The 144,179-nt window shown below is 44.9% G+C and overlaps 6 protein-coding genes, 3 long non-coding RNA genes and 2 pseudogenes across 10 annotated transcripts; 8 read left to right on the top strand and 3 right to left on the bottom strand.

Moving 5' to 3' along the window:
* Window positions 1–40,721: 40,721 nt before the first annotated feature.
* On the top strand, window positions 40,722–44,237 carry LOC125509719 (annotated as a pseudogene).
* Window positions 44,238–47,772: 3,535 nt separating this feature from the next.
* LOC125556220 lies at window positions 47,773–48,726 on the top strand. The gene is made up of 2 exons (XR_007305035.1): window positions 47,773–48,271; window positions 48,356–48,726. It is a non-coding gene; the product is annotated as an uncharacterized LOC125556220 (long non-coding RNA).
* Window positions 48,727–48,918: 192 nt separating this feature from the next.
* On the bottom strand, window positions 48,919–68,636 carry LOC125509717. 2 transcript variants are annotated; one of them, XM_048674740.1, is made up of 12 exons: window positions 68,417–68,630; window positions 68,231–68,292; window positions 67,711–67,779; window positions 67,500–67,581; window positions 66,998–67,068; window positions 66,372–66,473; window positions 66,191–66,280; window positions 60,049–60,123; window positions 59,927–59,959; window positions 59,763–59,843; window positions 59,617–59,676; window positions 59,107–59,525 (listed from the first exon to the last, which is right to left on the bottom strand). In XM_048674740.1, the coding sequence occupies exons 1-12, from the start codon at window positions 68,475–68,477 to the stop codon at window positions 59,349–59,351; spliced, it is 963 nt and encodes a 320-aa protein (XP_048530697.1). In that variant the 5' UTR covers window positions 68,478–68,630; the 3' UTR covers window positions 59,107–59,348. The 2 variants fall into 2 exon arrangements, with proteins under 2 accessions (XP_048530698.1, XP_048530697.1); XM_048674741.1 differs by lacking the exons at window positions 59,107–59,525; window positions 59,617–59,676 and adding an exon at window positions 48,919–49,017 and having other exon boundaries at window positions 68,417–68,636.
* LOC125509715 (putative disease resistance protein At1g50180) lies at window positions 52,152–57,014 on the top strand. Its single transcript, XM_048674739.1, has 3 exons — window positions 52,152–53,322; window positions 53,436–56,195; window positions 56,660–57,014. The coding sequence occupies exons 2-3, from the start codon at window positions 53,566–53,568 to the stop codon at window positions 56,673–56,675; spliced, it is 2,646 nt and encodes an 881-aa protein (XP_048530696.1). The 5' UTR covers window positions 52,152–53,322; window positions 53,436–53,565; the 3' UTR covers window positions 56,676–57,014.
* Window positions 61,394–61,945, top strand: LOC125509718. Its single transcript, XM_048674742.1, has one exon. The coding sequence runs from the start codon at window positions 61,394–61,396 to the stop codon at window positions 61,943–61,945; it is 552 nt and encodes a 183-aa protein (XP_048530699.1).
* Window positions 68,637–70,624: 1,988 nt separating the features above from the next.
* On the top strand, window positions 70,625–71,672 carry LOC125556219 (probable glutathione S-transferase GSTF1). The gene is made up of 3 exons (XM_048718997.1): window positions 70,625–70,796; window positions 70,901–70,949; window positions 71,029–71,672. The coding sequence occupies exons 1-3, from the start codon at window positions 70,638–70,640 to the stop codon at window positions 71,487–71,489; spliced, it is 669 nt and encodes a 222-aa protein (XP_048574954.1). The 5' UTR covers window positions 70,625–70,637; the 3' UTR covers window positions 71,490–71,672.
* Window positions 71,673–84,774: 13,102 nt separating this feature from the next.
* Window positions 84,775–86,623, bottom strand: LOC125509714 (berberine bridge enzyme-like Cyn d 4). Its single transcript, XM_048674738.1, has one exon. The coding sequence runs from the start codon at window positions 86,572–86,574 to the stop codon at window positions 84,997–84,999; it is 1,578 nt and encodes a 525-aa protein (XP_048530695.1). The 5' UTR covers window positions 86,575–86,623; the 3' UTR covers window positions 84,775–84,996.
* A 19,474-nt stretch (window positions 86,624–106,097) lies between these two features.
* Window positions 106,098–110,009, top strand: LOC125509713 (putative BPI/LBP family protein At1g04970). Its single transcript, XM_048674737.1, has 6 exons — window positions 106,098–106,641; window positions 107,630–107,769; window positions 107,951–108,305; window positions 108,492–108,740; window positions 109,034–109,159; window positions 109,545–110,009. Exons 1-6 carry the CDS (start codon window positions 106,246–106,248, stop codon window positions 109,785–109,787), a joined length of 1,509 nt encoding a protein of 502 aa, XP_048530694.1. The 5' UTR covers window positions 106,098–106,245; the 3' UTR covers window positions 109,788–110,009.
* A 90-nt stretch (window positions 110,010–110,099) lies between these two features.
* Window positions 110,100–114,506, bottom strand: LOC125509712 (annotated as a pseudogene).
* Window positions 114,507–133,192: 18,686 nt separating this feature from the next.
* LOC125556218 lies at window positions 133,193–135,169 on the top strand. Its single transcript, XR_007305034.1, has 4 exons — window positions 133,193–133,212; window positions 133,328–133,511; window positions 134,390–134,457; window positions 134,829–135,169. It is a non-coding gene; the product is annotated as an uncharacterized LOC125556218 (long non-coding RNA).
* Window positions 135,170–135,251: 82 nt separating this feature from the next.
* Window positions 135,252–136,934, top strand: LOC125556217. The gene is made up of 3 exons (XR_007305033.1): window positions 135,252–135,785; window positions 136,033–136,303; window positions 136,647–136,934. It is a non-coding gene; the product is annotated as an uncharacterized LOC125556217 (long non-coding RNA).
* Window positions 136,935–144,179: the final 7,245 nt, after the last annotated feature.

Below are 144,179 nucleotides of genomic sequence, written 5' to 3'. Positions count from 1 at the left end.
TTCCACGAAATGGCTTGAGGCCATGAAATCTGAGATGGGATCCATGTATGATAACAAAGTATGGACTTTGATTGACTTGCCCGATGATCGGCGAGCCATAGAGAATAAATGGATCTTCAAGAGGAAGACGGACATTGATATTAGTGCTACTATCTACAAAGCTCGAATTGTCGCAAAAGGTTTTTGAAAAGTTCAAGGTGTTGACTATGATGAGAGTTTCTCACTCGTATCTGTGCTTAAAGTCTGTCCGAATCGTGTTAGCAGTTGCCGGATTTTATGTAATTTGGCAAATGGATGTCAAAACTGCATTCCTTAATGGATTTCTTAAAGAAGAGTTACATATGATGCAACCATAAGGTTTTGTTTATCCGAAAGGTGCTAACAAAGTGTGTAAGCTCCAGTGATCCCTTTATGGACTGGTGCAAGCATCTCGGAGTTGGAATGTACGCTTTGATAGTGTGATCAAAGCATATGGTTTTATACAGACTTTTGGAGAAGCCTGTATTTACAAGAAAGTGAGTGGGAGCTCTGTAGTATTTGTAATATTATATGTGGATGACATATTGTTGATTGTAAATAATATATAATTTTCTGGAAACCATAAAGGAGTGTTTGAAAGGAGTTTTTCAAAGAAAGACCTCGGTGAAGCTGCTTACATATTGAGAATCAAGATCTATAGAGATAGATCAAGACGCTTGATGAGTTTTTTCAATAAGTGCATACCTTGACAAGATTTTGAAGTAGTTCAAAACGGAACAGTGAAAGAAGGAGTTCTTGCCTGTGTTGCAAGGTGTGAAGTTGAGTAAAGACTCAAAACCCGACGACGGCAGAAAATAGAAAGAGAATGAAAAGTCATTCCCTATGCCTCAGTCATAGGTTCTATAAAGTATGCTATGCTGTGTACAAGACCTATTGTGTACCTCACCATGAGTTTGGCAAGAGGGTAGAATAGTGATCCAGGAGTGGATCACTGGACAGCGGTCAAAATTATCCTTAGTGAAATAAGGACATGTTTCTCCGTTATGGAGGTGATAAAGAGTTCATCGTAAAGAGTTATGTTGATCCAAGCTTTAGCATCGATCTAGATGACTCCAAGTCTTAATCTAGATAAATATTGAAAGTGGAAGCAATTAGCTGGAGTAGCTCCATGCAGAGTATTGTAGACATAGAAATTTGCAAAATACATACGGATATGAATGTGGCAGACCCGTTGACTAAACTTCTATCACAAGCAAAACATGATCACACCTTAGTGCTCTTTGGGTGTTAATCACATAGCGATGTGAACTAGATTATTTACTCCAGTAAACCCTTTGGGTGTTGGTCACATGGCGATGTGAACTATGGATGTTAATCACATAAAGATGTGAACTATTGGTGTTAAATCACATGGCGATGTGAACTAGATTATTGACTCTAGTGCAAGTGGGAGACTAAAGGAAATATGCCCTAGAGGCAATAATAAAGTTGTTATTTTATATTTCCTTATTCATGATAAATGTTTATTATTCATGCTAGAATTGTATTGACCGGAAACCTTAATGCCTGTGTTAATACATAGACAAAACATTGAGTCCCTAGTGAGCCTCCACTTGACTGGCTCATTGATCAAAGATGGTTAAGGTTTCCTAACCATGGACATGAGTTGTCATTTGATAACGGGATCACATCATTAGGAGAATGATGTGATGGACAAGACCCATCCATTATCTTAGCATGTTGACCGTTCAGTTATATTGCTATTCCTTTCATGTATGCCAAATACATATTTCTTTGACTATGAGATCATGCAACTCCCGGATACCGGAGGAATGCCTTGTGTGCTATAAAACGTCACAACGTAATTGGGTGATTATAAATATGCTCTACAGGTATCTCCGAAGGTGTCTTGTTGGGTTGGCGTGAATCGAGATTAGGATTTGTCACTCCGAGTATTGGAGAGGTATCTTTGGGCCCTCTCGGTAATGCACATCATAAGAAGCCTTGCAAGCAAAGTGACTAATGAGTTAGTTGTGGGATGATGTATTACGGAACGAGTAAAGGGACTTACCAGTAACGAGATTGAACTTGGTGTGGAGATACCGGCGATCGAATCTCGGGCAAGTAACATACCAATGACAAAGGGAGTTACGTGTGTTGTCATAAGGTTCGACGAATAAAGATCTTCGTAGAATATGTAGGAGCCAATATGGGCATCCAGGTTCCGCTATTAGTTATTGACCAGAGAGGTCTCTCGGTCATGTCTACATAGTTCTCGAACCCGTAGGGTCCGCACGCTTAACGTTCATTGACGATATAGTACTATATGAGTTATGTATGTTGGTGAACGAATGTTGTTCGGAGTCCCGGATGAGATCATGGACATGACGAGGAGCTCCGGAATGGTCCGGGGGTAAAGATTGATATATAGGATGATACGATTTGGCGAAGGGGTGAAGCCCACGAGGCTTTAGGTCGGTGCAAAAGGAGTTTTGCGGAGGCCAGGGGGCAGATGCCAAGGACCATGGCGTCTGGGCCAGACGCCAAGGACCATTGCGTCTAGTCCTGGAAGTCCGAGAAGGACTCTTCCTTTCGGGCAAAACCGACTTTGAGGAGGCTTTTACTCCAAGTTTCGACCCCAGGGCTCAACATATAAATAGAGGGGTGGGTCTAGCACCTGGAAGACATCAAGAAAACACCAAGCCATGTGCCGGAAACCGCGTCCCTTTAGTTTATCCTCCATCATAGTTTCCGTTGTGCTTGGCGAAGCCCTACGGAGATTGTTCTTCACCAACACCGTCACCACATCGTCATGCTGCCGAAACTCATCTACTACTTCGTCCCTCTTGCTGGATCAAGAAGGCAAGAATGTCATCGAGCTGAACATGTGCTGAACGCAGAGGTGCTATACTTTTGGTACTTGATCAGGACGGATCGTGAAGGTGTACTACTACATCAACCGCGTTGATAAACGCTTCTGCTTTGCGATCTTCAAGGGTATGAAGATGGTCTCCCCGGATACGTCTCCAACGTATCTATAATTTTTTATTGTTCCATGCTATTACATTATCCATCTTGGATGTTTTATATGCATTTATATGCTATTTTATATGATTTTTGGGACTAACCTATTAACCTAGAGCCTAGTGCCAGTTTTTGTTTTTCCTTGTTTTTGAGTTTTACAGAAAAGGAATACCAAACGGAGTCCAATTGACGTGCCAATTTTTGATGATTTTTTATGGACCAAAAGAAGCCCCCGGAGTAAAAGAGTTGTGCCAGAAGAGTCCCGAGCCATCCACGAGGGTGGGGGCGCGCCCTACCCCCTAGGCGCGTCCCCCTATCTCGTGGACGACTCGGAGACCCCCCTGACGTGAGACCGACGCCAAAAATTCCTATAAATACAAAAACCTCCAGAAAATAACCTAGATCAGGAGTTCTGTCGCCGCAAGCCTCTGTAGCCACCAAATACCAATTGGGACCCTGTTTCGGCACCCTGCTGGAGGGAGGAATCATCACCGGTGGCCATCTTCGTCATCCCGACGCTCTCCGTGATGAGGAGGGAGTAGTTCACCCTCGGGGCTGAGGGTATGTACCAGTAGCTATGTGTTTGATCTCTCTCTCTCGTGTTCTTGATTTGGTACGATCTTGATGTACCGCGAGCTTTTCTACTATAGTTGGATCTTATGATGCTTCTCCCCCTCTACCTTCTTGTAATGGATTGAGTTTTCCCTTTGAAGTTATCTGATCGGATTGAGTCTTTAAGGATTTGAGAACACTTGATGTATGTCTTGCATGTGCTTATCTGTGGTGACAATGGGATATTCACGTGATCCACTTGATGTATGTTTTGCTGATAAACTTGCGAGTTCTGTGACCTTGTGAACTTATGCATAGGGGTTGGCACACGTTTTCGTCTTGACTCTCCGATAAAAACTTTGAGGCACTGAAGTTCTTTGTGTTGGTTGAATAGATGAATCTGAGATTGTGTGATGCATATCGTATAATCATACCCACGGATACTTGAGGTGACATTGGAGTATCTAGGTGACTTTAGGGTTTTGGTTGATTTGTGTCTTAAGGTGTTATTTTACTACGAACTCTAGGGCTATTTGTGACACTTATAGGAATAGCCCAATGGATTGATCGGAAAGAATAACTTTGAGGTAGTTTCGTACCCTACGATAATCTATTCGTTTGTTCTCCGCTATTAGTGACTTTGGAGTGACTCTTTGTTGCATGTTAAGGGATTGCTATATGATCTAATTATGTTATCCTTGTTGAGAGAACTTGCACTAGTGAAAGTATGAACCCTAGGCCTTGTTTCAATGCATTTCAATACCGTTTTCGCTTACTTTTATCATTAGTTATCTTGCCATTTTTATATTTTCATATTACAAAAACCTATATCTACCATCCATATTGCACTTGTATCACCATCTCTTCGCCGAACTAGTGCACCTATACAATTTACCATTGTATTGGGTGTGTTGGGGACACAGGAGACTCTTTTGTTCTTTGGTTGCAGGGTTCTTTGAGAGAGACCATCTTCATCCTGCGCCTCCCACGGATTGATAAACCTTAGGTCATCCACTTGAGGGAAATTTGCTACTGTCCTACAAACCTCTGCACTTGGAGGCCCAACAACGTCTACAAGAAGAAGGTTGTGTAGTAGACATCAAGCTCTTTTCTGGCCCCGTTGCCGGGGAGGTGAGTGCTTGGGATTCTTCACATAGTTACATAATTATTCAACTACTCATTGATCTTCACTTATATCTTCCGGAGTAGTTTGTCATTTGCTCTAGTGCTTCACTTATACCTTTTTAGAGCATGATGGTAGTTTTATTTTTGAAGAAATTGATGAACTCTCAGTGCTTAACTTATCTTATTTTGAGATTCTTTTATTATGACACGCTTCATCATTGTCATATTGCTTTGCATGATCATGTAGTTGACATCGTATTTGTGGCAAAGCCACCTTTCATAATTCTTTCATACATGTCACTCTTGAGTCATTGCACATCCCGGTACACCGCCAGAGGCATTCATATAGAGTCATATTTTGTTCTAAGTATCGAGTTGTAATTCTTGAGTTGTAAGTAAATAAAAGTGTGATGATCTTCATTATTAGAGCATTGTACCAGTGAGGAAAGGATGATGGAGACTGTGATTCCCCCACAAGTCGGGATGAGACTCCGGACGAAAAATAAAAAGAAAAAAAGAGGCCATAAAAAAGAGAAAACGCCCAAATAAAAAAATAAAAATAAAAAATGAGAGAAAAAGAGAGAAGGGACAATGTTACTATCCTTTTTCCACACTTGTGCTTCGAAGTAGCACCATGATCTTTATGATAGAGAGTCTCCTCTTTTGTCACTTTCATATACTAGTGGGAATTTTCATTATAGAAGTTGGCTTTTATATTCCAATGATGGGCTTCCTCAAAATGCCCTAGGTATTTGTGAGCAAGCAAGTTGGATGCACACCCACTTAGTTTCTTTTGTTGAGCTTTCATACATTTATAGCTCTAGTGCGTCCGTTGCATGGCAATCCCTACTCACTCACGTTGGTAACTATTGATGGGCATCTACATAGCCCATTAATATGCCTAGTTGATGTGAGACCATCTTCCTCCTTTTTGTCTTCTCCACAACCATCATTCTATTCCACATATAGTGCTATGTCCATGGCTCACGCTCATGTATTGCGTGAAGATTGAAAAAGTTTGAGAACATCAAAAGTATGAAACAATTGCTTGGCTTGTCATCGGGGTTGTGCGTGATTTGAATATTTTGTGTGATGAAGATGGAGCATAGCCATACTATATGATTTTGTAGGGATAAGCTTTCTTTGACCATGTTATTTTGAGAAGACATGATTGCTTTATTAGTATGCTTGAAGTATTATTGTTCTTATGTCAATATTAAACTTTTGTTTTGAATCTTATGGATCTGAATATTCTTGCCACAATAAAGAGAATTACATGGATAAATATGTTAGGTAGCATTCCACATCAAAAAAATCTGTTTTCATCATTTACCTCCTCGAGGACGAGCAGGAATTAAGCTTGGGGATGCTTGATACGTCTCCAACGTATCTATAATTTTTGATTGTTCCATGCTATTATATTATCCATCTTGGATGTTTTATATGCATTTATATGCTATTTCATATGATTTTTGGGACTCGCCTATTAACCTAGAGCCCAGTGCCAGTTTCTATTGTTTCCTTGTTTCTGAGTTTTACAGAAAAGGAATACCAAACGAAGTCCAATTGACGTGCCAATTTTTTATGATTTTTTATGGACCAAAAGAATCCCCCGGAGTAAAAGAGTTGGGCCACAAGAGTCCCGAGGCATCCACGAGGGTGGGGGCGCGCCCAGGGGGAGACCCCCCCTGACGTGAGACCGACGCCAAAAATTCCTATAAATACAGAAACCTCCAGAAAATAACCTAGATCGAGAGTTCTGCTGCCCCAAGCTCTGTAGCCACCAAAAACCAATCGGGGCCCTGTTCTGGCACCCTGCCGGAGGGGGGAATCATCACCGGTGGCCATCTTCAACATCACGATGCTCTCCATGACGAGGAGGGAGTAGTTCACCCTCGGGGCTGAGGGTATGTACCAGTAGCTATGTGTTTGATCTCTCTCTCTCTCTCGTGTTCTTGATTTGGCACGATCTTGATGTACCACGAGCTTTGCTACTATAGTTGGATCTTTTGATGTTTCTCCCCCTCTACCTTCTTGTAATGGATTGAGTTTTCCCTTTGAAGTTATTTTATCGGATTGAGTTTTTAAGGATTTGAGAACACTTGATGTATGTCTTGCATGTGCTTATCTGTGGTGACAATGGGATATTCACGTGATCCACTTGATGTATGTTTTGGTGATCAACTTGCGAGTTCTGTGACCTTGTGAACTTATGCATAGGGGTTGGCACACGTTTTCGTCTTGACCCTCCGGTAGAAACTTTGGGGCACTCTTTGAAGTTCTTTGTGTTGGTTGAATAGATGAATCTGAGATTGTGTGATGCATATCGTATAATCATACCCACGGATACTTGAGGTGACATTGGAGTATCTAGGTGACATTAGGGTTTTGGTTGATTTGTGTCTTAAGTTGTTATTTTACTACGAACTCTAGGACTGTTTGTGACACTTATAGAAATAGCCCAATGGATTGATCGGATAGAATAACTTTGAGGTGGTTTCATAACCTACAATAATCTCTTCGTTTGTTCTTCACTATTAGTGACTTTGGAGTGACTCTTTGTTGCATGTTGAGGGATTGTTATATGATCTAATTATGTTATCCTTGTTGAGATAACTTGCACTAGTGAAAGTATGAACCCTAGGCCTTGTTTCAACGCATTACAATACCATTTTCGCTCACTTTTATCATTAGTTACCTTGCTATTTTTATATTTTCAGATTAGAAAAAACTATATCTACCATCCATATTGCACTTGTATCACCATCTCTTCGTCGAACTAGTGCACCTATACAATTTACCATTGTATTGGGTGTGTTGGGGACACAAGAGACTCTTTGTTATTTGGTTGCAGGGTTGTTTGAGAGAGACCATCTTCATCCTACACCTCTCACAGATTGATAAACCTTAGGTCATCCACTTGAGGGAAATTTGCTACTGTCCTACAAACCTCTGCACTTGGAGGCCCAACAACGTCTACAAGAAGAAGGTTGTGTAGTAGACATCATCCCCCTCTCGTTGATATGCATCTCCTAGATAGATCTTGCGTGATCGTATTTTTTTTGAAATATTGCGTTCCCCAACATGAAGTTGGGACAACATCCGATCCCAATCCGAGCAAGAAGAAAACCAAGACGCCGAAGGACAGAGGTCTGACATTCTCAATATTTGAGGACATCTTGTTGGTCAAAACTTGGTTGGCCACAACGATGGATCCAATATGCGGCACCTAGCAAAAGGGTAACACTTATTGGATAAAGATTTGGAAGGAGTATCATCAGCAAAAGGGGTATGTGAAGCCGCATCCTATCATGACCACTTGCAATATGCATCTCTCCAACATCGTTGGGAGATCATTCAAGGGGAAGTGAACAAGTATGTCGGCTTCTACTCATAAGTGACCAAACGCCCTCAAATTAGGATGGGAGCCACAACTCACGTAATCTCGTGCCTCATCTTGTCGTCCATTGCATATGCTTCTTGTATTTGCATTCTCATGCTCATACATATGTTGTTTGCTAGAAGGTGGTGGCGTCCACTTTATATCACGAGGTGGAGAAGAAGTCATTTGCTTTTAGCCATTGTTGGGTCATATTGAATGGCAAGCCAAAGTGGAACCAAGTTGTGGCTGACCTCAAGTCCGGAAAGAATAGGAATGATGGCTCAATCTTCAACCAATCAATTGGGTTGGACGATGAAGAGGAAAATGCTGCCGTGACGAATGGAAAATCCATCGTGCCAAAGGACAACTGTGAAGTCATGGGAAACAAGTGGGAGAAGGCACGTGCCGCCCGTGATGCCACGGATACCAAAATGTTGTCCACATGGACGAGCATTTTTTCAGTGAGGGGGAACAAGAAGGAGGAGAGGTACAAGCTCATGTTAGATGCGCAAAAGGAAATGATGGAGTGGGACTGGAAGAGGATGGAGAAGAAGCTGGGAATTGAGAGGGAGAAGATCGAGTTGGAGAAGCAACAAGCGGCGATCAAATGGGAGCTCGAGAAGGCCAATACATTTGGCGACATAGAGCCTGAGAAGGAGAGGTTGCAACTCTCACGCGACGCGGAAGATGCGAGGATCATGCTGGCGGACGAAACCCCTCTTGGATGAGCATGCGAAGAAGTGCCTTGCGAACAAGAAGAAGGAGATCAACGACTGTAGGGACTATGAGGCGGCGAGGGCGGCTGCGGCCCGGATGCAGGCGGAGGAGGCAGCCCGGATGCAGGCTAAAGAGGCTGCCCGGATGTAGGTAGAGGAGGACGCCTTTCGCTTGGAGCAGACGCCCAGCCAGTGATCCGAGGCCATTCGTCACCCTCGGATGTTGATTTCATTTTGCCATGTCCGGTTTGTTGAACTATGATTTGCTTTGCTTTGTATTGAACTTTGGCATTCAGACAGTCTGTACTATATGATCGACATGCATGGATTGCATGAATTTGAGAATCGGAATTTGCGGTATATGAATGTGCGGCATAACATTTGAGGGGTGCCCGATCAGTGCCCGCGGACGTGTCTGGACGCGTTCGCAGGCGTTTAAGGGACCGGATTTGCTAAGTCTACCCGCGGACGTGTCTGAACGCGTCTGCAGGCGTTTGAGGGAACGGATTTGCTAAGTCTGACTGTAGATGCTCTTACACACTAGCTTGACATAGAACTATGCGAGTTGGCTCGAATAGTTTTTAGTACCATACCGCTAAGCATGGAAGGAGACCAACATATAAAAAGAATGCAGTGTTTTTTAAGTATTACTAGAACTACATGCAACCACGTGCATCGATTAATTTAAGAATTTGTTTAGAGATATTTAGATGTGCTCTAATTATTTCACATCTAAATGACTTAATTAAACATAAATAGAAAAAAGAGAAAAAGTAAATACACACACGAATCTCCGCGTAAGATCAATGACATGACTTAGATGTATCAAGGGATAAGAGAAGGATGTTCCTACAAGCCTCCTCGGAGATCAGCGATTCTGGGCCGTTGGATCAGTTCTCTTGATGAGTTTTGGGCCGTTGGATCGAGAGGTGGGAGGATCTGAGCCGTCGGATCTGGAAGAAACACTGCTGAAATGAATAGTAATGGCAACAGAATGTAAATACCATGCCCCCACCAGGGCATTTCGGTCATTTCGCGTGGTGGGGGTATAAAAGGGTCGGCCGCTCCTGTAACGGAGACCTAGCCGCCTCCTCCCTCGCTCACTCCTACAGCTGCCTCCCTCCTCCCTCGCTCACTCCTCATCCGGCGACGGCGGCGGCGGCTCCCGCGCACGTCGTCTCCTCCCTCCCGCACTCGCCGCCGCCTCCTCTCCTCCCCCGCGCCCCGCTCATCCTGCCTCACCGCCGCCTCCTCTCCTCCCCTGCGCCCCGCTCCTCCCGCCTCGCCGCCGCCTCCTCTCCCCTCCGTGCCCCGCCGCCACGCCTCCCTGCCCTGCCGCCGCGCCTCTCTCCAATCCCCGCCCCGAGCTCCACCGCATCCATACCTGCTCGTCGGCAGCAGGTGGGGCTCCACCTCGTCTAGCCCAACACGGGGAGGGCCAGGACGGGAGCGAGGCGACGGCGAGGTCTCTCTCTCTCTCACCCGTTCTTCTCCTTGCGCATCCTCTCCTCGTCGTCGGACAGCGCAGCCGTTGGCTCTCTCCTTGGGACCGGGCAGGGGCATCCCGGGGAGGGATTGGGCTGACAATGGATTTGGTGTGGCATGAGGCTGGTTGAGGTCCTCGTTTGGTGCATGATTTTTTCTCAGTTTTGATTCTTCGGCTATTCATCTTAGGTGCTCATGTGGTACATGATGCAGGTCTACTGCTGCTGTTGTTTCTTGCTCCCGATGAAGATTCCGATGATTTGTGCTCCGGCTCTACTTCGAGCGAGCGTGTTGATTCCTGCTAGGTGAGCTTCTCGTCCTCCTATGTTCCTGATCCTCCCCCGGTCAGCGCACCCACGCCAGCTGCCGCGACCCGTGCACCCATGTTTGTTGTGCAGTAGATTAGAATCAAGATTTTGGTTGAGAGAGAGAGAGAGATAGAGAGAGAGAGGATCATGATCTTCCTTGGCTCATGTAATCAGATTTAAGGACACTCTATTTATAGTAGATAGGTAGATGGTCCATTGCTGGCTTGCTAAACCTGTGTGGCAAATGTCTGTGCGTATTTATGCAAGATATAGCTTTCTGTATAAGCAATACACCTTTATCTGTACATATAGCAACCTCTTTGAATTTTTCTTCTTCTAGGAGATGATGCTGGAAACGATCACATTTATGAAGTTATGCTCTGCTTTGGCTCATGTTTATATCTTAATCCAAGTAACTGGTTCTCTCTTTTTTTGAACGAGGTCCGTCCTGGTGGAGCTCTAGACAACATTACGATAACCACGTCGATGTTCCAAGCCTCACATGAGTTATAGTAGTAACTATAAATGTTTAGATATGTTGGAGTGCTTGCCTGGATAATGATGAGAGGTGAAGAGACGCACAAAAGGTAAATATTTGCACATGTATACGGGTACTTAATTTAACATGATCTGCATAATCTGAATCTGTAGTTTTGCACTATTCTTTGATGGACTATCCATTTATGTTCACTATTAGTCTGTTGTGGTGAAGTAATCAATTTAAGAATCAAAACTGCACATACCTGGCATCAAGTGTTGTCATCCACATGGGCAGTTAATCCTGGTCTCTTTACTGCTTTGTAGATGTTGAGATGTGACCTCGAATGCTTCGGTTTGGGTGGTTATGTGGGCCGAAACAATGACCACTGATCATAATTGTAGATGTTTTGGATCTCAGCCATTGTTTTATTGCTATGAGGGATTACATTTTTTGCTTCTATATATGAGCTAATTCTCTATTGTGAGGAATGAGTGTGTGACCCATGTTACCTGCTACTGTAGCTTGGCATTCCTTCTACATGATGAAGACGAGAGCATGCTTGTTTTTCAAGTAACTCTCGCTTGCTTTCAATTGATTTTCAGATGCATTGTCACTTTGTCAGGAACCTGTGGTCTGAAAGAGCTAATTTGCAGAAATTTCATCCACCCGTCAAACTGCAAATCAGTGTTTGGTTGTACCAATGCTTCCTGGTATGTGACCTCTGTCTGAGATATAAATCATTTTGTTCGTCCTGTTATTTTCATGCTGATGCTTGGCTTATGAGGTTATAGATCGACTTGAGATATGTTAAGATTTTTTTTCTGTTCATCTTAGTTGAATTTAATATAAGATTTAGCTAATACATAGTGATCTTTATGTGATACATTAGTTAATAATCGATAACTAATCACTCCACTTTTATTTTAATACAGAAATACATGCAAGCAGATCTACTTAGAAGGGGAAAAGCAGGAGTTGAATCATCAATAGGAATCTGCCATGTAATTGATCTTATTGGCTTAGAAAGAAAATTGGCTATTGGTCACAGTTGTTTACCAAGTATACTATTTTTTTGCCTACAAAAACTTCTATGATAAGCGACATGTGCAGTTGCAGGTGAAACTACTAACTTGATGTTAACACTACTATGAATGCCAAGATCTATGTTTCCGTTCACTTTTGAAAGTAAACCTGTTGTTGCTACAATTTTAGGCTGGAATAGCTGAAACCTGTAGTAGATAAAACAATACTCCCTCCAATTCAAAATGAGTGTCAGGATTTTAGTGCAAATTCGAACTAAAACTACGACACTTATTTTGGATCGGAGGAAGTATTATTTATCCAGTGAAAGATTTTAGATTCTTGCAGGGTTGCTGCCTGCTGAAACATGTATTTCTGAATAGCTTATGAACAATGTATTTGTGAAATAATAAATAATGAAAAGCAACTGGTTAATTTACCTGAACCCGTAGAGGTACTGGTATTGTAGTATACATGTTACCTGCTCTATTTTCTCTATTTTTGTTGGGTTGGAGTAGAGTGCGTAGGTTACCGATCCTATATACTATAGGATCGAAAGTATGTCTAGAGGGGGGGGGGTGATTAGACTACTTGACCAAATAAAACTTAACCTTTTCCCAATTTTAGTTCTTGGCAGATTTTAGCTAATTTAGGACAAGTCAAGCAATCATCACATAATTCAAGCAAGCATGCAAAGAGTATATAGGCAGCGGAAAGTAAAGCATGCAACTTGCAAGAATGTAAAGGGAAGGGTTTGGAGAATTCAAACGCAATTGGAGACACGGATGTTTTTCCCGTGGTTCGGATAGGTGGTGCTATCCTACATCCACGTTGATGGAGACTTCAACCCACAAAGGGTAACGATTGCGCCAGTCCACACAGGGCTCCACCCAAGGGTAACGGTTGCGCGAGTCCACACAGGGCTCCACCCACGAAGGGTCCACGAAGAAGCAACCACCCACAAAGGGTCCACGAAGAAGCAACCTTGTCTAATCCACCATGGCCATCGCCCACACAGGACTTGCCTCACTAGCGGTAGATCTTCACGAAGTAGGCGATCTCCTTGCCCTTACAAAATCCTTGGTTCAACTCCACAATCTTGTCGGAGGCTCCCAAGTGACACCTAGCAATCTAGGAGACACCACTCTCCCAAGAAGTAACAAATGGTGTGTATAGGTTAATGAACTCCTTGCTCTTGTGCTTCAAATGATAGTCTCCCCAAACACTCAACTCTCTCTCATAGGATTTGGATTTGGTGGAAAGAAGATTTGAGTGGAAAGGCAACTTGGGAAGGCTAGAGATCAGATCATATGGTTAGGAATGGAATATCTTTGGTCTCAACCACATGAGTAGGTGGTTCTCTCTCAGAACATATGAGTTGGAATGGTGTGTGTGTTCTGATATGGCTCTCTCACCGAATGAAGAGGGGGTGGAGGGGTATATATAGCCTCCACACAAAATCCAACCGTTACACACAGTTTTTCCCATCTCGGTGGGACCGAATCAACAAACTCGGTCGGACCGAAAATGTAAACCTAGTGACCGTTAGAGATTTTCGGTGGGACTGACATGCAACTCGGTAGGACCGATATGGTTAGGGTTTGGGAATAACGTAATCTTGGTGAGACCGATTACACAAACTCGGTGAGACCGAATTTGGTAATTAGCTAACCAGAGAGTTGGTCAGGCAAACTCGGTGGGACCGATTTGCTCTTTCGGTGAGACCGAAAAGTTACAAAGGGGAAACACTGAATTTACATTGCAATCTCGGTGGGACCGATTCGCTCTTTCGGTGAGACCGAAAAGTTACGAAAGGGAAACAGAGAGTTTGCAACCCCATCTCGGTGAGACCGAGATCCCTATCGGTAGGACCGAATTGCTAGGGTTTGGCAGTGGCTTATGACAAGTGAAACTCGGTGGCGCCGGATAGGAAGAATCGGTAGGACCGAGTTTGGCTTAGGGTTTAGGTCATATGTGGAAGTGGGAAAGTAGCTGAGGGTTTTGGAGCATATCACTAAGCACATGAAGCAAGAGGCTCATTAAGCAACACCTCATCCCTCCTTGATAGTATTGGCTTTTCCTAAAGACTCAATGTGATCTTGGATCACTAAAATATAAAATGAAGAGTCTTGAGCTTTTGAGCTTGAGCCAATCCTTTGTCCTTAGCATTTTGAGGGTTCCACTTTCACATCCATGCCATGCCAATCATTGAGCTTTCCTGAAATAATTATCTTGGAATAGCATTAGCTCAATGAGCTATATGTTGTTATGAATTACCAAAACCACCTAGGGATAGTTGCACTTTCAATCTCCCCCTTTTTGGTAATTGATGACAACATATAGATCAAAGCTTCGACAAATGATAATAAGCATGAAATATATCATCCCCTTGAGAAGTATGTGATAAGTAAGAGCTCCCCCTAAATTTGTGCATATTTAAAATTTGCTTTGGACTGCAAATGCACAAGGAGTTAGAGTCATGGGTTACTCTTCCATGTCACATACATCTTGGTGGAGCACTTAAAATGATAAGAATGACATACATGCACTCATCACCAAGAATAGTGAATGATCACATAAGATAGATAAAATAATAGCATTAAGCAAGCATTAAGTGTAGCTTATGATCAAACACATGATCATCAATGTCTCACAAATAATGACGTAGTATCTCAAGCACTCAAAAGCAAACAAGTTTAGAAAATGCATAGTGCTAGATCGACGCTCAGGCTTGATCTTCTGGTGGTGGTGGAGTCCGGATCACTCCAAGGACGAAGGCTTCTGTAGACGCTGATGTAGACGCTGGAGTTGGAGCTGAAGTAGATGCTGGAGCTGGTGGAACTGAGGCTATAGCTGGTGCTGAAGTGGTGGCTCTGGTGTCAGCAACTGGCACGGCAGATGACCTCGGGCCTCGTGGCACTCTGGCAAAGGCATGAGTGGTAGTCCTGCCTCTCCTCTCCTGCATGTCCTCCTGGAGCTGCTCCACTGCAGACTGAACTTCCGTTACTTTGACATCCAAGTCATAGAACTTCTGTTCCATGATTCTCTCTAGGCTCTGCTGATTCTGAGTGAGGGTGGCCAGACTTTGCTCAATCCTCAGCGTGGATGCAATCAAGTAACCAGGCTGCTCTTGTTTAGTCTTCAAGAAATACTCAGATGCCTCCTCTTGAGTTGGCATCTTGGCAGCTTTCTCCTTTCTTGCCTTCTCCTTTGCTTGTGCTTGAACTGATGATGGCTCATTCTCAGTCATGACCACTTGGTTATCCTCAAAATCTGGACGGATGGGCAGGTGTTCCTTGTCCAATAAATATATGCCCATGCCCATCTTAGAGTTGATGAGCTCCTGAATCTGAGGGGCATATCCGCAACTCCTCTTCTGATCTGCTGCAGTCCTTTTGATAGTTTCCACTATGAGGCTCATCACCTTGAACTTCTGAGGCACATCAAATACATGTAGCAAGTTGATCGCATGGCCTCTGATCATCTTGTGATCACCTAACTTGGGCAATAAGGTGTGCCTCAAGATCCAATTGATGGTTGGCAGTCCTGACAGAAGATAGTGCACTGAGCCAAATTTGAAAGTGTCAAGTGCCTCATTTGGAATTTCCTTGTACATGTTGGACATAGAGTTATGATCCATCTTCTTCTTGGCATATATGTCCAAGTCATCATCATGCTCCTCTGGGGCATTAATGAGTAGTGCCCACTCAGCCACTGTAGATTGGTAACTTGTACCCTCAGACATCCATTTGATCTTTCCATCTGGGTAAAAGTGTGCCGTGGAGTAGAATTGCATGATAAGCTCCTCGTTCCACTTTGTGAGCTTCTGCCCAACAAAGTCAGCAACTCCACAAGCATTAAAGCTGTCATATACTCCAGGGTAGTGTTCCTCCTTCTCCCTCATGTAGGTCCAGTCGACCCATCTCATGTCACAAACAATGGGCTTCTTATCTAGCAGCACTGTCTCATAGAAGTCCTGCTGTTCCTTGGTGTGAAATCTGTAATCCACAACAGTCCTTCTCGTTGAAGCATACGGGTCTGCTTCTCTCCACTTCCTCAGCCCTGAATCTCTCCTGAGCTTCATGTCCTCAGCCACAGGATGAGCATCGTTGTGGTCTGGGATCTTGGGCTTGAGCTTTCTCAGAACATTCTCTTCCTCTTCTTCAGCAACAGTCTCAGGCACTGGGGCCTTGTTCTTCTCAGCTGCAGGTATGCTCCTTGTATTCCTCTTGGGTGCAGACTTGGGCTTGGAGGCAGCTTTGGGCTTAGATGCAGTAGCCCCTGATCTTATGGCATCACCCATCAGCTTGGGTGCCTTGGGTGCTGGTGCAGCTACCTCTTCTTCCTCTTCCTCTTCCATGATGGAAGCCTTTCCTAGCACTCTGGCTACGGTCTTCTTGACCCTTTCCTTCCTCTTCTTGCCTTCTGCAGCAACTGGCTCTTGGGGAGTGGGTTTCTCAGTTGAGGCTCTTGCCTTTGACATGGCCTGCCTGCCTGCTGGCCTTTTGATCTTCAGGCCTGGCTTTGTGCCTTGAGCTGGCTCAACTCTCTTGGAAGTGGCCTCTTCCTCTGCCACATAGTCTTCATCTTCGGAGTCTGAAGTTCTCTTCTTCCTCTGTCTTGTGGCATCCTTTGGCAAGTTGCTAGGGGTGCTCCTGCTACCCTCATCTGAAGAACTTGAGGGACTAGTGCCCTCACTCATGTGCACCTGCTGCTCTGACATGTTCTGGCTATCACTTTGATCAGACATGCTGCAAACTCTGACTGCTGACCCTGTGAATAGGTTATAGATGAGATAGAGTGGATGAGCATCACAAAATGCAGAGATTTTTGCAAAAGAATGATCCAAAAAAACTTAGTTTTAGTTTCCCACTGAAATCATCTCGGAGCAGTTTTGGCACCTGAACTGGTGAACTCGTTTGGATCGAGTCACAGTTCGGTGGCACCGAGACTGCTAGGGTTTCACAGAGTTCCAAAATCGGTCACACCGATAAGTAATTCTCGGTCAGACCGAGTCTCACTTGTGCAATGGCATAAGCCAAATCAGTGGGACCGAGTTTTTCAACTCGGTGGGTCCGAGATGGTTTCGGCGGAAACCTAAACCTAGAATTTTCGAATCAAACCTAATCTACGAGTTCATTGACTGGATAGAAGTTTATCAAACGTGGCTAGAATCAATATGATCACAATGTGCTAGGAATCAGATTGGGGAATAGCACAAAGATCGAGTCCATACCCTAGTTCGGCGGAGACTCGCTACGGCGGCAACGGCGGGGCAGAATTCCCGTTGACGGCGACGGAGACCAGCGACTGGAGGCGGCTGGCGGCGAGAAGACGATCCGGAGACCACGAAGGCAGAGCAGGCTATGGCACGGGCGAAGGGATTCGGAGAAATTTCCAAAATTTTGCCCGTGACTATATATAGCCCGACCCTGTCGGTGTGACCGAGTGGAACAACTCGGTGGCACCGAGATTCATAACTGCAGGCAGTTACTGAAACTCGGTGTGACCGAAAGGTTCAAATCGGTTGCACCGAGATCGAAAACCTAGATCAACTTAATGATCTCGGTAGGACCGAAGTGGGGTATCGGTCAGACCGAGAATCATAAAGAGGTTTTGGAAGTTTAAGTCTATGATGAATCGGGGACTCCAAGCGCTCCTCACACAGAGTGGTTCGAATCTGACTTGATCAAATTTTGTGATGCAGCATGAATAGAGTTTGAGACGAGAAAAGCATAGATAGCTAGAGGAGGTTCTTAGGCATTCTTATCCATCCACTTGGCAGAAGAAAATAAAACCAAACAATCAAAACAACAAGTGGATGTCCTCGAATGAGTAAAAGATGCAACCAGCATGCTCACACAATAAGATGGCAAATGAAATATGTGACAAGGCATGCACAACCAATTCTAGCATCTATCAAGCAATTTGTGATGACTAGGTCATCTATATGTGAGTATATTGACTTAGGAGTCAAGTGAGAACACTTGATCATAGGTCATACTCATCGTTTAAGCTCAAGTGGGGTTACCCCTTTTACATAAAGCATTGTTGTGTTCACATCTTTAGAGTTGCTTTAGCTCAAGTCTTAGAGTAAAGCTCCCCCTAGATGTGATATCCCCCCTAAGAGGGATGAACTAACCTTGGGTTTTGTCGATGATGACTTCATGTAGATGTTGAAGATGTGGATGCTCAATGTTGATGTAGATCACTTGGAGCTATCCATTTGAGTGAATTGCACTTTCAATACCTACATGGGTTAGTCCCACAAGGAACAAACAAGGATATCCATAGACATAGAATGATGCACACACAAGATGATGTCCATGAAAACTTTTAGGTTACCTTGTCCCTTGTCTTACCAACAAGAGGGTTTGTGACTCCTTGAACTAGTGCAAGATGTGGAAGTTGATTGCACTTGTTTTTGCCAAAATGATAAGAGTGAAGTATGTTGGCGGAGTCACCCTCAAGAACTCTCTAGTTCTTCTTCTTTTCGATCCACATCATCTTGATGGGAATCCTTGGAGTTGTAGTCGTACTTGGTGAAGTGGAACTTGAAGTAGTCTTGGGAATCCACTTGACTAAGGTCTTTGGAGCTTCTTCAAATGCGTCAATTTCCTCTTGAAGCTTGTCCTTGCCTTTTTGCTTGTAGTCTTGTGGTGGAAGATCATCTTGAGCTTGTGTCTCCTTGAAAGAAGTATCATACTTCTCTTGTTGAGGAATAAACTTTGTCTTGGGGTATTGATCTTCTTCCCACTCAACTCCATTGGCATTGAACTTTCGTTCAAAACCAACACCTTGATTCTTCCGGTGCATTCCTTGCTTGCGCACAATTTCCTCGAATTGCTTACTCCCGGCAAGGCTTTTGTACACTCCTTTCTCTATAATTCCCTTCAATAAGCTATTTTCTTGCTCAAGTGTAACTTGGCTAAGAGAATCATTAGTAGAATCAAGAGAACTACTAGAAGCAACAATATTGGATTTAACATGATCATTGTTACTGCTAGAGGAAGAATCTTTCTTGTTCTTGTTACTAGACTTGACTTGAGGCATGTAAGTGGATAAGAGTAAATGCTTGGCAATGTAAGAAGAACTTTTCTTGCGGAGATCATCATTGATTGCTTTTAAGAACTCATGCTCTTGCTCAAGATTGAGCTTTCAAAAAGTAATTTCTCATGAGCTCTTAAAAGTTCTCGATGATCTTCGAAGATAGTTTCATGAGCTAACTTAAGAGTGTTTAGTTCTTTAGTTAGAGCCTCAATCTTCTCCTTATCATTGTCATTCGTTTTATCTTGATTAGCATGATTAATTGACGTTTCATCGTAGTATTCATCACTAGAGTTGTCAACAAGCAAATCATCACCTAACAAGTCATCTTCATCACTATTGAAATCAACATACTCGAGGTGTGTTACCTTAGGACCTTTGGCCATGAAGCATCTTCCAATTCCTTCATTTGGTGAGTCAAATATGTCGTAGGAGTTGGTTGACACAAGTGCTAGACCGGCAACACCTTCATCTTGAGTATCTTCGGAGTCGGAGTGATAACTTCTCTCGGAGTGGCTGTCGGAGTCGGAGCCGGATACCCATTCACCAACATGAGCTTGATGTCTTCGTCTTGTGTAGCTTCTTGATGATTTTTCCTTCCTTTCCGAATCCTTGCTTCTCCGTGAGTATCTTCGTTCATAACGATCATCTCTACTCCTTCTCTCTCTTGGTGGTGATTCTTTGCTTCTTCTTCTTGGAGAATCTTCTCTTCTCTTGTAGGGAGTCGTACACTCATTGGAATAGTGTCCGGGTCTTCCACAATTGTAGCAGTTTCGCTCTCGACTAGAAGATCTTTTGTCATTGTAGGACCTTGACTTGAAGCTTCTATCTTTGCTTCTACTCTTGTAGAACTTGTTGAAGTTCTTCACCATTAAGCTCAATTCTTCATTGAAGTCTTGTTTCTCACTTGATGATGTAGGGGCTTCACATGAGGCTTTATAGGCACCACTTGATTTGTTGTGAAGTTCCTCTTTATCCTTAAGTGACATCTCATGAGCAACAATTCTTCCAATCACCTCCGTTGGCTTGAGATCTTTGTAATTGGGCATCATTTCGATCAATGTGCACACGGTATCATATTTTCCATCCAAGGCTCTTAGAATCTTCTTGATGATGAATCTATCGGTCATCTCTTCACTTCCTAAGCCGGCAATCTCATTTGTGATGAGAGCAAGCCTAGAGTACATCTCAGCGACACCTTCACCATCCTTCATCTTGAACTTGTCAAGTTGGCTTTGAAGCACATCCAACTTGGATTCCTTGACGGAGTCGGTACCTTCGTGCATATCAATCAAAGTGTCCCAAATTTCCTTCGCATTATCAAGACGGCTGATTTTATTGAATTCTTCGGGGCACAATCCGTTGAAGAGAATATCACAAGCTTGAGCATTGTATTGCAACATCTTTAACTCATCCGCGGTAGCTTCACGGTTTGGTTCTCTCCCATCAAAGAAGTCACCTTGCAAGCCAACACACACAATAGCCCAAACGGCGGGGTTATGTCCAAGAATATGCATTTTAATTTTATGCTTCCAACTAGCAAAATTAGTACCATCAAAGTAGGGACCCCTACGGTGATAATTTCCCTCGCTAGACGCCATACTCTCCTAGGTTGTGAAACCAAGGCTATGACCACCAAAGCTATGGAGATCAAAGCAAATGGAGACCAAAGCTCTGATACCACTTGTAGGATCGAAAGTATGTCTAGAGGGGGGGTGATTAGACTACTTGACCAAATAAAACTTAACATTTTCCCAATTTTAGTTCTTGGCAGATTTTAGCTAATTTAGGACAAGTCAAGCAATCATCACATAATTCAAGCAAGCATGCAAAGAGTATATAGGCAGCGGACAGTAAAGCATGCAACTTGCAAGAATGTAAAGGGAAGGGTTTGGAGAATTCAAACGCAATTGGAGACACGGATGTTTTTCCCGTGGTTCGGATAGGTGGTGCTATCCTACATCCACGTTGATGGAGACTTCAACCCACAAAGGGTAACGGTTGCGCGAGTCCACACAGGGCTCCACCCAAGGGTAACGGTTGCGCGAGTCCACACAGGGCTCCACCCACGAAGGGTCCACGAAGAAGCAACCACCCACAAAGGGTCCACGAAGAAGCAACCTTGTCTATCCCACCATGGCCATCGCCCACACAGGACTTGCCTCACTAGCGGTAGATCTTCACGAAGTAGGCGATCTCCTTGCCCTTACAAAATCCTTGGTTCAACTCCACAATCTTGTCGGAGGCTCCCAAGTGACACTTAGCCAATCTAGGAGACACCACTCTCCAAGAAGTAACAAATGGTGTGTAGGTAATGAACTCCTTGCTCTTGTGCTTCAAATGATAGTCTCCCCAACACTCAACTCTCTCTCATAGGATTTGGATTTGGTGGAAAGAAGATTTGAGTGGAAAGCAACTTGGGAAGGCTAGAGATCAAGATTCATATGGTAGGAATGGAATATCTTGGTCTCAATACATGAGTAGGTGGTTCTCTCTCAAAACATATGAGTTGGAATGGTGTGTGTGTTCTGATGGCTCTCTCACTGAATGAAGAGGAGGTGGAGGGGTATATATAGCCTCCACACAAAATCCAACCGTTACACACAGTTTTCCAATCTCGGTGGGACCGAATCAACAAACTCGGTCGGACCGAAAATGTAAACCTAGTGACCATTAGAGATTTTCGGTGGGACTGACATGCAACTCGGTAGGACCGATATGGTTAGGGTTTGGGCATAACGTAATCTCGGTGAGACCGATTACACAAACTCGGTGAGACCAAATTTGGTAATTAGCTAACCAGAGAGTTGGTCAGGCAAACTCGGTGGGACCGATTTGCTCTTTCGGTGAGACCGAAAAGTTACAAAGGGGAAACACTGAATTTACATTGCAATCTCGGTGGGACCGATTCGCTCTTTCGGTGAGACCGAAAAGTTACGAAAGGGAAACAGAGAGTTTGCAACCCCATCTCGGTGAGACCGAGATCCCTATCGGTAGGACCGAATTGCTAGGGTTTGGCAGTGGCTTATGACAAGTGAAAACTCGGTGGCGCCGGATAGGAAGAATCGGTAGGACCGAGTTTGGCTTAGGGTTTAGGTCATATGTGGAAGTGGGAAAGTAGCTGAGGGTTTTGGAGCATATCACTAAGCACATGAAGCAAGAGGCTCATTAAGCAACACCTCATCCCTCCTTGATAGTATTGGCTTTTCCTAAAGACTCAATGTGATCTTGGATCACTAAAATATAAAATGAAGAGTCTTGAGCTTTTGAGCTTGAGCCAATCCTTTGTCCTTAGCATTTTGAGGGTTCCACTTTCACATCCATGCCATGCCAATCATTGAGCTTTCCTGAAATAATTATCTTGGAATAGCATTAGCTCAATGAGCTATATGTTGTTATGAATTACCAAAACCACCTAGGGATAGTTGCACTTTCATATACCAGTGTATAGCAGGCAAAAAAACTTTTGTTGATTTACCTTTTAACCTTAATTTGTTTGGGAAACTTATACTAACCTTTATTCTCTGTTAGTTGCATCAGCCTGCATGTATTAGCCTGCATGTATTTTAGTTGTGGCTCCTTTATTCTCAGTTAGTTGCATCAGCCTGCATTTATTATGTCCTTCCATGCCTACTTACATGAGTGTATCACTTGTATTGTTCATGGTGTCTAGCGGCTGATCATTATACAACCGTTGTGGCCTCTCAATAAATGTTAGGATGATAGAGAGATTGATCAGTCTTTCTCGGATAATATATGGTTTGACTTATTTTTATATATATTTGCTTCAGATATAGGCCTGCTACCATATCTTTTCTCGCTGGACATACCTTCCGATGGCGAGAGTGATGACTTCTATCCCGCTCCTCTCCCAGCAAGGCATCACTACCTCCCTCCTGCAAAGGTACCCGAAGACCTTCTTGGACTCTTCTTCAGTGTTTCTCTTTTTTTACACAACTATGTGGTGCTTAGTGCATATGTCATTCCCTCCTGTCAATTCATTATGAAAGAAAGAGAGGGAGAGAGGATCATGTTCTTGATTGGGTCCAATACTCAGGATTGGGTCCAATACTCAGGGTTGGTAGTGTTGACCAGTTTTGCTCGAGATAAAAAATTCTTGCCTACTATTGGTGTCAAGCTCTTGCATCATAAAATTCGTTGTTATGCCGATTCATAAAATTATTTTCTTTGTTCTGGAACTGCAAGTTAATTCATCCATCCATGGATGTTGCATACTGTGAGTGAACCAAACAGCTGCCTTATTCATTCCTAAAAAAGTCAGCCACCTTGTTGGTTTTGCAGGAGAGAATCAGCAACGCTACTATAGCGGCCCAGCACAACCGCCAAGCCAGGGCTGGCCTACTTAACCTGACAGCTTTGCTGGCCGCTTCGTGTCTCAACCGTGGCAGAGGGGGAAATCCAGGCGGAGCACGCCATCTCCATCGCCGCGACTCGCCCTCCTGTCCGCGTCTCCCCGCCCCTTCTCCTCTAGCAGGAGGAGCACGAGCCAAGGCGTGCCACCTCCGGTTCTGCAATGCTTCTAACGGCTTCCTCCGCGGCATTCCATTCGATCGTCCGTCCAATTGAATCCCTTGCTCTAGCAGCATTCCATTGGTTTATTTTATGTATAATAGTGTGATAAAACAGTGATGTGTATGCAGATCTAACAGTATATGATACTTTTGATTGTAGTATAGGTAATCAGGCCTTTTTGGTGCATATACCTAGATCTGATTGGTTATGTGGTTTCTCTAATTATTCAAAATTAACCGAATTAATGTGACCTTGTTTGAAATTTTAATCGAGAGTAAACATTCACAGAGACCTAATTAGGATTGACTAAACTGCTCTTATGTATATATGTTTGTTACTTCCTTTACATGTTGTTCTTATCTCGCTGAACATGGTGGTGCTATTGTGAGGATCTCATGTCTCTCTCACCCTTATGTGTTTATCTCTATTGGTCCCGTTCCCCTTTTTGCTAATCAGTAATCACTCATGCCTGCTAGATCCACTAAGGTTTTTCTTGGTTTTTTAGTTGTGGATTACTGTTAAGAATGATTGCCCTTATTAATAAAGATTTAAATGTGTTGTTCCAGATCCACATGGGTTGGTTTTGAGTTATTTGTTTGGGTTAGAAAATTGTCAAAGTATGCATATATTAACATTTAGAGAAAACTTTGCATGTGTTTATTCTGGGTTGTAGTTCAGAGAGCGCTTCCATGTCGTCGTGAGTGCTGGGTGCTGCTCTGACATGCTTGGGTTGTAGTTCAGAGAGCAATTCTGCCATATTACATTACCATGGATAACATGTATTAATCTGTTAAGCTTTTCTTGCTGCATAGGGCTGCTTGTAGACTCGGTATGATTTAGTTGATTGTTGGTTCTTGTGCCTAGGACCAGATCAGTCCTTTGCTGTTGTCTATGGCTTTAGTAGCTTAATATCACCTATTCCTTTTATGGTGCATGCCCTATGTGGAAGACTTGTGTAAATGTATACCTTGCAAGGTACTGTTTACTCATGGTTCGGTTTTGGGGGACTCGGAGCACTGGATTGACTGATGACAGGATTTTGGTTGCGCAGATGAGCTGGAGATGTCGGATGTGTCCACGGTGTTGAATGTGCCTCAGGATCTGAATGAACTGCAGGCTAGGCATACCACTCTCTTGTCCAGTGCCGTTCTTTGTGTGTGTGCCTCTGATTCTTAGGTACGTCCATAGCCCCACTGTGCCTTCCACTGGCTATTTCAATTTCAGTATATTTTTTTGTTTTTGATCTTACAAGTTGACACCATCTTTCTGGCCCTTGATTTTGAGAGGGCCAAGGAATTTCCTTGTTACATTGTTAGCATGAGAACCGTCTTTAACAAAACAATTGATGCTTACACTTCTCTGTGAAAAATTTGTTTCAGATCTCGGAAGAACCAAAAGATCCCCTGCACTGCACACTTTGGCCAATGCCTGAAGATGGCAAAAACGGGAAACCTTCAGAAATTATTTTGCTGCAGCAGCTGGTAGGCAATGAGCATTCTACTTTATCTATTTTATACACTTTGATTTGATTAGGTAACTCAGGGCTTCGAAGTTGTCGAGAATAAACAAACCTGACATCATTCATAGTAATTTGGATACTTCAATTCCTACAAATTGTTGCATGATGCATTATTCCAGGTGAACAAACATACAATTGTTACGGTGAATCTACTAATCAGGCTTTTTGTTTGTTGCAGCTAACACTTTCGATGGACAATTATACTAATAGACTGGAACATGAGTGCATGTTCGTCTTGGATAGAATTAATCTCACTTCCTTGCATCCTCTGAGTTCAAAAACAAAACATGGATGTCTCGATAGTGGTCATAGAAACACTCTTAATTTATGTCCAATCTCAAGAGTCATGCATACTCGAGAAGTTTTTCTTAGCAATAACCAAGGAACATTATCATATATTATTGATCTTTTAGTTCTAGTACTGTTTTGCATAGTAGTATGGCTTCACTGCATTTCTATATATTGTTTGTATCCACATATATATATATATATATATATATTACTGATCTTTTGGTTCCAGTACTGTTCAGTTGTGTATTAGTATGGTGTAGATTGCAATTTAGCTTCCTACACTCATTGCTTTGCTTAGTTAAATTTGTAGGACAGCCCAAGTATATTAATGTGCTTATATTTTGTGTACTTTATTTAGACAAATTTTATGGAGGAAGAAATAATATTTTTCTGATAAATTGTTTTATGTGCAGAACAATCACCGCATGTTGTAGCAAGGCCCACATAAAGATGATGTAGTCATGCATAGGTAAATGATTCTGCCAAAATGATACTCTAGATATGGTCCCACTTATTTTGGTTCACAAAATGCAGTAGGTAAGGAATTCATTTATTTTAGTTCCTGAATAGGTTACTATTTGTAGTTTCAGTGCAAGGCAAGAAATTATGTAGTTGTCGCCCAGCCGCATGCGAGAAGAAGGGTGCATCATCTGGGGTCATGTATCTGGCTACAGTTCTTATTCTATGAAAAAAGTATAACTTTAAGCTTAGTTGTAGTTTTACCATAGTATCCTAGGAGATGATATGCCTTCAGTGTCCAGTTACTACATGTCTCTCATTTTATTTTCTTGATACAATGTTAGATCCATGATAGTACTCTTTTTAGGTGGATTTGCTTTGTATTAAACCCTAAGAATAGTTAGTAATAGTTGTGCTTTTGCTCGTGTCATCTATAACGATGCTTATCTGTGTGGATGATGTCCTTCTTCTGGGGTGCATGGATAACGAGGCTTCCTACTGCCAGCGTGTTTATATGTATATTATGATCATGCTATCTCTGCTTGTGTTAAAGGAGCCCTTAATGATACTTAGCTCTAAATTTTATATACTACTTGCTCTTCAATAACTGTATATACTATGAACGGTCTGGTCTTGTTTTGTTCATAGCTTGCTTCACGATAGAGTTGAATTATTTCTGAAAAAAGGTTATTCCATGTAACACCTTGGGTTTCCCATTCTGCATTATTTATCTCTTCTTTCTGATGAGTATTCTGTCTTCTAATCTTTTCTCCAGAGGCTATCTAATATTTGATGATTCCTATTTCTACAGATGGAGTTCAATCTTGTGTCCCTGCTTCATCAGGGAAATACCATTTGGCGTATCCGTGTGTATGTCTCATGACTATGGCAGCACCGGTGGCACACTGCTCTTCCGGCCGCCCCTGAGCCCACGCGGCTCGCCGGATCATGCACAGCCCCAGAGCAGCACGCAGCTCACCGGTCCGATCCGTGCCACCCACGCCAACCTGAGATCCGCCTCTGCAGGTATGAACTCCCCTCCAATGTCCTCTTCTCCTCCATCCATTATTTCTCTATTTTGTTCAACTTGTTAGCCAAAGGGTTCAGATTCTTGCCATGATTGATTGTTAGTCTTTGTACATGAATGGATTAAGATGTGATGTGAGACGAGAGCTAGCAACAAATGTGCTTGTTCTACATATAGGTGCACTTCTTTAGTTGGTGCTTGTTATAATATTGAAACCATGTTACTCTTTACTACACTATGACGTGATGGCCAGATCGTCGCGAGCCCCTACCCCCACCCCAAGGTTGCTGGCAGCGTCAACCCCGACGGCGAGGTCACCGTCACCCCCAACCTTGACGCCCAGGTGAGCAGAAGGTACATTTGATTGCTGGTACATTTGTTGTCTGAAGACCCAAAGTTTTTAAATCTAACTGAAACCAAAGCCTTGTGATTTATCCAACTGAAGATCCAAAGCTTGTAGTTAAAATGATAGTTAGGTGGTACAAGGACCGGCATCATGTGTACCTCATTCATGTGGATACTAAAATGTGCTCCCATCCGCTATTTTGCTAGGACTTCTTTGTTCTCTTTCTTAATGCAGTCATTGATAAGATAATTTTTATAATGTTGTAAGACCGTAGAGAACATATGTTTCATAGTCAGTGGAATTGAGAACATTGTACATTGTACACCCTGTGACGTTAACAAAGATGTTCTCAGTTCTCCTTAATTTGGTCTGCCTAAGCCATAGAAAATGTGTCCACTGCCTAATCAGGTGTTTAGTAATTCATTTTTAGAGTGTGGATTTTGTTTCGTCACATTAGTAAAACCAGTAGCACCATGGATCATTTTGGTACTGCTAAAATTTGGTCTTCCATAAGAGAATGGTTTGTGAACAACATTTTATTTTGATGGATCTATGGAATTGATTTTAACAACATTGTAGACCTGAACTGTTGTATGACAGGGTTAGTATTGGTTGCCTATTCTCACCAGCCAAAAAATTGTACAATGTACTAATAAAGGGAAAACATCCGATCAACAATCAAGAGTGTCTCGTGACAAAGTTTTGGATTTGCATCTGTCACCTACTATGTAGAGTATCTATTTGAAACATTACAAACCCCAACATTGGTCTTTCCATTAACTGTTTCACTAACACCCAGAGTTGGTACTGGTCTTTACATGAAACAAAGAAGTGTTGATCGTATTGTATATTGCAGAAGGTAGATTAAGTGAGGTGACCTACTTTCTCACTACTTATTTGCTATTGACTTTCTTAACCATCATCCTATGCCTTCATGTTTGTTAGGGTTCATATTTTGTTGCATTAACTAAAGCACCGTGTTTTGTTATTTTACTCCTCTGTTCATTTTTATAAGGTGTGGATGGAAGAGTGACAATAACTACAGGTTGGTCAAAGATTGAAAGAAATTCTCCTTTAAATTAGGTTGGTCAAAGACATGTATGTTTCCTTGGTCTACAGAATGTCAGTTTACTAATCGTGCTAAACGTTTCCAGGAATATGTTGCTTGATGTTAGTTTACTAATCTTGCCTTCTTGATAGTTCCTTGGTCACTGTAGATGTCTATTGTTGTAAAAATGTTGAGATATCTTCTCGAGGAATATGGTTTTTTTCTTCACTTTCAGGCCAATGCTACTCAACTTTTCTTTGAGCGACCTTTTCTTTGAGCGACGAGGAATTTCAACCATCCTTGGCGAAGGACTGCTATCTGATTGTCACTAGCCTCCTATCTAAATGCTTCGCTTTCAATATTTGTACTGTCTTGCTGCCTATGTGCTACTCAAGCCTGATCTATTAAACATTACTTGGCCTATTCCTTTGTGCCGAGCTTGATGTGCCTCAATTGTACTCTATGATATGTACTTTGATTGGAAAATTCACGAGGTAAAGATTTGCATTGCTTTTGGTGTTGAACCATGCATTGATTACATACTTCAGGGCGTGCTTCTTACTGATTTAGCATTACCTGCTTGGCAAAAGGTTTCTCCCCAGCTTCTTAATTTGTCGATTCAAGTTTTGGAAATAGGTTTCCATGCGTGAATATGAAATGATCAATCCTGTCTTGTAGTGTCGAGGATGCTCCACACATGGAAAATTTGAGTTTGCATGGCCATCCAGAGAGGTGATGGCATGTACAAGTCATTTCCTTGGACTTACTCATATGCAACACTTCGATTGTGAATCTCTTTTCCTAGATTTTACAAGCGTCCCCATTCCTCCACCACTCGTTGCTCAGTGCCAATTCTGTAACCGTGTTCTTTAATTTCACTTATAATGCATATATCTAACACTGTACTTTGTTATCATGTTTAGTTGGCCGAGAGTGAGTATTATTTTGCTCCTTCTATATTGAATCTTTGAAAAGCATATACAAATCAGTGGGATATTTAACCTTCACTTATATTGCACAAACATGGAACTGGACATTGTTACTATGTTCTGCTAATCTTGAATCATTTGTTCTCCCTGTTAAATCTGCAAAAAGCAAATATGAAGCAGTTCATGCTTACTGCTCAGTGTGCTATACCATGTTGTATAAGTATTCATCTGTACATGTCCAGCCGTGAGTCAACATGCCTATTGGAAGCTTCAATTTTAAAGAACCTTCTAAATTATGACATTTTATGGGTCATAGGAATAACTATACTGGATATTTATTTTTATGACAGTTGAGACAATTCCAAATAGCACGACATTCATTCCATTATGTCCAAGTAAACAGAAAGCGCTATATCAACCAATTAGATAGTGTTTGCATTTCACTATGTACCCTTTTTCTCTCCTTCCGCATTAGAAAGATCTATATCCCCTAAAAGCACAAGTGGTCCCTTGGTGATTTTGATAATTAATGTTAACATATCTTTTGTTGGACTAATATTCTACCTAGTACTATATTTCAGACAAGTTCAAAAGTGGCATGGCAAGGACAAGAGGATGTGGACCCCCTTCAAAATGCTAAGGACATGGATTGACAAAAGCTCAAGACTCTACATTTTTGGTTAAGTGATCCAAGATCACATTGAGTCCATAGGAAAGCCAATACTATTAAAAGAGGATGAGATGTTGCTTAATGATCTACTTGCTCAAGTGCTTAGTGATATTGCTCCAAAACCCTCGGCCACTTTTTCTATCCAAATCCGTCCAAACCCTACATTCCAACTCGGCCCCACCGAAATTTCTCCCGGACCCACCGAGTTCATATGGACACTGCCACAGCCAAACCCTAACAAATTGGATCCACCGGTATGGTTTTCGATCCCACGGGGATGGCTTGCCCAACTCTCTGTAACTTGTTGCAATTATTTCGGTCTCAACGAGTTTTGCAATTGGTCTCACTGAGATGGCCTGCCAAACCTTCTGTAACCAGTTGCAATTATTTCGGTCTCTCCGAGTTTTGCAGTCGGTCCCACCGAGATGGCTTGCCAACCCTTCTGTTGCCTTATTGCTTCACTTTGGTCTTATCGAGATGATGCAATCGGTGCCACCGAAACAAGGCTTGTCTTTGCCATTGCACATTGGTCCCTTTGAGATGTTTTCATCGGTCCCACCGAGATTGCTAAGGTTCATATCTTTTACACAGGTCGGTGCCACCGAGATTTCTAATCGGTGCCACCGAGTTGGGTCAAAAGTGTGTAACGGTTGGATTTTGTGTGGAGGCTATATATACCCCTCCACCCCCTCTTAGTTAGTAAGAGAGCCATCAGAATGTGCCTACACTTTCACTACTCATTTTTTCAGGGAGAACCACCTACTCATGTGTTGAGATCACAAGATTCCATTCCTATGCTTGAACCTTTATCTCTAGCCTTTCCTAAGTTACTTTCCACTCAAATCCTTCTTCCATCATTGCCAAATCTGTGAGAGAGAGTTGAGTGTTAGGGAGACTATCATTTGAAGCAGAAGAGCAATGAGTTCATCATCAACACACCGTCTATTATCTTTTGGAGAGTGGTGTCTCCTAGATTGGTTAGGTGTCACTTGGGAGCCTCCGACATGATGCGGGGTTGAACTAAGAAGTTTGTAAGGCAAGGAGATCGCCTATTTCATGAAGATCTACTCGAGTGAGGCAAGTCCTTCATGGGCGATGACCATGATGGATAGACAAGGTTGCTTCTTCGTGAACCCTTCGTGGGTGGAGCCCCCACGGACTCGCGCATCCGTTACCCTTCGTGGGTTGAAGTCTCCATCAACGTGGATGTACGATAGCACCACCTATCGAAACTATGCCAAAAATCTCTGCATCTCCATTGTGTTTGCACACTCCATTTCCCATCCCCTTTACATTCTTGCAATTGCATGATTTACTCTTTACGCTGCCTATACTCTTGTCATGCTTGTATGAAATGTATTGGGTGCCCTTTAACATGTGTTAAACTCAACCTTAACTTGAAAATTGTAAAAACTGGCACATTTGATTGTTAAGGGTCTAATCACCCCGTCTAGACCCCTCTTCTCGATCTTTCATCCCCTTACCAAGCAATAGAGGCACGCACACGTGTTTTCGTGCGCGGCGTGTCACCACGCCTTTGCCAGCTAGTAATCCGGAAAGGAAGCTTGGAGACACCCATTAATGGCCATACCTACCAATGTCGGCTACGCATGTAGGGTTGAAGTAGAAGACTTCGACCCGTCGGCCGAATCAGGATCCGGCAGCCGCAACAACACAAACAATAGCGATCCAGTTTCCTCCATAACCGCTACCACCTCCGTGCTCCGAGGTGGGGACCTAGACACACAACTTCGTCCATCTACACCTACCTCCGAGCATCTACAACGGTTAAATTTGACATCTATGCACCCGTAGACAGTGACTGGTCACAACTCATTTATTCGCATCCGCAGCTGTCTCCAATATATCAAGCCTCCCAAATCCATGTTGCCAATGCAACGTGATAAACACTATGTAAGTTTTACAACCGGCCACAAAATGTGCAAGTTCACCACCTAGATACAAACGTTAGATAAACTATAGATAGACAGATAGCCTTTTTCTGGAAACTTAGTAGACAGATATAGCCTAATAAATGGAGTGGGCGCACCACATAACCATTTCCTCACCAGTCTTTTTGGGGTCTCCGGAGCGACGGCAGTATTCCTCCGTGTAGGCATCGGCGGCCGGACGACAGTCGTGCCACTGTCGCACAACGAGGAGACGATCCTGACCAGACGACGGGCAGCATGGGCCTGCTCCCTGGCGAGGCACGGGCGTGCAGAAAGGGACCAGGAGCAATGCCATTAAACCAACCATAATTTTCACCACAAAATTTGAGCAAAATGATGGACATAGTTCATTCATCACAATGTACTTAGGCCCTGCTCGGCAACTGATGCGGAGCATCCTACGGGCATCACCATGTCAAGAGTCCATTTGGCAAGTGACACGTGCGACATCTACTTCTCATACCTAAAGGTGAATCTTCCCCTTTACACGTGTTCACTTGACCCCTTTGAGGATGGTATACTACTTGACACCCCTCTCTTGTGCATGCATAGGTATTGTCGGAACTTCACAGATGACGAGGAGGAGTGCAAGCGCCAAAGAACACCTACACCATCCGCGAGGGAAGCCTGGAAGAGAAGACGAAAGAAGAAGGAGCTGCAGAGTCTTCAGCGACCGGACGACCGGAAGCCACCGGATGTCCGACCCTCTACAGCCGCCGGACGACCGACGACACCGGACGTCCGACAAGTCCCAGGCACCGAACGTCCGACGCTTACCGGAAATCCGGTGCCACCTATCCCGAGAAGAATCAGCGGACGTCCGACGCGCGCCGGACGTCCGATCCGTCCTGAGCCACCGGACGTCCGACCCCCACCGGTCGTCCGGTACCTGCCTGTGTGCAGCCGCGGGCCTTTGGCCTTGTACCCCTCTCCCACTTACCCCTTCGTGGCTAAGACTATAAATAGACCACCTCCACCTCCTTTCTAAGATTAGCGTTGGTTTAACTCATTTGAGAGATAGAGCTACGCTCATCCATATCAGATCTCCTCCGTGCGAGAGACTGCGGCCTCTTCGGAGAAGATCCCTTTGGATTCAAGCCCCCTTTCTAAGGGAAGATCCCCCCGTGGATTCAAGACCTCCTCACGGAGAAGACTGGCTACCCTTGTATCGTCCTTAGTTGTCCGTGGATCGTGTATCTTCTCTTATGTATTCGAGGATCTAGCGCATGTGTGATCATTCTTGTTGGTTTGAGTGTTCTCTTGTGTTTCCCTCGTGATTTTCCCCTCGTTTTCCTCCTCATGTTCTTCGTTTTCTTCGCGGGATCTGCTCCTTTCGTGAAAGATCGGGCCACTAGGGTTCTACCCTACATCATCTTGGATCAGAGCCAGCTTGTCTCTTGATACCATCATCTTGGTATCATGAGCCACGTTGATCACGATTTCGGAGCCTCCCCCATCGTTTTCTAGCCTTCTTTTGCTTGATTTCGTCCTAAATTCAAAAATCCCCATCAAAAATAGCCCCAAATTTTTTTGTGATTTGTTGGTTTGATGATGTTTTGTTGATTTTGATCCATGGATTTGCTTGATTTCGAGTGGATCTAGCATCTCCCCAAGTTTCCCCATCTTTCATCCACGATCTCTTCAATTTTGACCCCAAAATCCCCAAATTCCGCCCAAAATCGCGTCCCGAATCTCGGATCTGGAGTTGACCCCGATACACCGGACGACCATCACCTTACCGGACGTCTGGAGCCGCAGGAACCACCGGACGTCCGACCTTACTGGACGACCGGAACCCCCTAACCCGAGCAGAATTAGCGGATTTCCGACCCGACCGGACGTCCGGCCACCGTACATCCGGTTTTTCCGGACGTCCGCTACCTGTAGATATCAACTTCGGCTGATTTTTGTTTCGGCCATAACTAATTCATCCGAACTCCGATTTTGACGTTCTTTAGCTCGTTTTGAAGCTCTTGACATCCCCCTTCCCACAAAAATACCACCAACATCATTTGACTCCATCAAATTTTCTGAAATTTGGCAAGTTTGCCTAGACCCTCCACCATATCATCCGCTACACCATCTCCGACTTCCGCAGCCTAACCAATTTTGTTCCCCATCACATTAGTGGCTGCTTGAGGAGTGATTTGAGTCTCCTAAGGTGTCTAGGCTACTTAGGGACGGTTGCTTCTTCATCAGCCACCACCACCACCATAATTTCCGCATAACCTTGCCCACCATACACTTCCGCCACCTCAACTTAACCCAATTTTGTTTGTGTTGTGAGTTGTGTCTCCTAAGGTGTTTCGGCTACTTAGGGACCGTGCTTTCAACTCCGACACCGTGTATAGTCCACCACCATAACCTCCACCTTCGCATTGCCTAGTGCAACACCACCGCATTCCGCTACCACCATTTGACATTTGAGATTTTGAGTTCGCGGTTTTTCCGTTTCCTAAGGTGTTTCGGCTACTTAGGGACGAGTCTCCATCATCTTGGTATCTCCACCAAGATCACTGCCACTCATCATCACCGCGGATGGTAACCTCCATATCATCTTGGTATCGTGGTATCCCTCCATTGTATATTCCCTTGCCATTGCATTGATAACCCCTAGCCCATTTTGCGTTACTTGCCTATCGAGACTAGCCATTTGAGTATTGCCGGCAACATTACTTGTGCACATTAGTGATCTACACCATACATTGCATACATACCATATCATATTGGTATCATATCATCTCGTGTGCCTCAAGTTTGTTCCCGCATATACACAATTACTATCTTGGTTTGTGCATTTCACAAAGTGGATATAAAAAAAAGAATAAGCTTCTAAGCAAAAGAGAAAGAGCAAAGAAGCTTGTAAGCAATAGCCATAGCATCCACCATATTGCATACGATTGTCATATCCGATCATCTTGGATCAAACACCGGGAACCATACATACATAGCATACTTGGGATAGAAAGTTTATCCATTTTGCATCTTATAGGTTGTGCACAAGTGTCGTATCCGCCTAGTAAGCAATCGTGCTAGCGTCTCTCTTGAGTTGTGCAACACGAGCTTTTTCCGTGGATTCCACATTTTGTGCTCATCCTTGGTTGCACGACCCCATTTATCTATCCGTGTGTGTGTTTCCGTGTGCCACATCTTGCTATTGGTCTACTTGTTACACTTCGAATTTGTGAATCTCTTTCAACATTATTGACTCTTGCTAACATTTTACATCAAACTTTTGTGCCACTATCCTCACCGAGCTCCACCATAAGCCTTACTTGTGTAGGTGTGAGAAACCGACAAGAATTGGTACCAATTGTGCTATTTCCTTGTCCACATTAGAGTGATCATTGATCCACTTTCAACTTCGGTCAAGGTACATTTGGTATTTGTTCTTCTCTTTCTCCACTCATATTGGCTCGAATCTTGCGATGGATAGGCAAGGATTTCATCTCCGGTCTTCCACAACAACGACAACGTGAACAACTACATCACCAAAGCGTCAATTTTCGATCTACAACGACAAATGCAAGGCACACAATCAAGATTGCGAGAGCGCATCGAGAACCTCTCCATCGACATTCGTCACTCCGAAGCGAGGAAAAGGGACTACATCGACAACAACCTTTCTGCACAAAAAGAGGAGCAAGATGCAAGGATGGAGGAGATTCGGGCCTTGATCAAGTCTACTTCCCCTTCGTCATCTTCAAGGCGGCGGCAAGCACATCGATCCTCTTCGGAGCGCCCAAGCGACACAAGCGCAAGATGTCCACGTCCAAATCTCCATGACGACCACCATCACGTTCGTGATCCACCTCGTCATGAAGGGCAATTCACCTCCAAGCAACATGTGCAAGACGACGACGAACGACATCTACTACGAGCTCAAGCACGACAACGACACCATCATCATGATGATGCTCCACAAGCGCCTTCCTACAAGTCCCAACAAGACCTACTTCATGCCAAGTCCAAACTTCATGAGCACAAGAAAAGACCGCGAGACGAGCACCACCAAGACGGAGCTACGGCTACACCAACCACTTCGGCATCTTCGCCAAGTGCTATCAAGGCATCTTCGCCTTTGGACGTACGGCATCTTCGCCTACTTCCCGTGAGTTCGTCTACATCGACATCTCCAACTACAAGGCGACCAACTACGCGCGAGGGAGACACTTCCATCTTCGGAAGCCCCTCAAGGAAGATGGCCGAGCATGGGAATTTCCCTTCGGTCATGGAGATGAGCTACGAGGTGCCACATCATTCGAATCTCTTCAACAACATGAAGACGGCGCCAATATTGGACTCATACTCCGAGTCAAGCTACGAGACTGCTCATGAGATCTTATCTTTGGTCTTCGAGGAGAGTGATGATGTGCCATCTTCGGCCTTCATCCACGGCTACGACCACGACATGATTGAGCATGGAGACATTTGCACCAACATCTCTCCGACAATGACATGTGACCTGATGCCCCAATTGCCATGTGAGGAGAGCCACCACCACATGAGTGACATGAGTGACTCCACCACACGTGACATTGAGAGCATTTCCCATGAGAGGATGAGTGTGACCACCACTAGCCCCACACTTGAGAGCATGTCACACATCCTATGTGAGGTTGAGAGCCATTTGAGTGACTCCACCAACCATATGAGTGAGAGCATCCGAGAGGGAGTGAGTGAGCCACAACACTTAGTGAGCGAGGTAGTTGACACGGCATGTGAGGCCACTTTGCTTTCTAACGACTTAACCTCTACTCCTAGTGTGTTTTCTTCTTTGGTGCTAGGTCTCCTACATGACGACACGCCTATCCTCGACGAGTCCATGCCTCCAATGGAGACAACGATGGCCATGATGGACAATGATGCACCCCCCACATGGTTCCATCAAGATGAAGATGACCACGGCTCGCTCTTCGACACCTCACCTACAACACATGAGCGATGCTCCAAAGGTAACATAGGTGATGGTGCTTCTCTTGTCCCAGTAGTGGACTATTTTACAAATGATTGCTTGCACGATGTTGATCCACCTATTCCCATGCTTCATGCTAGTGCGACTTCTTCATGTCATGACTTACCTATTTATGATGAATATGATGACGAGCATGTCGAGTTCATAGTTGTGATGCTATGCTCCATAGGATATCATGTGAAAATTCTTTTGGTCACATCATGTTTGACAATCCATTAACCTTGTCATATGCTATGAGTGAGATATCCCATATTGCATCATTTCAATCTCAACATAGTGACTATGCATGCCCCATTAAAATCAATCCCATTTGCACTTATGGCATAGATGACGATATGATGGTCATTGGCTTTTGTTTTTCATGTGATGATATTGCCATGCTTCCTTTACATGATTTGCGCAATTTATCTACTATGCCATGCCATGATCACATTGCTCCAAATATTCATTGTTTTAAATGTTGTCAATATTCTCCATGTGATGTTTCCATTAATGCTCATGAGGAGACCCCCATAGTTTCCTCATACATATTAGGAGATTTTGATGCATTCCATACTTTGCATGATTCTCATAATTGCTCGCACCGTATGCATTTCATGAATAACAATGCTCTACATATTTCTTGTGATGCATTACACACTTTGAGTCTCCATTATACTATACATAACAACAAACCTCTCATGATGGATGACATGTTTCTATATCACGCATCTCATTTATTTGAGCATTGGCTATTTTGTGCTAACCAACACAAGCACGTGCGCATCATGATGGATGATGTGTACATCTACCACGCACACACAATTTTCCCTTTGTCTTTGTTTTGTGTAGGTACTCCCGTATACTTGTCAACCTCTCAATCCCAAGAGTTGACGAAACAAGCTCTTGAGAGCCTAGATGACTTGGGATCCCGTGAACTACCCTTCCCACCGCTCGCTTCGCGCAACGTCTACGCTCATCTCTCTCACTTGGATCTCACATGGCTATGGGCTATATACCACTTCTCGCTTCTTGCTCATTTTACCGTGTTCACTTTGCATGCTATGCTTGCTTCTATGCCTTTGCCATGCAATTGTGACCCTTGCTTGCATCTACTCATGATTCACCATTATGCTACTTCTATGTGTATTTGCATGCTTGGTGGAGATCTTTGTTGCTATTGCCATGTTTATCATGTGCCTCATGCTATTGATGCTATTTTGCTCATATCTTGCCTTCATGCTTGTGATGTGTCATGTGCATTGTCTATGTCTATTATTTGCTCACATGACATGATTGCCATAATTTCCTCTAGTATGTTGCATCATCGCACTACTAGCTTGCACGACTTGATTACTATGCTTGACTTGATTGCCTCACACATGATGAACAATTGCTCTTTCTATTGTGTTGAGTGCCACATGATATTCACTACACCCAATGCACATTATGATTGAATTGTCTTGCACTTGACACATGTGTTTAGACACTTCATTTTATTTGGTGTTGTGAATGATTCCTATGCCTACCATAGACCTTTCATTGAGCAATTTGTGAATGCTTGCTATAAACTTGAGGTAGATGCTTCTTCACTTGTCCAACATATTTGCATCAATACCTCACATTTACATGCTTGTTTTCATGATGTCCTTCTTTGTGCTCAATTTATGTGCTTACATGCCATGTCACAATCCTTTGTCACACCATATGCTATGCTTGATGACAACACTTGTTGGGTGAATCACCTCTTGAATGCTTGGTTTTGCACTAACGCTAACTGCATTTGTTTTTCCAAGTGTTTGTTCTCCTTGCTCCTTTTGAAGGAATCACGAGACGGTGCGACATTGGAGAGTGCCCATTTCGAGCTTCAAGATGACGAGAACTTGGTGATCGACAACTTCTACACGGCGACACCATCTCTTTCCCATGGTGATTTGGATTTTGATCCGAGGTCGGATCTTTCCCAAGGGAGGGGAGATGATGCGGAGCATCCTACGGGCATCACCATGTCAAGAGTCCATTTGGCAAGTGACACATGCGACATCTACTTCTCATACCTAAAGGTGAATCTTCCCCTTTACACGTGTTCACTTGACCCCTTTGAGGATGGTATACTACTTGACACCCCTCTCGTGTGCATGCATATGTATTGTCGGAACTTCACGGAGGACGAGGAGGAGTGCAAGCGCCAAGGAACACCTACACCATCCGCGAGGGAAGCCTGGAAGAGAAGACGGAAGAAGAAGGAGCTGCAGAGTCTTCAGCGACCGGACGACCGGAAGCCACCGGACGTCCGACCCTCTACAGCCGCCGGACGACCGACGACACCGGACGTCCGACAAGTCCCAGGCACCGGACGTCCGACGCTTACCGAAAATCCGGTGCCACCTGTCTCGAGAAGAATCAGCAGACGTCCGACGCGCGCCGGACGTCCGGTCCGTCCTGAGCCACCGGACGTCCGACCCCCACCGGTCGTCCGGTACCTGTTTGTGTGCAGTCGCGGGCCTTTGGCCTTGTACCCCTCTCCCACTTACCCCTTCGTGGCTAAGACTATAAATAGACCACCTCCACCTCCTTTCTAAGGTTAGCGTTGGTTTAGCTCATTTGAGAGATAGAGCTACGCTCATCCATATCAGATCTCCTCCGTGCAAGAGACTGCGGCCTCTTCGGAGAAGATCCCTTTGGATTCAAGCTCCCTTTCTAAGGGAAGATCCCCCGTGGATTCAAGACCTCCTCACGGAGAAGACCGGCTACCCTTGTATCGTCCTTAGTTGTCCGTGGATCGTGTATCTTCTCTTATGTATTCGAGAATGTAGCACATGTGTGATCATTCTTGTTGGTTTGAGTGTTCTCTTGTGTTTCCCTCGTGATTTTCCCCTCGTTTTCCTCCTCGTGTTCTTCGCGGGATCCGCTCATTTCATGAAAGATCGAGCCACTAGGGTTCTACCCTACATCAGCAACCCTTCGCTCCTTCAGCACGGAGCGGAGCGCGCGGAGTGGCCTTTCAGCGACTATGTAAATTTGAACTGGATGCTGCTCCAGTCCAGAGCGGAGGTGAAGAGGGGAGAGAGTCCAAACAGGCTCTTAGCTCCGGGACTTTGGGTTCCACCATTTTTTTTTTCTTTTGCGGGAGGGATTCCGCCGTTTTTCAAACACGCGCGCTAGACCCTGCACTCCACCCGCACAGGTCGCTGGACCGCCGTGACCCGGCAGATCGAACTCGTGTCTTGGCCTTGCGTCAAGGGCCCAAGAGCGTGGCAGTAGTGCATCCACGACAAACCTCAAGCCATGGGTAGAAATGCAGTGATCCCTCCCGCGGGTCGGGACATGCATCTGACACCCAAGTGTTTGGAACCAAACGACCGAGCGAGCTTGTTGGGTGGACCAAAAATGGCTCGCTAGTCGGCAGTATTATGGCTAACGCAGAGATCCGATAGCGCATCGGTGGCCGAGCGTCCGTCTTGGAACAAAAACGAGCTACACAAACCGACAAGGCACGGTGAGGACAAGCCACGAGCTCGTCCGGCCGGGTCAACGTCCACGCCCTCCCTCCAACCCAGAGTATTGAAACATCATCTCCCTGTCACTGACGCAGGCTGCAGCATGAGCTGACCCGAGAACAATGTTTGGATGATGATCCAAGAAACCTCCACGCACGACGGAGCACAACAGCCCAGATCCAGCAGAATCCAGTCCAGCGCCGTCGTCGATCCATCAGGTACACGAGCTCCACTCCAATCCCCTCATGCTCTTCGTCCTCTTCTGTTGGCACCACATAAATGTCTAATTGCTCGTACTGTATTTGCTTGCATCTTGGCTTCTGCTTCTTCTGTCTAGAGTGAAGTCAACGCAGCAGCAAATTAGCTAGGTTCGTCTCATCCTTTTACTCCCAGAATCATATCAACCTCAGTGTAGAAATATTGCCTCGATCGTCGTCTCCGATCATCTGTTAGTTTGCGTAATCTTGTGCTTTCAGTTTCAAACGCGGCAGAAATCAGTTTGAGACATGGCCGAGCACGCGGTTGCCGCCGTGCTGCAGAGGGCAGGCGCCACGGTGATCCAAGAAGTCGCTTCTTCTGGGCCAGGTTCCTGCCAAGGTGGAGGCCCTCAAGTCCGAGCTCAAGCGCATGCAGTGCTTCCTCAGGGATGCCGACGCGAGGATGGAGAGGGGCGAGAATGAGATGCTCAGCCAACTGGTGTCGGAGGTCAGGGACGTCGCCTACAGCGTCGAGATCATCATTGACACGGCCAACATCTTGGCCAGGGACAACAGCAGACCGCCGTCCCTCCTCGGCGCCATATCCAAGGGCGCCTGTTACCCCGTCCACTGCAAGCGCCTGTACAACATTGGGAAAAGAATCGATCAGGTCACTGCAAGAGTTGGTGCGATCTTTGGAGAATTCACAAAGTACAGCATTGCCAGCACTAGCCTGAATGAGACAAGATACAGTATGGATGACACCGAGAGTCTGCGCGCAAGAAGACTGACGCTCCCGGGTTTCGGGGATGAGGTCGATGTCATTGGCTTTGACAGTGAAATCAACCAGGTCAAGGATGAACTGCTTGACTCGGAGATCAAGGACCTCACCGTCATCTCCCTTGTTGGTCCAGGAGGGGCAGGGAAATCAACCATTGCCAGGAAGGTCTATAATCTTGTCGCGAAAAAGCATTTCAACTCCTGCGTATGGATATGCATCTCACAGCAATTTACAGTCTATGGTGCACTGAAGGATATAGTTAAAGGGGCCATGGGGAGTCAAGACTTCGAAGAATTAGGAACAATGAGCGAGATGGAAATTATAAAGAAGATCCACGGTTTTCTCAAGGATAAAAGGTACCTGGTAGTCTTAGATGATGTCTGGAGAATCGAAGACTGGGATATGGTCCAAGCCGCCTTTCTTGATGTGAAAAATGGAAGCAGAATTGTTTTGACAACTCGCAACTCGGCAGTTTCCAATCATCCCAACGCAAGAAAAATAATCCAGGAGGTAAAGCTCCTTAGCAATGATGAAAGTATAGAGTTATTCAACAGAAAGGCATTCCCTTCGTATGTCGTCCATGGCAGAGATGATCTGGATAGCTTCAGAGAACTTGGCAAGATACTTGCATTAAAATGCAATGGCTTGCCTCTTGCAATTGTAGTCATGGGAGGTTACCTTTCAAAGAATCTCAGGATCACCGAGTGGAGAAGAATGGTTGCCAGCGTAAACTGGGACGCAATGAAGAATGAAGGTGACATCAGAGCCATACTGGACCTAAGTTACTATGATCTGTCAAGTAATCTGAAGGCGTGCTTTTTGTACATCACATCGTTCCCAGAAGACTACGCAGTCCCGGTTGGCCTTCTTACAAAGTTGTGGATTTCAGAGGGTTTCATACCAAATATGCGTGGATGCTCCCTTGAAGAAACTGCGCTTGGGTATGTGGAAGAACTGGCCCAGCGCTGCTTAATCCTAATTGAAAAGAGGAGCTCCAGGTGCATCAAAACCGTTAAGGTGCATGACGTGTTGCGCGACTGGGGAATCGGGCGAGCTCGAAGAGAAGGCTTCTTGAAAGACTGCAGTTCCAGAAATGAAGTGGAGACATCATATTCCAATGAAATGAGAGCTTACAGGGTGGTTCTCTACGACTCTGTTTGTGTGAAGGTCGGTGTCGCTATGCCAAATCTGCACACCTTGCTGATCTTCAATGCAGCTCGGCTAGAAAGGAACGTCTTCTCTTTCCGAGGCTTGAATTACCTGCGGGTGCTCTACTTTGATGGCATGAGAGGGAGATGGCAGCTACCCACAGAGATCGGCTCAATGGTACATCTGAGGTACCTTGGCTTGAAAGGTGCCACATATGTACTTCCTGCTACCGTCAGTAATCTCACAAACTTGCATACTTTTGATGCAAGAGATGCCATAGTGGAAGCAATCCCTATGGATCTCTTGAGCATTTCGACACTGAAGCATGTACATATCTACAAGGTTGAGTCATGGTCCGTGTGGAAGACCACCATGCAGAGCAACCTGAAGTCTCTCTTCATATTCCTGGCAGCCAACACGCCGAAGCAATGGGAAGGAGCAATTGACAGAATGGATGAAAGCCCCTCCTGGTGCTTTGGGAAGCACTACCGGAGTGTCAAACAGCTGGAAATTGTAGGGGCGTGTGAGGACGAGTTCGGAGTGCCCAACGACCTACATCTTCCTGATCTGCATCTCCTCCCGCACAACCTCAGACGGCTGAAAATTAGCTGTCCTAATCTGCTGAATGATAAAGACCCCATGCCGACACTTGGGAGCTGGCTGACGTTCCTGAATGTGTTGGAAATAGGGGTCAAGTCATATACTGGCGCGATCATGACCTGCCCTTCTGGTGGGTTTCCAGACCTGCACAATTTGGTGCTCCACGATCTGGATATTGAGGAGTGGATACTGGAGGATGGCGCCATGCCGAAGCTCAGGATACTAACTCTCTGCAAGTGCACCAAGCTGAAGGAACTTCCACAAGCATTGCAGCACCTAAAGGAACTTAAGAAGCTGAAAGTGATAGCGATGCCCGAGTTGGATCAAGTATTATGCTACCTGCTACACAAGGCAGGACGCGAGGTCATCATCAGGTCAAGTGAGGAGGACTTTGAGCATGTACAGATCCCGTAAGTACACACTGTGCTACATGTCTCCATTTTCAGCCGGTAGAACAATGCCATGAAATCCATTGTCAGCTGGTACTTAACTGGTTTCACCTGACAGTTTAAGTACTCACAAAGAAAAAGCTAGATATCAAAATAGAGGACGGAAATAACGGTAGGAAGAGAAAATCTCAAAGTAACAAAAGCTATAATTCACTGATGTGATACTGCATAGTTTTAACATTTAGCATGCTATCTAAAGCACCACTGTTTTTATTCTGAAGTGAACACTTATGACTAAGCTCCTCTAGTATGTCCCTCTCCTGCAGCAAGTATGACATTTAAGGAGTGGACAATGGGGAGCGGAAGCAATTTAAATTCACTGACATCATACATGCTGGGTGGAATGGATATCTTTGAAAGGTGCACAGGTTTCTCATGCGAGCTACTGACCTGATACCGACAAACTGTCAATTGTGCGTGTTTATGTCGCTACTATTTGGTATGCACTTGTATATGTGCAAACACAGTATTTTATAACGAGACTAAATGTGTATACTGTGCACCTCCGATGTACATGGCACCGTTTGTAATTTGAAAAAAAAAATCAAGGGCTGAGGGAGAGAAGCGCCTTCAAACATTTGTTCAAGGAGGAGATGAGACATCCCGAATTGCAGCACAGAGTGCTCTGTTCTCACATTTTGTAATTTCAGCTTATGTTGATCATTGACGTTGGGCTATAGGAACAATTGGTGAAAATTGGTGTATTGCCGTCAAGTTCGTCGACCTATGATCAAATGACTTAGAGTGGGTGACCCTATTGATAAAATGCCCTCAGTTGACAAGCATCTTCAAGGTTCGGCCTACAGGATTCTGTTTACAAAATAACATCACGTAGTCCACACTGCAATGGAAATGGAGCTTTGCCCCTGTCATCTCTTTCTATATTCTTTTTCTTCGAATGGATTGATCCAGGACAATTATACCGGGTACGTAGTTTTTCTGCTACTCCTCAACGCACCCAGACTTCAACCCAAATCCATCTCACGGAACTAGGGTTTACTACATTGCGCCGAAAATCAAAACATAGGGTTCACGGGGAGGAAATGAGGTGGCAGAAAATGGAACCGATAGGCTCACCTCGCTGCCGGGAGGGGCCGCCAGCCGCTGGGAGGACTCGACGCCCGCCGGCGAGCCGTCGCCGGGGCGGCCGCACAAACACACAGAGAGAGGGACGTTTCTGCCGTCCTTTCCAGACGCCGCCACCACGCCGTTTCCAAACTTCCACTTCCCCCCAAGTGAGCTAACACGAAATTGTAAACCTAAAATCTGATTTACATCATCATATATTAAATTAAAATAGACAAACCGAGCGAAAATCCCTTTTGGAGGCCGAGCTCCAATGAGGCCAGTTTTTGAAAAATCTAAATTCATCAAAATTCATATTTTTACATTTAAAAAAATTCTGAAAAAAGAATAGATATACATGGAGACATAATGCACTGGTGTGTAAATTTTCAGGATGAAATAGCTGCGCAAAAAAGACAAATCTGTGATTTTTTAACACATACTATTCATCCTCAGTTCCTCACAGACTATGATTTTTTTTTTATATAGATAGCATTTTAAGGTATTTCATCCTGAAATTTTACCCACATACGCATAACATCCTTGTTTACTTGTACAAAAGTTTTCAGATTTTTTTGAAACTGAAAGGTTTGAATTTTGTTTTTTATTTTCAAAAAAAGACCTTCATGGAGGCCGAGAGCCAAAACACCTCACTCCCGCACTTGATTACTTCGGATATGTAAGTTTCTCTTCTGTACTTCTTGATTGAACTGCGAGTTTTAACATGAAATTTGGCACATTCAATTTAAAAAATTCAAGACTCTTCAAGTAACTTCAGTCCGTGCACTTGTTTTTTCATTCAAAAAATAGGGAGGGGAGGCGAGGCGACGATTTCATTATTCAGAACGAAACCAGTGTCTGTCACCATAAGATTCAACATGATTTCCAGCTTCAGAGCGCCACGTCTTCTTCAGCGGAGTGCACCCTTGTTCGTGCACTTCTTCAGCTCATATGTAAGCCATCGCTCTGTTCGAGACCCTGCTGCTACGCGACTCCGCACATTTCATGCATGCACGTGGTGCAGCAAGAGAACGGAGAAAATATGTAAGCGATAAGAAAAAATGTGTTTCAAATATTTATTCCTTCACTTGTTTACAAGCGAACAACTTCAGACCAGAACATGAAATGACTCAAAGAAATACAAAGAAACCAATACAAAATGTCGGAAGACGTATAGTATAAACCTGTCTATCCTGGAAAATCACCACTCAGGATGCAGGTTATTCTTTTTCTATATTTTCTACCAAACAAAGCAACCAATAACGCAATGTACATCACGAACAACACGGTCAGGCGCTGATCACAGCGCGAGGCCTTCCTTGCGAATTAAGGGCATCTCCAGCCGTTGGCCTTCCAGGAGGGGCAAAAAATCGCCTTCTGAGGACGCACCGGCGCTAAACCGCACACTGGGGACGTGATGTCCCCCAGTCGCGGCCCCCCACGGGTTTTTAAAAATGTTCAAATTCGGTGCAAACACAACGCAAACACGGACGAGTTTGTTCAAATTTAAACATATTTTACAAAAAAAAGAAAAAAAAACTACCGCGGGCTACCCCCGCCGTCTCCCTCGCCGCCCGCCTTGCCGCCCGCCCATGCGGTTCTACATGCCGAGGAGGCTGTAGAACCGTGTGTAGTCACCGCCGTCGTCGTCGTCGTCGCCCCCGCCTACGCATCCGCCGTCCCTGCTGCATCCCTCCCCCGGTTGGCGCGGCGGGTTGGACGGTCCGGGGGCGTCGTCGTCCTCGCGCCCGCGTTTGCGGGCGGAGATCTCCTCCAGGGCCCGGCGCTGCCAGACCATCTCCTCGAGCAGGTAGTCGTCGCGCGACCACCGCATGGCGTCCTCGTCAGAGAAGCCGCGCCGGGCTATCTCCTCGTACTCCGGGGGGAGGCTGGACTCCACCTTGGGCTCGACGAGGGCGCCGGAGCGGCAGGTACGCGCGCTGACAGGCGTGTCCTGGGGCTCCGGCTTGACGGGGCGGAGGTGGAGGCAGGAAGAGCCGCCGGACGAGGAGGAGGACACCCCGGTCTCCATGCGCCTCGGCGTCCAGGAGCTTCCCCGACGGCGTGAGAAGGACGGGGGAGCGGGGTACTCGAGGCGCGGCGTGTTGCCGCCCTCGATGTACTTGAGGACGGACTCCAACGTGCGCCCGGGCACGCCCCACCACCGACACCGGCCGGCGGCGTTGAACCTGCCGGAGGGCACGACGCCGTTGGTGGCCTCGAGCTGCTCGTCGTGCCGGCGGCGAAAGTACGGCTCCCAGATTGGGCTGTCGGGGACGTACCGGGGCCCCTCCCTCGCCGCACGTGGCAGGGACGAGCGGATGCGTGCGATCTCCGCACGCCGCGCCGCGCCGGTGGGTACCGGGGGCACCGGCACGCCGCCGGCGCTAATCCTCCACGCCCTGGGCACCCGCATGTCTGGCGGGACCGGGTACTCGACCTCGAAAAGGAGGCGAGCCTCGTCCTCGTGCAGATGACGGCGCCCGAATCCGTTCGCCGCCGCACCGTCGCCTGGGAAACGCTCGGCCATGTTTTCTCAACTGGTGACGGCGAGAGGAGGAAAGGGGGAGAAATGAGCGCGTCGTCGGTGGATGATCGGGGTGAGTCTCTCCGGCGCGCTTCCAGTCGGCTTTTATAGACGGAGACGCCGCGTGGTAGGCTTGGCCGACGCGTTACGCGTCGCGTGATTGCGTGGCGGCCGAGGGACGCGTCGCCCAGCCTTCATTGCGCCGCCCGTGAGGCATCAATGGAGGCTGACCGGCGCGGCAGCGCGCGGCAGCTTTGGCATTGATTCGCCGCGGGAAACGAGGCGATGAGGACGACGAAGGGACGAGAAGAGAGTAGAGTCGCTGACGCGGCTGGCCCGCGGCTCTTCGCGCCAAAAACGATTCGCCCGGCGCCCCCGAGCGACCCCAGCGCGCCGGGTTCAGGTTGGGTCCGCCGGCGCCAATTTCGGCCCTAGCCGGCGAAAACTGGGCTCTTGAGGGCGCGACTGGGCCCATTTTTTGGCGCCGGCGGACAAAAAAACGCCTGGGGCGCCTTCTTGAAGGCGCGGCTGGAGATGCTCTAAGAACCTGTTTGACCTGTGCACCGCGGCGCTCTTCACAGGCACGTCGAACACCTTCATCGGTTTTTTGGTGTCGTTCTGCACGTTTGACTTAGGCTTGGAGTCGAGTGCCTTGACTTCCTTGATGCTCTCAACAACTCCAGACTTGAATGTGTTTGGTTTCAGTCACCAACTAGAATGGCATGGGTCGGACCCGTGACGGGGCCTCATTCCTGCGTTTAGTACATAGCTGGAACGAGAATCAAGTGATTCCCACCGAGCGAATATTCGGGTGATATGCGGAACGCGCCGATACCTCCAAATCGGAGGAATCGCGCGGAACCGGTCCTCTCGTCTCTCAGGGCCGCCGCCTCCGCCTCGTCTCTGCCGTCTCTCCCTCTGCTCTCTCATAGCCACAGCGCTCCCATCTGGGCGGCGGATTGGGTAGCAACCGACAGGGGCCAGTGGTTGCTGGCGTCGGCCACACCCTATATGGTGGCCTAGCCTGCAGGGAGATGGCTCCAAATTTCTGGCGACGACTAGATCTTTCGGGGAGCGACGGCGGCCTGATCTGCTGGTGGGCGCGCGGCGGCGACCTGATCTGCTGGTGGCCGGCGGCGGCCTGACTTGCCGATGAGTAGGTGGCTGATTTGTTGGGGGCGGCGACTGACCTGTTGCCTTGCTGCTGGCAGCTACCTAATCTGCTGGTACCGCCACGCAGGGAGCTGCGAAGATAAGCCTGGTGTGGTATTGTTCGACGAAGACTAGCAAGCGAGCAGCATTGTTCAACGAAGACTAGCAAGCGAGCAACGCAGCCTGAAGCTTTACTCAGTGGACTAGTGGAGGCAGAGGAGCAGTGGCAGATCGCTAATGTGCATCATTATCCTCTTTTCTTTTTTTCGTATATTTTTTATTCTTCCTTGTAAATTGATCCCTTTTACGCTTGTAGAAATGCGTTTTTTAGCCTCAAGGTCATCTTGTAGAAATGCTTCGGTGCAAGAGGAAATAGTTGCATATAGGTTTGATGTCATATTTATAATGCTGTGTGAATGTACCTGGCCAAAGCGAATCAAATTCATTATGTTTCGTCTCTTCAACCAAATACCAAAATGTAACCATTCCGTTCCATGTATTGCCTCTAACTAAACACAGGAACGGAACCGACCCAGTCTAGTGAAATGGAACCATTCCATTTCATTTCACTTCGTTCCGCAACCAAACACACCCTAAAGTATGCACAGCATAAAGTTAGTGATTCTGCATCAAGAAACTGAAACTGCTTGGAAGGAGGGCAAACACCTAAGAGAAACGCACTCGACTTACCTTCACCGGCTTCTTTTCAGTATGATCCAGGTCCAAGAGCTTGAGTTTTTCATCCGCTTCCTGTCGAATGAAGAACAGGTATGAATCATCACGAAGATGGCTCAATCTACATGATAACCTTAGATATGGGTCACGACAAAGATAGTTAAATCTACGCGATAAGAACACCTAATGAACAGGCCTTAAACAGGACAGCACAGACCCGTAACCCTGTACCAATTATCTGCTTGCTTGGAAAAACTTGGCATTTATTCCTTCTTTTATACCTCCTGCCATTCGGCAGAGATACCAGCATTAGCCGCATCCTGCCATTAAAATATAAGAGGTTAGGACAAACAGAATTTCAGCATGCCAAGACTCAGAGACTCGTGAGTATGTTGGGTCACCTGTTTATTGTCAAGCAACTCAATCTTCTCTTCCTGATAACCGTACACAAACAAAGTCAGAAGAATCAAATAGACATCGAGAAAAAGTTCATGTGCAAGGGTTGCAGGATGCTCAAACTCACCAGTCCAGCTACCATCTGTTGAATTGCTTCAACGTCAAAGCCAATTTGAGATAGATCAGTTTTAACACCTGTGACCTGTGCATATTGAACAGAACATGATGAATGCTTGAACTGAGAAGAAAACTGAATTTTCATAGGATAGCATAGCATTATAAGTAGGAAACTGAATGTAAGTAGTGACCTAAACACTCTTATTTTCTTTAAAGAGGGAGTACCTACTAAACAAATTAGCTTAACAGCTTTCGCAACATTGAAAAGTACAGAAAGCAGAGTACGCCTTTGGTGCTCTCACAGAATTCTTTTGAAGAAAAAGGCTGGAAAACTATGTGCTCCATGCATGCAAGTGAAAGACTAGCAATAGCTTATCAAAAAGACATAATAAACAAAATCAGATTCTCCATAGACAATTTAGGAAGATCACTCTGGTTATGTTTGTGCTCATATGTATTATTATTCTACGCAATAATCTATACCCCTATATAGTGTGTGAATGACTTTGAAAGATGGTCATTGGATGAAGCCAATCCGACGGTGCAGAGATGGCAAATCCGAGCACTACTGGCCGTCGGATATCATCTACATTCCACCAGATTTTGCCACATGTACAATCTAGAAGACTCCATGGTAGAACTTAAGCATAATGCACAAACCTCAAAACACAAGCACGTCTCCTTTGTTCTAGAATCTTCCGTATCATAATTGCCCACTTTTTTTTCTGGATGAATTGCCATTATTTGTTTTTACTTTATGTTTTACAACGCACAATTCCATGAATCTTAAAATAGATTTGCTTTTTTTATAAAAACTAATTGATTTTGAATGAGATGAACTATAAGAATTAAACGAACATCTACATCATGCATATATGACTCAAAGCTTACATGCTATAATGTGATATTTATTCATAACTTGGTTGCCAAATCTCATGCGTGCAATGCACGTGTACCTTACTAGTATTTTATGGTATATGGACAAAAGTACTTGAGTACGCTGCAGTTAATGGTTGTAAACACCAGACTAGTGTATTCCCTTAACCAGTCATTTGAAGTGTTGCACAGTTTCTGGATTTGAGCCAATCTTGACATGCTAGCCAGTATACGACCATGGATTATGAACATTAACAACAAAAACAATCACAAGCAGGCCACGACTAGTACTTGTATGTTGTTATGTGATGGAATCAGCCATATTAGTTGCAGCTTTGTTTTAGGGAGTTAGTTCAGTTTGTACTACCCCCTATCGAGTGGGCTTACATGGGTACGCCACTTGTACCCCTAGATGGCGACTGTTCTAAACAAAAATCCTGACCCACCTTCCGGATGAACTACAGTATGAAGGAAGCACCTACTTGTAGTGAACAATTCAATTAATTCAATTATGGTATCTGAAGGTGTTGATTAGGTAATGTAAGAATGAAAACAGAAGAACAATTGTTGCTGTTCTACAAGAACAAACTTCATAAGGTCCCAGGGGTGAATCATAAACTTGCCATCATATCAGTATATCACTGTTCAGGACTAACATCATTGCAAATCAACAAACCTCATTCCGGATTTGTTTGGAGACTTCCACTTGTTCGTCCATTTTGCCATCCAAATTCTCAAGGCGTTTTGTTAGATGTCTTTTCGCTGCCTGAAATTAATTGAATGTCACAGTCATTAGTCAGCACATGCTTGGCAGGCACTATGGATGGTTATTTTTTCTGCGGGGTACACTATGGATGATTTGGAGTGCTCATTGATGCCTTCACTTGTTATGCAGAAAATGAAAATGAGATCATCAAAACCGCTGTCCTATACTTTCCATACATATATGAGTGTGGCAAAGCGGATTTAATTGTAATATTCAGTGACAATATCTTAGGAGGAAGACAAGACGAAATTCCAGGCTGGTGTGAAGAGGCTTGCTCATGTGGCGGCTGCCCTGGCAGACAGATCATATGTGCGTGGCAGGCTGCTCCTGGGAGATGGGGATGGTATTCAGATTGGATAGTTATCTCGGTCCTTTTACTTTAGATTGGCCTATGTCCACTGGGGTCTGATGCCCGCTGGATTTGCTCTTTTGGTGCTGTTGGTCCCTCCTCTTTGGAGTCCTATACTCTAGACAGGTGCTTTTGGTTCGAGTAGTGGTTGTAGTGTCGTCAGGTTTTCGCCCCACAGCTGATAGTCCGTTTTAGGGTTGTCATGTGGTGGGTTTCCTGACGATGCACCAACTCGCTCTCGTCCCTTTCAGTCTCCTCTGCTTGGTAGTTGATTTAGTTGGCTCGGTGCTTATCTTGTGATCCTGAACTATAAAGACTGATGTATTTTCGTTGATTGCAAAATTAATGGAAAGGGGTGTGAGCCCGGTTGGAAAAAAAAATGAGACGGGTCAGCGGTAACGCTCCTACTATCCTATTGTTTGCTCATCATAAAAACATTCAGCGATTTTTTTCCCTCTGGTGATCAATAAATAAAAGCGAGAAAAACAACAAGGCATGAGCTGGAAATCCACCGACCTGGAGCTCCGCCAATACGTCCGACAGGCGGCCATTCCGAAGCAGACGTTGACTGGCTGGGGCTGGACGAGCTCATGGCTAGCTTGTCCTCACCCTTGTCAGTTTGTGTAGCTCGTTTTTTGTTCCAAGACAGACACTCGGCCACTATACGCATGGCTCTTTGAGTGAGTCGTTTTTCGTCCACGCAAGGCCAAGCGCAGTCGTTTGGTTCCCGACCCGCGGGAGGGATCAGCGCTGCATTTCTACCCATAGCTTCAGCTTTGTCTTGGACGCCCTTGGGCCCTTGCCGGAGGAAGGATGAGGCCAAGGCCTTGGTGTCATCGGATCGCACCCTCAACTATTGCAACGGGGATAATGTTGCAGAAACATCTTCAATGGAGGTTATGCTACAGATTTCTTTTGTACTCCCTCTGTAAGCTAATATAAGAGCGTTTAGATCACTAAAGTAGTAATCTAAACGCTTTTATATTAGTTTACGGAGGGAGTAACAAAGATCATGTTACAGATATTTTTTTTTGCAACATAGACCATGTTGCAGAAACATCTGTAGAATTTTTTGCAGCAAAGGTCATGTTACAGAAACTTTTTGTAACAAGAATCATGTTGCAAGATCTGTTGTTGCATCTCAGCTCGGGGAGGCCACACCTATGGGTGTCGGTGCTCCTTCAGGACGTCAGCGACGTGGAACAACGACGAATGATGGCGGACGTGGCGGCATGGCCCGCAGATGCGAGCGGTGCAGTTCGGCAGCTTCCAGCGCACGCGCGGCCGATTCACAGCACCGCGGGAGGCGGCTTCCAGCATCTACGCCTGGTAGCAGGCCGCTGCACCGGCCACCTGGCATGTCACGGACGAGGTGAATGCTTGGATGAAGTGGCACATGTGTATCACGATGCAAGCTAGGCGTAGAAGATGAATGACTAAAGAAAGGAACGAGTGGTTCTCCCTGGTTAGCTATGGAGATTAAGGAAAAAAGGATAAGCGGTGGTAGCCTCAGACCACATGGGACGCGTGGGAGGCGGTGGACGCTGCGCTGTTAGGCTGCAAATGTTTGACGCAGTAGCAGGCGTATTTTTGTAAAATTGAAACAGATTTGCCTTAGATACGCATCAGACGACCGTAAACCAATGATGGCAGATACATTATCATCATCATCAACTCCATTTTTGTAGGAGTAGAGAAGATATCATCTCCCTCACTGACGCAGGCAGCAGCATGAGCTGACTTGAGAATAGTGTTTGGACTTTGGATGAGATGATCCAACAAACCACGCCACGCACAACAACCCAGATCCAGCAGAATCCAGTCCAGTGTCGTCGTCCTCTGCTCGGCCTCGGCAGACAGCCAACAGATCCATCAGGTACACTCCAATCCCCTCCCTCATGCTCTTCATCCTCTTCCGTTCGCACCACATAAATGTCTAATTGCTCGTATTTGCTTGCATCTTGGCTTCTGCTTCTGTTCTGCCTACAGTGAGTAAACGCAGCAGGCAACTTAGCTGGTTCATCTCATCCTTTTACTTCAGTGTAGAAACATTGCCTCCGATCATCTGCAAGTTTGTGCAATCCTGTGCTTTCAGACGCGGCAGAAATCACGTTGAGACATGGCCGAGCACGCGGTCGCTGCCGTGCTGCAGAGGGTAGGCGCCACCGTGATCCAAGAAGTTGCTTTTCTGGGCCAGGTTCCTGCCAAGGTGGAGGCCCTCAAGTCCGAGCTCAAGCGCATGCAGTGCTTCCTCAGGGACACCGACGCGAGGATGGAGAGGGGCGAGAATGAAATGCTCAGCCAACTGGTGTCGGAGGTCAGGGACGTCGCCTACAGCATCGAGATCATCATCGACACGGCCAGCATCTTGGCCAGGGAGAACAGCAGACCGCCGTCCCTCTTGGGTGCCATATCCAAGGGCGCCTGTTACCCCGTCCACTGCAAGCGTCTCTACAGCATCGGGAAAAAGATTGATCAGGTGACAGCGAGAGTTAATAAGATCTTCGAAGAATTTGCAAAGTATAACATTCATAGTACTTGCCTGAATGAGACAAGATACAGTATGGACGAGAACGAGACTCTACGCGCTAGGAGACTGACGCTTCCGGATCTCGGGGATGAGGTCAATGTCATTGGCTTTGACAGCGAAATCAACCAGGTCAAAGATGAACTGCTTGACTCGGAGAACAAGGACCTCACTGTCGTCTCCCTTGTTGGTCCAGGGGGGGCAGGGAAATCAACCATCGCCAGGAAGGTCTACAATCTTGTCGCAAAAAATTATTTCAACTCCTGCGTATGGATATGCATCTCACAAAAATTTACAGTATATGGTGTTCTGAAGGATATTGTCAACGGGGTCATGGAGAATCAAGACTCCCAAGAACTAGGAACAATGAGCGAGATGGAAATTATAAAGAAGATCCACAGTTTTCTCAAGGATAAAAGGTACCTGGTGGTTTTAGATGATGTCTGGAGAATGGAAGACTGGGATATGGTCCAAGCCGCCTTTCCTGATGTGAAAAATGGAAGCAGAATTGTTCTGACAACTCGCAACTCAGCAGTTTCCAATCACCCCAACGCAAGAAAAATAATCCAGCAGGTCAAGCTCCTTAACGAAGAAGAAAGTATAGAGCTATTCAATAGAAAGGCATTCCCTTCGTATGTCGTCCATGGCAGAGGTGATCTGGATAGCTTCAGAGAACTAGGCAAGATACTTGCATTAAAATGCAATGGCTTGCCTCTTGCAATTATAGTCATGGGAGGTTTCCTTTCAAAGAATCTCAGGATCACCGAGTGGAGAAGAATGGTTGCTAGCGTAAACTGGGACGCGATGAAGAATGAGGGTGACATCAAAGCCATACTGGACCTAAGTTACTATGATCTGTCAAGTAATCTGAAGGCGTGCTTTTTGTACATCACATCATTCCCAGAAGACTACGCAGTCCCGGTAGGCCTTCTTACAAAGTTGTGGATTTCAGAGGGTTTCATACCGAACGTGCGTGGAAGCTCCCTTGAAGAAACCGCGCTCAGGTATGTGGAAGAACTGGCGCAGCGCTGCTTGATCCTAATTGAAAAGAGGAGCTCCAGGTGCATCAAGACCGTTAAGGTGCATGACGTGTTGCGTGACTGGGGAATCGGGCGAGCTCGAAGAGAAGGGTTCTTGAAAGACTGCAGTTCCAGAAATGAAGTGGAGACCTCATATTCCAATGAAATGAGAGCTTACAGAGTAGTTCTCTACGACTCCGTTCGCGTGAAGGTTGGTGTTGCTATGCCAAATCTGCACACCTTGCTGATCTTCAATGCAGCTCAGCTAGAAAGGAATGTCTTTTCTTTCCGAGGCTTAAATTACCTGCGGGTACTCTACTTTGATGGCATGAGAGAGAGATGGCAGCTACCTACAGAGATCGGCAGGATGGTACATCTGAGGTACCTCGGCATGAAAGGTGGCACATATGTACTTCCTGCTACCATCAGCAATCTCACAAACCTACATACTTTTGATGCAAGAGATGCCATAGTGGAAGCACTCCCTATTGATCTCTTGAGCATTTCGACACTGAAGCATGTCCATATCTACAAGGTCAAGTCATGGTCCGTGTGGAAGACCACCATGCAGAGCAACCTGGAGTCATTTTTCATAGTCCTGGCAGCCAACACCCCGAAGCAATGGGAAGGAGCAATTGAAAGAATGGAAGAAAAACCCTCCTGGTGCTTTGGGAAGCACTACCAGAGCGTCAAACAGCTGGAAATTGTGGGGGCATGCGAGGACGAGTTCGGAGTGCCCAACGACCTACATCTTCCTGATCTGCAACTCCTCCCGCACAACCTCAGACGGCTGAAAATTAGCTGTCCTAATCTGCTGAATGATGAAGACCCCATGCCGACACTTGGGAGCCGGCTGGCGTACCTGAATGTGTTGGAAATAGGGGTTAAGTCCTACACTGGCGCGACCATGACCTGCCCTTTTAGTGGGTTTCAATACCTGCACAATTTGGTGCTCCACGATCTAGATATCGAGGAGTGGATATTGGAGGATGGCGCCATGCCAAAGCTCAGGATACTAACTCTCTGCAAGTGCACCAAGCTGAAGGCGCTTCCACAAGGATTGCAGCACCTGAAGGAACTTAAGAAGCTGAAAGTGATAGCGATGCCCGAGTTGGATCAAGTATTATGCTACCTGCTACACAAGGCAGGACGCGAGGTCATCATCAGGTCAAGTGAGGAGCACTTTGAGCATGTACAGATCCCGTAAGTACACACTGTGCCACATGCCTCCATTTTCAGCTGGTAGAACAATGCCATGAAATCCATCGTCAGCTGGTACTTAACTGGTTTCACATGACAGTTAAGCACTCATAAATAAAAAATAAATTTCAAAATAAGGACAGAAATAACGGTAGCAAGGAAAAACCTCAAAGTAATTGCAGCTACTCCCTCTGTTCCTAAATATAAGTCCTTCTAGAAATTTCAATATAAACTACATACGGATGTATATAGACATAGTTTAGAGTGTAGATTCACTCATTTTGCTCCATATGTAGTCCATATTGGAATCTCTAAAAAGACATATATTTAGGAACGGAGGGAGTATAATTCACTGATGCTATACTGTTCAGTTTTGACATATACTGACATGCTATCTAAAGCACCACTGTTTTATTCTGAAGTGAACACTTATGACTAAGCTACTCTAGTATGTCCCTCTCCTGCAGCAAGTATGACATGTAAGGAGTAACAGGCTGACATCCATGGACAATGGGGATCTGATGCAATTTAAATTCGCTGCCATCGTACATGCTGGGTGGAATGGATATCTTCGAAAGTGCGAGCTACTGACCTGATACCGACAAACTGTCAATTTTGCTTACGGGTTTATCTTGCTACTATTTGTTATGTACTTACATATGTGTAAACATAGTATTTCGTACCAAGATTTTTAGTAAATGTGTGTACTGTGCAACTCTGTTGTGCATGACACGGTTTGTAATTTGAAATAAAATAAATTGAGGGCTGAGGGAGAGAAGCCCCTTCGCGTATTTGTTGGAGGAGGAGATGAGACATCCAGAACCACGAGTGCTTTGTTCTCACGGTTTGTAATTTGAAGTGAAAATTGGTGAATCGCCCTCGGGTTCATTGGCATATGATCAAATGACTTAAGAGCTGATGATCCTCTTGATAAAATGCCCTATAGTTTAACAAGCATCTTCAAGATTTTGCCTATAGGAGGGACCAATAGAGATGGAACTCTACCCCTGCTTCTCCTCAGCAGAGAGGGACGGGTGCTGGGAGCTCCCCCTGGAGCTCACCCCTTGTCATCTCTTTCTACTATGTTAATTTTTTCTTTAGAAAAATGGTTTGATCCACGCAAAAATAGATCACTCGATAATCCACACATAGGAAAATGGATTTTGACACAAAGAAAATCCAGCATGGCATGACAACATATATGACAATGATATCGGGGTACATAGCGGTTCTGCTCCTCCTGAGACACACCTCGATTTCAACCCGAATCAAGCTCACAGAACTAGGGTTCACATTGCACCAAAATCAAAGCATAGGGTTCGCGATGAGGGCCGGGAGGGGCCGCCAGCCACCGGGGAGGACTCGACGCCCGCCGGGAAGCCGTCACCGGGGCGGGCGCGCGAACAGAGAGGGGGGGGATGTTTCGACCGTCCTTTTCAGACGCCGTCGCTATGCCGATGGGTCGTCAGAACTTCTTTCATGGTCCACCGTGGCCGCGCCGTTTCCAGTATTTACATCCACTTCTCCAAGTGAGCTAACACCACAATTTAAACCTAGATCTGTGCAATGCTATTTATAGTCGCCCGCTCCTGGAATCTGATGAGCGGGGGAAGTGCAGCTCCGTCATTTTGAATTGTAGCTCCACCAACTCCACTCCCGGAGTTGTGGAGCGGAGTAGTATCGAACATGGCCTTATTATCCCAAATGATAACGCCCACACGTGTGCCATATTTGCACATCGTTCACATTCCTTGATCCACGTTGATTCTGTTTTGCACGAATCCTAAAGGAATCTGTTAGAATCTGAGTGCCACGTGGGCATCATCGTTCGTGTGGGCGTTGGAGAGTTCGCTCGCATGCCTCGCAGCACACGGTTTGCTAGCTGTGTTGTGTGGGCGAACTAGTTTCTGCCCACACAGTCACCACCTAATCCACGCACGTGTGGACGAACTGTTTTTCGCTCATATGACACTCGTACGTTGTTGGATGGCAACTGCAATTGCACGTATATGACAACTAGGTAAACACATGCGGCAACTATGATTCGTTGCTAAATAGCAATTGCAGTTGCGCATACGTAGCAACCAGAAAAACACACATGACAATTGTGATTAACCATACATGGCAACTATGGTTGGACCACACGTGGCAACTAGATAAACACACATGACAATTATTGTTTGACCATATATGACAAGTAGTTAATCACACACGGCAACTATGGTTTGATTACACGCGGCAACTATCATAAATTAGATATGCCAACTATAGTTAATCAAAATAGAGAGTTGCTATGCTTTTACAACTACATTTGTCACCCCGGATAACTACATCTGCCATCCGGATGGCAACTAAATCGTCATCCCATGGGTACCTAACGTAGTTGCGCCGGGACGTGTGGGCAAATTTGCTTCATATCACACGCACAGGATGGGGATGAATAGTATTTGTTGGACGTGTGGCACGAAGTAGCCGCGCCCACATGTATGGGCAATTCTAATGTTCACCCATACACAACCCATGTGGGCTGTTCCTGCTCACGCCACAGACAATATGTGGACGAATGTCTAATATGTCACACATGTGAGCGTTATCAGGACCCTTTATTATTAGCATTCATATATATTCTTAAAAATTAAGAACTTCGGTTCATTATTCAAAACGAAACCAATGTCGTATACAATTCAAGGTGATTTCCAGCTTCAGTGCGCCGCGTCTTCTTCTGCGGAGTGCCCCTGGTTCGTGCAACTTTGCGAGTCACTGCTCATCTGATTATTCCATATACTCCATCCATTCCTAAATACAAGCCCTTTTAGAGATTTTAATATGGACTACATACGGAGAGAAAAGGCAAGTCCGCTCATTTCATGCATGCACGTGTCGCAGCAAGAGAACGGGGAATATATGTAAGATGTAAGAATGCGAAACGTGTTTTAATTATTTATTCCTTTATGTCACTTGTTTACAAGCGAACAACTTCAGACCAAACATGAAATGACGCAAAAATACAAAGAAACGAATACAAATTGCCTTCAGACGCATCAACCTGTCTATCCTGGAAAATCACCACATGGGATGCAGGTTATTCTTCTATATTTTTTCTATCAAACAAAGCAACCAAGAACGCAATGTACACCACGAGGCGACCCGCGTCAATCACAGCGCGAGGCCTTCTTTACGAATTAAGAACCTGTTTGACCTGTGCACCGCAGCGCTTTTTATGGGCACGTCGAACGTTTTCGTCGGTTTCTTGACGTCGTTCTGCATGATGGTCTTTGGCTTGGAGTCGAGTGCCTTTACCTCCTTGGTGCTCTCCAGAAACAATTCGAGACCCTGTAGCATGCACACCATCAAGTTTGTGATTTTGCATCGATAAACTAGAATCGCCTGGAAGGAGGGCAACTATATGAGAAAAGGGCATTACCTTCACTGGCTTCTTTTCAGTTTGAGCAAGGTCTAAGAGCTTGAGTTTTTCATCCGCTTCCTGTGGAAAGAAGAACAGGTATGAATCATCACGAAGATAGCTCAATCAATACGAAGATCATGTACGGGTATCAATTATCTGCTTACTTGGAAAAACTTGGCATTTATTCCCTCTTTTATACCTCCTGCCATTCGGCAGAGATACCATATACCAGCATTAGCCGCATCCTGCCATTAAAATATAAGAGGTTAGTAGGACAAACAGAATTTCAGCATGCCAAGACTCAGAGACTCGTGAGTATGTTGGTCACCTGTTTATTGTCAAGCAACTCAATCTTCTCTTCCTGATAATCGTACACAAACGAAGTCAGAACAATCAAATAGACTTCGAGCAAAAGTTCATGTGCAAGGGTTCCAGGATGCTCAGACTCACCAGTCCAGCTACCATCTGTTGAATTGCTTCAACATCAAAGCCAATTTGGGACAGGTCAGTTTTAACATCAGTGACCTGCGCATATTGAACAGAACAACATGAATGCTTGAACTGAGAAGAAAACTGAATTTTCATAGGATAGCATGGCATTACAAGTATATACAGCATGTACATACTAAACACATTAACTTAACAGCTTTTGCAACATTGAAAAGAACAGACAGCAGAGTACATCTTTGGTGCTCTTACAGAAAAAATGAAGAAAAAGGCTGGAAAACTATGTGCTCCATGCACGCAAATCAAAGACTAGCAACGGCTTATCAGAAAGCCATAATAAACACAATCAGAGTCTTCATAGACCATTTAGGAAGATCACTCTGGTTATGCTTGTGTTCATACGTATTATTATTCTACACATCAATATTTTATGGTATATGGAAAAAGTACTCGAGTACGCTGCAGTTAATGGTTGTAAGCAGAGCCAGCATGTGCACCAGACTAGTGTATTCCCTTTAACCAGTTATTTAAGTGTTGCACAGTTTCTGGTTTTGAGCCAATCTTGACATGCCAGCCAGTATATGACCATGGATTATTGAACATTAACAACAAAAACAATCACAAGCAGGCCACGACTAGTACTCGTATGTTGTTATGTGATGGCGTCAGGGATGCAAGCGGCACGCCACTTGTGCTTGCTCCGTAGTCAAAATCAGCCATATTAGTTGCAGCTTTGTTTTAGGGAATTAGTTCAGTTTGTACTGTTAGATATGTATATCCCTTTTCGATTTATCCCTATTGTATAAGGGGTCTCTTGCACTTTACCATATACATGTATATGTACTGGCCTTTGGCCCTCCTGTGAAGTCAGTTGCTCACTTATCCAACATGGTATCAGTTGCCAGGTTCCTCTTCCTTTCCCGCACGCTGCAGCTCCGTGCCTAGCTTCCCCGTCGCCGGCCATCTCCTTCCTCGTCGCCAGCCACCTTCTCCACGCCCGGCAGCCCCTGCCCGCGCCCGCCGAGCTCACCCACGACTAGGCCGCGCCCTCCCCGCCCAGGCCGCGCCCTGGCCTCGCCCCCGCCGCGCCCAGGCCGTGCCCTCCACGTCCGGCTGCGCCCCGGCCGCGCCGCTGCTCCTTCAATGCGCCCAGGCCGCCCTCCTCCGCATCTGGCTGCCGCTGCCGCTGCTCCATCTGCTGCCGCAGGTGCAGCCCAGGGCCGGCCCTCCTCCTGGCCTCCCATTTCCTCCCGATTCCCCACTCGGGGCTAGCGTGAGGCTTTCCGCCCCGATCCAGATCGGGGAGAGTTGACAAAAAAAAAACAGAGGAGAAAAACAGAGTTCCCTCATGTCTTTTTCGGGCTATGTTGCAGTTCCTAGGTGCTCTGTGATCTTCGATGGCACCAACTATGCTGAGTTTGTGGGGTTCATGCGCATCCATATGCGTGGTCTTCTTCTGTGGGGTGTTCTCTCTGGCGAGGTCCCCTGCCCGCCATGCCCTGTTGCGCCCGTGGCCCCAATCCCACCGGTGCCGCCGGTACTTGCTGCTGAGGCTTCTCGGGCTGACCGGGATGCCGCCAAGGCCCTTGATGATGCTGCAGTTGATGCTTATGATCAGCAGGTATCTGCTTATTCCAATGCTCTTTCGGTGTACCGCGATGATCTCTCTGCTTACACTCAGCGGTGCAATGACGATGCTCGTGCTGCTGCTGTTCTTACTGCAAGTGTCCTCCCTCAGTTTGCTTCAGAGTTCATGGGACTTGGCACAGTTGCAGCGATGTGGTCTTATCTTTGTCAGAGCTATCAACCCTCTGGTGATGCTCTCTACCTGTTTGTGGTGCGTCAGGAGCACGCCCTCCAACAAGGTGATTCCTCTGTTGATGAGTTCTATTCACAGTGATCTGCCATCTGGCGTCAGCTTGACTCTCTTCGGACAGTTGTTTGTGGCACCTGTCGTTGCTGTCAGACTACTCGGTCTGATCTGGAGTTTCAGCGGGTCCATGAGTTCTTATCTCGTCTCCGCTCTGAGTTTGAGCCGAGACGTGCTCACTTGCTTGCTCGTGGCTGTGTTCCTATCTCGGAGGTGCTTGCTGAGCTTCGTGCTGAAGAGACCCGCCTTCGCTCTGCTGGTTTGCTGGTGGTCCCGTCTGTGTTCGCTGCTCAGGCTCCTGCGTCATCAGCTCGGCTCACCGCTCCACCGCTCCTCCCCACACCTTCCGGGGGGTGGGTCGCCTGCTTATACTGAGAGGGGCACGTCGCGCCGTGACACCGTCTGTGGTTACTGCTCCCGACCAGGTCACCCAGAGTCTGATTGTCGCCAGAAGAAGCGAGATCAGAGGCGCTCCTCCTCCAGCGGGACTCCTGTGTCTTCCTCGACTCCGTCACTCACTGACCAGGACATTGTTCGCCTCAAGCGTCTTCTTGCTGCCTCAGGCTCCTCGTCGACTGCTGCTACTGTGACTGCATCCCCTTCCTCACCACCACAGGCATCTACACAGTCAGGTACATCTTCGTGGGTTCTGGATTCTGGAGCTTCCTTCCATATGTCTTCTGATTCTTCCGCGTTGTCCTCTCTCCGACCTCTTGTTTCGCATGTTAATGTTCTTACTGCCGATGGCACATCTCTTCCTGTTGCTAGTCATGGTATTCTTTCCACTCCATCTTTTTCTGTTCCGAATGTCTCACATGTTCCTCGCCTTACCATGAATCTCTTTTCCGCTGCCCAACTTACTGATTCTGGTTGTCGTGTCATTCTTGATACCGACTCTTGCTCCATTCAGGATCATCGCACCAAGGCTTTGGTTGGTGCTGGCCCCCGGCGCCGTGAGTCAGAGGGCCTTTGGGAGGTTGACTGGCTTCGTGTTCCTTCCGCTGCCACCACTTCTGCCAGCTCTCATGCTCTTGCTGCCTCTTTGTTTGCGTCCTTCTAGCAGTGGCATCATCGTCTTGGTCACATCTGTGGCTCTCGCTTATCTTCTTTAGTTTGTCAGGGCCTCTTAGGGTCTGTATCTGGAGATGTCTCCTTACATTGTAATGGTTGCAGACTTGGCAAATAGACTCAGTTACCTTATCCTACTAGTGAGTCTGTATCTCAGCGTCCTTTTGACTTAGTTCATTCTGATGTCTGGGGTCCTGCTCCCTTTGATTCGAAAGGTGGTCATCGCTACTATGCTTTGTTTATTGATGATTTCTCTCGCTACACTTGGCTCTACTTCATGAAATCTCGTAGCGAGGTTCTTCCTATATACAAACGTTTTGCTGCCATGGTTCACACCCAGTTTGACACGCCCATTCGTACTTTTCGTGCTGACTCCGCTGGAGAGTATATCTCTCAGCTGTTGCGTGGTTTTCTCGCGAAACAGGGTACTCTTGCCCAGTTCTCTTGTCCTGGTGCTCATGCTCAGAATGGCGTTGCCGAACGAAAGCATCGTCATTTGCTTGAGACGGCTCGTGCACTGATGATTGTTGCTTCCCTTCCACCCCATTTTTGGGCTGAGGTTGTTTCCGCATCCACCTATCTCATCAACATTCAGCCATCGACTACTCTGCAGGGTGGTATTCCTCTGGAGTGTCTCACTGGTCGCTCTCCTGACTACTCAGCTCTTCGTATGTTTGGATGCGTGTGCTATGTTCTTCTTGCCCCCCGAGAACGCACCAAACTGACTGCTCAGTCGGTTGAGTGTGTTTTCCTTGGCTACAGTGATGAGCACAAGGGCTATCGATGTTGGGATCCTGTGGGTCGTAGCTTGCACATCTCGCGCGATGTGACTTTTGACGAGTCTCGTTCTTACTACCCACGTTCTTCTTCCTCGAGTTTCTCTGTGGATGACCTTTCTTTCCTTCTCCTTCCCGATACACCCTGCTATGTGCCTCATGTGTCACCTCTTCCTCTGGCACCTCTCATTCCTTCTCATTCACCACCGACCCCGTCTTCTCCATCCTCCTCCTCCACCTCTCCACCATCATCTCCAGTCCGTCGCCCTCTCTCCCCATTTCCTCTCCACTATACTCGTCGATCTCGTCCTGAGGCTGTCTCCTCTGACAAGCCTTCCACCTCTGGTGCGCCTCCTCTCACACCTCCCCCGGTTCACAACCTCCGTGCTCGGCCTCGCCCCCCGCCTGATCGCTACTCCCCTGATCGGTACGGTCTCTGTTATTGCTGAGCCCACTTCCTATCGAACTGCCATGACTCAGCCTGAATGGCAGCTTGCGATGGTCGAAGAGCTTGCTGCTCTTGAGCGCTCTGGCACATGGGATCTGGTTCCCCTTCCTTCCGGTGTCCGTCCCATCACCTGCAAGTGGGTCTACAAGATTAAGACTCGCTCCGATGGTTCTCTTGAGCGCTACAAAGCTCGTCTTGTGGCCCGTGGTTTTCAGCAGGAGCAGGGGCGCGATTATGATGAGACATTCGCTCCTATGGCCCACATGACCACGGTCCGCACTCTTCTTGCTGTGGCTTTTGTTCGTCAGTGGTCTATCTCTCAACTTGATGTTCAGAACGCTTTTCTCAATGGTGAGTTGCGTGAGGAGGTTTATATGCAGCCACCACCGGGGTACTATGCTCCTGATGGTATGGTCTGTAGACTTCGCCGCTCCCTCTATGGTCTCAAACAGGCCCCTCGCGCCTGGTTTGAGCGCTTCGCCTCTGTGGTGACTGCCGTTGGTTTCTTGCCCAGTGATCATGATCCCGCGTTGTTTGTTCACACGTCTCCTCGTGGTCGGACTCTTCTCCTTCTCTATGTTGATGACATGATCATCACTGGTGACGACTCTAATTACATTGCCTTTGTTAAGGCTCGCCTTCGCGACCAGTTTCTCATGATTGATCTTGGTCCACTTCGCTATTTTCTTGGGATTGAGATCTCCTCCACCTCTGATGGCTTCTACATCTCCCAAGAAAAATATATTCAGGATCTTCTTGCTCGCGCTGCTCTCGGTGATGAGCACACAGTTGTGACTTCCATGGAGCTCAACGTTCAGCTTCGTGCATCTGATGGTGACCCTCTTCCTAATCCCACTCGCTATCGTCACCTTGTTGGCAGTCCTGTCTATCGTGCTGTTACGCGTCCTGACATCTCCTATCCTGTCCACATTCTGAGTCAGTTCGTTTCAGCCCCCACCTCTGTCCACTATAGTCATCTCCTCCGTGTTCTACGATATCTTCGTGGCACGATCTCTCAGCGCCTTTTCTTTCCCCGCTCCAGCTCTCTTGAGCTCCAGGCCTACTCTGATGCTACCTGGGCTAGTGATCCCTCTGATCGACGGTCGCTGTCTGCTTATTGTGTCTTTCTTGGTGGCTCTCTTATTGCCTGGAAGACAAAGAAACAGACTGCAGTTTCTCGCTCGAGTACAGAGGCTGAGTTGCAAGCCATGGCCATGCTGACGGCTGAGGTGATCTGGTTACGGTGGCTGCTTGAGGATTTTGGTGTGTCTGCTACTACCTCGACTCCCTTATTGTCAGACAGTACTGGTGCTATCAGTATTGCGCGTGACCCGATGAAGCATGAGCTCACCAAGCACATTGGTGTGGATGCCCACTTTGTGCGTGCTGCTGTGCAGGATCAGACTCTCACTCTTCACTATGTGCCCTCTGAGCTACAGTTGGCGGACTTCTTCACGAAGGCACAGACTCGAGCGCAACATAGTTTTCTTCTCTCCAAACTCAGTGTTGTCGATCCACCATGAGTTTGAGGGGGGGTGTTAGATGTGTATACCCCTTTTCGGTTTATCCCCATTGTATAAGGGGTCTCTTGCACTTTACCATACACATGTATATGTACTGGCCTTTGGCCCTCCTGTGAAGTCAGTTGCTCACTTATCCAACATCTACTACCCCCCTATTGAGTGGGCTTACATGGATTCGCCACTTGCACCCTTAGATGGTGGCCGTTCTAAACAAAAATCCTGACCCACCTTTCCGGATGAACAACAGTATGACAGAAGCACCTACTTGTAGTGAACAATTCAATTAATTAAATTATGGTATCTAAAGGTATTGATTAGGTGATGCAAGAATGAAAACAGAAGAAGAATTGTTGCTGTTCTGCAAAAACAAATTTCATAAGGCCTCAGGCATGAATCATTCAATTTGTCATCATATCAGTATATTACTGCTCAGGACTAACATCATTGCAAATCAACAAACCTCATTCCGGATTTGTTTGGAGACTTCCACTTGTTCGTCCATTTTGCCATCCAAATTCTCAAGGCGTTTTGTTAAATGTCTTTTGGTTGCCTGAAATTAATTGAATGTCACAGTCATATTATCCAGTAGATATGAAAAGAAAGATAACACCGAATATGAAATAATAATGTGTAAAGCATACTGCTAGTGCTGATGAAACTTGCTCCAATTGCTTCGACATGCTGTCGACAGCACTGGCCATATTGCGTTTTGTGACAAACATGACATCTGACAAGGACCATCCCTGCATAAGGTTATTAATATATAAGAAAGCAAAAACATGACAGAAAAAAGTTTACACACAATTTATATATGTACTCTACATTGCAAGTTCCGTATTAAAAGAACAACTTGTAGATGTTATTAGCATAAGAAGGATCCAAGGATTTTACATAAACCATAGTGAATCCATAGGAAACAATGCAACAGTCAATTTGAAACTCTTATCAGAATGTTTTACAGAATAAGATTAACTTAGCGGTGCTCCATTTATCTGCTTACAGTTGGATCCACACACACACAAAAAGTATGATTTCCAAGAGATTTCTGTTATATGCGAGAAGCAAGGAAGAAAAGCAAATGACAAAAAATGAAGAAAAAAGCGTTCTATTTTCTCTTTCTTCAGTAACTGATTCTATATGAATGTTGTAAGAAGAACATTTCTGGAGAAAGAAGACCAGGACACAATTCATGATCCTTAGTCAAAAAACTGCAGACAGAGAATTTGAGAATAACTCAAACATTTTTTTGTGTGTATGCTTATCTTACCTTACACCACATATAGCAATAACCTAATGCTCCAACTGCAGCTGCTGGCAGTATGTAGGACGATAAACTGCCTGAAGAAAATTCACATGCAGGTAAATAAAATGATACAAGAACTAGCAAGTAAGTGTAATAAAATGAATGAGGTAAGTAGCTTTTCTCAAAGGTTGGTAAATATCATGGCGAAACAAATGAATGTACCAACATTATTGTTCATAAGCCTATCTACTACATGTTCCAAATTAGAAGTTTGGAAGCAATTCAAACTCACGAATCATTCATTGTCAGATTGGAGATGCACATAACAAAAAAATAGGCCTCCTTTCAGCTGCAGATATTGTAGGAGAGTCAGGCTTAAGCGAGTAACTATCTATCTGAACATTTTTGGATAATACAAGCAAATTCATAATGAGGGCTTATTTAGCATGTGGATTAGGTTTTTGGCATAGGTCGCTAAGAGAGAAAAGCTGAAACATAGCAAGGGGGGCATCAGATAGGTACATACCTCCCGAGTCCGATTTGCCACTCAATATGGTAATGGGCTTTGACAAAGTTAAATCTCTGACTTCTTGGGCTAAATGCCGAATCTGGTATCAAACACCAGCACATGGAATGCACAAACAACAACAGAGACGTTATTTTACAGCAAATGAAAGACATTAGTGTAATATCTCATATCTATGCAACTGTTGATGCAAGTATAAACAACTGCGCACCTGAGCTTGGATAAGAGCCATGTCATAGGCGCTCGAGCCTTCTCCTTGATTTACGCCCTTCATGAGCTCCTAAAAACAGAGAAACACAACATGTTCCTCAAAGATTTGAAGGTCGACATAACTTACTACAAGATGAAGAACATACAATCTAAACCACTGACACATGCTTGGCAAACACTCTGGATGATTATTTTTTCCGCGGGGTACACTATGGATGATTTGGGGTGCCCGTTGGTGCCTTCACTTGTTACGCAGAAAATGAAGATGAGATCATCAAAAGCGATGTCCTATACTTTCCATACATACATGAGTGTGGCAAAGCGGATTTAATTGTAAGATTGGGTGACAATCTGTGCTGCTCTTAGGAGCATGTATGCAGATTTAACAGACGGGTCAGCGGTAACGCTCGTATTATCCTATTGTCTTCTCATCATAAAAAAACATGCAGAGATTTTCCCCCACCTCTGATGATCAATAAAAGCGAGAAAATTAACAAGGTATGAGCTGGAAATCCACCGACCTGGAGCTCCGCCAATACATCCGACAAGCGGCCATTCCGAAGCACGATCGATCCCGTCAGGCCTGCGGCGGCCCAAAATCACCATTTCAGGGTCAAAAGAGGCAGCCAGTTCGGATTTCGACATCGAGAATCGAACAGATTTGGGGGGCGGGGGGGGGGAGGGGAGGGGAGGGGATTGATCGCGACCTGCGCCGACGAGGATGAGGACCTTGGAGGCGGCGACCCCCGTGTGCGTCGCCATCGCCATGCCCCTGCGCCGCCCCTGCGGGCTCTCTCGTTCGCTTCTGGAAGGTTCTGGAAGGGGGGTCAGCGGCAAATGGGTGGGGGCAGGAGACGGGGGAGGCCGGTGGGGGAAAGCTTGGAGGAGGGGAAAGCGTGCGGGACGAGCGGGCTGGACAGTCGGGGTTGAACGCTTGGACCGGGCTCGGCCGCTCGGCTCGTGTCGGTTTGGCGACCACAGACGCTCTTGGGTCTAGTCAGCAAGAAGGTTACCACACGCTACTTCTAATCTTCACGACGAGTCATGAGAGTATCACTGTCAAATATACCCGGTGCGTTGCAAATGAAAAAAAAAACATGTTCAAACATTCTCAGATTTCTTATAGACATACATCAATGTTTGAGGTACAACCTCAAAAAAATTCAGCTCCTTATTCGACTTACATTAATAGAAATAAAAAAAACACAAAATCGGATGTGAATAGTGTAAAGGTACTATTCACCCAAAGCCCCTACTAATCACATTCAAATTTACCTTTTTGAATCTCTAAATGTACATCAAGTTTTGAGCTAGTTTTTTTTTTTGAGTTGTAGACATACCTCATATGGATGTTGTCGAATAATTTCAGTTTTTTTTAATGTGTAAATATGGATTTTGGGGGCTGAGCTCTCGATTTCACCTAACTGTGAGATCTCTTACAAGTCTCCCCCGACAACCATCATGTTGTCCAAGTGGATTACTAAGCCTTCTTAAGATCACATCATGTGGAAGAAATAAATCTTGGTTATTCACCAATTGAATCTAGCTTGTTACATACTGAAACCTCACTAGAGGAATATGTCCATATGGCACTTGCATCAGAATGTCTGGTCTTTGTCAAGTCTATGCATGATGAGATGATGGATAAGATCACTCCATTTGTAAAAAAAAATGGCTTTGAAAATCAGAAGTGCCATCAAGACTAAAGTTTTTTGTTTGGTTCTTATGCCGAGGGTGATCCTAACCAAGGATGACTTGACTAAAATGGAGTAGAGTAGTAAAAGTACGTTCCTTTTGTGATCATGACTAGAGACATCTGTTCTTTGACTAACGTTTTACTTTTATATCATACCCCCTTCATTTCATAATGTAATGCGTATGTATTTTTAAAAAAGTAACTTTGACCGAGTTTATAGAGAAAACTATTTATATCTACAACCAAATATATAAAATGTGGAACTACATCTTATGAGAATCTAATGATATATGTTTGACATTCTAGATGTGAATGCTTTTCTCTACAAATTTGGTCAAAGTTCGTGATGTTTGACTTTTTAAAAAATCTATATGCACTACATTATGAAACGGATAATACTACACCTATGTAATACTACTTACGTGTTTTACGTAATATGCAACGTGGACAAATAGAATTAGAGATAGGAGGATGAAGTGGCTCACCCTCCTGAAAATCAGAGGGAGGCAAGTAATTTTTACCTTCGTTTCTAAATATTTGTCTTTCTAGAATTTTCAACAAATGACTACATACGGAGCAAAATGAATGAATCTACACTCTAAAATATGACTATATACATCCGTATGTGGTAATTCATTTATAATCTCTAAAAAAACAAATATTTACGAACAGAGGAAGTAGTTAGGAAAATTATGTTAGCCTTTGTAGGCTCTTCGTAGATGTAGGATTGTCCTTATGGAACGGAGGGAGTATCATACTTTTTGAGGGGGTGTCTTTAAGAGAGGAGAGATTGATGAACCATGTATGCATCATTTTGTTACCGATAACATTTCCTTTTGTAGGTATGTAAAAGGTTCAGGACAAGCCATCGTGGCCCTCGCGGTCCTGCAAGTGTCCCAACAGGAGTGTGCTGACTAGCGACCACTCGTGCTAGCAAGACGTACCAGCCACCCCCATCAACACTGCTCACCGGTGAGTAGTGTACCGCCTACCAAGACGACCCCATCACCTCACCATTACCACAAGGAAAAAGAAACCGACCCTGTCACAGCTAGGCACCACCACGGATTGATCGAAATGCACACACCACCATGCATGCGTCCATGTCGTCCTGCGTGGGCGGTGGTTGCGCATTATTCAGCCATCATTTCCATCTCCTTCGCGCACGGCATATACTCCACTACATCTCCATTTCCATCTATCTATATATATTCTACGATCTGCTGCGACACATGAACAGCATAACCAGCAATGTGTTTGGGCCGGCCAAGTCGATCAACGTGGCGCGGGTGCTGCTCTGCCTGGAGGAGGTCGGCGCCGAGTACGAGCTCGTCCACATGGATCTCTTCCAGGCCAAGGAGCAGAAGAGCCCGGAGCACCTCGCCAGAAACGTACGTGTGTCCAACTCAATGCATGCCTGCTTCCACCGTTCCTCCATGCCATAGCCAGACCTGTCCATCCGGTGATGAGTGCTGACTCTTCTTAATTGCTGCAGCCGTTTGGGCTCGTCCCGGCCTTACAAGACGGGGATCTGGTCCTCTTCGGTGAGCATCAAACTTCCATGGCTCACTCTCGCTCCAGGTCTCAAACTTGCACTCTAATGTCCTCATGCATGGCTTGCAGAGGCCCGTGCGATCGCGAAGTACGTGCTCCGCAAGTACAAGACGGAGCAGGCGGACCTGCTGAGGGAGGGCGACCCGGAGGAGGCCGCCATGGTGGACGTGTGGACGGAGGTGGAGGCGCACCAGTACCACCAGGCCCTGAGGCTCATCATGCTGGAGTGCTTCCTCAACCCCACTCTGCGCGGCCTCCCCACGAACCAGGCGGTTGTCGACGAGGCCGTGGAGAAGACGAAGAAGGTTCTTGAAATCTACGAGGCGCGCCTGTCCGAGCACAGGTACCTCGCCGGAGACTTCTTCAGCTTCGCGGATCTCAACCATTTCGCGAGCACTTTCTACATCGTCGACGCGACGCCGTATGGGTCGCTTCTCGACTCGTACCCTCGCGTGAAGGCCTGGTGGGAGGACCTCATGTCCCGGCCCTCGTTCAAGAAGATCAGCGCCAATATGACCACCAAGGTTTAGTCATGACAGGTTTCGAAAGTCTTCCCCGGTCCGACAGAGCACGTACCTGTAAACGTTTTGCAGTCTTTTCTGTCAAGAAATTCAATAAAAGCAATGTATCCAACACATCCTTATACAAATATACATTCTAAAAAAGTCAACATCACACAAAAAGGGTGCCCGCGTAGCTTCATGGTGTGCAAGAGTACAACTAGAAGACTCCCATGCTAGCAGCACGTACAGTTGTCCATGTCAACTTTAAGAGTTAATTATATTATGGACTGTGATAACTGGCAACCGTGTGTCAGATTGCGAAAACCACCACACCCTCTTGTGTCGCACGAAACCCATCCCTTCTTCTCCTGATTTTCTGGGCCATCCCGTTCCCCCCGCATGAACCTCTCCCTTCGCCCGATTTTCTGGGCCACCTGAATCCCCCCGCTGGGGGCGGGCCTGTCCCAATTCTGCGCACGCACATTTGCAGCTTGAAAAAAGCAAAAAATGCGCTAGGAGGGGGGATCAAACCCACAACCTACCACAACTAATTTAGCAACAACAACCAACTGGGCTACACCATTTTATTGGTTTCTTTCAACTTACACGCTATTTGTACCTTCTTGAAATGAGATTGAATGAAACTGAAAATTCAAACAGACAGACTCACTTGTCTGGGATTTGGAACTTTTTTATGGACGTTTTGCACCGGTTTAGATGGTTCACAAACTCAGGCGTCCCCTTCCCTCCTTTTTCAGATGCAAATCACCACAGTATTTCAACAATTTTTTCCCTCTTGGTCAAATGTTACCGCAGTGTTTGGACTAAATTTATCAGGTATGAGGTTCGTATATTACCATGCTATTTACATAGAGATTACCGTGCTATATTTTTCCGGAACTTTTTTCTCCTTGTTCAAAAATGTTACCGTGCTGTTTGTACTTAAGCTAACGTGCTATATTTTTAGTAACTTTTTCCTCCTTGGTCAATAATGTTACCGCGGTGTTTGTACTTAAGTTATCAGGTATGAAATTCTTATATTACCATGCAATTTACATAAAAATTACCATGCTATACTTTTCAGCAACTTTTTCCTCGTTAGTCAAAAAATGTTACCGCGGTGTTTGTACTTAAGTTATCAGGTATGGAATTCTTATATTACCATGCTATTTACATAGAACTTACTGTGCTATATTTTTCAGCAACTTTTTCCTCCATGGTCAAATATGTCACGGCGGTGTTTGTACTTAAGTTATCAGTATTGAATTCTTATATGACCATGCTATTTACATAAAAATTACCATGGTATATTTTTCAACAACTGTTCCCCCTTCGTCAAATTTACCGTGTTGTTTATACGCAAGTTATCAGGTGAACGGTTCGTATATTAGCATGCTATCTTCACAAAAGTTCTCGCCGAACAGTTTTTTCATCCTTGGTTAATGTTACCGCGGTGTTTTGTTCGTAAATTATCGAGTACGTGGGAGGTATATTAGCATACTATTTACACATAAGCTAGCGACGATGTGTTTTTTGACAAAAAGTTTTCTGGGTCAAAAAGTTACATGTTTGTATCTAAGTTATTGGTTATTGGAGTTTATATCACCATGTTATTTACATAGAAATTACCGGGCATGTTTCGAACAAAAAAGTTTCAGGTCAAAAAATCAACATGATTTTGTTTGTAAGTTATCAGGTCTGGGTTGCTTAAAAACCATGTTTTTTACATCAAAATTACCGGAGTATTGTTTCAGTGGTATTTTTTCCCAGGTCAAAAATTATCGTGATGTTTTGGACGTAAGTTATCAAGTCTGCAATGCGTATATTACCATGCTATTACACAAAAATTATCGTAGGTATATTTTCCAATATTTGTTTACCCTAAGTCAAAAGGTATCATGATGTTTATATGCAAATTATCAAGCCTACGCTGCTTTAAAAATCTTATTTGATCAAAAGTTACATGTCATTTTCGACCACAACTACTATCCACACCATGAAGAACCAGACACGCACTTCATCGAACATTTCGGAAGCCTACTAGGCAATGTAACCTTGCAGTGAAGTCTCTTCCTGCTCCTGCCAAGGTTGTTGTCACACGCCGACGGTGGTGATGCCAGCTAGGTGGTCACGAGGGGTGTGGAGGTGAAGGCATGCTTGTAAGTTGGCTTTCCTAGGTAAAAGATATTGTGGTGTTTATATCTAAGTTATTAGGTTTGCAACGCATATATTATCATGCTATTTACGTAGAAATTACTGGGATATGTTTTTAACATTTCTTTCTCCGATTAAAGTTTACCATGGTGTTTGTACGTAAGTTTCCAACACTGTGGTGTGTATATTACCACACTTTTTACACAAAAATTACAAGAGTATGTTTCACCAACTCTTTTCCTTAGGTCAAAAAGTTACCACTATGTTTGTATGTGAGTTATCAGATCTGCAGATCTTAAGTTTCCATGTTATGGACATAGAAGTTACCGTGGTAAAATTCAACAACCTTTTCCCCAGTCAAAGTTACCATCGTGTGTGTGTTCATATGTTATCAGGTTTGCGGTGCATAAATTAACATGTTATTTACACAGAGATTATCAGGGAAATGTTTCAACAATTTTTTCATTCGGGCGAAAGTTACCATCGTCAACTAAAACAAATATAGAATTACGGAAGTTGAGATGTACGGAAATTGAGATGCCGATATATATAGTAGCAGCAAATTTTGAACATTAGTCAGTTGTTAGAGAGTGCCCAAGCTTTTCTATTTACGCGAGCACGAGATGGATCAAATTTTGGTTTGGATCCATTTGAACTCTGACAATCTGAATACTTAGCTAATCCGCTTGTGCATATGCCAATGAAATTATCCCAGTGGTACCCAGCCTACATGCGAACCTGTTGGTCGAGGGATCGAACCCCACTTAGCGCTAATTTTTTTGCGCACAGAGGAAAAAAAGATCACGCGCGCGGGAGAAGCGAAACTGCTAGGCGGGATCGTGAGAAGATCGTGCGTGGGAGAAGCGAAACGGTGCGGGTCGATCGGGTAGCGGGATCGTGTCCGCGGACATTGATGGGATCATGTGGCAGTTTTGCAATCTATCACACGGTTGCCAAATACATTTTCTGTTGGGGAACGTAGCAGAAATTCAAAATTTTCTAAGCATCACCAAGATCAATCTATGGAGTAATCTAGCAACGAGGGGAAGGAGAGTGCATCTACATACCCTTGTAGATCGCTAAGCGGAAGCGTTCAAGTGAACGGGGTTGATGGAGTCGTACTCGTCGTGATCCAAATCACCGATGATCCTAGTGCCGAACGGACGGCACCTCCGCGTTCAAAACATGTACAGCCCGGTGACGTCTCCTACGCCTTGATCCAGCAAGGGGAGAAGGAGAGGTTGGGGAAGACTCCATCCAGCAGCAGCACGACGGCGTGGTGGTGGTGGAGGAGCGCGGGACTCCAGCAGGGCTTCGCCAAGCACTACGAGAGACGAGGAGGAAGAGGGGTAGGGCTGCGCCAACAGGGAGATTCAATCGCGTGTTGGGCTGCCCCTTTGCCTCCACTATATATAGGGGGAGAGGGAGGGTTGCGCCCCCACCTAGGGTTCCCACCCCAAGGGGTGCGGCAGGCCTAGATCCCATCTAGGGTGGCGGCCACAAGGGGGAGAGGGGGAGGCGCACCTAGGGTGGGCCTTAGGGCCCATCTGCCCTAGGGTTTGCCCCCTTCCCCTCTTGGAGGCGCCTTGGGCCTTGGTGGGAGGCGCCCCAGCCCAGCTAGGGGCTGGTCCCTTCCCACTATTGGCCCATGTAGGCCTCCGGGGCTGGTGGCCCCACCTGGTGGACCTCTGGACCCCTTCGGTGGTCCCGGTACACTACAGGTGATGCCCGGAACAATTCCGGTGGCCAAAACCATACTTCCTATATATCAATCTTTACCTCCGGACCATTCCGGAACTCCTCGTGACGTCCGGGATCTCATCCGGGACTCCAAACAACATTCGATAACCGCGTACATACTTTCCCTATAACCCTAGCGTCATCGAACCTTAAGTGTGTAGACCCTACGGGTTCGTGAGTCATGCAGACATGGCCGAGACAACTCTCCGGTCAATAACCAACAGCGGGATCTGGATACCCATGTTGGCTCCCACATGCTCCACGGTGATCTCATCGGATGAACCACGATGTCAAGGACTTAATCAATCCCGTATACAATTCCCTTTGTCCATCGGTATGATACTTGCCCGAGATTCGATCGTCGGTATCCCGATACCTTGTTCAATCTCGTTACCGGCAAGTCTCTTTACTCGTTCCGTAACACATCATCCCATGATCAACTCCTTGATCACATTGTGCACATTATGATGATGTCCTACCGAGTGGGCCCAGAGATACCTCTCCGTTTACACGGAGTGACAAATCCCAATCTCGATTCGTGCCAACCCAACAGACACTTTCGGAGATACCCGTAGTGTACCTTTATAGCCACCCAGTTACGTTGTGACGTTTGGCACACCCAAAGCACTCCTACGGTATCCGGGAGTTGCACAATCTCATGGTCTAAGGAAATGATACTTGACATTAGAAAAGCTTTAGCATACGAACTACACGATCTTTGTGCTAGGCTTAGGATTGGGTCTTGTCCATCACATCATTCTCCTAATGATGTGATCCCGTTATCAACGACATCCAATGTCCATGGTCAGGAAACCGTAACCATCTATTGATCAACGAGCTAGTCAACTAGAGGCTTACTAGGGACATGGTGTTGTCTATGTATCCACACATGTATCTGAGTTTCCTATCAATACAATTCTAGCATGGATAATAAACGATTATCATGAACAATGAAATATATAATAATAACTAATTTATTATTGCCTCTAGGGCATATTTCCAACATTTTCCGTTATATTATTTACCACTATGTTTCACATTTTTGGCAAATTTCACTCCATTTAAGGAAAACTCTTCCATTTTACTTTATTTAATCAATTGTTTGCTACCTTTTACCTTGTTAAGAAAATGAGTATGGGTAGGAGGTGCTGAAAAATCTAGTGTTCTAATATTCAGCAAAATATTCATAGAGATATATGCCACATTTACACAGGATGACCGGTTTAACTAGCATACCTCCTCCAAGATTAATTTGCTGGCAAATACCATTTGGTTCTCCGCCCCGTGAGTAAATAGCATAAAACTACTAGTTTACAGGTTAGGGTTTCAAAAAACTACCAGATTTTATTTTTTTCTCAAAAAACTAGCAAACGTGTGGTCGGCTGTTTAAAAAAAACCCAAATCACCGAATGCTTTCAAATTGACCGGCAGGGAAGGGGATGGAGGGGAGTGGACGGCGGCCGGTTGCCGGAGAGAAGCCGTGCGGGATTGGCCTAGGATCTGATTGCTTTTTTCTTTTCTTCACAAGGACCCGATCGCTTTTTTTCAGAAAAAGTACAAGGACCCCATCGCTTTTCTTTTGAAAATTACAGGGACTCAATTGCTTTTTATAAATACTTGGGCCCCACCGGTCATAACCTGTGAATGGTCAATCTAACGGTCAACCTAACGGTGTTAATTTTTATGCCACATGGACCTGACGGGTGGGCCACAACTGTCAAAAAACGGTTTACAATTTAAACACTCGGTGATTTGGGTTTTTTGAAACAGCCGACCACGCATTTGGTAGTTTTTTGAGAAAAATTAAAATCTGATAGTTTTTTGGAACCCTAACCTGTAAACTAGTAGTTTTATGCTATTTACTCCCGCCCCGTACAACTTTAGAAGAAAGAGATGCTTGGACAGTTCAAAATTCATGTCTTCTACTGATATGTACAAGCTGGCCTGATCTTTTGATGAGATAGTATCGATTTTGTTAGAGGAGACTTTGACGACTCAACTACACCAAACACTTGACGATGCACCTTACCAATCGCTTCACCAACTCCGGTATAGGTGTTGACGGTGTTTGAAACACAGCCAACCAAATCACTAAGATCAATCCCTATATGCAACCAAAAAAGGATTTAAATGCAGTTGGAATTGCAGATATACGATGAAGTACTTTAATAAAATAATAGGGCCTAAACACCCGCGACACTATACTACTCGAGAGTTTCGCACTTGCTAACACCCAAAGATGACTTCCTCCTTGATCCTCGTTATAACCACCATCGTGGGGCCATCGGTGTTGCGGAAGACTCTGACATTGTGTTCCTTCCAAATCTCCCAAGGGAGAGGGCCCTGCTATTCAGTCTTGACTTCCTCACCAAATCGGCCCACCAAGCTCTCACCGAAGTGGCGTTTGCCCAAGACAAACAGACTGAAATCATGGAGACCAAGCTAAGTGCGAGCATGGTCCAAACACGAGTCGTGTATTGGCATTGGGCGAGGAGGTGCAAGGCTGTAACGCCCCGAGACCGATGTGTCAGGTGTCCTTCAGTTATTCGCTGTTGTTGCCTTGTCATTGCTTGCGTGTCATGCATTGCATATCATGTCATCATATGCATTTCATTTGCATACATGTTCGTCTCATGCATCCGAGCATTTTCCCCGTTGTCCGTTTTGTATTCCGGCGTTCCGTTCTCCTCCGGTGGTCATTTCTACCTTCTTTTCATATGTGGGGATTAAACATTTCCGGATTGGACCGAGACTTGCCAAGCGGCCTTGGTTTACTACCGGTAGACCGCGTGTCAAGTTTCGTACCATTTGGACTTCGTTTGATGCTCCAACAGTTAACCGAGGGACCGAAAAGGCCTCGTGTGTGTTGCAGCCCAACACCCTTCCAAAGTGGCCCAAAACCCACCTAAACCCCTTCCATCCTCTCGGTCGTTCGATCACGATCGCATGGCCGAAAACCGCACCTCTTTTGGACTCTCCTAGCTCCCTCTACCTATAAATAGGTGCTCTCCTCCCGAAATTTGCGGATGAACCCTAGATCTTACCTCTCTTCGCACCGCCGAACATGTCCGCCCGGCGGCCGGACGCGTCCACCCAGCCGGCCACCTCACCCCGTCCAATGAGGGAGCGCCACCTCAGCGCCGTCGCTCCCACGCCCAATTACGCCATGCCACTTGGTGCCCCGCCACCCTCGCCTCCCATCGGCCCGCGAGGCCCGCGCCTGGCCCGTGGGGCCCGTTCCCTCGCGCCGCCGCGCCGTTCGGCCGCCGCCGCCCCGTTTCCCCGTGCGCCGCCGCCCGCGAAGAGCGCTGCCTCGCCGCACCGCCTCGCCTCGCCGTTCGTGCCTCGCCTCGGCTTCCGCGCCTCGCCGGAGGTTCGCCGGAGCTCATCCCGGCCAGATCTGCCTGGTGGATGAGATCCACCGGGAGATGAACCAAATGACCATCCCGAACCGGATCCACCTCGTCCCGCTTCTCCTCATCCCGGGTTGACTTTTGCGAGGTTAAAATTTCTACTAAGTCCCCGAAATTCCCAGATTCATATGCTCATGTTCATCGCATCGTAACTCCTCATCCGTAGCTCCGTTTTGGGCATATAGCATATCAAAATGTTCGTCTCAGAGAGTATCATTTCATTCCATTGCATCATTTTCATTTGAGTTCACCTTGATGCCCGAAATGTTGTTAGAAGAGTACTATTTGAGTTAATTGTCAGATCTGCTGCTCCAATTGGATATTTGTCATTTTTGCCATGATTATTGTGTGCATGTTATGCCCATGAGCTCTACATATGTTTTGTTAAGGGTTTTTTCATCTTTCCAGAGGTGCAACCCATGTATTTTTAGGATGTGTGTGGTGACTAGCACAAGCTTGCAAAGTGAGGCACTTGGTAATGCTGATTTTAGGGACTTAGCATTTCCACTAAGTCATTGACCTGTTTATCTCATATTGCCATATGTTCATGTTGTTTCCTAGTGATCCGTGCCTCTTTTGAGGATGATCAGTAAGGATGTTTTGTTAATCTTGTAGTGCTCTATCCATACATGTCTTTGTTTGCAATTATGGAGCACCCTAGCTTGAGTCAATCGAGCTCTACTTTTGCCATTTCGTGAATCTGGGCAGATTGTCTACTTGTTAGCGATTTTGCCGGGGATGTTGTAGTTGATCCGTGCATGCTATGTTATTGTTCTTGCCATGTCTAGCTTGTATAATGTGTATTCTTGATGGGTGTATGCTTAGATTGTCATGCCTTGCTCTGTAGTGAGTGCATCGAGCTCGTAAACATGCCTACTTGATATCTGTTTCAGCATGCTCCAGTTTCACTAAATCTGAGAACTGATTATGTTTTTGCAATGTTCACATGCGTGCAATTGTATTTTCTGATCCCTTTTTGCTCAAGGTCACTAAGAGACTTTTGTTAAGTTCTTTGAGTAGCTCCGTACCATGCTTTACTTTGCCATGTTCAGGTCCTGTAGCATGTAGTTTTGTTGCTCCAAAGTGTGCTATCTGATCTGAAATTCCAGACAAGTGTTAATTTCACCAAGTCTAAGATCTGTTTGTCAAATGCATTTTTGCCATGCTTGTTTGAACCTGTTAATGGATGAATTGGCCGTAGCTCAGTGCTAGTATTTTGTTAAGCATCATGAGTGGATCCCTGCCATTTTTTTTGTTGCCATGTTTGAGTGCTGTAGCATGTTTTTCTTGTTGCATTTAGATGGCCACTTGCTGTAAATCGCAGACCGGTGCCATATTTGAATTGCTTGCCATTTTCAAACCGTAACTCCGATTCCGGTGATCTTTATATCGTTTTCAAGCGATTTCATCTCATCTTTCCAGTGGCACACTTGGATTTCCAAGTTGAGGCCAGGTTCATTCATTCCTTTGCAAATCATGCATATGCATCGCATACCGCATCCCGCATATCATACCATGTTCATGTGTTGATTGTTTACTATGTTGTGTGCTTCTTTTCCGGTGTTTGCTTCTTCGGGTTGGTTCCGATAACGTCGCGTTGTGAGGACCCATTCGTCTACGTTCCGTTTGTCTTCTTCATGGACCCGTTCTTCTTCCTTGCGGGATTTCAGGCAAGATGACCATACCCTCGAAATCACTTCTATCTTTGCTTGCTAGTTGCTCGCTCTTTTGCTATGCCTATGCTGCGATACCTACCACTTTCTTATCATGCCTCCCATATTGTTGAACCAAGCCCCTAACCCACCTTGTCCTAGCAAACCGTTGATTGGCTATGTTACCGCTTTGCTCAGCCCCTCTTATAGCGTTGTTAGTTGCAGGTGAAGATTGAAATATGTTCCTTGTTGGAACATGGAGTTGTTGTTCCTTGTTGGAACATGTTTACTTGTTCGGATATCACTATATATCTTATTTAATTAATGCATCTATATACTTGGTAAAGGGTGGAAGGCTTGGCCTTATGCCTGGTGTTTTGTTCCACTCTTGCCGCCCTAGTTTCCGTCATATAGGTGTTATGTTCCTGGATTTTGCGTTCCTTACGTGGTTGGGTAATAATGGGAACCCCTTGACAGTTCGCCTTGAGTAAAATTATTCCAACAATGCCCAACATTGGTTTTACCATTCGCCACCCAGCCTTTTCTTTTCCCTTGGGGGTCGCGCGCCCAAGGGTCATCATTATTTTAAACCCCTGGGCCAGTGCTCCTCTGAGTGTTGGTCCAACTTGTCAGCCGCCGGTGGCCACCAAGGGCAACTATGGGCTGGCCTACCGGAAGTTTAGACAATCCGGTGTGCCCTGAGAAAGAGATATGTGCAGCTCCTATCGGGATTTGTCGGCACATTCGGGCGGTGTTGCTGGTTTAGTTTTACCTTGTCAAAATGTCTTGTAACCGGGATTCCGAGTCTGATCGGGTCTTCCCGCTCGAAAGTCTATTCCTTCATTGACCGTGAGAGCTTGTGATGGGCTAAGTTGGGACACCCCTGCAGGGATTTGAACTTTCAAAAGCCGTGCCCGCGGATATGGGCAGATGGGAATTTGTTAATGTCCGGTTGTAGAAAACCTGAAGTTGACCTTAATTAAAATGCATCAACCGCGTGTGTAACCATGATGGTCTCTTTCCGACGGAGTCCGGGAAGTGAACACGGTGTTGGAGTTATGCTTGACATAGGTTGCTTTAGGATCACCTCTTGATCATACTTTTATCGACCGTGCTTTGCCTTCTCTTCTCGCTCTCATTTGCGTATGTTAGCCACCATATATGCTAGTCGCTTGCTGCAGCTCCACCTCATACCTTTACCTTACCCATAAGCTTAAATAGTCTTGATCGCGAGGATGTGAGATTGCTGAGTCCCGTGACTCACAGATACTTCCAAAACCAGCTTGCAGGTGCCGATGAGTCCATGCAGATGACGCAACCAAGCTCAGGAGGAGCTCGATGAAGATCTTGTCCTTTGTATTGTTTCGTTCTAGTTGATTAGTAGTGGAGCCCAGTTGGGGTTGATCGGGGACCATGTCGCATTTGGGGTTCCTCTTTTATTTTGGTTCCGTAGTCGGACCTTGATTGTATTTGGATGATGTAATGCTTTATTTATGTAATTGTGTGAAGTGGCGATTGTAAGCCAACTATGTATCCCTTTTCCCTTATGTATTACATGGGTTGTGTGAAGATTACCTCACTTGCGACATTGCTTTCAATGCGGTTATGCCTCTAAGTTGTGCTTCGACACGTGGGAGATATAGCCGCATCGAGGGCGTTATAAAGGCGGACTCAAGAGCTTTGTTGCAAAGGGGGCATAGACGGGAGTTTGACCATCCCCGCTGATGTAGTGTATCGATTGTCCAAATCCTATTTTGTAGGACCAACCAAGCGAAGAAGTTGCACATGTGTGGGTGGGGGGGGGGGCTTCCAAATGGTTGTTGGCATAGTAGAGAGAGACATAATTATATCTTGGGAGGGACCATTTGGAATGCAAGTAAGGGCATGTTTATCACATTTTTAAAAGTCTTAACTCCCCACAAATTGTTATCTATATCAATACCAATATAAAAAGAGTAAGTTGCGGAGATCCAACACATCTCACATGTTCGAACACACTTATCCAATGGTCTATGTTGCTCCGATGTGTAGCATACATTTATAATACTTAATATCAACTTCGGTGCTAACCACATAATTGTATCCTACCTAATATCTGCGTGCAATCAATATCTTTCCTAATATTAACATGCAATGCAATTAATATCTTTTCTAACATAACGTGTTAATTATATCCTACCTAATATCAACGTGTAATCAATATCTTTTCTAATACTAACGTGAAATGCAATTAATATATTTTCTAATATAACCTGCATTGCAAGTACACACTTACTAGTTGTATTAGAGTTAGACCACTCTAGCCCATTCCCAACAATTGTTTAGCTCAGCAAAAACAAGGGATCTCCAAACTCCAGCCGATTCTTCCCAAATAAGCAGGGATGGGATGCTCCCTCTCAGCCTGTTCCCAATCCAGATTTTTTGGTGTAGGAAACTTCATTCCCCAACCGTCACCTCCCAATACCGCCAAAATTGCCACAGGACCTCCAATGAACCATACAAATTGGAGTGTGTGTGTGTGTGAGAGAGAGAGAGAGAGGGAGAGAGAGAGAGAGAACTCTAAATAATTCAATACAGTGATAACGTGTTACCAAATAAGATGTTCATGTTCTACAAAAAAGGATTCTTGGAGTAGACACAAAGGCAAAATCCATTGGGATAGGTGTACATGTGCAATGTGGTGGATTTGTGGAGAAATTTATACTCCACGGGGAAAGCGAGATGTGATTTATCGATTTCCTTTCATAGTCTATCTTTAACCCATTTGTCTCAGATTAAATAAAATCTCAGTATTTTATATATCTAATGCACAATCATACACAAATGATTAACCAATAAATCAATGCACATGTAAGATAAAACAAAAGCATGATTCTTGAAAGATAAAACAAATCCTTTCAAGGGTACATCTATCGCCCATTTAATGGATTAACAAATTCTTAGCCTCTTGAATCTCAATGGCACAATAATAAATGAGAGATAAAACAAAATAATTTAAAAATAAGATAAAATAAAAACACAAATTCAATGAAATAGTGTAAGCTAGGTCCACCGGCACTTAAAATAAAATCATTTGTTGAGCAATCATAAATCTATGTTTTTTAGGTATAGCAGGGTTGGCCATCAACAAAAATCGAGGGAAAAAATTCACATCTTAGTCCATAGTATCACAAATGTTAGCCACTACCACGAACTGGAGTAGATACAAAAATGTAACTATCATCTTATATGTTACACTTAATTTATTTTGGTGAAAACAGGGATACAACAATTGTGGATACAAAAATGAGTTAATTCTTCTTTAACAAATGGATGAAATATAATAAATTATTTGTGGGAAAGGTGCAAATCTGAGTGATGGGTGGATTGGAAGAGGAACATATGCATTAGGAAGAATAAGAAGACAGTGTCTTGATATTTCAAGGCTATGTCTATCGCTAGTCAATTGAGTCTAAACAAAATCTCATCATTTTCATTCTCTAGATCATTTTCATAAATCAAGGGTAAATAAATTTGAGATAAAATCAAAACATAGATTTTCAGAAAAGTTATTTATTCAACAATTAAGAATATCTTATTTATTCAACAATTCCTAATCCATCTGTTAAAGTATACCACGGCATGCCAGTCAATTACTTCCTCCATTCGGAAAAGCGTGTCCCATGTTTGTCCTTCAAATGGATGTATCTAGCACTAATTTGGTGCTAAATACATCCATTTGAGAGAACTTTTTCGGACGGAGGGTGTATCTTTTAAGAGAAGTTGCATGTTAGTTGTAATGCTACAATAATTTAGTCATTACTACACGTCAAACAGAGCGAAAACGAACAGCTATCGCGCACTTACACTTTTTGAAACATAAACACACGCACGCGCACACACAAACACCATCACCACACGCAGACACTCGCGTAGCGCTAACTGACATCTGGAGTTGCCAAGCTTCAAGATCACCAGCTCCTTTGCTATAGAAGGAATTGTTGCTTCCCGAAACGATAATCCACATGTTGCTCACTACATTTTTTTAAGTGAATAGATGTGCTAATTATTGGATAAGCAAGTTAATGTGATTTTTTTAACAAGCCGTATGAAGCCAATAAAATTATTCCCAAATGCTGAAACTATACATTTCACAACAGATCAGCTAATTCTCCTTTCAAGTTTTTTCACTCCAAAAGTAACACACATTATTACATCGCCCACACATTTGCGCAAGCCACCCTGCGTTCAAAAAACAAGTTATTCCTTTGACTAATTCTATCTGTCCGCAAATCATCACTCTCTCCTTTTTTAGGCCAAAATGTGTAGTTTTCTGCCAAGTTAGGTAAAGCATAAGAGTCTGAAGAAGCATAGTTTTGTGCTGAGCTTTCACACAATGTGCAATTTTATTATAAAATTTGTTCAAGATACAAATACATGTACATATATACCACACAATCAGTAATTGTGGTAAGCAATCTCAAACCAATATCAACAAATACATGTACAAATAAAGATAAATGTGTAGCTAGCTACTTAGCTAGTTAGCTACCATGTACACAAAAGAAAGAGCTAGCGGCCCATTTTGCTGAGCTATCACCTGCTGTTGGCAAATGGCGGGATGCTCTGCTCGTTCCTGAAGTAGTCGTCGGGGTCGATCTGGCCCTTGGCCATCGCGAGCCTCTGGTAGTTGCCCTTGAAGTACTTCTGGCCCCAGACCATCCCGGCCTGGTAGCTGCTCACGTTGCCGACGACGACGTTCTCGCCGAGGTCCAGGTCCCTGTAGTTGAAGTAGGCCTCCCTCGGGTTGGAGCTCACGAACGGTGCCATGAACGCGTAGAACTCCCTGATCCACCTGGTCTGCACGGCCCCGTCCCCCGACGCCATCGACCAGAAGTTCATGTACTGGATGTTGTAGAGCACGCCGGCGCGGTGCGGGTACGGCGTCGCCGACTCCGGCACGGCCGCGATCTGCCCGCCGTATGGGTCCAGGATCATGAGCCCCGCGTTGGGCTGCGCCAGCTTGGCGAAGATGCTGGCCCACGCGTCCCGCGGGATGGCCTGCCGGACGTAGTCGGACGTCGCCTTGTAGCCGCTGCTGAAGACGGACTCGGCGGTGGTCCGGTTCAGGAGGTCCTCCACGGTCGAGGCGCTGCCGAGGTAGATGTAGGGCACCGACTGGATCCAGGTCATCTCCCTGCAGTCGGAGCGGTTGAACCGCAGCTCCGGGAAGCGGCTGCTCATCACCGGCAGCAGCGCGTCGCAGGTGCCGAGGAACAGGGACTGGAAGTTGGCCGTCTTCTGCTGGACGACCACCCTGATGATCAGGTCCTCCGGCAGGGCCGGCGCGACCTGCTGCCACCTGGTGACGAGGTCCGCGGCGCCCTGGCTGGCGGTCACAGGGACGTTGAACACCGTGACCTTGGGCGGGATGGGCAGGAGCTTCACCTGCCACGACACCACGACGCCGAAGCTCTCGCCGCCGCCGCCTCGGAGGGCCCAGAAGACGTCGCTCCCCATGGTGTTCTTGTTCAGGAGCCTCCCCTTGGCGTCCACCAGCACGGCGTCGATGACGTTGTCGATGGCCATGCCGTACTTGCGCAGCAGCATGCCGAAGCCGCCGCCGCTGAAATGGCCTCCGACGCCGACGGTGGGGCACAGGCCGCCGGGGAACCCGAGCACGCCGCTCGCCTTCCCGATCGCATAATAGAGCTCGCCGAGCTGGGCGCCGGAGTCCACCCACGCGGTCGCCGCCTGCGCGTCGACCCGCACGGCACGGAGGCTCGACAGGTCAAGCACGGCGAACGACTCGGCGCGCACGGACCGGTACGACAGGCCCTCGTAGTCGTGCCCGCCGCTGCGCACGCGGATGCGCAGCCCGCTCCGACGGCCGCACAGCACGGCAGCCTGCACGTGCGACGCGTTCGTCGGCGTGATAATATACAGCGGCCTCACGGTGCTGGGCGTGAAGAACTTGGGGTTCCTGATGGAGGACTTGAGCAGCGGCGTGAACGAGGGCGAGCTCGGCGTGAACACGAGCTGGCGGGGGATGCTCGCCGTCAGACACGAGAGGAAACCATCAGACGAATTACCCTGGGAGGAGACGGTGGAGGCGTAGCAGCAGAGCAAGGCGAAGGCGACGAGCACTAGGCTGGAGCTCCTGGCCATGGCCATCTTTGCTAGCTAGCTTGTTGTACGTCGCCGTGTTGCATGGTTCGGAGCCGCGTCTGCATGCATTTATAGGCTACGGGAGCACACGCGCAGAACGAGTTCGCCTGAAAGCGGCCGTGGCAGCTGCTCTGGTCTACCACGCCACTCCAGCTGGGGGCATTGAAAAGTCATGGTCAGCTCTCTGGATCGCTATCCATAGGCCGGGACGGCGACTGTCAATCGGGCGAACCCTTCTACATTAGTCACATCACATCGCATCGTCCAGCATCTCTATCTGAAGACCGGACGCGGCTTTCGTTTTTCGTTGTAAAACGAAGAACAGATGTAAAAGCAAGAAAGTTCTCATGGCTGGTATCAGATACCTACATGGCAGGTCATCCTTGCATGATAGATAAGCATGGCACTGTCACGGCCGTGGCCTACTGGGCGTCTAGACGGCGTTGGATGGACTTTTGGACACACGGCTGCTGCCGTGCAGAACTGGTGAGAATAGTGGTGAGAACGATGTGATGGGATGCAGGACGGTCAGCATAGAACTGCTAGGGCTTGGACAAATTCATATTCTAACTACTAGTAATCAGTCAGGATGGAATAACGAATAATCATCATCCAAAAGTCAGAGCTAAAGGAGATTGCATTTCCCCGCAAAAGAAAGAACAAGGAGATTGTGTTTGCATATGCGCAAAAAAAAAAGGAGATTGTGTTTGCAGTGACATATCCATAGCGTTGGTATACCATCAACAACAAAATGCATGGCCGGTTACGACGATCGAGCTGTTACGTACACAGGATCGCATGGGTCAGTCAAATATATTGGACGGTGTATATATTATACCAGCATCGCTATCCAAAGCGATTGTCAGATGTTGACAAGCTGTACTGTCGCTGACATGCCTCTTCTTCTTCTCATGACTGGGTTTTTTTCAGTTGAAAACTCCTCCCTGTTTAGCCGTTTTCCCTCTCAGCTTCAACGTTTTTACCGTTCCAAGGGAACGACTATAGTCCACATTTATGGCCTCCTTCTCCTTTGGTTTGAAGAAACTTTGTAGGAATTTTGTAGGATAGAATTTGATAGGAAAAAAGTATTTACAACCCTCTGATTTGTAGGAATAGAATTATATTACTAGTATAAGTTTTAATCAAAGGCACAGATAGATAAGGTCTTTCAAAGCATACGGAAATTCATGTTTAAATGTCAAATTTGCATAAAAGAAGATAACACACGTTATTTGTGAGGATAACGCCTTCTCCCGGCCATGAAAGTCTCGATTATATCATCTTCATTCACTTTGGAGAATAGCAACTCGCTATCGTATGTGACTCAGCAATCATCCAAAGGACTATCAACCATCATTATACTTCAAACTAAAGGGAATGAAATCATACTTTAAACCAAAGGAGATTGAAACTTGTGGTACTCATGCATACCTCAACATGTGTGCCCATGTGTGATTTGCCATACGTTGATCCACTGCCGCCAGCAAGTGCCATGTCGGGCGCACACGTCACTGGCTCACAACTAGGCGGTAGCACTCACCGCTTCACTAGTTCACTAGGGTTCAAGATCGATGAAGAGAAGAGAACGGCAGCGAATCATGAACGTCTTCAGGAAATAGAACGATTAACAAGGATGTACCCATAGGAGGAGACAAAGAGAGCAGGGGAGGAAACCAAGGGTGCTCCTATTTGTGCTCGTTAGAGCAATTTGTTGGCCAGTCGCACATCAGCCATTGAATGGGCTGGCCCACTCTTGTGATCAGGACATGGAGCGATTTTCTTCCGGTTTTTCGATTTTTCTCTCAGAAAAAATAGGCTGCAGTAGAAAGGTTGGAAAAAATCATAAAATTGAAAGATATACTAATGTCTTTATTAAAAAAATATCACATAAAACAAAAAAAATCAATATTTTAAAATATTGTTCATGAATTTTAAAATGTTCTCAAATTTCGGAAAATAAACTCCAACTTAAAACTTCTCATTTATTCTAAATATATATTCTATAAATATGAAAAATGTTCTGGATTTTTAAAATAAAAATAAATAGTAGAAAAGGAAAAAATTAAAAACTAGAAGAAAACCGCAAATATTCTATTAAAAAAAGATAGAACGAAAACAAGAAAATAAAAACTAAGAAATACCCACAGGACAAAAAATGGAAACTGCTATTGCTTGGGTCAGTTAGGCTAATCCACCTTCGTGTCACTATGTGTGGTTGTCGTACAAATGGCCGCAACAAGTGGTAAGGTCATCTCCAACGTCGACCCTCGGAACGCCCGCACACGTCTGAACCGCACTGTTCGGACATGTTGTGTCATCCAACGTGGGCCTGTTTCGATCCGCAGGGCAATCCGGACGTATGCTACTTGTGAGTTGCGTTGGGATTTTCTCTGAAGATGAAGGGAGAAGCAATATAGTAGCGGATAGTATTTCCCTCAGTAGAGAACCAAGTTTATCGAACCAATAGAAGAACAACGCAAACACCCGTCAAATAGTACATGCACACATAAGAGCAAATACTTGCACTCAACACGGGCAAAAGAGTCGTCAATCCCCTTATACTCGTTAATTGCAAAGATTAAATCTGGTATATGTAGATAGGTAAATTGCAAAGTAAAATAAAAGAAAGAAAATTGCAGCAAGGCATTTTTTTTTGTAATATGATTAAAATAGACCCAGAGGCCATAGTTTTGACTAGAGGCGTCTCTCTCGTAATAATAGCATATGATGGGTAAACAAATTACTGTTGGGCAATTGATAGAAAAGCGCATAATTCTAATGTTATTCAGTTGAAAACTCCTTCCTATTTAGCCATTTTTATCTCCCTATGAGCTTCAACGTTTTTACCGTTCCAAGGCAACGACTCCATATGTACGGCCTCCTTTGGTTTGAGAAATTTTATACGAATTCTGTAGGGTAGGGTTCCTATAAAAAAAGTCTCTAGAGCCCTTTAGTTTGTAGGAATAATATAATTTTACTCCTATACAAAAATTGTCCTATCCTTCACATTTTAAAGAATAATAAACATTAGCCTTGACTTAATGAAAAAAATCCTATCATGTGAATCAAAGAACATTTTTTTCCTTTTCACATTCATATGATTTGAGATGCACGACATTTTATCCCATGAACCAAAGGATGCCTACTTGTTTACTTTCAGAAAATACAAGTCCATTCAGACATTGACAACCGTTCCAATTAATACAAAACTTTGACCCGCCATTTCTAAAAAAATATCTTAAATTAAAATAACTAAACGTTTTGAACAATGCTGTAGCCAGGATTTTGATTCAGGGTGCTTCAACTAACATAAAAATACACCATAAATTCAACATACCAACGCACCGGTATAAATTTAATCAAATGCACGAATGGATAAGGTCTTTCAAAGCATATTAAAATCCACGCTTAAATGTCAAGTTTGCATGAAAAGAAATAACACACCTTCTTTGCGAGGGCCATGAAAGCCTCGATTATATCATCTTCATTCACTTTGGAGAAAAGCAACTCGCTGTCATATGACTCAGCAATCATCCAAAAGACTACTCCCTCCTTCCATCTATATAGGGCCTAATGCGTTTTTCAAGACCGCCTTTGACTATTGATAAAATTAATACTACATGACATGCATAATGTGAAAATTATATCATTGAAAGCTCCTTTCACATATGAATTTGATGATATGCTTTGTGTAAGTTGCATGCTATATATTATTGCTCTAACATTTGGTTAAAGTTAGCCTCGAAAAACGCATTAGGCCCTATATAGATGGAAGGAGGGAGTATCAACAATCATCATATTTTAAATTAAAAGAAATGAAGCCGTACTTTAAACCATCGGAGATTGAAAACTGGGGTGCTCATGCGTCCTGCCTCAGGGTGTGTGCCCATGCACGCTTTGCCATTCGTGAGTCTACTGCCGCCAACGAGTGCCCTGTCGGTAGCACAGGTCACCGGCTCACCACTAGGCGTTGTCACTCACTGTTGCGCTAAGTTCACTGGGGTTTGAGATTGATGAGAAGAGAATGATAGCGAATCATGAACATCCTCAAACGATCAAAGATGGTGTACCCATAGAAGAAGACAATGAGAGGAAACAAAGGGAGCTGATGTTTCTTAAAAAAATGATCACGGAAAGGTTAAAAAAAACATAAGCCATTGCTGCGCTAGTTCACTATTTGCCGCTCATTGGGGCAATTTGTCGGCCAATCACACATAAGCCTTTGAGTTGGCTGGCCCATTTTTGTGATTAAGACATGGGAGCGATTTTCTTTTGGTTATTCCAGTTTTCTCTCAGAAAAAAAAGCTACAGTGGAAAGGTTAGAAAATAAAATTTAAAGACGTACTAATGTCTTTCTTTTAAAAAAAATGACCACAGAAACTTAAAAATTGTTCTCAGATTTTAGAAAATCTCAAGTTAAAACAATTCATGTATTCTAAACAATGTTCTCTAATTTTAAAAATGTCTCAAATTTTAAAAAGAAAAGGAAAGGAAAAATATATAACAAAAAAGAAGAAAAACTAGAAACAAACCAGGAAAAAACAAATAAATTAAAAAATACAGAAGGAAAACTAAAAAAACAAAAACTAAGAAAAACACACATGGATGAAAAATGAAAACCGCTACTGCTTGGGTCAGTTAGGCCAGCCCACGCTCGTGTCACTATGTGTGATTGTCTGACAAATGGCTTCAACAAGTGGCAGAGATCACAACAGAACCTTTCTGGGAGCGCCAGTAGTTGTTTTCAAGAGTATTTCTGACCCAACTACACTCAAAGCACTTGCTGTCAAAGAAGACATGGACCTTTATGATGATCTCTATATTCGGTGGATTCATGTTGCCTTGGAGTGCAAGGTAGTGGTTGATGTTGTAGAGCAAGGAAGTTCTGTGAGCTACGGAGCAATCATCTATGAGACCATTGATCATTCGTCAGTTTTCATAATTTGTAATACAGTTCATGAATTTAGGAGCTCAAATATTAAAACTCTCAATCTAGCAAACCATTATTTATCTTTAGGAGCTGGCCGTCATGTTTGGTTAGACCAGCCTGATAATCTTCCTTTCGTTCATGTAAACACTGTGAGATTTTAATAAAAGCTTTGCGAGATTGCCTAAAAAAGACAAATGGTTGCAATAAGTGGTAAATAGTATTCGCCGAAGACGAACCAATCGTTCACTTGTACATGGTTTGCGCTGGGCCTCGTTCACTTAGTGGCTCGCCACTAATTATGAAAGTAATTTTCAAAAAGAAACTAGTAATGCCAATCTTGTGTTGTGAGAAAAAAAATATTTGAACGAACTTAGAAGTACCTAGATTTGTGACCAGATGAAGTAAAAACAGTGCATAATAAATTTGAGTTGAATATTTGCTTTTGCCACACCAATATACTCACAAAACACATTGACTCAAAATCTACTTCAGGTCACATAAAAATTTCAAATGTGAATAAATGTTAGTCCACGAACAAACATAGGTGCAGTGTTTTATATGTTCAACCTGGGGCATATATTGTTGTCCTTCAGTCATGCCTCGAGCTTCTCCTCTCCATCCTCTCTAGTTCTGGGCTTATCGCCTTCAATCGGTACACCCACAACTTGAGTTTGTCTAGACATTTGGCGGGGCAGGGAAAATAGACATTCTTAAGCATATGGTGAATTGCCTACTACCATAGTTGCAACATACTTCTACAACTCCGATTCTAACGGAAGTTATTTCTTAATTTATACAATCCCCACAACAGTGTTGTATGCACATATTAAAAACATCTTTTTATTACGCAACTAATATTCATCTACAACCTCAAAATCATGTACACCCTAAATACATGTGCAATGGGCATATTTGCATGGAGTATATAAATACCCCCTTCGTCCCAGTGTCGATGTTCAACTTGCGCGTATGTGTGATGTGCATTTGGCTCTTTTGTGTCTCGGTGTTGACATTGGTACGATGTGCGTTGTTTGGTGTGTGACGAGTTACGTTTGTGAGTGGCACGTGTGTGGAAGGAGGTAATGTTGTTGTTTTTTTGCGAGAAAAACTTTTGATCTATTCATCTTCAATCATGGTAGTACAACGAACACCAGAAATAAAAAAAATTACATCCAGATCCGTAGACCATCTTGTTGGGGAACGTAGCAGAAATTTAAAATTTTCCTACGTGTCACCAAGATCTATCTATGAAGAGACCAGCAACGAGGGGAAGGAGAGTGCATCTACATACCCTTGTAGATCGCTAAGCGGAAGCGTTCAAGTGAACGGGGTTGATGGAGTCGTACTCGTCGTGATTCAAATCACCGATGACCAAGTACCGAACGCACGGCACCTCCGCGTTCAACACACGTACAGCCCGGTGACGTCTCCCATGCCTTGATCCAGCAAGGAGAGAGGGAGAGGTTGAGGAAGACTCCATCCAGCAGCAGCACAACGGCGTGGTGGTGATGGAGGAGCGTGGCAATCCTACAGGGCTTCGCCAAGCACCGCAGAAGAGGAGAAGAACTTGGGAGAGAGGGAGGGGCTGCACCAAAGGCAAAAGGTATGTTTGAGAGGCCCTCCTACCCCACTATATATAGGGATCCCAAGGGGGGGTGCGCCAGCCCCTAGGAGATCCAATCTCCAAGGGGGCGGCGGCCAGGGGAGGAGTCCTCCCCCCCCAAGGCACCTAGGAGGTGCCTTCCCCTTGGGACTCTTCCTTAGGGTTCCCCTTTCACCCTAGGCGCATGGGCCCTAGGGGAAGTGGCGCCCCAGCCCACTTTGGGCTGGATCCCTTCTCACTTCAGCCCATGGGACCCTCCGGGATAGGTGGCCCCACCCGGTGGGCCCCGGGGACTCTTCCGGTGGTCCCGGTACAATACCGATGACCCCGAAACTTGCCCCGATGGCCGAAATAGGACTTCCTATATATAAATCTTTACCTCCTGACCATTCCGGAACTCCTCGTGACGTCGGGATCTCATCCGGGACTCCGAACAACATTCGGTAACCACATACAAGCTTCCTTTATAACCCTAGCGTCATCGAACCTTAAGTGTGTAGACCCTACGGGTTCGGGAGACATGCAGAATGACCGAGACGTTCTCCGGTCAATAACCAACAGCGAGCGGGATCTGGATACCCATGTTGGTTCCCACATGTTCCACGATGATCTCATCGGATGAACCATCGATGTCAAGGACTTAATCAATCCCGTATACAATTCCCTTTGTCTAGCGGTACGATACTTGCCCGAGATTCGATCGTCGGTATCCTGATACCTTGTTCAATCTCGTTACCGGCAAGTCTCTTTACTCGTTCCGTAACACATCATCCCGTGATCAACTCCTTGATCACATTGTGCACATTATGATGATGTCCTACCGAGTGGGCCCAGAGATACCTCTCCGTTTACACGGAGTGACAAATCCCAGTCTCGATTCGTGCCAACCCAACAGACACTTTCGGAAGATACCTGTAGTGAACCTTTATAGCCACCAGTACGTTGTGACGTTTGGCACCCAAAGCACTTCTCACGGTAATCGGGAGTTGCACAATCTCCATGTCTAAGGAAATGTGATACTTGGCATTATAGAAAAGCTTTAGCATACGAACTACATGATCTTGTGCTAGGCTTAGGATTGGGTCTTGTCCATCACATCATTCTCCTAATGATGTGATCCCGTTATCAACGACATCCAATGTCCATGGTTAGGAAACCATAACCATCTATTGATCAACGAGCTAGTCAACTAGAGGCTCACTAGGGACATGGTGTTGTCTATGTATCCACACATGTATCTGAGTTTCCTATCAATACAATTATAGCATGGATAATAAACGATTATCATGAACAAGGAAATATAATAATAATCAATTTATTATTGCCTCTAGGGCATATTTCCAACAGTCTCCCACTTGCACTAGAGTCAATAATCTAGTTCACATCGCTATGTGATTAACACTCACAGGTCACATCGCCATGTGACTAACATCCAAAGAGTTCTGGGTTTGATCATGTTGCTTGTGAGAGAGGTTTTAGTCAACGGGTCTGAACCTTTCAGATCCGTGTGTGCTTTACAAATCTCTATGTCATCTCCTAGATGCAGCTACCACGTTCTATTTGGAGCTATTCCAAATAACTGTTCGACTATACGAATCCAGTTTACTACTCAGAATAATCTGGATTAGTGTCAAAGTTTGCATCGGCGTAACCCTTTACGACGAACTCTTTTACCACCTCCATAATCGAGAAAAATTCCTTAGTCCACTATTTACTAAGGATAACTTTGACCGTTGTCCTGTGATCCATTCTTAGATCACTCTTGTACCCCTTGACTGACTCATGGCAAGGCACATTTCAGGTGCGGTACACAGCATAGCATACTGTAGAGCCTATGTCTTGAGCATAGGGGACGACCTTCGTCCTTTCTCTCTATTCTGCCGTGGTCGAGCTTTAAGTCTTAACTTCATACCTTACAACTCAGGCAAGAACTCCTTCTTTGACTGATCCATCTTGAACAACTTCAAGATCATGTCAAGGTATGTGCTCATTTGAAAGTACCATTAAGCGTTTTGATCTATCCTTATAGATCTTGATGCTCAATGCTCAAGTAGCTTAATCCAGGTTTTCCATTGAAAACACTTTCCAAATAACCCTATATGCTTTCCAGAAATTCTACGTCATTTCCGATCAACAATATGTCAACATATATTTATCAGAAATTCTATAGTGCTCCCACTCACTTCTTTTGGAAATACAAGTTTCTCATAAACTTTGTATACACCAAAAACTTTGATCATCTCATCAAAGCATACATTCCAACTCCGAGATGCTTACTCCAGTCCTTAGAAGGATAGCTGGAGCTTTGCATACTTATTAACATCTTTCAGGATTGACAAAACCTTCCGGTTGTATCACATACAACCTTTCCTCAAAAAAAAACATCGAGGAAACAATGTTTTGACATCCTATCTGCAAGATTTCATAAATAATGCAGTAATCGCTAATATAATTCCAACAGACTCTTAGCATCGCTACGAGTGAGAAAGTCTCACCGTAGTCAACTCCTTGAACTTGTCGGAAAAACATCTTAACGACAAGTCGAGCTTTCTTAATGGTGACATTTACCATCATTGTCCGTCTTCCTTTTAAAATCCATCTGTACTCAATAGCCTTACGACCATCGAGCCGTTCTGCCAAAGTCTATACTTTGTTTTCATACATGGATCCTCTCTCGGATTTTATGGCCTCGAGCCATTTATCGGAATCCGGGCCCACCATCGCTTCTCCATAGCTCGTAGGTTCATTGTTGTCTAGCAACATGACTTCCAAGACAGGGTTACGTACCACTTTGAAGTAGTATGCATCCTTGTCCTCCCACGAGGTTTGGTAGTGACTTGATCTGAAGTTTCATGATCACTATCATAAGCTTCCACTTCAATTGGTGTAGGTGCCACAGGAACAACTCCCTGTGCCCTGTCACACACTAGTTGAAGAGACGGTTCAATAACCTCATCAAGTCTCCACCATCCTCCCACTCAATTCTTTCGAGAGAAACTTTTCCTCGAGAAAGGACCCGATTCTAGAAACAATCCCTTATTGCTTTCGGATCTGAGACAGGAGGTATACCCAACTGTTTTTGGGTTGTCCTATGAAGATGCATTTATCCGCTTTGGGTTCGAGCTTATCGGCCTAAAACTTCTTCACATAAGCGTCGCAGCCCCAAACTTTTAAGAAATGACAGCTTAGGTTTCTCTAAACCATAGTTCATACGGTGTCATATCATCGGAATTACGTGGTGCCCTATTTAAAGTGAATGCGGTTGTCTCTAATGCCTAACCCATAAACTATCATGGTAATTCGATAAGAGACATCATGGTATGCATCATATCCAATAGGGTGCAGTTATGATGTTCGGACACACCATCACACTATGGTGTTCCAGGCTGTATCAGTTGTGAAACAATTTCCACAATGTCTTAATTCTGTGCCAAACTCGTAATTCAGATATTCATCTCTATGATCATATCATAGATATTTTATCCTCTTGTCACGACGATCTTTCAACTTCACCCTGAAATTACTTGAACCTTTCAATAATTCAGACTCGTGATTCATCAAGTAAATATACTCAACATCTACTCAAATCATCTGTGAAGTAAGAACATAACGATATCCACTACATGCCTCAGCACTCATTGGACTGCACACATCAAAATGTATTACTTCCAACAAGTTGCTTTCTAGTTCCATTTTACTGAAAACGAGGCTTTCAGTCATCTTGCCCATGTGGTATGATTTGCATGTCTCAAGTGATTCAAAAATCAGGTGAGTCCAAACGGTCCATTTGCATGGAGTTTCTTCATGCATATACACCAATAGACATGGTTCGCATGTCTCAAACCTTTCAAAACAAGTGAGCCCAAAGATCCATCAACATGGAGCTTCTTCATGCGTTTTATACCGATATGACTTAAGTGGCAGTGCCACAAGTAGTTGGTACTATCATTACTATCTTTTGGCATGAACATGTGTATCACTACGATCGAGATTCAATAAACCATTCATTTTAGGTGCAAGACCATTGAAGGTATTATTCAAATAAACAGAGTAACCATTATTCTCCTTAAATGAATAACCGTATTGCGATAGACATAATCCAATCATGTCTATGCTCAACGCAAACACCAATCTCGATGGTAGAGGGAGTGTACGATATTTGATTATATCAACATTGGAAACACTTCCAACACATACCATCAGCTCACCTTTAGCTAGTCTCCGTTTATTCCGTAGCTTTTATTTTGAGTTACTAACACTTAGCAACCGAACCGGTATCTAATACCCTGGTGCTACTAGGAGTACTAGTAAAGTACACATCAACACAATGTATATCCAATATACTTCTATCGACCTTGCCAGCCTTCTCATCTACCAAGTATCTAGGGTAATTCTGCTCCAGTGGTTGTTCCCCTTATTACAGAAGCACTTAGTCTCGGGTTTGGGTTCAACCTTGGGTTTCTTCACTAGAGCGGCAGCTGAATTGCCGTTTCATGAAGTATCCCTTCTTGCCCTTACCCTTCTTGAAACTAGTGGTTTCACCAACCATCAACAATTGATGCTCCTTCTTGATTTCTACTTTCGCGGTGTCAAACATCGTGAATATCTCAAGGATCATCATATATGTCCCTGATATATTATAGTTCATCACGAAGCTCTAGCAGCTTGGTGGTAATGACTTCGGAGAAACATCACTATATCATCTGGAAGATCAACTCCCACTCGATTCAAATGATTGTTGTACTCAGACAATCTGAGCACAAGCTCAACAATTGAGCTTTTCTCCCTTAGTTTGCAGGCTAAGAAAATCGTCGGAGGTCTTATACCTCTTGACGTGGGCATGAGCCTGAAATCCCAATTTCAGCCCTCAAAACATCTCATATGTTTCGCGACGTTTCAAAACGTCTTCGGTGCCTTAATTCTAAACCGTTTAACTGAACTATCACGCAGTTATCAAAATGTGTATGTCAGATGTTCACAACATCCACAGACAACGTTCGAGGTTCAGCACACTGAGCGGTGCATTAAGGACGTAAGCCTTCTAAGAAGCAATGAGGACAATCCTCAGTTTACGGACCTAGTCCGCATAATTGCTACTATCAACTTTCAACTAATTTTTCTCTAGGAACATACCTAAACAGTAGAACTAGAGCGCGAGCTACGACATAATTTGCAAAATCTTTTGACTATGTTCAGGATAATTAAGTTCATCTTATGAACTCCCACTCAGATAGACATCCCTCTAGTCATCTAAGCGATTACATGATCCGAGTCAACTAGGCCGTGTCCGATCATCACGTGAGACGAACTAGTCAACGTCGGTGAACATCTTCATGTTGATCGTATCTTCTATACGACTCATGCTCGACCTTTCGGTCTTCTGTGTTCCGAGGCCATGTCTGTACATGCTAGGCTCGTCAAGTTAACCCTAAGTGTTTTGCATGTGTTCCGAGGCCATGTCTGTACATGCTAGGCTCGTCAACACCCGTTGTATGTGAACGTAAGGATCCATCACACCCGATCATCACGGCGTGCTTAGAAACGACGAACTGTAGCAACGGTGCACAGTTAGGGGAGAACACTTCTTGAAATTTTAATGAGGGATCATCTTATTTACTACCGTCGTTCTAAGCAAATAAGATGTACAAACATGATAAACATCACATGCAATCAAATAGTGACATGATATGGCCATCATCACTTTGCTCCTTTTGATCTCCATCTTCGGGGCTCCATGATCATCATCGTCACCGGCATGACACCATGATCTCCATCATCGTGTCTTCATGAAGTTGCCTCGCCAACTATTACTTCTACTACTATGGCTAACGGTTAGCAATAAAGTAAAGTAATTACATGACGTTTAAGTTGACACGCAGGTCATAAATAAATAAAGACAACTCCTATGGCTCCTGCCGGTTGTCATACTCATCGACATGCAAGTAGTGATTCCTATTACAAGAACATGATCAATCTCATACATCACATATATCATTCATCAAATCCTTTTGGCCATATCGCATCACATAGCATACCCTGCAAAAACAAGTTAGACGTCCTCTAATTGTTGTTTGCATGTTTTACGTGGCTGCTATGGGTTTCTAGCAAGAACGTTTCTTACCTACGCAAAGACCACAACGTGATATGCCAATTGCTATTTACCCTTCATAAGGACCCTTTTCATCGAATCCAATCCGACTAAAGTGGGAGAGACAGACACCCGCTAGCCACCTTATGCAACTAGTGCATGTCAGTCGGTGGAACCTGTCTCACGTAAGAGTACGTGTAAGGTCGGTCCGGGCCGCTTCATCCCACGATGCCGCCGAATCAAGATAAGACTAGTAACGGCAAGAATATTGAACAAAATCAACGCCCACAACTACTTTGTGTTCTACTCGTGCATAGAATCTACGCATAGACCTAGCTCATGATGCCACTGTTGGGGAACGTAGCAGAAATTCAAAATTTTCCTACGTGTCACCAAGATCTATCTATGGAGAGACCAGCAACGAGGGGAAGGAGAGTGCATCTACATACCCTTGTAGATCGCTAAGCGGAAGCGTTCAAGTGAACGGGGTTGATGGAGTCGTACTCGTCGTGATTCAAATCACCGATGACCAAGTGCCGAACGCACGGCACCTCCGCGTTCAACACACGTACAGCCCGGTGACGTCTCCCATGCCTTGATCCAGCAAGGAGAGAGGGAGAGGTTGAGGAAGACTCCATCCAGCAGCAGCACAACGGCGTGGTGGTGATGGAGGAGCGTGGCAATCCTGCAGGGCTTCGCCAAGCACCGCAGAAGAGGAGAAGAACTTGGGAGAGAGGGAGGGGCTGCACCAAAGGCAAAAGGTATGTTTGAGAGGCCCTCCTACCCCACTATATATAGGGATCCCAAGGGGGGGTGCGCCAGCCCCTAGGAGATCCAATCTCCAAGGGGGCGGCGGCCAGGGGAGGAGTCCTCCCCCCCCCAAGGCACCTAGGAGGTGCCTTCCCCTGATGGGACTCTTCCTTTAGGGTTTCCCCTTCACCCTAGGCGCATGGGCCCTAGGGGAAGTGGCGCCCCAGCCCACTTTGGGCTGGATCCCTTCTTACTTCAGCCCATGGGACCCTCCGGGATAGGTGGCCCCACCCGGTGGACCCCCGGGACCCTTCCGGTGGTTCCGGTACAATACCGATGACCCCGAAACTTGTCCCGATGGCCGAAACAGGACTTCCTATATATAAATCTTTACCTCCGGACCATTCCGGAACTCCTCGTGACGTCCGGGATCTCATCCGGGACTCCGAACAACATTCGGTAACCACATACAAGCTTCCTTTACAACCCTAGCGTCATCGAACCTTAAGTGTGTAGACCCTACGGGTTCGGGAGAGATGCAGACATGACCGAGACGTTCTCCGGTCAATAACCAACAGAGGGATCTGGATACCCATGTTGGCTCCCACATGTTCCACGATGATCTCATCGGATGAACCACGATGTCAAGGACTTAATCAATCCCGTATACAATTCCCTTTGTCTATCGGTACGATACTTGCCCGAGATTCGATCGTCGGTATCCCGATACCTTGTTCAATCTCGTTACCGGTAAGTCTCTTTACTCGTTCCGTAAAACATCATCCCGTGATCAACTCCTTGATCACATTGTGCACATTATGATGATGTCCTACCGAGTGGGCCCAGAGATACCTCTCCGTTTACACGGAGTGACAAATCCCAATCTCGATTCGTGCCAACCCAACAGACACTTTCGGAGATACCCGTAGTGTACCTTTATAGCCACCCAGTTACGTTGTGACGTTTGGCACACCCAAAGCACTCCTACGGTATCCGGGAGTTGCACAATCTCATGGTCTAAGGAAATGATACTTGACATTAGAAAAGCTTTAGCATACGAACTACATGATCTTGTGCTAGGCTTAGGATTGGGTCTTGTCCATCACATCATTCTCCTAATGATGTGATCCCGTTATCAACGACATCCAATGTCCATGGTTAGGAAACCATAACCATCTATTGATCAACGAGCTAGTCAACTAGAGGCTCACTAGGGACATGGTGTTGTCTATGTATCCACACATGTATCTGAGTTTCCTATCAATACAATTATAGCATGGATAATAAACGATTATCATGAACAAGGAAATATAATAATAATCAATTTATTATTGCCTCTAGGGCATATTTCCAACACATCTAACCACAACTACAAGCACTAAAGCGAGTCGAAGACACGCCGCTGTCATCGCACCTCTCTTGCTGGAGCCGGGAAAACCTTGTTACTCGGAAAGTCGTCGTGCTAAGACTCCGTAGGACCATCGCAACAGGACAACAACCGACGCTGATGAAGAGTAGCGTAGATCGAAAGGATCCAACATGAACACACACAAACATAGGCAAACAACGATTAGATCAGAGCAGATCCACCAAAGACAAATCCACCGCACACACATATTTTTTTTGAGGGTAAAGCAAAGCTTTATAACTTAACGGTGTACGGGCAAGTCGCCCGAAACACAAACAACCACTGAGGGCGGTACAATAGAGTCCCAGCTAGCGCTGTCATTTGGCAAACAACTACGACCAACTTTAGCTAATTCGTGTGCTACAGAGTTCGCAGTACGCCGACAAACATTGATGGAGTGTTGAGAAAACCACATCTTGAGCTGGAATTTAGTGTCCTCAATGATGGCCACATAAGGAGATGAATCCACCTTGGTGAAGTCAAGAGCTTCGGACAGGAGCTTTGAGTCTGTTTTGAAGATCACCCGGAGTGCACCAACCTCGGTCGCCATTGAGACGGCCTCAGACATGGCAGTAGCTTCCGCAGCAAAAGGGTTGGCAACGTGTTCCTTCCGTCCCGCACGGGCCAGCATGACCTCCCCAGCATCATCCCGTATCACTACGCCCCATGTTACAAAGGACTCGCCCGGGGTGAAAGCTCCATCCAAATTGATTTTGACCCTGTCCTTCTCCAGGGGTTGCCATCTGCAGTCCGGTTTGTGTTTGGCCTTTGCACCAAAAAGCTGCATATACTCCTGTGTGTTACTAAACACACGCCGAACCACCTCAGACACAGGGACTGGTAGCTCGCCCTCTCTAACCTTGTTCCTGTGGTTCCACCAATGCCACCAGAATGTGAGAATCTGTACTCTTTTCTTTTCATCTAACGTCCACAGGAAGTCCTGCATTGCATGCACTGATGTGAATTGTTCAAACTCCATTCTGGTCGCTTCCAAGCTCATGGCTTGATAGGCTATCTTAACCTCTTTGCATTTGACGAAGAGATGTGCGCCATCCTCATCTGCAAGGCCACACAAGAGGCACTTCGTGGATTCAAGTTTAACTCCCCTCCGGGCAAGATTTGTCCGCAACGCAAGAGACTCATGTTTGATCCTCCATGTGAACATTTGAATTTTGCGCGAGGTTGGAAGTTTCCAAATCCTCTTCCAGGACATATCATCACATCGGTCCAGGTTGCCAGCCGCCGTGGCGCTGTTGCCTGCGCCATCGCCGCGATCTTGTTTCTCTAGTTGGACCTGCAGCTTGTAGGCATTCCGGACTGAATGTTGGCCCTTGCTGTCAAAGTGCCAAGCCATGAAATCGTCAACACCTTCTCGAAGCGGGATCTGTAGGATATGGCGAGCGTCGTCCGGCCAGAACGATGCATTGACAAGTTCTTCATCCCAGGTACCCGTGACCGGGTTGATGAGCTCGCTGACCTGTGTGAGCAGGCTCTGTCCACGTGGGGTGATGAATTGCCTCGACCAAGCTCTAGGAATCCATGGATCAGTCCATATCTTCACCGTTGAGCCATCCTCGATCCTCCAGATGTAACCCTGTTTAACTAGATCGAGGCCCTTCAATATGCTTCTCCAGGTGTAAGATATCCCGTCTCTCGGCACTGCCTCCAGGATACTGTAGTGCGGGAAGTAGCGAGCTTTCAAAATTCTGCAACAGAGGCTATCGGGGTTTTGAAGCAGGCGCCACCCTTGTTTGGACAACATGGCGATGTTAAAATTGTGCATGTCCCGAAATCCCAATCCTCCCATTGCTTTTGGCTTCGTCAGAGTCTCCCAGCTTAACCAGTGCATTGTATTCTCCTTGTCCTGGTGGCTCCACCAAAACTTCCCTAATAACGAGTTCAGCTCCTGGCAGAAGGTTTTCGTGAGATCGAAGCAAGACATGGCAAAGGTCGGGATGGCCTGCCCCACGGCCTTAACCAGAGTTTCTTTCCCACTCTTTGCCAAGAGTCTTTCCTGCCAGCCATGGACTCGCCCACACAAGCACCTTTTGATATATGCAAACGTGCGACGCCGGGATCGACCAACATGTACAGGCAGTCCCAAGTAGCGATCATTCCAATCCTCACTCATGATTTGCACTTCCGCCTTCACCCGTTGTTTAGTGTGCTCATCCGTGTTGGGGGAGAACATGATAGCAGACTATGTTGGGGGAGAAGATGATAGCTCCAGAATATAAGATCAAGGAGCTCAGGAGGGAACACGATAGCAGACTATGTTGGGGGAGAACATGATAGCAGACTATGTTGGGGGAGAACATGATAGCTCCAGACAAGATTTCGTTAAAATCTCCAAGGCATAGCCACGGTCGATCCTGCTGATGTTGCTGCTTGAGAAGTCGTAGGGTTCTCTATGTTTCTTTTTTCGTTTCTGTAGCCGACTCCCCATAAACACCTGTCAACCGCCATATTGAGCCATCCTCTTCCTTCACGTCTATGTCAACATGTCTCCTCCCATACGAACGAAGTGAAATATCGAGTCCCTGCCGCAAGAACATTGCAACTCCCCGGCTACGACCCACCGGGTTCCAGGCGGATAAGTTAGCGAGCCCTAACTTCCACCGGAATCGATCCAACTCCTTCTCTGTGAGCCTCGTTTCCGCCAAAAACAGCACATCGGGATCCTCCGCCCTCCCCAACTCGAGGAGAGATCGAACTGCCGGGCCGTTCCCGAGCCCCCGACAGTTCCAACTGATGATTTTCATTGTGCCCGGCGGGGCTGCTCGGACAGCCCGGCAGATATCTTGTCAACATTAATATTGTTGTTTGTTGTTCCCTCCTTGCATTCGCTCACAACCACTCCCCCTTCCATCAGCTTCCCTCTCTTCGCTTCCTCCTCCACCCCTACCTCGTCCTTCTCATGACATCTCTTCTGTCCCAGTACAAGCTCGCTGCTATGCCCTTCGCCCCTGTTACTTTCATTCTTCCTGGGAAGCCGGTGGAACGTCCCCCCTTTTTATGGTTTTGTTTTCCGCCCGCCTCCATCCTGCCCTTAGTGGCCGCCCGTGGCTGTGTTACTGGACCCTTCTCCTTTGCCTCCACTTTCTCCTTAGGGAGCGACACCTGTGATTTCTCCCTCAGATTGGCATGCTGCTCAAGCAAGGCCACCTCTTTCCCCTGGGGCGTGTTATCACATGTGACCGGAACCTGTGCAGCAGCCTCATTCATATTCAACCTCCTCGGTTTTCCACCATGTGCAGGGTTGTTGGTTAACACCTTTGCAGGACTCGTGACTTCCTCTTCCCCCTCAGCTTTGCCTCCTTTCCCATCTCCCTCCCGAGCTCCCTCCTTCCTCCAAGATAAGCTGTCGCTGTCGCTGCCACTCCCACTCCCCGATCTTCCTCCCGCACGGCTATACCCATACTGCCGAAAACCTCCTGCACTACCTCCCCTTCCCTTCCAACTGCGGTCTTCCTCATGTGCAAACCTCCTCTTCCCCATATCTGCTCTAAGCCAAGGGCCAAATTGAGGGTCCTCACCTTTCTTCATCTTGATAGAGCACTCCTTGGCCACATGTCCGATGAAGCCGCATGTGTAACAAAAGTCAGGCAAGAACTCATATTCGAAGCGGCACCAGAGACCTTCTTCCTCCTCTCCCTCCTTCCCATCAATACTCATATCCTTCTTTCTCTTCTGTGGTTCCTTCTCATCCTCATCATCTAGGGTAAACCCTCTCATGATTGGCTTCTCTATGTTCATCCTGATTTTCACCCGTAAGAATTTGCCAATTGCTCTTCCATCCGCACCAGCATCCACTTCAACAAATCGCCCAATGATGTTGCCTATTTCCTCCGCTGTGGCTTCATTCATCATACCGAGAGGGAGACTGAAGATTCTCACCCATATAGAGATGTCATTGAAGTCATAGTCCTCTATTCTCTTGCTTGGATCATAGTCCTCCACCACAACAAGATCCTTATCAAACATCCACGGCCCGTCCTCAAGTGCCTTCCGCTTACCAGACTCCTGTTTGAGTGTGAACACAAACCTGTTATCCCCCGCCTCCTTGCAGTCAATTCCTTTTATCGGGCACCAGATCCGGCCCAAGGAGAGGCAAATCGCATCTGGATGAGCCGGCTTCTCGGACACCACTCTCCCCACCGCCTGAAACTTCGATCCTTTCCCTTTCTCCTTCCCCCCAGCCGGATCTTGACCCCTTTCCTCTCTTCCTCCGACAACTTGAGACTCCTCAACATCCCTGCTACTCCCTCCATCTACCTCCTGTCGGCCAATGGCCGCCGCCGGGCACCTCCTAGGGTTTTGGTGTCTTATGACCGTGCGCCCTAGGGAGCACACAGAAGGTTTTGGTGGAGGGGTTACGACGAGGCTCGCTTAGATGCGAGAGACGAACGAAATCGATCAAGGTCAGAGAGATGGCGATCGATCACAGACGAGAGCTATGGGTGAGGAAGTACGTCCGAAACCCTAATCGCCTCCGCAATCGACGGAGCGATACGCGAACCGTCACCAGGTGGGACGGACCCAACAAGCCACGCCACAATCGTGCACGACTACCTTACCGCACACACATATTGATGAGAACTGTCGTGTTGTTTCTATTGCATTGACGGCTTTTCGCTCTTTCACATGGCTAGCATTTCTTAAGCAAAAGAAGAAGAACACATGTGGACGGGCGATGCTACACGCCGCCGGCTGACGGGTGGCCAACCGAGCCACGTTTGCGCCACGTCAACCCTGGCAAACCCCAATCGCTCCTCACTGAAGCCGCGGCCGGTCAAAGCCGTCGCGAGCTCGCAAGCTCCCCCCCGCCGCGCGTGTGTTCTTCTCCCTGACGCAACCCACTTCCGCCGCCGCCGGCGAACGCTATCCCCCTCGCCGCCATGGTCACCCGTCTCCTCCTCGTCCTCCTCCTCACCCTCCTATTCTCCACCTCCTCCCCCGCCGCCGGCTCGCCGCACATCTCCGCCGTCATCTCTCAGTCCGGCCTCGACTTCGCCAAGGACCTGCTCGTGCCCCGAGCCGCCGAGACCCTCGCGCAGCTGAGCGTCCCCGACATCGAGCGGTCCGTCAGCATCCCCATCATCGGCGCCGTCCGCACGGTCGCCTCCCGCATCGTGCTCGGCGGCGTGGCAGTCGCCGACTCCACCGTCGCCGCCGGGGACACGGGGGTCGTGGTGGCCGCGTCCCTGTCCAGCGTCAACATCACCATGGAGTGGAGCTACTCGTACAGCTCCTGGCTCGTTGAGATCTCTGACAGCGGGAATGCTTCCGTTCAGGTAATACGACTGACGGGCTTCAGGTACTAATTGGTTCATGAATGTTAATAATGCTCATAAGTAGAGGTAATTGCATCCTCAAGAATAGACGTAAACCTAGTTTTCGGAGAACTAATTCATATATACATCGGCTGTAAAGAAATTTTCATCTCTTCAGTAAGTACATGGGTGTCTATGTGTATTATACAGTAGTACAAACTATTTTATGGGATAATGATATTTTTCCTACCTATTAGTGCAGCATGATTGTTTTACATAAGCTTCAATTGAAACAATACTCATATCTTGGCTACATATTGGTACCAGCATGACTTTTTTACTTAGGATTCAATTTGGTCAGCCTGCAGGATTGCTTTGACCAGCATATGACATTTTAGCACAATGGGGTTTTGAACTTACGATCTACTCCCTCCGTTCACAAATATAAGTTGTTTTAACTTTTTCCTGAATCGAATGTATATAGACACGTTTTAGTGTGTTTGTTCACTCATTTCAATCCGTATGTAGTCCATATTGAAATATCCAAAACATCTTATATTTGGCAACGGAGGCAGTAGAATCTAACTATACACCTAGACAGAAGCAAGCAACTAAACAGTATTTCGGCAAGGTAACTTAGAAATGCCGTATGCGTCATAAATCATTTTGGTCTGATAATAAGCTTGTTGTTCATTTGGACAAGGCAAAAAGTGAGTTACTTTTATTTTTAAAATTATTTAAGTTGAAAAGCTTGCACAAGAAACTAAGTACCTGGATTCAAATTACATGCCTTCCTTTGCAAACAATTGCAGCCTTTTGTATGTAATTTTTACATTTACTTGGAAGTGTTCTTAGCATGTCAAACCTTGCACCTTTGTTTTGTTCATTGTGGTGCGACATAGTATGTGATAGTTACACATCCTTTACCTTTTAACTTTTTAGTAGTAGACACCCTTGACATGCATATGGAAGAAGGTACAAGGTGTATTCATGAATCCTTTTCACTAAGGTTGAAGGAATGGATGTTGGGGTTTCCATGGGGCTGAAGAATAAAAATGGATCGCTCAAACTATTTGTCATGGAATGTGGCTGTTATATGAAAGACTTGGACATAACACTCAATGGAGGATCCTCTTGGTTTTATCAAGGGTACGTGGTTCACAATTTCATATTTGTGAGTACTTTGTCAACTCCTTTGAATAGGGTTTTTCTATATAAAACTCTTGGCATGATATGTATCTGAAGTGAACTAGGGTTTTTCTTTTTGAACGAATTTTAGTGAGATGTTATTTAACCCACATCAGTTGATATATCCTCTTGCTTTTTGTAGATTCATAGATGCTTTTAGCAATCATATCAGATCATCTGTGGAAAATGCGATTGCGAACAAAATAGTGGAGGGTGCATCGAAGCTCGACCTTTTCCTAGGAGGTCTTCCAAAGGAAATTTATGTTGATAGAGTCGCTGCTATGAATGTGACATTTATTAATGATCCACGCTTCAGTAGTTCCTCTGTTGAGTTTGATATAGATGGACTATTTATTCCATCTGATAAAACTGCTCCTCAGAGTGACATGCATTTTGGTGATACCAAACTTGCACCACCTCTTGGCAGCTCTTCAAACATGCTGTGGATTTCATTGGACGAAGATGTTTTCAACTCTGTTTCAGCTCTCTACTTCAAGGTATACTATGATCATTTATCATTGTAAACTTGTTCCTTTTCTCTTCCTATTTCAAAAGAATAGTATTCTTATTGACTATGTGAGTGCAGAGTTGCTAACTTGAACCTAGACGTTTTCCATGCTTCAACTATACTACTACATACCAGTGAGCCTATTCTGATTGATGTGATTACTTTCGTCATTCAGGCTGGTTTACTACAACATATGGTGGACAAGGTTCCCGATCAGTTTCTTTTGAACACTGCTAGCTGGAGGTTTTTGATTCCAAGGTTGTACCGTAAATATCCAAACAAGGATATGCTGCTGAACATTTCTGCTATATCACCTCCCTCTGTGAGGATTAATGTGGGTAGAATTGACACCACAGTGGACTTAGATGTCACAGTAATCGTATTGGGTTCTGATGATAAAGTTCCAGTTGCATGCATATCACTGGTGAGTTTTTCTTCACTGATTTTGTGTGTTCCTATCCTAGTTGTTCAGTTTATGAGAGGTAATCTATTGGAGTGAAATAACAATGCATATGCACCATCTGGGTGGTATTAAAGTATATCTTCTTATGTTGCTTCAGGCTCTCAATATTTCAACTTTTCACACAATCAAACTAAACTAAACTAAACTATACTTTGCTGTATTGGATAATTGGAAGTTTGTATCTCCATGAAAACATATGCATCTTTCTCAATCTCTTAATGTTATTCTTATTGTAATACATATTGCTTTTGCAGTCAGTTGCTGTTTCTGGACATGCAAGTGTTTCTGGAAATAATCTCGTTGGAAAGGTTGAGTTAAATTATTTCTCGTTCGACTTGAAGTGGAGCGACATTGGCAAACTTCATACTGGTATAGTGCAGGTAATTTTTGCCTCGGCATTTTCAGTTTTTTTGTCTCCCAGTGGTAGGGGCCTTTAATTGCACCCAAATGCACACTTTAGTAAGATGTAGCAGGGGAGATTCCTAATCTAAATGCTAGCACTGAGATGAGCTTGGAAATTGCTACGTCATGTCTAGGAATTATGAAAGATTATGTTATGCTAAGTACTTGAAGGGGCACCATTTTATAACAGAAAATGCCTTCAGAGATGTCCTTAAACCTGACGCTAAAAGAAAAACCAATGGTTACTAATGGAGCTGCACTCATGTTTCATTATACCTAATTTTACTTTACTTACTTGAACATCATTTTTTCCTTCTGGAGTTCTGATACTCTGAACCGATGCTAATCCTGTTAAATTGTCAGAGTCTGATGCGTATCATCCTGAAAAATTTGTTCGTGCCCTACGTGAACTCGTATCTTGGACAAGGTTTCCCGTTGCCCATCATCAAGGGCTTCGTCATAAGAGATGCTTATATCCTCACTTCATACTCAAGCATAATTGTTAGCTCTGATGTTTCCTTCATCGAACCAATGAATAGATCTGGAATAGCAGTTGTTGGACCAGTCAGCAAAGATCCGGTAGTCACCATGAAACAATTAGTATAAACTAATGTACGTTGTGAAGCTATTTCATTGATTGTATCTGTTGTAGTCTGGCATCGGTTGTGTAAACAACTAGTATAAACTAAGGTCCGGCATCGATTGTAGTCTGTAAGTAATCACCCCTCGATGAAAATCTGTAAATAACCACAGCTGTAACTTTGTAAATGTAAATATTTCCGTGAATCTGGTATGTGAGAACTGACAACTAGTCTGGACCCGCTGTAACACTATGTTTTATACTGGAGAATTAGTTGATGGTTTCAACATTGTGATGTATCCGCGGTTCTTCCATATGACAATTATAATACGTGGCCGTTTGTAATCGTAATGTCGTTCGGTCAACTATAATACGATGGGAATTCCCAGTACAATTGACAAAGATAATGAGAAATAGATAACGTACATATACAAATTGATGGATTGTTTTGATACAAAATAATTAGATGCGATTACTCAACGCCCTGATTGCAGATTTGTCACAGCTTTCTTCTCAATGCTGAAATATTGATCACTGACAATCGTCGAGTGGACCATTGCCGAGGGTTCCTCAAGTAAGCTTTCCATTTCTTCAGGATTCTGTTGCACCCATGGATGGTGCATCACCTTCCTCAGCCTATCGAGCTTCTCTGCAACTTCCTTCATTGATGGCCTGTTCTCACCAGACATCTCCAAACAATGCTTTGCCAGCTCCGCGATCTCTTCAAGAATCTCCATATTGTCCTCGTCCTTGATCCCATCATCCAACATAACCTCAAGCCTATTCTCCTTCATCGCAGACATAAACATCATTGATAGGCTCTTCTCCTGCCCAAGGGCATCGAGATTAAATGGCTTCTTGCATGTGAGCAGCTCCAGAAGAACAACACCGAAGCTGTACACGTCACTCTTGTCTGTCAACTGACATGTTTGCATGTATTCGGGGTCGAGGTACCCACAAGTTCCTTGCACAAGTGTGACAAACTGGGACTCGTCGGTTGGTGCAAGGATGGAGGCGCCAAAGTCGGAGACTTTAGCTTTGTGGTTATCGTCGAGAAGGATGTTGGAAGATTTAACATCACCATGGAGGATCGGAGTTGAAGCCCCCGAATGAAGGTAGGAGAGTGCCTCGGCAGAGTCATGGGCGATCCCCAAGCGAGTGGCCAAGGAGATGCGCCAGCCATGGTTGCCATGGATGAGATCAAAGAGCGTGCCATTTGGGACATACTCGTACACCAGCATGGGGACTTCCACCTCCAGGCAACACCCGAGGAGCTTCACGACATTTCTGTGGTTGATCTGGGCTAGTATCAGCATTTCTTTGCCGAATTCTTTCTTGTGTTGCTCGTCAATTGTCATGCATCTCTTGACTGCTACTTCAACATTACTCTTGAGAAGTCCCTTGTAGACAGTTCCATGGCCTCCCCGACCAATGACTTGTTTTTCACTAAACCTGTTCGTGGCTTGCTGCAATTCTTCTTCTGAGAAGATTTTGAATGCATCGGCGCCTTGCCGTGACTTCATTTCTTCAAATAATATCGTACCACCGTGTTGCCGAAAGTAGGCCAGTTTCATATTTCGTAGCTTTCTTCTCTCTTGGATCAAGCATGCACAAGCTACAACAATCACAAGGACGACAAGTCCTACACTTGCACCTGCATGAGGTATTTGTTCGAAATGAATTAGTTTCCATGTGTAGTGGCCAGTTATAATAAAAGTATTATGTTGAAGGAAAAGTGACCATCATTTTCTATGAATATGCGTTGTTTTCAATTAAGAAACAATCATGCATTATAACAGCATATTCCATAACGAATCTAGTACTTTCAATTTTATGTTGTCAATTTTGTAGTAAAATCTTCAACAGTGATGGTCACACTTCTAAAATGTTTGATTGATAAAAAGAAACTGATCATACTTGTGACGGGAGATATTAGAAATTTGGCCAAACATGACTTGCTTCTAAAGAAAACAAATTAGGCTATCATCTTAGTACAAACTTCCGTATTACTGTACTTCGTAGGTGTCCAATTAATTGCCCACAAGCGATGTTATTTTGGTGCTCGCCGTACACACGAACTTACCTACAACTGGCATTGCCTGAAAACGGGAAGGCTTTTTTTGAATTGGCACACAAACGCCATTCGTCATATAATTCCCTGGGTAGCATGAGCAGCTGTAGTTTCCTGGCGTGTTCTCGCATATACCGTCGCCGCAAGGATTGACAAGGCGCCGGCACTCATCGATATCTGGAACCAAACAATTGTTTGTAGTTAGAATTGCTAAACACTGTATACAATTTGATTCTTACGTGAGGTCTTATGTCAATGCACAAGGAAGCAATACCCCGGCATCCAGTCGCGATGTAAGGATTGCCTTGGTATCCATCAGAGCAGTTGCAGCGATAGCCTGGGTTGTGGGTGGTGGAATCAACACACACACTGTGGCTGCTGACACATGCGTAGGAACTCTCGTTCCTAACTTCCTTGCAAGTCTGTAGTGCTATTTGCCAGTTCAGGACAATAGGAACTTTGCCCTTGTATGTATCATAAAACACGTGGATTTGACATAGCTAGTTTTGAAGTTGAAAGCTGCCTTTTCCATCACTGTTATGTAGCTGCAGCGGCTGTCTCGCCATATTTTTGTGGTGTTGTACTTTTCGTTGAAATAGCCATTATAATACTGTATGTCTTTTGGGACATTGGCTTGGCAGCAGCCAGCACCAGAACATGTGTCATTCTTCAGGGGGTCGCCGCTCTCGCACGTGGACGAGCAACCTATTACATACTGCACGTGTGGAAAATATAATATGATGTGATGTCCTGGACCTAACTTACACTAGTCCTCTATTTCAAAATACTTTTAAGTTCTAGGTTTCTTTTAAGCCAAACATCTTTACATTTGACAAAATTTACTAAAAAATATACAAATATTACAACACCAAATTAGCTTCATTAGATTCATCATAATATTTTTTTCATACTATATAAATATTTCATCATATAGTAGAATCTGGTCTTTGGTGGTTGGATCCGGTGACAACGGCTCTTGAGCGCCGTTCCCTTTCTGAAGGCGTTGTTATTGAAGAATATTGTTGTCCTTGTTGTGTTAAAAGATGCTTGATGTGGATATGGTCATTGATGTAATTTGGTGATCGATGTTGATCACTTTGAGTGTTTTTTTCCACTAAGGCATAGATTTGGTCTTGTATGACTTTGCTATTCGTCGGCGGGTTTATTTGTTGTGTGTACGTGTTGATGTTGGTTGTATGCATTCTAACTATGCAGAGGCCAGGTGTGTGCTCATTATGTTTGTGTTTTCTTGATGCTATATTTTAAATCAATTCAAACCACCTTTTATCCAAAAACATATATATAAATATTTGATGTTGTAGATGTTAATACGTGATTCTATATACATGGTCAAACTCAAAGAAGTTTGACTTAGAACATATCCCAAGGTAAAATGAGTCTACATCTTAATAAATAATGGCTTGCATGATACCACATACATGTTACTCCTCACTATGACCAGCCTAAACCGAAAAAGAGAGAGTATGAACTAAAAGGTCTCTTGCAAAAAGACAAATATGAAAGTTAATCAATGTAAAAATTAGGGGCTTTGTTGCTCACGAATGGTGAGAGAGCTTCAAGCTCTACACAAAACACGGGGCTTACAGAAACTAAAGGGCTAGAATTCCCGCAAAAAAAGAAAAGAAAAACTAAAGGCCTAGAAGTTACCGGTCTAGTACACATCGTGGACATAAGACCAGCGGCCGTCCATCGGGTGGATTCAGTGCAGGGTTAGGATAATAAACTACAATACTCCCTCTGTAAATAAATATTAAAGCATTTATTTTAGTAAATTAGTGATGTAAACACTCTGATATTTCTTTACGGATGGAGTATCTAATAACATCAACATAAGAGTTTTAGTGTTTTGTTAAGTTAACTTATAGCATGATCCACAAAAAGAAAAATACTCATAGCATGTCATTTGCTTGTTATCTGATAATGGATATGTAATAATGAACTAAAAACAGTTGTTTGGGGCAGGTTTTACACCCTCTAAATTGATTAAAGAAAAATTCGGCTTTCCAGACATTTTCACCCGGATCAATTCAGTATAAGAAAGCGAAGTACTTACAGAAGAGCTTATCATATAAGCAAGAGTATTGCACCCGATGACGATAACTGTATTATCAACCTCCGATATCCAGAAAGGTGTGTTGGTGAGGTTCAACCATCCATTTGAATAGTTCGTAGTGCCAGTGGCCGGGACATAGCACTGCCAAGAGATGGCCGTGTTCATCGTGGCCGTGCCGTTAGTCAAGGAGATCTTAGTCACCTCGACGGTCCCCGCAAAAGGCTTCTTCACGCCATCCACGGCCGTGCAGTCGAGCCCAAAGCCGGGGTGGAACGCGCACTGATCACCGATGCCGAACGGGAACGGGATGTCGACGTCGCCGCACTTCGCCGGGCAGCCGGGACGATGGCCTGCCGGTACAACGGCCGTGGCCACCACCCAAATCCCTAAAAGGCTGAGGAAAATATAGCCAGAGAGAAGAAACCGAGGATAGCCCAGCTTCATCATTGCCGCCGCCGGTGAACGGGTAGGTGTGGACGTAGGCTCCTAGCTGACCATGGTATTGCTCTGGGTCTACAATTAATTGGATGAATGCCAGTAGTCTCCAAACGAGGAGAAAATTCTGCAGACGAATTGAGGAGTTCGTTCGGGAACAAACCTTGATTTTATAGCCGAGCCTCGATTGGAACTTGTTTAGAGGTCATGTCGCCATCACCCTTGTGGGATATCCAGAAGAATCATTCTAGGAGTTAATGTTGACCGTGTCCAAGATGGACCGGGGACACTCCCTATTAAATTCCATCTGGGAGCACTTCCGAATTAATTGAGCATAAAAGAGATAGCCAACATCACTGGATGAGGTAGCCTCGAGTGAGATATGCTGACGGAACACCTTTGCTTGCTTGTAGAGGGAGGATTCATAATAGATAGATGAATACCCACGGTTTCCAAATTTGAGGACCTGCCATACATCGTAGAGCCCTCCCTCTGCGATTCCTTATCGGTGTCACCCGACATGCACCCTCTACGGACATGCTCCGCTCGTCGAGCATTTAGTCGTGGGTGCAAACCATGCGGCCGCTCGTCGATGTTGTTTGTTTTGGCTTGAGTGGTCGATCTCATGTGTCACCGAGGTTGATCAGCGTGGTCGGCTAGCGCATCTCTCATATGCATATGCATGACCAAGGTGCCGCTTCAAGCTATTGCTTCACCGGATGGGCAATGCATCCGTAAGGGGAAGAGGGTGACATCGACCACGGCTAATTCTACGTTTAGACTTTAGACATTGGCTATGTTTAACTAAACCATGTGGATGCTTCCATGATTTGAAACATTCTGTATGATGTCATGAAGCATGCATGTTGATTTTCCCATTGAAAATTGGACTGTTAGGTGGAAGCAAAAAATTTGCTATATTGATAGAAGGAAGCGTATATTTAGGCACTAGGGGACATAATGTATTCGCAAGTACTTTCTGGAAAGTATATATATATATATATATATATATATATATATATATATATATATATATGTAGATACTAAGAAATTTCATGGATTTGGAAGCTGTCTTGGAACGCGCAAGGTCTATGGGCAGACATGTTGAAGGCCAAATACTTTCCCAGCCGGGTCCTTTTCTGAATCCTGTTAGAGTTATAATATAAGTCATGTACCCCTTTGTATTTATCCCGTTATATAAGGGGTTTCCCGCATATGTTCCACACCTGTACATGTATATATGGTATTAGAGCTAGGTCAATTTTTTTTGCACGCTGCAACTCGTGCTATTGATCCAACCCGCGTCGCCGCCGTCCTCTGTGGCCGCTGCTCCTTTTCTCTGTCTATCGTAGCCGGCGGCTCTCCACGCCCGCTACTCTCCCTTGCAGGTCAACTCAGGCCGGCTCCTTCCCCAGTCCCGTCTCCCTGGATCGAACACGAGCAAGCCGGTTTTCCTCTGGATCTGATCTGCTGCCAGCTGCCGATCTTGGAGGAGTTTGCTTGCCTGCAGATCTGCCCACGACAGGACCGGGCCTCCAGATCAATCACCCGTTTGTCCTCAGTTGAAGATCTCATCGATCCGTGCTACATCTCCGCTTGGTGCACTAGCTGCTGGCTGCTGCTGTTACGTGGTGCTACTTTGCTCTCCGGTGATACGTGGTGCTAGCCACTTCCTACGGGTGCTGCTTGCTGCTTCTGCTGATACGTGGTGCTGGCGTATTGATTCGTCACGCCGCCGGATCTCGGCTGATTGGTCTGCTACGTTCGTCTGCCCCTGACTAACACACACACAAAAAAAATGTCTGCTGCATCGGGCTATGTTGCTGTCCCTCGCTGTCCGGTGATCTTTGATGGTACTAACTACACCGAGTTCACTGGCTTTATGCGCATTCACATGCGTGGCATCTGTCTCTGGGGTGTTCTTTCTGGCGAGGTCTGCTGTCCGCCACGTCCAGTTCCTCCGGTGGCCCCTACTCCGCCAACTCCATCGGTTCTTCCTACGGATGCTAATCAGGTCTCCAAGGATGCGACTAAGCTTGCTGATGAGGCTGCTGATCGTGCTTATGATGAGAGGGTTTTGGCTTACGAGGAGGCTCTTCAGACGTATCATGGTGCTCTGTCTGTTTACACCCAGTGGCTTGATGATGATGCTCGTGCTGCAGCTGTTCTCACTGCTAGTGTTCTGCCTCAGTTTGCTTCTGAATTTCTGGGTCTTCCTACTGTCTTTGAGATGTGGACCCGTCTTCGTCAGCGCTATCAGCCCTCTGGTGATGCCTTATACCTCTCTGTGGTCCGTCAGGAGCATGCTCTTCAGCAGGGTGACTCTACTGTTGATGACTTCTATGCACAGAGTTCTGCTATCTGGCGCCAACTTGATTCTCTCCGCAGTGCTGGGTGTCGTACCTGCCCCTGTTGCCAGGCTGTCCAGGCCAATTTGGAGTTTCATCGCGTCTATGAGTTCCTGTCTCGGCTCCGTAAGGAGTTTGAGCCCCGGCGTGCTCAGTTGTTTGCTCGTGGCCGTATTTCTCTCATGGAGGCGCTTTCTGAGATTCGTGCTGAGGAGACTCGCTTACGTGGTGCTGGTTTGCTGGAGGTTCCCTCTGTGCTCGCTACTCGTGCTCCTACGCCACCTGCTGCACCGACCCCTTCTCGCTCGAGTGCTCCGCCGCTCTTGCCCACTCCTTCTGGAGGCTCAGGTCGCCCCCGTCCACATTGCGACTATTGCAACAATGATGGTCATCTTGAGTCTCAGTGCTACACGAAGAAGAAACACCTGCGCAAGGCTCGATCATCATCTTCAGGGACTTCGTCATCTACCTCGACAGCTTCAGCCATTGCTTTGACTGAGCAGGATATTCTGAGACTTAAGCGTCTGCTCGCGGCTTCAGGTTCTTCCTCGACGGGTACTGCTGGTTCTGTGACTGATGCTTCCCGCACTGAGCAATCACCCTCTACACAGTCAGGTACATCCCCATGGGTTCTGGACTCTGGAGCTTCTTTTCATATGTCTTCTCATTCTTCCACTTTGTCCTCTCTTCGATCACTGGATTCTCCTGTTCATGTCTTCACTGCTGATGGTACTCCACTTTCTGTTGCTAGTAGAGGCAATCTTACCACTCCTTCTTATTCTGTTCCTGATGTTGCTCATGTTCCTCGACTTACCATGAATCTGTTTTCTGCTGGTCAACTTACGGATTCTGGTTGTCGCGTCATCCTTGACGTTGACTCTTGTTCTGTCCAGGACCGTCGCACGCACACTCTGGTTGGGGCTGGCCCTCGCCGCCGTGATTCTCAGGGTCTTTGGGAGTTGGACTGGCTTCATGTTCCTTCCGCTGCCACCACCATCGCCAGTTCTTCCGCTTCTGTCGCCTCCGTACTGGTTCCTTCCAGCAGTGGCATCATCGACTTGGTCATCTGTGTGGTTCTCGGTTGTCTTCTTTAGTTCGTCGAGGCCTTCTGGGGTCTGTCTCAGGAGATGTCTCTTTAGAGTGTCAGGGTTGTCGTCTTGGCAAGCAGATTCAGTTACCATATTCACATAGTGAGTCAGTGTCTAAGCGTCCTTTCGATTTAGTCCATTCTGATGTATGGGGTCCGGCCCCTTTCGCTTCGAAAGGTGGTCATAAATACTATATTATTTTCATAGATGATTTCTCTCGTTACACATGGCTTTATTTCATGACTTCTCGTTCTGAGGTGTTGTCTATTTATAAGCGTTTTGCTGCCATGGTTCATACTCAGTTCTCTTCACCCATTCGTGTTTTTCGTGCTGACTCGCTGGCGAGTATATCTCTAAGATGTTGCGTGGTGTTCTTGCTGAGCACGGGACTCTCTCTCAATTCTCTTGTCCTGGTGCTCATGCTCAGAATGGTGTGGCTGAGCGAAAGCATCGACATCTTCTTGAGACGGCTCGTGCATTGATGATTGCTGCCTCTCTCCCGCCTCATTTTTGGGCTGAGGCCGTCTCCACATCCACCTATCTTATCAATATACAGCCTTCCGCTGCTCTACAGGGTGGTGTTCCTTTCGAGCGACTTTTTGATCGTTCTCCCGATTATTCGATGCTTCGCTCTTTGGTTGTGTTTGCTATGTTCTTCTTGCCCCTCGCGAACGCACCAAACTGACCGCTCAGTCTGTTGAGTGTGTCTTCTTAGGCTACAGTGATGAGCATAAGGGCTATCGTTGTTGGGATCCTATTGGTCGTCGGATGCGTATCTCTCGAGATGTGACTTTTGAAGAGTCTCGTCCCTTCTACCCACGCCCATCTTCCTCGACTTTTTCAGTGCAGGATATCTCTTTCCTCACTTTTCCTGACTCACCTATCACCCCCCCGAGACTGTACCTCTCCGTTCCACTTCCTCTCCTTCTCCACATCTAGTTGATTTGCAGCCACCATCCTCCCCGGTCTCCTCGCCTAGCATGTCACCGGGTTCTCCACCTTCATCTCCGGTGACTTCCTCCCCGGTCTCCTCTCCCAGCCTGTCACCGGATTCTACACCTTCATCTCCGGTGACTTCTTCGTCGCCACCCCCTGATTCTACCTTGCCGATTCCTCCTTCTATTATTCCATCTTTCCTCAGCATTACACTCGTCGTCCACGACCAGTCGATGCCTCTGTGGATGGGTCGTCATCTTCCTCTCAGCCTACTTATGGCTTGCGTTCTCGTCCTCGTCCGCCTGTTGATCGCTTTGGATTTCCCACCGCTGGTGCTGCTGTTCTTGAGCCGACTTCTTACCGTCAGGCTGTTGTTCATCCTGAATGGCAGTTTGCGATGGCAGAGGAGATTGCTGCTCTTGAACGCACTGGTACCTGGGATCTTGTTTCTCTTCCTCCCGGAGTCCGTCCGATCACTTGTAAGTGGGTCTACAAGGTTAAGACTCGCTCCGATGGTTCTCTTGAGCGTCACAAAGCTCGTCTTGTGGCTCGTGGTTTTCAGCAGGAGCATGGTCGTGATTATGATGAGACTTTTGCTCCTGTGGCCCATATGACCACTGTTCGTACACTTCTTGCCGTTGCCTCTGCACGCCACTGGTCTATATCTCAGCTTGATGTTAAGAATGCCTTTCTTAATGGTGAGCTGCGTGAGGAGGTGTACATGCAGCCACCACCTGGGTATTCTGTTCCTGATGGCATGGTATGTCGTCTTCGTCGCTCTCTCTATGGCCTTAAGCAAGCCCCCCGCGCCTGGTTTGAGCGCTTTGCCTCTGTGATCACTGCTGCTGGTTTTTTAGCAAGTGCTCATGATCCAGCATTGTTTATTCACCTTTCTCCTCGTGGTCGGACTCTTCTTCTTCTTTATGTTGATGACATGATCATCACGGGGGATGACCCCGAGTATATTGCCTTTGTAAAGGCCCGTCTTAGTGAGCAGTTTCTTATGTCTGATCTTGGACCTCTTCGCTACTTTCTTGGGATTGAAGTCTCTTCTACCTCTGATGGCTTTTTTATATCCCAGGAAAAGTATATCCAGGATCTTCTTGCTCGTGCTGCTCTTACTGACGAGCGCGTTGTTGAGACTCCTATGGAGCTCAATGTTCACCTCCGTGCTACTGATGGTGATCCTCTCCCTGACCCGACGCGTTATCGTCATCTTGTTGGCAGTCTTGTCTATCTAGCTGGTCACTCGTCCGGACATCTCTTATCCGGTTCATATTCTGAGTCAGTTTGTCTCTGCTCCCACCTCGGTTCACTATAGTCATCTCCTTCGTGTTCTTCGATATCTTCGAGGCACGATCTCTCACCGTCTACTCTTTCGTCGCTCCAGTTCTTTACAGCTTCAGGCCTATTCGGATGCTACGTGGGCTAGTGATCCTTCAGATCGCCATTCACTTTCTGCTTACTGTGTTTTTCTTGGTGGTTCTCTCATTGCCTGGAAGACGAAGAAACAGCTTGCAGTTTCCCGTTCGAGTGCCGAGGCTGAGTTGCGAGCAATGGCTCTTTTGACGGCAGAGGTGACTTGGTTACGGTGGTTACTTCAGGATTTTGGTGTTTCTGTCACTACACCGACTCTGCTCTTATCTGACAGTACAGGTGCTATCAGCATTGCACGCGATCCTGTGAAGCATGAGCTCACCAAGCATATTGGTGTTGATGCTTTCTATGTGCGCGCTGGTGTGCAGGATCAGGTTATTACTCTTCAGTATGTGCCTTCCGAGTTACAGTTGGCGGATTTCCTGACGAAGGCTCAGACTAGAGCACAACATGGCTTTTATCTCTCCAAACTCAGTGTTGTTCATCCACCATGAGTTTGAGGGGGGTGTTAGAGTTATAATATAAGTCATGTACCCCTTTGTATTTATCCCGTTGTATAAGGGGTTTCCTGCATATGTTCCACACCTGTACATGTATATATATCGGCCTATGGCCTCATGGGAATACAAGTTGCATATTTCCTAACAAATCCAACGTGCGCGGCTCTGCATTTTGGAACGGGATCCAAGTGGTCAAGTAAGCGTTTGCCTTGGGGGAAAAGTTTGAGGTTCAAAACCAAATTCATTCGCTTTTGGTTTGATGTGTGGATGCGGGCTGGTCCGCCCTCGATGTCTCACCGTGAATTGTATGCCATTGCAGCTGACCTCGAACAGGAATTGCACAGTCTTGTCTCGTTTTGAGGCCATGCAGCACGCGGTGGGCAAGCTTTGACATGGAGTGAATTGCAAAAAATATCAACACTTCAGGCAAGGTTTGCAGGAACCACGCATTTACGGAATTGTGCCAAAAAGTATTAATTTTTTTCAAACGATGGGCAAGCTTTGTCCCCGCAAGAGGCATCTCGACGCCTTCCACGGTCGCACAATTGAGGTTAAAGCTGTCGTGCAACGCGCATTCTTTGCCGACGCCGTACGGGAACGGGATGTCGACGTCGCCGCACGTCACCGGGCAACCGGGACGCTGGCCTGCCGGTACGTCGGCCGTGGCCAGCGCCCAGATCACTGAAAGGATGAGGAAAATATAGCCGGAAAGAAGAAACCGAGAATACCTCAGCTTCGTCATTGCCGGTGAACGGGTAGGGGTGTGGACGTATGCTACCTCCTGAGCTCCTAGCCGACCATGGTCTTACTCTGGGGCTACAGTTAAATGGATGAGTACCGGTAGTTTCCAAACGATGAGAAATTTCTGCAGACGAATTGAGGAGTTTGTTAGCGTCGATTGAAACTTGTTCAAAGGTCATGTCACCATCGAGTCTTACCACCTTGCGTGGAAGATGCGGTTTCTTTTGGCATTGTTACCCTTGTGGGACATCCAGAGGAATCATTCTAGAAGTGAGTGTTGACCGAGACTTTATTTTCATAAATAAATTCAATCTAGAACACCCGACTTGAGTATATAAAAGATAACACATGAAGAGTTTAAAGCGACATCTCTGGCTGAGGTAGCCTGAGTGAGACATGCTGACAGCATCGGCGGACCTAGAGACTATTCTGAGTGAGGGCACGTCCTCTCTGAATTCATAGGACTAGTATGCGCGCGTTTCTCCATCTTCAAGAAAAAAAGAAAAGAAAACTCCTCACCTTCATCTCAAAATAAAATAATAAACTTTCTTGCATCTTGTGGACATCACATCCATCTAAAAAGATCTAGAAAAACTTTTCTTAAAAAAAAAAAGTCTCACTTCCATCTTTCAAAATAATCTAAAAAAAAAATTCTCACCGTAGCCAATCTGGACAGAATATTTGGTGCAAAACAATTGTATTCACCTCAAGGGGGTATATATAGTCGTGTTATTCGTCATCTGGGTGAGGAATAGTTATTCGTCACCCCCTCTCTATTTTGACATTAATGCATCGTATTTTTACGTTTCGTAAATTTAGTCTTATTTCATACATAAAAAGAGAACGTAAGAAAATATATACTCATCGTAAAAAATATTTTATGTTACGTAAAATTACGAATGTAAAAACTTAGTGTAAAACATACATAAAATGTGATTTTTCTGGTCTTATGACCTATATTTTGTTTTTTTCATATCAAATTTTTCATATTGAATCAATATGCATGTAATCATTTATATTCTAAACATAATTTATTTAGGAAGCGATCGTAAGATTAGCTCGGGTGAAGAATAATGTATTCTACATCCTGGATGATGAATAATAACACTATATATATATATTGTTACTATTCATCATTCAGGGTGCAGAATAAGTATTTCTTCACCCGAGGTAATCTTACGATCATTTCATAATTAAATTACGTTTAGAATTCAAATAGTTATATTCCTATTGATTCACTACGTAAAATTTGACATAAAAAATAAAAATATAGGTTATAAGACAAGAAAATTTGTAGTTTATGTGTATTTTAGACTACGTTTTTATGTTTATAATTTATATAACATAAAATATTTTTTACGGCGATTATATATTTTCTACGGTCTCTTTTTACGTCGGAAATAAGACAAAACTTACGGAACGTAAAATTACGGTGCATTGATGATAAAATAGAGGGGGGGGGGGGTGAAGAATAACTATTCCTCAACCAGGGTGACGAATAGCGCGACCCTATATGAAATTAATTACGTTTAGATGCGTGTTCATGTATTACATTACAATTGACCCTATATGAAATAACTATTCCTCAATCAGGCAGTTTGGGACACCTAGGTGCCCAGGCTCCTAGCCTTTCGACCGCTCGATTGCATTTAGATGCGTGTTCATGTATTACATTACAATTGACCCTATATGAAATAACTATTCCTCAATCAGGCAGTTTGGGACACCTAGGTGCCCGGGCTCCTAGCCTTTCGACCGCTCGATTGCATTTAGATGCGTGTTCATGTATTACATTACAATTGACTGATTTGGAAATAATTATGGCAGAATAACTATCATAAATATGAACCATTAGTAGCATGCAAGGCTATAATTATGTAGTAGTAGCAAATAGGAAAGAGAATTCCACGCATGGCAACATTCCATATTTAACGGCTATTAATAGAAATAGGAGAGACACAAATAAGAAATTAATGCGTATGAAGACATTTTTCATATATATATTAGTAAAAGGTACGTTGTACTCATCCATGGAAATGTTTTTTTTTACAATAGGTATACAATATATTAGGTATATGAGACCATGGGTATGACCCGGTCTTAATTTTTTTTAAATGCCATATATACCTTGGAAATTAATTCATTAGAAATAGACATACGAACATCCATTTGGTATAAGATACCATAGGTATATCCAATATATACCTAATAGGTATATATGTACAATTTGGACATTAGGGTATACGATAAATTGGGTAAATAAATAGGAGGTATGTTTCACTCTTATCGCCGTAGGGTATATTATAGCGTGGGTATCATACATTAGTCATATGATATATTGAATATATATTATAAACATACATACAAACAAAATGTAATAGTTCCAAAAATAAATTATTAAATATATATAGGTATCTGCCTATATATATATATTATATATATATATATATATATATATATATATATATATATAAAATTTCGGTGGTAGGTATTAGATACCCATATTAGGAAACAAAAATACACGTATTAGACACCCGCAACAGTTCAAAACAAATCAACATTAATACAATTTATTATACGGCAAGTCTTGCATGTCTAATATTTAAAAAACAAAAATAAAATATAAGCATGGAAAGTCTTGCATGAGGAATAGTTAGGAAACAAATTAAATATACCACGGTTTCCAAAACAATCAAGGTGCCTGGGCACCTATATATATATATAATATAAAATAAAGCAAGGTGCGTTTCGCCAACTTTTTTCATCCGTTCACCCATATTATTATTTATTTTTTGGAGATTTTTTATTATTCAAGGTGGTACTAATTTTTTGTTTATGATTTTCCACGCACAGGTGCTTCTATTGGGATAGGCCAAATTGTTCGGGCCCAGCAAGGCGGCCCAGTGAAAAAAAATTAGTGCCTGCTGTGCGCCTCGAACTCTCAACCTCATGTACAACGACAATTGTCAAGACCGACTCATATAGCTTAAGCTGTGCGATATTATACGTTGATAAGCCTATTAAATAGTCTCACATTGCTCGCTTAAATCCAATCTTTCTAATTTATATACGCCCTGGATTTTTCTAGCCATTAAGAAGGCGTCTCGGGAATTAATAAGGAAATAGATGTACCGTAATAAGGAAGGAAAGAGAAAGAATGAAGAAGTAATTAAGGATTTCAGGTGTGACAGGAAAATACAGAAGGAAATTGGAGGAAAGAATAAAGAAAAGAGCAAGAAAATAGAAGGAAAGAGAAAGAAAATAAAAAGGAGAAATAAATACGGAAAGGGGGATGCATGCGTAGGAAATTGATAGAAGGAAAGAATAAATGAGAGAGGAAGAAGAAAGAAGGAAATAATAAAGAGGAAAGAGGGAAAAAAATAGGAGGAGAGAGAAAGGAAGTAGAAGGAAACATAAAGAAGGAAAGTGGGATGCATGTGTTGGAGCACTTGCCAATTAAACAACGTCATACCAAGCGCTGGATCTCTCGAGCAGATGCAAAGCTGATTAGAAGATCAATAAGAAGCCCACACACGGTGTCACACAAGTAAAGTTTCTAAAGGAACAAATCTTGCAGTCGCCTTTGGCTTTATGCCAAATGGTAAAAAGATTGAAGTGTAGATTTCTTGAAAAAATTAATATTTTCCGTCCTTTCGTGTGCTCACAATTTCAACTATATCAAATGTTTACAAATGGTCATTTATCCCCAATTGTTAAAAATAAAGCATTTAATCTCTCAGACTAATTAATTAGAGTGTTTTTCATAAAAACTGAACTAATTTTGTATGACACTTAAGACAGTTGAAATTTTTGACCATTTGATTCCATCTTCTGCCGTGGGATCATCATCCCACCCACCTATAACATATGCACCCCATAGGTTAGTCATGATTACTAAAATATGAATGTTCATCTTTACTAAGCGTACAATTGTTTTCTTTGGTGGTTTAATTGAGGACCATTGGTAATTATGTCTAAAAAATATCATAGTTTTTCTACATGGTCCGAGGCTTATTCAATTACTGAACTGATGACTTTTTCTTTGTTTCTAAATTTGTTTAACCGCTTTTTTGTAGCTGAATTTCTAGGCGTTGTGTTGCGTGCACATGCCAGGCACGTGCGATATTGTGATACTAATATTCGACGTGTTGGAATTGTTTAACTCAAGAGCAAAATATTAACTGTAACACCCCAAAAAATATATGATTAAATCATAAAATAAAAGTCTTCATTTTTGGTCATGTGCTATGTTTTCCTAACAACCGAGCAAATATTTTCTCTTATTTTTTGCTCAACCCACTAGCGCCCGTCACCAAAGTACTAAGAGTCCGACTCAGAGCCCCAGCTGTATGTGACACAAACTCCACACTTTTCTTTATTATATTAGCCAGAGATGGAGGATCTTTATACAACGCTCCTAATATCATGGAACACGAACTGTGCTCCACTACCAAGTCCATCAACTTGGCCGACACTGGTTCATGGAAATTGGTGTCACCTCCATAGTAAAACAAGGATGTTGTACTAAAATGCACTTTACCATTTTTTGATATAATATGATATTTATTGGGCATCACTAAGCAATACCATCAAAGGCGTTCGGAGATACACATAACTAGGTAGATATTTCTGTGGTTCAAATTGCATGCACCTGTAGTACACTTATGAAATACTGACACGATTGTGTTTTTTGTGCAACACATCTTTACATGTTGTTTCTCTCATGGCAGCGTGGAGGATTTCAAGGAGTTTGTTGATGTCGTCATGTCTCGTGATGGGTCATTGGGTTAGTGATGTGGTGTTTTTTCTCTCACGTACGAGCGTAGTTTCCGGCCAATCTCATGTATATGGCCAGGATCTTTTTCTAGCGGTCCTGCCTCCTGTTTCCTTGTATAGTTAAGGCCATGGGCTACTCTTTGTACATATACACGTGCGTTATGCACCTGATCAACATCGTGTGTTGCATTGTCAAACTACATGGTATCAGATAGGTTTCGATCCTAGCTTTACCTTCCGCCCTGGCGCAGCCGCATCAGGTTCTTGCCGCCGCCACGCCCTATTCTCCTCGCGTCGCCGCCGCGCCATCTCGCGTGCACCCGTTCCCGGTCTCCTCGGTCCTCCACCAGCGTCGCACCATACTTTACTTTGTCGGCCCGCAGCCGCAGGGTGCCTATTCATGCTGCCATCTCCCCGATGCAGCCAGCCGGTGCCTACTACACCACCAACATGGTGCCTTCGCTGCCTCCGGCGCCATGGGAACGGCCATCTTTGCGGCTTTTGCTTCGGTTCCATCATCGAGCAACTATACCGATGGCAGTGATTGGTATATGGTTACTGGTGCTACTGCTCACATGGCCCTCTCATCCCGATAACCTTCATACTTTCCACCTGATCAATATTTCCACTCGCATTAACGTCGGTGATGGCTCCTCTCTACCTATTACACATATAGTGTTGGGAATTGTTGCATGGAAAACAGAAAAAAATCTACGCACACACAATGATCTATCCATGGAAATGCATAGCAATGAGGACGAGAGTGTGTCTACGTACCCTCATAGACCGTAAGTGGAAGCGTTTCTCAACGCGGTTGATGTAGTCGAACTTCTTCGCGTTTCAACCGATCAAGTACCAAACGCACGACACCTCCGCGTTCTGCACACGTTCAACTCGGTGACGTCCCTCGCCATCTTGATCCAGCAAGACGTCGAGGTAGTAGATGAGTTCCGTCAGCACGACGGCGTGGTGACGATGATGGTGAAGTGATCCTCGCAGGACTTCGCCTAAGCACTACGAAAATATGACCGGGTATGTAAACGGTGGAGGGGGGCACCGCACACGGCTAAACAATTGCCTGGTGTGTGCTAGGCGCCCCCTCCTCTCTCTCTCTCTCTCACACACACACACACAAACTATTCTGATCACAACCTGAACTGCCTGAGTAACGCGTCCGAACTTCCCTTTGTACGAACCTGACCTTCGGGCTATCTTCGCAACCGTGATTTCCCCCGCGAATTATTCTGGTTAGTCGTGTTCTATATGATGTTAGTGTAATCTAGAAACGTCTTTTAGCAACTAAATACCCGTTTTAAATAGGAATCTCGCTCGTTGGCGGATTTTGCTCTCGAGTTGTGATTAAATTGTGTTTTTTGCATTTTACTGCCTGAGTTGTTTGACCTGAACTTTTCCTAGTGCTAGGTTGAACTTCTGCCAATATTGCCCAAATGGGGCTTGTAATATATCGTTGGAAAGCTATGGACACCAGTATCATGACCCAAGTTGAATTTTTGGCAAAATGTAAGCGGTTTAAGAGCAGTTTTGCAAACCGTTTTTTCGTTACAAAAAAAACATGAATTGTATTTTCGATCGCATTTCTAAACCGTTTATCAAAATGAGGCAAATAATATGGCGTTGGAAAGCTGCTGCAAATCCGCTCTTTCCACATGATGAAAGTTTTCTCAAATTCCTTATGGTTAAAGAGTAATTTGGAAAATCGTAAAATTTTGCAAACCGAACAACCGAGTTCGTATTTTCGATGACATTTCTAAACGGCAAATCCAATTGAGATAAATAATATGGCGTTGGAAAGCTTATTAAAATGCGCTACTTTTTCATGTTGAAAGTTTTTTCTAATTTTGAACGGTTTAAAATTAATTTAGAAAATGGTCCAAGTTGCACCGAGTTTGTATTTTTGAGCTAATTTTTGAACCGTACGTCCGAATGCAGCAAATGATATGGCGTTGGAAAGCTTGAGGAAATGCGAAACTTTTTGGTATATATTATTTCTCCCAATTCCTTACTGTTTTATGTCAATTTTGAAAATGGTTAAAAATGTATTTGCGCCGTAATTTTTACAAACTTTATCAGAATGGGGCAAATAATATACCGTTGAAAAGCTACAAAAAATGCGAAACTTTTTCATGTTGATGGTATTCTCTGATTCCTAGCCGTTTTCAAGTAATTTCGAAAATGGCAAAATCATTCGTTCTGCCTTTATCGCGAAACAGATTCTTAAAAAATGCACCGTGTGAAGAACCTGAACTTCTCGACGTGTGTACCTGAACTTCACTCTATTTTTCACATAATTTTTTTGCCCATAGCTCTCCATTCACTCACCGGAACACTAACCGGAATTGAGCAACTGATATACCGGTGGAAAGCTATTGTAAATACGCAACTTTTGTTGGAAATATGCCCTAGAGGCAATAATAAATTGATTATTATTATATTTCCTTGTTCATGATAATCGTTTATTATCCATGCTATAATTGTATTGATAGGAAACTCAGATACATGTGTGGATACATGGACAACACCATGTCCCTAGTAAGCCTCTAGTTGACTAGCTCGTTGATCAATAGATGGTTACGGTTTCCTGACCATGGACATTAGATGTCGTTGATAACGGGATCACATCATTAGGAGAATGATGTGATGGACAAGACCCAATCCTAAGCCTAGCACAAAGATCGTGTAGTTCGTATGCTAAAGCTTTTCTAATGTCAAGTATCATTTCCTTAGACCATGAGATTGTGCAACTCCCTGATACCGTAGGAGTGCTTTGGGTGTACCAAACGTCACAACGTAACTGGGTGATTATAAAGGTGCACTACAGGTATCTCCGAAAGTGTCTGTTGGGTTGGCACGAATCGAGACTGGGATTTGTCACTCCGTGTAAGCGGAGAGGTATCTCTGGGCCCACTCGGTAGGACATCATCATATGCGCAATGTGACCAAGGAGTTGATCACGGGATGATGTGTTACGGAACGAGTAAAGAGACTTGCCGGTAACGAGATTGAACAAGGTATAGGGATACCGACGATCGAATCTCGGGCAAGTACAATACCGCTAGACAAAGGGAATTGTATACGGGATTGATTAAGTCCTTGACATCGTGGTTCATCCGATGAGATCATCGTGGAACATGTGGGAGCCAACATGGGTATCCAGATCCCGCTGTTGGTTATTGACCGGAGAACGTCTCGGTTATGTCTGCATGTCTCCCGAACCCGTAGGGTCTACACACTTAAGGTTCGATGACGCTAGGGTTATAAAGGAAGTTTGTATGTGGTTACCGAATTTTGTTCGGAGTCCCGGATGAGATCCCGGACGTCACGAGGAGTTCCGGGATGGTCCGGAGGTAAAGATTTATATATGGGAAGTCCTGTTTTGGTCACCGGAAGAGTTTCGGGGTTTATCGGTAATGTACCGGGACCACCGGGAGGGTCCCGGGGGTCCACCAAGTGGGGCCACCTGCCCCAGAGGCTAGCATGGGCCAAGAGTGATGAGGGACCAGCCCCTAAGTGGGCTGGTGCGCCTCCCACAAGGGCCCATGGCGCCTAAGAGGTGGAAAGGGGGCAAACCCTAGGGGATATGGGCCTTAGGGCCCATATTGGTGCGCCTCCCTCTCCCCTCCCCTCTTGGCCGCCACCCTTGTTCCCCATCTAGGGCTGCCGCCCCCCTAGGGGTGGGAACCCTAGAGGGGGCGCAGCCCCTCCCCTTCCCTATATATATTGAGGCATTGGGCTGCCCACAACACGCGATTCGATCTCTCGTTGGTGCAGCCCTGCGTCTCTTCTTCCTCCTCTTCTGTGGTGCTTGGCGAAGCCCTGCAGGATAGCCACGCTCCTCCATCACCACCACGCCGTTGTGCTGCTGCTGGATGGAGTCTTCCTCAACCTCTCCCTCTCTCCTTGCTGGATCAAGGCGTGGGAGACGTCACCGGGCTGTACGTGTGTTGAACGCGGAGGTGCCGTGCGTTCGGCACTTGGTCATCGGTGATTTGGATCACGACGAGTACGACTCCATCAACCCCGTTCACTTGAACGCTTCCGCTTAGTGATCTACAAGGGTATGTAGATGCACTCTCCTTCCCCTCGTTGCTAGTTTCTCCATAGATAGATCTTGGTGACACGTAGGAAAATTTTGAATTTCTGCTACGTTCCCCAACAACTTTTCCGTGTTGATCGGTTTTTTCATACCCGCGACGATTTAAAAGTTTTTCAGCTGAAATTCATTCACTATAGTAGTCAAACTTCCTGCTGTTTTCATGTTGAACTTCTGTGATGTATTTTCGTTTATAATTTTCTCATCCATTACTCCGTGTTACACAAATGATATTCCTGTTGTACAAACATCTCTCACAATAATTTTTTTAACTTTCTCCGATGCAGGACTTGAACTTATAACAAGAAAACTTTTAGACTTTGTTTTTTATTCTCTTTAATACAAAATGCACACCAAGTTGAACTTCTTGTTATTTTATTTTTTAACTTCTTGTTTTCCATTCTTTAATAACGAGGGAAATCTGAGTTTTCTATAATCATCGAACTTCTCCATCTTTTTAATTTGGACTTCCTGGTTTTTTGTTTAATCTTTTTTACGAAATTTTGAAGCACTCTATTTTTAAAAGTTGAACTTCTTGTTATTTAATTTTTGAACTTCTTGTTTTACATTCTTTAATAACGAGGGAAATCTGAGTTTTCTATAATCATCAAACTTCTCCATCTTTTTAATTTTTACTTCCTGGTTTTTTTCTTAATCTTATTTATGAAATTTTGAAGCGCTCTGTTTTTAAAAGTTGAACCTCTTATTATTTAATTTTTGAACTTCTTGTTTTCCATTTGTTACTAACAAGGGAAATCTGAGTTTTCTATAATCATCGAACTTCTCCATCTTTTTAATTTGGACTTCTGGTTTTATTTCTTTTAGTAACGGGAAAAAATCCTACTTTTTGATAGACATCGAGCCACTCCGTTTTCAAATATGAACTTATAGGTTTATTTTAATAGAACTTCTTCATTATTTCGAATAGAACTTATTGGTCTTATTCTTTAGTGACCGGAAAAATTGAGTTTTCAAATAAATATCAAATTGTTTTACTTTTAAAAATTGAACTTCTTGGTTTTATTATTTAGTAACAAGAAGAAATTGAGTTTTTAATATGCATTGAACTACTTCATTTTTCAAAATTGGACTTCCTGGTTTTAATCTTTAGTATTAGGGAAAATCTGAGTTTTTTTAATTTGAACTTCTTGGTTTTAATTTGAATTTTTTTTGGTTTTTCCTTTTTATTTAGTTTTGAAGTTCTTCATTTTATTCTTTAGTAAGGAGAAAACATCTAACTTTTTTTTAACCTTTGTACTTTTCTCTTTTTTACTTTGAACTTCTTAGAGATAAATATGTTTTTTTAAGAAACTTGATAGAACCAATTTTTGTTAAATGTTCGAACGGATCTCTGTAAAAAAATTGAACTTCTTGTCTTTTACTCTTTAGGCATGGGATAAATATGTTTTTCCATAAAGTTCGAATTGCTCTCCTAATTTAATTTGAACATATTTGTTTTTGCTCCCCCGAGCACAAAATTGAGTTTTTTTATAAACTTTGACCGTCACTATTATTTAATTTGAACCTCTTAGTTTTACTCTTAGGAAAATTTTGGTTCTTTTAATCCGTTTTAATATTTTTTTGGACTTCTTTGGTTTTTTAATTCGTGCTTCTTTGATTTTGTAATAAACATTGAACTTCTTGATTTTTTTAATATAAACCTCTAGATTTTGTAGACAACAAGAAAATACCATTTTTCGATAAATTTTGAACTACTCTTTTTTTTGGTTTGAACTCCTTAGTTAATTATTTAGTAACGAGGAAAATCCTAGTTTGTAATAAATACTAACCCGTTATATATATATAAAATATGTACTGCTCTATTTATTTTATTTGACCTTCTTGTTTTTCTGATAAACAATGAATTTCTTGGTTATTTAAATTTGAACTTCTAAGTTTTCTTGTATCGATGAAAACCTATTTTTATAATCCTTTTGGACTGCTCTGTTTTCTAGTTTGACCTTTTTGGTTTTGTAATAAACAGTGAACTTCTCTACTTTTAACTTTCAACCTCTGTTTTTTTTTGAAATGGGGACAATCCTTTCTCATATATTTTTTTCAAACGAGGAAGGGAGTGCTAGTGAGGGATGGCGTCAATGGTCGGGGAGGGGGGTGAGGGGCTGCGTCGATGGTTGCGAAAGTAATCTTCTCTGTTTTTAAAATGGATAAGTCCTTTTTTGTACACATTGAAGTTTTTTATTATTTTTTATTTAATGTTATTCTATTTTTTATGAACATGAAAAACTAATCTTTTTAAAATAAACGTCAGACTGCTCTGTTTTTTTAATTTAGTCTTCTTGGTTTGTTTTTAAGAAATAGAGAATATCCAAAAATATGTATATGTACATCAAACTGCTCTATTTTAAGTTTGATCAACTGAATCTCTATTTCTAATGGAGCAGTTGGTGAATAGTCCGCGTGGTTTATTTTCGCTGGTTTATTTTCGTTATACTCCCACCTCTGTTTTATTTTCGTCATCCTCCCATCTCTGCTTACTCGGTACCCTCTAGCGAAATAAACCGGCGCCAAAAAAACTCTAGGATCGATCCCTCGTTCCCACAGCAGATCGGTCTCCGCCGCCAACCAGACCTTCGCACGCCCGATCCAGCCCTACGCCCCCTCCGCGGCCGATCCATCCCTGTGCCGCGGCCGATCCATGCCCTATGCCGCCGCCGCCGATGCCTCCTCCGTCCGATGGGAGCCGCCGCCGCCGCGTCTCTCGATCCCATCGGCCCCGTCGGATCTCACTGCTGGAGAACGACTCGAGAAGACCCCGCCGGATCTCACCCTCGTCATTAGTTCTGGATCGCCGCCGCCGCCGATCCCCTCCAGAAAACAACGCCGATCCCCTGCTCGCCCATGCACGCTGCCGCGGATGGAGGCCGCCTGCTCGCGATCCCCAAACCCCAATCTCAGCCTTCCCCCTCTTGCGGCGATGGTCATGTGATCTCTGCAGCGGCAGCGGAGACACATAGCTGGCGCCCCGCTCCGTAGGTCAGCTCCTCTCATCCCTCACCCTGGGATACCCTGATCTCTCTCTCTTTCTCTTTCTCTCTCGGTGTGTGTGTGTGTGCAAGGGATCTTAATTAATTGTTTGCTTGGAGTTTAGGATCCAAGTACGCCCCTCTCCGTGGTGTTCACTGATTGCTTGGAGCAACAACGTGCTATTGGAGTTGCCGAAGCATTAGGTGATTCGATTGTGTGCGTTTGCTGGATTTGTTTGACGAAGGAAATATGACGATGAAGGACACACAGAGGAGTGTGAGCGGTGATGGTACCAAGGTTACCGGCAAGTATGCATGCAGGAACTGACTGTACAGTGTTCATGTAATGCTATTGGTTTTAACGTCTGTACTGTGATGCTACTGGCAGTTTAAATAAATCTGCTATCATTTGGGATGTGAGTTGTCACAACTTGCTGTGCTCTGGTGTTCAGCTCAGAATTTCTTCTGGGAACGATGCCTCTGAATAGACTACTTATGCTTGACATTTTACTTTTGTTATTTCTATTTGTAACTCAATTTCGGTATCCTCTCAAATTGACAATATTTTTTCTGGATATGGTAGTTAAGAATAGTTATGGTATATAGCGGAGTTAGCCCATCCTCACCAATGACTCTTCCTCAGTGATTTGCTGAACTAGAGTTAGTAATGGGGGTATTGCAGACTGTTTATAATTATGGGGGTATTGCAGACTTTAGAAACTGAATTAAATTTTTGTGCAATTGAAAAAGGTGTATACAACTTGAATTTATTAGGTAGTATAGGAGAGATATGAAATTTTAAAATTGTCAGTCAGATTTGTGTGTTGTTTTGGGTAGTATTCAGTTTTGTTCCATCTTAGAGGCCAATAATGCACATGTGATATTATCTACATAATTCAGTTTATACGGCTTCCCATATTCCAATGGTTGTATTTTGCTAAATTGCCATCTACTTACTGGAATTCTCACAAATAGAAGTGCAGTCAGAAGGTAAAAAGGATGGTATAGTATGTCTCCATTCACATGGTACTGAACTGTTAGTGATTCTTTGTGTTATTCTGCAGAGTTGAATTTAGTTTATATGGTTTTCTTTTTCTGTTCATAGACGAGAGTATAGTCTGAAGGGTGTGCAAGAATAGTGAGATTTATATTACCAAATGTATTGTTAACAATTTGTTATTTTGCAGACTTGCTCTCAGTTTTTATTCTTGGCAGGTGATTCTTCATGATAATTTTTTGTAGAGGAACATTTTTGGTAAGCGTATTGTAATATTGACTCCCACCTTTTTATTTACATGTAAAGATGACCAATTGGTAATTTTAAATTTTAAATGTAAATTTAACTTATTTTGTGAAATAACATCATGTCGTTCAGATAATTTGATTTCCCTCTATGATATTCTTTGGCTTTAGTATATCTCAGGACAAAGTTGGCAGAACTTCTATGCTTCATAACCAAAACATAATCTCCTTTTTGTTATTTGATTTGCATCATGATGTGTGCCCATATGTTCCCCTGTAGCTTAAAAAAATCAACTTCCGGTGCAACACACGTGCATATACCTATCATGACAAATAAACCTCATGATGAAAGCATTTATGTACCTATTTAATTTGTGATGGCAGCGATGGGGCCGGGAACGGTGATCGGTGGTGCTGGTGTCGGCAGTGCGGTACAAGGTCAGGATGCGGGACGGGACGGCCATCCGTGTGAGGCAGTCGGCGGTGAGGGTTTTTGGCATCATGAGGAGCGCCCGCGGATTCAAGGTGTTGGCCCGAGACCTCCGACGAGGGAGGAGACGATGTTAGTATTTCTAGAGGAAAGAAACAAGAGAAGAAGAACAAGAACAACGACGACAATCTCGGGTTCCAGGTACGATGGAGCCGGCGGCGAAGCGCATGGCGCTCGCAAATGTGATAGTGGATGACGACGATACCCTCAACTGCGGCATCTGCTACCTCCCTCCCATGCCACCAGTCTTCCAGGTGCGTACGCTCGTCATCCATCCTAGGCCGATCCATTACAAGTTTGTGTACCAATAACACCGGAACATCATTTCTGCTCGGGTGCAGTGTGGCGTCGGTCATACCATATCCTCGCGGTACCGTGACAAGATGGTGGCGGCAAGGAGGTGCCGTGTGTGTCACATCCGGTTGACCGGCGGCTATCACTGGAACATCGCACTGGAGAGGCTAACAGAGTCCATCCGGGTGCCGTGCGCCAACACCGCCCACGGCTGCACTGCCACGCCGGCCTACTACGACCACCCCGACCACCTCAAGGCGTGCCCTCACGATGCCATGCTATTGCCCGCAGGCAGACTGCGGTTTCGCTAGCTCCACGGCGGCACTCCTGGACCACTTTGCCCACACGCATGGGTGGCCGTGCATGAACGAGCTTGGGCCTGGGCGTGCGTCGAGGTCCAGCTCTGTGACGGCTTCAACGCCTTCTCAGCCCGTGCCCAATGCCGGCAGTACCTGTTCCTGCTGAACGTGGCGTTGAACCCGTTTGGCCGAGCGGTCTCCGTGCTCTCCCTGCATCCTCGGGCGTTGTCGGCGGCGCCATGTTCTTTGGAGTTCGAGGTAAGACTCAGGTACTGCTGCAACATCAACCACCGTGGCGACACCAGGAAACTACGTTTAAAGTAGGGTGCACTGATCTCTCTGGTGAGTTGTCGATATCCGAGTACTCTTCCCGGTTATTCCTGCACAATTATGTCCATCCACATGACATCCATACTATCATGGCCAGTTTCGGCGTAGTACATGTTTCCTTGGAACTATCATTATGTTGTATTAACAGACTTTCTTTCTTTTTCATATTGTGCAGAACTCAGATTTATGACAAGGACACAAGCAAATTTATAGCATCCGTTGTGATGATACAAGGGAAGTAAGCATAGATGCGCTCAACGTGATGATAGATGGGAGAGCTCGGCCTATGCTGCCAACTGATCTGCAGTGGTGCAGAAGGAGATTTCAAAAGCAGGGCAAGCGAGAGCGACTGTTCTATTGATGGTCAAAGGGAGGGCTTGGCAAGAGAGATTGAGGGAGCTCTACTACCTCGATCTTGGCATAGAACCTGATGGCATCATGCCCAGGTAAGATTCTTCTATGTTCCAATTCTTGCACTCGTTGGTCTTTTACTCTCGATGCTACCCACAAAAGACAGACACAATTTAGTGGTATTGAAACAGAAGGGCATATGCTCTTAATTTCACCTTTAATCTCAAAATCTACCAGTAGGTTATAACATAAATCTTAGAGATTTTAATGATATGTATTGACCTGCAAGTCTTAACTTTCAGTCAAACATCCAATATATTCATGTGTGGGATACAAGTATTTAAGAACCGAGGCACACATTGCACTTGGCCACTTGCTTATAAAGAGCGAACAGCTTTTGCTACACATTCTTTCTGAAATAAACTTACTTCTCTTTAGGAAACTTCCTTCTTCAGTATGTATGGGGATTTATATGACACCGAAAGAGAAGTCCGGCGTGTTTCTTGGTTCTATGGAACCCCTCGACCGGAAGCAAATAGATCACATCGCAAGTTGCTTTCCCAATATAATCGTGCCGCAAGTTACCAACATCGTGTGCTTATACACCATCGACTTTGCTGGAAATCTATCTGTCCGTGCTCCACCGTCTGTCGGAACTTCTTCTGCCCATGCTACACCTGAGGTACATACTACAGTCTCATCAATTAATAATACCCAATTGCTTGTCTGTTGCCCCATCCGACCGGCCGCAACGGGGTGAGTTTTCTTCATCCCAAACCCTCCTGATTTGCTTACTGCACTCTTGCCATTCCGATGGAGACTAACCTCCTCTGGCCGAGCCCTAACTCTGCATCTCTCTCCCAATTACCCTCACCCCGTCAGTTTGCTGCAGGTTGTCCATTGTAAATTTTCAAGGAGATTCAAATGTTCCTCTTCTGGCCGATTGAAGGTAATACTTGGTCCAATTTTGCCACAAAAAATAATGCTATCTTGTCATAGTTACACGTATATGCTTATGAGAATTTTCATGTTTGTTAAATTAAAAAAACTGTATTTTCTCCTTTTAGCCAGTGGTTAATTTAGCAGAGCATTAGCATAGTATTGTTCTGATCAGCGAGATGATGATCACGAAATCCTGTTGATAATCAAATCAGCAAAGATAGTAGCAGTTTCCAGTGTAACTTGTTGTGTCCAATAGAACTTGTTGTGTCCTCAAATCAGCAAAGATAGTAGCAGTTTCCAGTTGACCTTTTCTATTGCAATAGGAGCTTCAGGCAGGGCACTGATGATTTGACGGTGATATTGGTTAACATATTGATTTGTTAATATTTTTTAAGTATAAAAGCTAAATGTAATCTGCACAAGAGCCAAACCTGCAGAAGGTTAGAGTGCGTGCAGCTGTTTCAGAACCTAGGGAAAACTAGCCTAATTGGTCTCTTTAATATTTAGTGAGTCTGTCCATGCACTTTTAGCTCTACTCACCACTAAAGATATCTACAACTTTCATGTTGAACGCATAGTTTAATTCAAACAGTAACATGGTTTAAGTCCGCATACAAGGTGTACACAGAATCACATAAAGATTAATTTTTGGACTGTGAAACTAAATTGGACTGCTACTTTTAAACCGTACATCAAAATAGTGCAAATAGATAGTCTATAGAAAGCATGGGACGTATCTCTCCTTTTTTTGCGACTGATCTCCACATTATGTTTGGCGTCCAAGTCAAAATTATGCAGTTTTTGATAGAGGATTTGGAAAGACCGAATCTGTTTAGTAGGTGGATTACCCAAAACAGTTGACTTCATCCAACCCAACCTCACATCACTGTGTAAAGTTTGTAGCACATATTATATATGCAGAGCACTTGTGAACTAGGATTTTGACCAAAAGATTTCGAGTGTTTTATGTGAGCTTGCATTGCAGGGATACTTGAAGCTAGGGCAATCCAAGTAAGATAGCTTCATCCTCAGGCAACAGGTTTATGTTATCTTATCATGGAGTCATTTTTAAGTTTGTGCCCAATGCCTTCATCCTTAGAATGGCTACCCAGATGGCAAGCCACCGTACTCAGGCGACTGCCGCGCTAGGTATTCTCGACCACCGCTGCAGTTTTTCATTGCTGTGCTTATTCCATTTGCACCAACCTTGCTATTTAGTAAAATGAACGTCTCTGTTTCTTCTACTACAATGACATGATAAGATTACCTTATCCCTTTCAGCAGGGTGCTCCAACTTTTGATGCTGGCGAAGCTTTTGGAATGATGGCTACATAATTTGTTAGTCTCCGTTGGAAGCTTAATTAAACTGAGGTAAATATACCAGATTCTTTTATCAAATAATAACATGACTGTCTATTTTGTTCTTAGGACCAATATCTGTGCCTATCAATGAAATTTTGAGAGTAGTTTTTGTTGCCTCTATGTAACCCTGATAGCAGCTTCTCTGAAGGTTCAGATGTGTGGCAAAGGATTTCAATTTTCCTGTTTACACAAAGGAAACTTGAGGAAGGTTCAGATTTAACCTTGGAAACGGCCTTAATGGTTTATTTGATTTATTTATATGCACTATAGCTCGTATCATACATAAAGAAGCACTCGAAATAAAGCAAACACGGCTGAACTTAATCATTTGTTTGATTCATTTATACATATTGTAGCTCATACCATACATACAGAAGCACTGGAAATAAAGCAAGCCGATTGGGATTCCGATATATCTGAACAACAACGTTTATATCTGTATGGTATTCCAATGAGCATAGGCGGGTAACAAATTCGGAATACAAACATTTATTTTTGTCATCACTATATATAATATAATATTAATTTTGGAAATTGTGGTGATGGTGCCTCGCTATTTTGGTTTTCATTTTATGCTCTGGTGGAACATTAAAGAACCGGTTAAGTCGCTTTGCGCGATGCGTATTGTCTGTTAAATGTTTGAAGACCTTGGATGTGAAGTACTCATACTACATTTTTTTGCTTGTGTGGGATGAGTATGAATTGAGGAAGCAGTTTTTATTATACTTTCTAAAACATGTTGCAAACGAAGCTAGTGAATCTTTTCCATTGGGCGAGAATTTCTTAAGCGCATCAAGTAGTAGATCTTAATAATTTGTAATGGATTTTTAATTGGATCATTGCTCTATATGTATACATCATCAGTTTGCCTTTTTGTTATCAATTATTGCAAGTGAAGTGGACTTCAATTATTATGCAATTGTGTTCGTGCTATATTGTCTCTACATGTGAAATTTAACATGCATTAACTTTATATAACACCAGCAAAATATTTCAAAAGCCCGTAGCAACGCACGGGCAGTCTACTAGTATATTTTTAAGTCTGTCATAATTGAACATTAACATGTTTATTTTATTTTCCAGTATCAGTACAGTGTTAGTAGTAGTCCCTGAAGACACGATGACAACAATTATAATAAACTCACAAGTAAAGAACACTCGCATCTCCCATCCTGGTACATCTAACCCAGTCAAACCCACAAGCTCTACGTAATGCCTCACACTGGTTCTTCTAGCTGACACAAACATGAACTGCTTAGCTTGGTTAACAACCACTAGGCTATGCCAAAATCAGCGAGTGCGCAGCTAGCTCCTGCCTCCAGCTACTTCCCTGGAGCACCGCGTGAGGCTCTCGAATGCATCAAGCACGTACGACAAACATATTACACATGGATCGAGTACAACTTTATTAACGGCGATGGCGACCATGGACGGTGGAAGAAAGACGATTGACATGACATATAGGAGTCGTCCTGCTGGTGTAGTACAATGTGGACTTCGGCAACGCCATTCATATGGCCGGGAGGTAGCAACGGCCGGTGGAGACGTCGCTGGGAGCTTGCTTGCTGGAGCAGCGGGAGAAAGAGGTATGTTGCAGGGCGGCCGTCCGCGTTTATGCATCAGGGAAAGGGGCCATAGCTGCGGGTGAGAAAGCAATGTTCATAAACGTGTTGCTCATTCACTGAAATCAATGGAATTATTCTAGTCTGATACTTCACAAATTTTAAATCTAAGCAGAGTTTTTGCTGCAACTTACCTTGTGGAAAATCACTAGATCCGAGATCGCACGACTTCTTTCTTTATCATATCTAAACTTCAGATTAGTGCCTTCCCATTTTTTGCTCTGGCACGCTGTACAAGCTTCAGATAGTACATTAGAGAGCAGGAGCACAGTACACAACACTGGACGCGAGTAGCAGCAAGCTTTTCCATCAATTAGGAAATTGATGAAAATAATGAAAGAACACTTACTTGATAACGAAGAAACATGGTGAAAAAATTCAACAGAAAAAATACAACTATAATATCAGTTTTTCACATTCTACACAGTTAATTCTTTTTTAACAACACACATATGAAATTAATAACGAATCAAAACTCGGAAAGGGACTCTCTTTTATGCAGATGTAGACCCAATCATTCATGATTCTTCTTTAACATACTATAAGATGAACAACAGAGAAGCATCCATACCAACAATACTGACTTGCAAACAATATTGTAGAAACAAACATCAGAGTTATCATTGCTTGAGCGAGTAGAGCTGAGGCAGCCATGGAATTAGTAGTCGAGGAGCGTCCATTTTTTCTATAGCCTAATGTTGTCAGTCCAAGCATGCACATAACCGATGAAATTGATTTCAAGCTCCAAGTGCAGCAGCCTATGGAAAAGCTAGCAAATAACAACAACTTCAACCAGCGAAAGGGCACAACATAGAGCAACCGCAGTAGTGCAGCAGGCAGATTTACATGGAGCAGCAGAGGTTCACACGTTCAAGCAAGAGACGACGGGGAAGTTCGATCAGAGGTGCCGGAGCAGGTCACGTACTAGAGATGCCAAGGCAGGATGCAGATGGAAACACCTCGATCAGTTAGTAGATGAACTTCTAAAGTATACCAATGTTGAACTACAAAAAAAGTGGCTCCAGAAGCCCCATGACGAATTAGACCACACGGTTGGGGATCCATCTATCTCCTACATCACCAGACGAGCTCTGGCCATGAGGAAGAACACAAACGGTTCTCACCATGAACTTGACCATAGCCTTTTGCATCAGAAAGAAAAAAAAAGAGCATGAGCAGAGAAGACACAGGCGCCGCCGTGCGTCGCTGGTCGCGTCGTGCTACCAGGATCCTGCTCCGGTGCGGTGAGAGAGGTCGAGGACAGGGGGAGCGGTGCCCAGCAGCGATAATGGAGTTGGCCGGAGGGAGGGCGGGGCGTGCTGCGGCCTGCCGGAGGGGAACGCGGGCGGCGGGGCGGTCGCCGGAAGGAAACGCGAGGGCATGCGACCCAAGAGGCGGCCGGCCCCGTCGTCACTTGGGGCGCGTGGCCGAAGGGAGGGCGGGGCACGCTGCGGCCTGCCGGAGGGGAACGTGGGCGGCAGGCGCTCGCCGGAAGGAAATGCATGGGCGCGCGACCGGGGAGGCGGTCGATCCCGTCGCCATTGGGGACGTTCCGGCGGCTGCCGGAAGGTGCGAGAGAGTTGGGGCGGGGCACCTATGGCGGGGGATGGGTGAGGGAGTCCTGGATTAGGGGGTTCCCGGACAGCCATACTATATCCTTTGGCCGGATTGTTGGACTATGAAGATACAAGATTGAAGACTTCGTCCCGTGTTCGGGTAGGTCTCTCCTTTGCGTGGAAGGCAAGCTTGGCAATTTGGATATGTAGATCTCCTCCCTTGTAACCGACTCTGTGTAACCCTAGCCCCCTTCGGTGTCTATATAAACCGGAGGGTTTAGTCCGTAGGACAACAATAATCATAATCATAGGCTAGCTTCTAGGGTTTAGCCTCTACGATCTCGTGGTAGATCAACTCTTGTAATACTTATATTATCAAGATTAATCAAGCAGGAAGTAGGGTATTACCTCCATCGAGAGGGCTCGAACTTGGGTAAACATTGTGTCCCCCGCCTCCTATTACCATCCGCCTTAGACGCATAGTTCGGGACCCCCTACCCGAGATCCGCCAGTTTTGACACTGACATTGGTGCTTTCATTGAGAGTTCCACTGTGCTGCCACGATAAGGCTTGATGGCTCGTCTTGTTGTCAAGGATGACATTACCTCGGGGGGAGCCCTGGCTATAGGCCAAACTCTCCAACTAGGCGGCTTCATCATGACTGCCCGTTCGGCCGTCGCGCCGATGATGACTTCCCGGGTCATCAAAAACAGCCTCCACGTCGGCTTGGGATTCGCCGAGAAGATGGATCCAACAGATATCTCTTCCTTGAACAAGCTCTTGGATTGCATCGCCGCCCTGGGAGTCGCAACGGACTATGATCGGATCGGGCTTAAACCCGACCAAAGGGAGATTAACTCTCCGCCGGTCACCCATCAGATAGCGGTGGTGGAGGAGCAATGTAGCAATTCTTCCTCTATTTTGAGGACAAACTATGTCCGGATTCCCGAGCTCTCCGAGCCGGGTACCCGTCCACGGGAGGACATGGCCCAAGCTTCGAACCTAGAATCAGACAACGGGCTAGAACTATTGGGCAAAATCCCGGAGTCCGAACTGCCAAGCTCGGAAACTCCTCTGCCCCTGGGTCTCAGATCGGGTCAGGGTTCGGACCTAAATATGCCCACCCACCCAGACTCAAGTGATCTTTCCCGAACAAAATTCTGGGACCCTCCGACTCTCACTAAACCCCCCGTCCAAACTAAAAGGGTGTACTCTCATAAGTCATCTGATCCAATTACAAATAAACAAAAGCCCACTACAGGGCGTAGAACTGTATTGGAAGGATGGCTCAATGGGCCATGCAAAATTCACAGTACAACGGATACCATGCGAACACACAGCCTTAGAGCATATTGGATACTCCGGCAGGTGGCCAAGAGCGGCGAGGATATCCTCATCAACAATACAACAGAGCACCATCCCGTGGAAAATAACAATACAGTATTGACAGTCTTCAAGACCTTCGCCTCAAATAATAGGCACAAGCGAACACTCCGTAGCCTTGCCGAAGTCTGCCACGTTGCAGCAATAAATCCATGGAACGACACATCCATAACCTTCAATGCTAGTGACGAACCTCAATTCTAAACAGCCCGAGCACCAGCCGCTTTGGTCCTTAGTCCAATTGTGGACGGCTTCCGGCTTACTAAAGTGCTCATGGACGGTGGTAGCGGATTAAACCTCATCTACGAGGAAACTCTTAGCAAAATGGAAATAGACAAGAGCCGCATTGAGCAAAGCAGCACGACCTTCAGAGGAATCATCCCTAGCCGTGAGGCACGATGTGCGGGAAAAATCACACTAGATGTGGTATTCGGCACGCCGGAGAATTATAGGTCCAAAGAAATCACATTCCAAGTGGCCCCGTTCAGTAGTGGATACCAGGCCCTTTTAGGGCGGGAGGCATTCATGATCTTCCAAGCTATACCCCATTACAGGTACATGAAGCTCAAAATGCCCAGGCCCAATGGAATCATCACTCTGGCTAGTGATCCGGACATAGCACTCCATGCTGAAAATAAAACCGCCGCACTAGCCCTCGAGGCGTTATCCGAAGCCCTTGCGGCCGAAGAACTAACTGAGCTGCGCTCCACGGTGGATAGGGACGACGTGATACTCGACAAAAGACCCAAGTCCGCCTCTTTTAAACCAGCGGATGAAATAGTCAAATTCCAGGTCCACCCAATGGACCCTACAAAAACATCATCTATCGGGGCATGATAACCCACAAGTATAGGGGATCGCAACAGTTTTCGATAAGTAAGAGTTTCAAACCCAACGAGGAGCTAAAGGTAGAACAAATATTCCCTGAAGTTCTATCGACCACCGATACAACTCTACGCACGCTTGACGTTCGCTTTACCTAGAACAAGTATAAAACTAGAAGTACTCTGTAGGTGTTATTGGATAGGTTTGCAAGGTAATAAAGATTACGTAAATAAAAACTAGGGGCTGTTTTAAGTAAAGAAGCAATAAAGTAAATATAGCGA

This window comes from Triticum urartu, chromosome 5 (genome assembly GCF_003073215.2).
Source record: "Triticum urartu cultivar G1812 chromosome 5, Tu2.1, whole genome shotgun sequence".
Lineage (NCBI taxonomy): Eukaryota > Viridiplantae > Streptophyta > Magnoliopsida > Poales > Poaceae > Triticum > Triticum urartu.
This window is presented reverse-complemented; position numbering and strand designations above follow the sequence as displayed.

Bases quoted from the DNA above. Each gene is read 5' to 3' on its own strand.
- LOC125509715 (XM_048674739.1), top strand. From the start codon at position 53,566: ATGGCCGAGCACGCGGTCGCTGCCGTGCTGCAGAGGGTAGGCGCCACC.
- LOC125509718 (XM_048674742.1), top strand. From the start codon at position 61,394: ATGTCTTTTTCGGGCTATGTTGCAGTTCCTAGGTGCTCTGTGATCTTC.
- LOC125509717 (XM_048674740.1), bottom strand. From the start codon at position 68,477: ATGGCGATGGCGACGCACACGGGGGTCGCCGCCTCCAAGGTCCTCATC. The intron at 60,124-66,190 runs GTTTGTTGATTT...CAATATGCGCAG, and splicing joins CCAAACAAATCCGGAATGAG to GTCACTGATGTTAAAACTGA. The intron at 59,526-59,616 runs GTAATGCCCTTT...TGCATGCTACAG, and splicing joins CTGAAAAGAAGCCAGTGAAG to GGTCTCGAATTGTTTCTGGA.
- LOC125556219 (XM_048718997.1), top strand. From the start codon at position 70,638: ATGAACAGCATAACCAGCAATGTGTTTGGGCCGGCCAAGTCGATCAAC. The intron at 70,797-70,900 runs GTACGTGTGTCC...TAATTGCTGCAG, and splicing joins CGGAGCACCTCGCCAGAAAC to CCGTTTGGGCTCGTCCCGGC. The intron at 70,950-71,028 runs GTGAGCATCAAA...CATGGCTTGCAG, and splicing joins CGGGGATCTGGTCCTCTTCG to AGGCCCGTGCGATCGCGAAG.
- LOC125509714 (XM_048674738.1), bottom strand. From the start codon at position 86,574: ATGGCCATGGCCAGGAGCTCCAGCCTAGTGCTCGTCGCCTTCGCCTTG.
- LOC125509713 (XM_048674737.1), top strand. From the start codon at position 106,246: ATGGTCACCCGTCTCCTCCTCGTCCTCCTCCTCACCCTCCTATTCTCC. The intron at 107,770-107,950 runs GTACGTGGTTCA...TGCTTTTTGTAG, and splicing joins TCCTCTTGGTTTTATCAAGG to ATTCATAGATGCTTTTAGCA. The intron at 108,741-109,033 runs GTGAGTTTTTCT...TTGCTTTTGCAG, and splicing joins CAGTTGCATGCATATCACTG to TCAGTTGCTGTTTCTGGACA.